General features: G+C 39.1%; 2 protein-coding genes across 2 annotated transcripts; one reads left to right on the top strand and one right to left on the bottom strand.

The window, feature by feature from the left end:
- Positions 1–4,224: 4,224 nt before the first annotated feature.
- CENPJ (centromere protein J) lies at positions 4,225–19,719 on the top strand. The gene is made up of 16 exons (XM_066313032.1): positions 4,225–4,262; positions 5,722–6,230; positions 7,272–7,395; positions 9,082–9,226; positions 10,399–10,504; positions 10,794–12,414; positions 13,006–13,138; positions 13,927–14,092; positions 15,166–15,405; positions 16,021–16,120; positions 17,297–17,397; positions 18,069–18,167; positions 18,264–18,404; positions 18,512–18,596; positions 18,690–18,810; positions 19,388–19,719. Exons 2-16 carry the CDS (start codon positions 5,853–5,855, stop codon positions 19,578–19,580), a joined length of 3,753 nt encoding a protein of 1,250 aa, XP_066169129.1. The 5' UTR covers positions 4,225–4,262; positions 5,722–5,852; the 3' UTR covers positions 19,581–19,719.
- Positions 19,720–20,888: 1,169 nt separating this feature from the next.
- On the bottom strand, positions 20,889–61,093 carry RNF17 (ring finger protein 17). The gene is made up of 35 exons (XM_066313031.1): positions 61,023–61,093; positions 60,318–60,409; positions 59,595–59,653; positions 58,611–58,666; positions 57,219–57,318; positions 56,025–56,105; positions 54,565–54,662; positions 53,624–53,792; positions 52,248–52,324; positions 48,665–48,756; positions 46,938–47,099; positions 46,150–46,342; positions 45,543–45,708; positions 44,036–44,226; positions 43,329–43,467; positions 42,726–42,879; positions 41,895–42,010; positions 40,811–40,931; positions 39,890–40,007; positions 38,072–38,293; positions 36,987–37,137; positions 35,789–35,907; positions 35,122–35,212; positions 34,171–34,286; positions 33,551–33,852; positions 32,251–32,414; positions 31,313–31,432; positions 28,860–28,940; positions 28,095–28,220; positions 25,627–25,731; positions 24,924–25,074; positions 23,880–24,015; positions 22,444–22,633; positions 21,999–22,100; positions 20,889–21,158 (listed from the first exon to the last, which is right to left on the bottom strand). The coding sequence occupies exons 1-34, from the start codon at positions 61,091–61,093 to the stop codon at positions 22,002–22,004; spliced, it is 4,428 nt and encodes a 1,475-aa protein (XP_066169128.1). The 3' UTR covers positions 20,889–21,158; positions 21,999–22,001.
- Positions 61,094–121,896: the final 60,803 nt, after the last annotated feature.

Raw genomic sequence — 121,896 nt, 5'->3', positions numbered from 1 at the left:
GTTCTTGTTTCTCTACATGAAGGCAAAACTCCACAACACTTGCACTACTCGGTATTTTCCTTCTGAAATCTCAGCAATAAGTATGGCACTTACTTTGTGATTCAGCACAAAATTAACTACTCTGCCTTTTTATTTTGGATGCTTTCAACTTGCTCTTCTCCTGAATAGGCAAGAAGTTCAGTTTAATAGAGAATACACAGTTTTCAAAGACTGCCACTGCTGTCCTGTTAAAAGAGAAAAGATACTTTTTTTGGCTGAGAAAACTTCTGTTTCCACTATCCATTTAAGTAGTCTCTCACGTTCTTGCAATTCCAGAGAATTCCAAAACAAATCCCATTTTAGCAGCATGTTATTCAAACCCACTCAGAACATATCTTAAGCAGTTTTATTAATTTTGTTTAATTATGTGGAAAATTTAGCGTGACCTACATTTTCAGTAAAATCATGGCTTGAACTAAGTGAACACTCTTTTCTTAATCTCTTGCTGCAAATATGTGCTGTTAGTAATGTGGAATTACCTTATTTTGGACTGGAACAACCTTGCCTTCAGCTCTCCTTTCACACAGAACCATTATTAAAGAAGTCTTTTTCAAGAATGCAAATTGCATTTTATGTTTCCACTCACTGATTTATAATCTGAAAATGTTAAAGAAAACCCAAAACAAAAACCCCACTGCACAACATCTAAAAAGAATTTTGGAAAACTAATCCAGACTAAACTCAATGCAGAAAAAACAACACACACCTCAAATGCAACAAAATCCTCAGACCCAAGAGGAGTATTTATCCAGATCTGTTTTCTGATAGAATTCACTTCTGGCAGGAGAAGTGAGAGTGAGACAGTGGACAGGTGGAAGTAGGAGTGCTGCTCTTCTCAGCAGCATCAATCTATATCATTTATAAAACAACTTGAATGAAAATCAGCTGCATGTCACTTGTGACAAACTATGCAAAGATATGAGAGACTGGAAAAGTTTCATTTAAATAGGAGTAGAATTTATGACAACAAAATGTCAGTATTTGACTTAAGTGATTAAAACGTATTATTAATGTGTATTTGTTTTCCTGGACACTTGTGAGTGTAAAGTTATTTTAAAAGCTGATTTTAAAAGAATGATAAATGCTGTGTAAATGAGCACACGGCACAGAGCACTGACCCCTTTATATAGCATATGAGCTCCTCAGCATGTCATGGGGCTTTCTAAGGTTTCAGAGACAATCGGTGGTAAATAAGTCTCAAGTGCAAGCTAGCTGGTCTTATGACTGGGTGGGTTCAGACAGAACAAAGCAAAAAACAATGCCCCCATTAAGCTTATTTGAAGCACAGGGCACAGTTTAGTTTTCTCTGAAAGGCATTCAGAGGGTATGATTCAAAACTACTGAGAACTTAATCAACCTTAGGCAGCTCTTGATTTGGTTTACAAGGGCATTACTGCTCCAAGCCAAACTAATACAGACACCCGGCAAATGCTACAGTAACTAGTATGAAGAGAACACAGGCTTGTAAAACAAAACATTCAAGTCACAAATTTTTTCACCAGGGAATGTTTGGATCCCGGCCCACTGTGTCCGTATCTCACCCAGAGGGTTTATATCAATGTCACTAGTAATGACTTTTACTCTATTTATATTTCTGAAAAGGCTACTTGATGATGTAAATTTTCCACAGTGACCTAAGGTCAAGTAATTTTATTTGTGAGATAACTGGACAGAGCTGACACTCTAGAATACTTGGCCCCTCTACGTTCCTCCTGCACTTGCAGGATGAGGCAGAAGAAATCAGAAACTGCTTGCTCAATGGTAGCGTGAAAAGAACGCAGTTCTTGTGCTTTGCAAAAACATCTGATGTCCAACTTCCCTCTCTCTTGGAGAGGCCATTTGGAAAAAAAAATACCCTTTTTCTATCTTAATGAGAACTCCACATAGACTTCAAATTCTGATTATGCTTCTATCTTTCTATAAGTAAACAACACCTACACTAAAGACTGAAAGAAAAAAGGAAAGTAGATGCTGTTCGAAGTACTTGTGTTCATTCCCTAATTCACATTTTTCTGCCCTATGTAAGTGCAAATGGGGAAACATTTATTAGAACATTTTCTTTACACTAAACCCAATAGGTCCTTCTGGCTTTAAAATTATTGGTCAAATTGTGCCAAAGTCTTTACAAGGTCAATAAAACCTTTGTATCAACTCAGCAGAAAGATTCTGCTTTAGTGCAGAGACAAATAAATAAATAAATAAATAAAACAAATAAATCAAGAGACGGTGACAATGAGGAAATGTTTAAATGGCATTGACATCAGCACTTGTCAATCTGATATAAGATTATGGTTTGATTAATTTATCAAGGGCGAAGTTGAGAGGACATGATTAGGATAAGGTTTCAGATTAAAAAAAAAAACAAACAACCCTCCAACAAAATACATTACCCCTGAGGTAATTTTAGGCTGAGATTGAGAGCATGGTACCTACACTACATTTAAGGAATATGTTTATTTTCTTACTCTCTGACCTATTTGATTTTCAAAGTATGCATTGTTTCTTCACTGCATAAAAAGGAAATCAGATGGCCGGCTACTGTGGAATAGCACAAATTATTAGCTAAAAAATAAGTTGTTAGTCAAGGAGAGAGCAACATAATCCATTTGAATTTGGGTTTTTATTAAAACCTGGGAAATCAACACTATGAGATGCAATTTTACACTATACACCTGATGGAACTGGCAACTCTGTGATGATAGTAGGTGCATTTAGGTCAGGTAGATAACAGATCAAAGGGCACACGAGGTCAATATAAACGATATAAACTATATAAACAATATAAAATCTATAGTGGTTCCTGTTTTTGGTTAGTTGTTTTTGCATTAGCAGTGGTCTTGGCATAAAAGTATTCTCTGCTCTCACAGACACACAAAGTGGGCCAGTGCAGTAATCAGTCACCGCCAGCATGGGTTCATGAGGAGAAAGTCCTGCTTGACAAACTTAATTTCTTTTTATGACAATTTTCCCTGTTTTAATTCTTACAATTTTATATCAGTGGAGATCCTTAGGGTCCCAACAGCCTCAAAAGGATTTCACTCAAGCTCGTACTTCATGATCAAACTACAAACTCAACATCACTGCCAGTAATGGATTATATTTTTAGCACGTAGAGGGAGCCAAAAATAAATTTCTATCATCCAAGGATAGACCGTTGATAAGTAGTATTGTAAGACCATAAGAGTGCAGGTAAACTGGAAAAAACAAAACAAAACAAAACAAAACCAATTCCGCTATTAGTATTTTCCTGCTAAAGATGTCGAAGGAGCTGAATGTGATGCTGTGGTTTAGAAAGACACAAGTACAAATCCTTCTATATTCTAGCACATTAGCTTATCAATGTAATGAAGATTCGAGTCTGACGACAATCACGTAGACAGTATGTAACTTGCTAAACCGAAGTCTAGGAAAAGTGGTGTCAGTAGAGCAGAAAGACCCCTGTGGGACTACAGAAACAGCGAAACCTTACACGGCCAGAAGGCGCCCGAGAAGGCTGCCCGAGAAGGCGCCCGAGAAGGCTGCCCGAGAAGGCGCCCGAGAAGGCAGCCGAGAAGGAACCCGAGGAGGCGCCCGAGAAGGCGCCCGAGGAGGCTGCCCGGGCTCCCCGAGCGCAGAGCTCGGGGCCGGCCCTGTCCCGGGACAGCCGGCGGCGCTCCCACAGCGCCAGCACAGCCTCTGTCGCCTTCTGGAGTTTCCAGGAAAACACTAATGTCGCTCAGTAACACAGAGCGTGCCTAAAGCACAAAACGTCAGAGAGCCTGAGGGCGCCTTTTGCCTGTTGGTCTTTGCGTTGCTCCTGTCCCGCTGCTGTTTAAAGTTTAAAAGGCTGTGAGTAGCCGCAGCACACTGAATTCGCAGCCTCGCCCCAGCAGCACAGGCGCGTTGCCTCAAGAGACCTCCGCAAAAGGCCACCAGCGAGGCACCCGGGAGCCACCCCGAGCTGAGGGCCGCCCTCGGGAGCCAGGGACAGCCGCGGCTCCGGAGCGAATCCCGCCGCCGCTTCCCGCCCGCACAGCCCCGGCACGAACAGGGCACGGCCGCCGCTGTGGGTGCCCATCAACGGCCTTCCCGCCGTGGGGGCTCTTGGGAGTTGTAGTCCCAGTCCGCCGCGTTCCCCGCCCAGCTGCGAGGCGGCTTTGCGGCGCTGGAACTACAGCTCCCAGCATGCGGGGCGCCGGGGCGGTGCCCGCCTGTGGCGCCGGGAGGCTGTGCGATGGCGGCAGGTTTGTAATAGAAGGAGAAGGCTGTGGTAGTCGGAGCTGGGCGCGGCTGTGGTGGCGGCCTGAGGAGCGGAGCCGGGGCAGCTGCCTCGCTATGTGCGAGGGGCCGCGGGTCGGAGCTGTCGTGGTGCGGGTGCTTCGGGGCCGGGGGTGCGCTTGGGGCGTGCGTGTGAGGGCGGTGTCGGGGAGAGAAGGAGGGCGCTGGGCCCGACGCCTCGGCTCGGCTCAGGAACGGGGCTGTGCTCATCACCCCACTGCCGACCTGTGTGGGCATCCCTTTGTCCCTGCTCCCCTTCCCGGCACGGACCAGCCCCATCCCCGCCGGCTGCTCCTGTTGGCACGAAGGTGCTGCTGCCGTAAATTTTACGGGCAGGGTTAGCCTGGCAAGCGGCGTCCAGAGGGTCTCCGAAAGCGGACGGGTGAAACAGACCGTGAACCTTGCAGACTTCAGCTTGCCACTGCGGGAATCTGCACCTCGCTGGGGAACTTCCCTTAGCCTGTCACAAGAGAAGGCAGTCGTTTCTATGTGAAATATTTCTATAATGTTTCTCCCAGTCGCGGTTTCATACTCTGTCTGGAGGCATAAGTATTTTTATTGCGGGAATATGAAGTCAGAGCTGGCATAAACCGATCTCTTGGGAACGAGGAAGTTTTAAGAAGTTATTTCCTGATTAACAGGAGTCCTGAACCTGGGCTGCTCTGGTTGTCTGGCCTTGGTGGCCCGGCCCCTTCTCTCCTCTGTATTCCCACTGACACACTACAAGCACAGGCAGAGAATTATTTGCCCTGGGATTAGCTGGAGGAAGCACGGCTGAGTGGCCCGGCTCCTGCTGCCACACTGTCACCGGCAGCAGCTTGGTCTTTTTCTTCCTAAGTGAGGAAATCACTTCGGGTCTCCTTCCTACACGAATTCATTCATGTTTTATGCCACTTGCAGGATTTGTTGCTGTATTTAAACTTTCCTTTGGATGGATTTTAAAGATGCTTTTTGGGAGAAGGAAGATAATAGGCAGCATAGCTCCAGCATTTCCATGAGAAAGTAAGGAAGATGTGAAAACGATGTGTTGCATTGAAATATCTGCAATAAAGTGTTTGTATTTAGATGGACACATCTGAAACTTTGCATTAATATAAAGGCCACGTGGCAGAGGTCTCTCAGTTCATCAGATCATTTCTTTTGTTGCAAGTGTTTAAAAAAATTCTGAATTCCTCTCAGTACTACTGAAGAAAACATTATGTACAGCTTTATGGTATTTGAGATTATATTAGCTGTACTCAAATAATACGATTAAGAGTTGGATTATGTTGATTTTCTGCACAGAAAGTGTTTGTTATTTGTTTTCCAAATTGCTTCTATTGATTATGACTTATTTTTATAAATACACTAGCTTGGTTACAAGAGGGTAACTTTCTTTCACTGCTATTGTAGATTTCTGATTTTGTTTGTCTGCTTAATTTCTAGGTGCTAGAATTAGATAGATAACCATCCATAACAGCTACCTGGAACTTTGAAAGTTATATTCTTAACCCTAGAGAACGTAGTATTATTGTGTTAATGCTGATCAGCAAAGAGATTGGAATACAATTTGCAAGATGTCAACTGTTGAAAATCTGACTGGTGAGCAGAACTTCAGTGCACATTGGATGTTCAATACTTCCCGTGCTGGAGTCTTGTTAGGTCCTAGTTTTACTGGTTTGAACTTCAAGAAAGAAAATTTGTTACCTGGACCGGAAAACATCACAGCTCTACCTGAAGAAGTGCTGCATCTTTCAGACAACTGTTCTGTAAGTGATGACTCCCTGTGTGAAGAATCTGGCAGCTCTCAGACACCTCAGCAATGTACCACTGGAACACCTTTTCCAGCAGCAGCTGGAAATCTAGAAAGCTCTAAACCAGACTTAGTCCATGGTGAAGTGGATGGTCAAAAGAAATCCAGTCACAGTGACCCACTCTTGCAAAAGCTTGAACAGGTAATAAATGCACCTAGAATTCCTCTGCACACTTTAGGGTAAGATTTATTTTGTTCCTGCACATGATTTGTCATGCCTACAAGTAAGCAAACCCCTTGCAAAGTATAGGCCACTTTAGTGAGCTTAAAGGGCAAATTTTAAATTCCAATTATGCTCACATGAAAGTTGGTGTCCTCCTCATGATGTGCATTTACTGAGAGTGTAACTACTGTTGTTTCCAGGTGGCACAAGTTCCAGTTTAAAATGAATTCGTTCTCAAAATCATTTTACCTGGAAAGGTGCACACAATTTTACAAGGTTTCTTCACTTGAGGCTGTGGAAATGGGGTGCTGGTCATTGCAGTGATGGTGCTTGACATTCTCAGACATTCACAACACAGTGGAGCTGAATGTTCTTGTATCTATAGCAACATCTTTCGTTAGTTCTCAGAGTAGGTGTGACATACCTGGTTCCGTTTAGGTGAGGAGATATGTTAGTGTTGCATAGGATAAAGTATCCAAGACATCAGGATGAAAAAAGCTGTGGAATTATAATGCTGTTATGTTACTTACTGTTTTTTTCCCTAATGCAAGTGTGTCAGTCAATCCACTCTAAGTGGTTGTGTGTTCACTCCAAGCTCTTCCCAATTACTGGATACAAACTGTGTTAGTTGGAAGTCTTCAGCAGCACTTTAGTGGATCTTGCTGCTAAGGACTAAGAAGTCCTTGTCCACTCTGCCAGCAGCTTCATCAGCATAAATCCCTGTGTCTGTTCACTGGAGTGGAGAGAGAGAGAGTGTGTGTGTCTCCAGAGTGGAATTCCATGAATTACCAGGTGCTATAAAAGTTTTCTCCTGTATTTTACATGACAGGAGAATACTTACCCAATTTTTAAATATTATCATTACTATCAATTAGTGGCTAAATAAATATATTAGCTGATTTATTATCTTAAGAGGAATTATTAAGTGTCCTTAGAAAGTTACTTACAATCTATAACAAAATAATTCTGTGGTACATTCTGAATAAACCTAGCCTCTAATACATTTATTTGTTTGAAAAGCTGAAGGAATTGCAACAGCAGAAACAGGAACAGTTAAAGAAACAACAGATGGAACAACTTCAAAGGTTAATGGAAGAGCAACAGAAGCTACTTAGCATGGTATCTGGCCAGCCAGCAGCTCTTGGTAAGTTGAGAAAGAAAACAGATGATGTACTTTGTATAAATTGAAAAATTTAATCTCATTTTCCAGTTAAGATCTGAAAGTGTCTTCTGTGTTCTTCATTTTATGATTACTTGATTAGTCAAAGATAAATGCTGCATTGCTTCAGTGCCTGAAAGTTGAGTGCTACTGAAGAAGGAATCCTGTCCTATTTTTATAAAATGCCGGTTGTAATTGTGATTTGATCAATACGTGCTATGGTGGGAACCTTTTCATCAAAGCACATGTATTGAAGTGTAAAACAATTACTTTCCTTTCTGAGTAGCTGCTTCTCACTGCGCTTTTGACTGCTTTAAGCTTTCAGTATAGCCAAATGAAGTGGCCCTTCCTTGTCTGTGCTCACACATATCACATTCAGGTGATGAACTGAACAGAATAGAGAGCTGATCTGTATTTAAAAACAAAGACGTGAAACCTGTATCAGTTTTCTAGTCTTGTTTGCTGGGTGCAAGGAGAGGGGACAGCTCCTGGCTGGGAAAAGATTTAGAGCTGAGGAGGGGTGCTTTGTGCTCTTGGCAGTGTCAGTCCGACCTGACTTAAATGATTTTCTTTCACTCTGCCTACCTGAGAAGATTAAATTAGGGTTTATTGTAGGAGAAGAAAATCAAGATTGCCTGATCACTTATTCTTGGTCAGTGACATAAAGACGGAGGCTGAGTGATCAATATTGCCCTGCAGTGCCATTTCTTTTCTCCTGTGGAGCAGTGGTTTTGTGATACCAATAGAATGACACAGCCATGTTGTTCCTTCTCATTTCAAGGTTATACTGTGATGGCTGAAAGTCAAAAGCTGAGACCTGGACATTCCACAGGCTTAGCGCCTTCACCTCCATTGCTATCATCTGGATATCAGAATGTCTTTGAAGACAGAGCTCGTGCTCTGCTTGTTTCTTCCCATACACAAGGCAATGATTCTTTACAAAAGCTGAACAACACAGAATCCACCTCATCTTTGAAAAACAATCTTTCAGAAGTGTCTGCCTGTGAAAAGCAAGGTCTGTGTGTGCCTCTGAAAAGGACAAATGGTTTGAAAAACAAGGAAGGCAAATACATTACTGCTTAGTCATTTATAGAAAGATAACTTGATGTGTGGTGCTTTTTTTCTTACTGTCACTGAAAGTAATTTTCTGCTACTTATTTTGAAGGTTTTATGATTTTTGTTGGTTTACTTGCTATGTTGGTTTGTTTAGTGACAGTTTACAGATCTCAGAATGTCCTGTTGTTGTCCATTCAAGTTTGGTTAAAAGCAGCATGAGCCAAAAATAAAATTCTTCTCAATTTATGCACATATATGTGGGAAACAGAAGCTTCATAAGAGAGTTTATCAGTACAGCAGACATCAACATTTGTTCAGTTATGTTTTTAAGCCATATATTAACAGCAGCAAAGCAGATGAACAATCAGAACAGATTATTTCCGGTCTGTGGAAATTTTTTAATGCATAATTGCTTGTTCCTTTAAAAAGATAGTGCAAATTCAAATAAGAATTAATTTTGGGAAATCTTAGGACTGTTTTATGTAGGAATTCAGATCACGTGTCCATGAAGCTCCCTTCTGGTTTTCATCTGACCTGAATGCTCTTTAAAGTATGTGCTGAAAACTGATTTGTTGTTGGGATGAAAAAAACCAAACAACTCTGTTGCTATCACAGGAAAAAATATGTGGTGTCCAGAAAAGAAAATGGAATTAATAATGGAGAGTGAAGATAATCACATGGATCCTTTAGGTGTGAGAAGTGCAGATGTCTCTGAAAATTCCGGTGGAGGTGAACGGTTCTTGACTAATACAGAGGAAAGGTAATTCAGACTATGATTATGCAGTTTTTATCAAATTACACCAGTTTGGTTGAATTCTGAGTCCTGATCGAAAGAGTCTGATACTCTGAATTTGTGCAATTTCTTAACAAAGGATTTGATTTTTCTATGTGGAGACCTGTGGTAAGAGAGGCTCTTGCTTGGAATGGCTTGTGCTGTAAAAGATGAAATGGTGCGTGTTGGGTGAAGAGGTGTGTGTGCAGCTTGGGGTAGTGACAGCTCAGAAGCTGTCAGTATATATATGTGTATATATATATACACACACACACCTTTCAGTATATCTGGGTATATAAGCAGTTATGATTGCTGTTCCCAGTTTGATTTATTACAACCTCCTATCCACTGTTATGTGCTGAACGTAGTAATGTGAGGGAGGAGGGCAAGGCTGTGGCTTTTTAGTTTATTATGGGGAGTTATGATTGTTTGAAATGTCCAAGGCCAGATTGGATGGGGCTCTGAGCAACCTGATCTAGTGGAAGGTGTCCCTGCCCACTGCGAGGGGGTGGGGAGGTTGGAGCAAGATGATCTTTAAAGTCTTTTTCAACTCAAAGCATTCTGTGATTCTATGAAATGTGGCTGTGTCTCCCCTGGGGTAGGTCTTGCCCACCCCAGCTTGCTTCCTGGGGTGGGCAACAGCATGAAAAAGCAAAGAAAGCCCTGATGCTGTACAAGCAGGGTTCAGTAATTGCTAAAATATGATGTGATCAGTGCTGTTGTAGCCACAAAGCCAAAACAGCTATGAAAGGAGCTCACTCTATGCCAGCAGACCCAGCAGTCCTGGGAAGGAGGAGGAGTATCAAAAGGGGAGAACAGGGAACATAATCTCAGTAGCATTCCTGAGTGGAAAGGTAATGCTGTAGGAATTGGCAGTGTGTGGAAGTTTGGTGATTTGTCTGAAAGAAGGGGTCAAGAAAAGCAGTGAAAGAAACAGCAACAGAACTTGGATACAGTGTCTTTTAGATTGGTATTTTAACTATTGCAGGGATTGGATGAACATGTAGTGTTAAAATGCATTTCTCAGATTAATTTAATGCTAAGGCACCTCAGAATTTGTCATCTTTTATGCAATTACCCCTTTAGTCTTTGAATACCAGTGATGTTAAACACAGTTATTTCATACAGAATTGTAAGAGTTGATTTTGTAATTACTCTAGACCTATTAAAGCTGCAATACATGAGAAGAAACAAACCTTTGAAGAATTCTTGGAAGAACAGATACAACTAGAAGAACAGCGTCTGGAGCAAAGCCAGAAGTTACAGGTTATTTATTATTACTTTAAAAACATTCATTCTTCTTTATATATTGTGCCAAGTTGTGGTAGGTGACTTAAAAAGTGTCCAAGGAAGATGCTAGCAAAGAAAGCTAGTAACATTCACATTCTTAAAAATAATAAGCCACAAATACTCCACTTGCTTCAGTCTTCAGAAATCCAATAGAAATGTACCATGTAAATTTCTACTGATATGTGGGATTTATTTGGAGAAATCTTCAAACAGTGTCAGGAGCTTTTTAGCAATTTATCGTTTGCTTTTCTTTACTCATTTTCAGGAGACCAATGGATCAGCTGTCCAAAAACCAGTGATCAAGAGACCCTTCCTGAAAAGAGGAGAAGGTTTAACAAGATTCACTAATGCCAAGTCTAAAATGTCAAAACCTGGAGAAAACACCTCAAAACTTCAACAAAGGGTTTCGGATGATAGAAATAGTATTAAAGTGGACAGATCACAAATACAGAAGAAAACTGTGCTTCCTGGCAAAGAACTGGTTTCTGAAAATCCTTTTGCACCATGTAAAAAATACAACCACCCCAATAAAGTAAAACATTGTCCTATTCAGAAGACAGTGGTACTCAGGAATCACAATGGAGAAAATGTCTTGCCATTAGAAACAAGAATGCAATCAAGCAAAAATCATGATGGACAGATGAGGGATTCTTACCCATCAGAAATTAACAACAAAATAGAAAATAAAGAGAACAGAATAGAATTTGCTAAGTCTAACACTGGCAAAATCAAAACCAAATTACTTCGTGCAGAAAAGTCTCATTTGTCTCAAGAACTGACCAGTGCCATTTCTAATTCTAAATGTCCCAAAGGTCACCCTCTAAAAGATTCAGAACTGTCTTTTGAACTTTCATTTCAGAATAAACTGGAGAAATGGGAAAAAGAAAAAGAAAAGGAGAACCTAGAATTAGATGAATTTTTATTTCTAGAACAAGCTGCAGATGAAATATCTTTCTCAAGTAATTCCTCATTTGTTCAAAGGATCTTGGAACGAGACCAGCAAACTTTAAAAGGCCGTAGGATGTCTTCTACTCCTATCAAGGCAAAGCAGCAGGAAGTCAAGGCTCTGGCCATTGAACTTACAACTGAGAGAAATAAAAGAGCAGACTGCATGGCACAGGAAAATATAAATGATAGCCCAGTTATGCATACAACCTCAAATTCAGGAACAGATTTTAGAATGAAGGATCCATTGATTAAAACAGATGGTGTAATATTCTCAACTTCTTCCATGAAAGCAGCTCCTGCTTTAAAAAGTAATCACTGGACTGTAAATGAAGATAAGAGTGAGGGCAGTGGTGATACTACTACAGATTCTGAGAGTGAATTTGGAGACACATTGAAGCATGACAACAAAGATGCTAAGACAGCCCTTGTGAACCATAGAGAAAGTGATCCAGAAGTTTTTGATTGTGGAAGTTCTGTTACAGACAGCAAAGAGAGCAAAAATGGAGATGCTGACCTTGGCTTGTCAGACAAAGATTGCAGTGCACTGTCAAAGCAGAAGATTAGAAAAGCTACAGACAATCACAGAAGCTTGTCGTGCATAAGCAGGAATAAGTTTGAGTTTGATGATGAAAGAACATGGAGCGATCTTGATGAAAATTATGTTAGCATTGATTTGCCTGAAAAATATACTAAAACACCTTTGCAGATGGACTTTTCCTTTAAGAATGATACAGCTGTCCCAGATAAAGCAATAAAAAGAAAAGTTGCCTCAAAGAAAGGAGATGAAATGTCCAAAGAGTCTGCAGTGGACAGTGATTCAAATGGACCTCCTGCATCAAACCTGATGATGAGACTGTTTCCTTCACTGAAGCCAAAGCAGAAGGCAGGCTGCCTTCCAGAGCGTGAAACCAAAGCAAATGTGGAACCGGAGCTGGGAGGTGAGAGAACAGTAGCTGGTAGGAAGTGTTGAGGGAAGGCAGATCCTACAAGTCTTCCCTACTAGCGCTTAAACTCCAAACTGAAATTACACCAAAGGGTTTAACTACAGACTTCTGCTGCAAGAAATGCCCCTAATCTCTCCCTACATCTCTGGTTGCATGTCTGATGCCAGATGTAAGAATTACACAGCTTGCAGAATTACTCTGGTTGGTGAAAGCTTCTTTTTAAAAATCTATTTATTTAATTGGTGGGGTTTTTTTCCTCCTCTTCCCTCTGGAGACTTCAGCTTCCAAATATAGCTTTAGTTCTACCAAGATGATAGATTAATTCAGTACTTAAAAGTACTACAAAAGTCATGGATCTACTCCATATTTGAGGTACTTGAGTAAATAGTGTGAAGTGTTTTAAAACATAACTTCTGTGTTATTTGGATAGTAGAAGTTCTTTGCAAAATGACTGCTGTCTCTCAAATAGTATTTACTCGGTTTTTCTTTTTTTTGGTAACAATTTTTAAGCTGGTGTGTGATAATTGTTTACTTCAGTCTTATGAATGCTGTTCAAGTAACATGCATGTGGCTGTGCTTTGACAGGAAACATTGTTCCATCCCAGCTACTGAGAGAGAGACTTGCTGAGTTGGAGAATGAAATTGAAAGATTTCGAGCTGAAAACACAACTCTGACCAAACTCCGTGAAGAAAGAGAACACGCCCTGGCAAGTGTCAGGTAATTGTTCATTGAAACATTTTGGTGCATTCACTTTCATAGCAGACTCCTAACGTCCACTTACCAACAGCACAGGTACACAATTCATGTGCTTCAGTTACAGAGGGCTCTATGTGTATGTTAAGCTGTAAATATTACGCACAATTTGTAGTATTAAAGAGCCCCACTCAGTTAATATGAATGTCCCTAAAGCCTGTATTTTGGAGAAGGTATGCTTTTGTTTTAAAGGATAACACAATCCTAAATTTGCCATGTAGAACTGGTGTTAATGCTTTTGCTTTGGATTTGGTATTTGTGTGTACACACTGAGAATCTTTTAATTTGAACTGGAGCATTTATAAGTGGCATATAGAACATACCTCTGATGATGTAAATGGGGCACATCTGTTCCTATCACTGCCACTCTTGTTTTGTTTGGGAACAGCATTGTGTCTTTGGCTAATGTTTAATTTTTGACCTCCTAGTAGCAGATTCTTTTCTCTGGTGCCTTTGGAGGATGGTGTTCTAATGTTTTGAAGAATGTAGCAAGATTTTAGCCAAAGCTTTTCTAAATTCAGGATAATGTTTGTGACTAGAAGATATAAAAATGCGTATTGTTGGACTTCAAACACCCACTGTGTGCCTATTCTTACTCCTTAAATAAGTAATACTGTTTATATGTAAGTCCTCCTGGGGGTAATAGATGCTGAATTGCAGTCTATGACCACAAAATACTGTCTTCACTTTCTTTCTTAAAATCCAGATATGAAGGAGATTTGGGCTAAAACAACTTTGTTTCATAATTATAGGAAAGAAATTGCAGACTTTGAACAGAAAAAATCCCAAGAACTGGCTGAAATAGAAGAATATAAAAAAAAGGAAATTAAAAAACTGCAAAAGGAGCGTAAAGTTTTTGAAAAATACACGACAGAAGCTAGAGCAATTCCAGATAAAAGAGAACGGGATGAAATTCAGGTAAAAAAAAATATAATATTATTTTAGTTCACACAGGAACATGTAAGTTCACTTAAAGGCAGTCAAGAACTAAATTTTACCTTAGTTCAAAGATTACAAGTGATTTCAAGCTGGGAGCTGCTAGCAGATGTGGGTTAGTGGTGAACTTGGCGATGCTGGATTAACAGTGGGACTCCATGATCTTAAAACTTTTTTTTTCCAATCTAAATTACTCTAACTGAGGAAGGCAACTACAGTCTTCACAATGCTGTTTGATGTTTTTAAAGTAAAAACCCATGAGCAAATCTTTTTGTCACATTTCCATACTAAAAACTGCTGGTGACTGATAGAATGATCTTCAACTTTGAAACAAAATTACCAAAGTTAAAATATTAAGTTGTAAGTTTTTATTCATGGTAGTGCATCAAAGTGTTAACTAGAACTCCACAAGGGTTTTAGTCTGTTTATAACTCTTGTGCAATCTATGTACTAATCTACAATTTTCAAAGTTACATTTTATTATCACTTAGAGGTCTTTAGGTATCAGGGATGTAAGGAACAAGATTTGTTTGTTCCTTTTTATCAGAATGTAAGGTATATGAGTTGTATAAACAAGCCATATTAAACACCACACAGGGATTTCTCTCTTCCTTCCATACAAGGTTCCCTTACTTCAAAAAACTGGATTGGCATTTGCTAAACTAGGCAAATTTACATGTGTTTTATGTGATTGTGTTCCTCGCTGTTTTCCTGTGCCAAGATTTTTGAAGGACCCTCCAAGGGTAGCATTGATGATTTTGTGTTTCTGTCTCAAGTGTATTTGTACTGGCCAATCTAGGAAGTATAAAGGATGCCAAAAAAGCAAGGAAAACAGTTCCTGTTATTGGAGTAGAGCTTATAAAATTGGTAGTGTAAAGTAAATAATCAGTCTTTCCAGAAAGAAAATTTCTTTACCTTTCACCCCTGCAATATTAAGCTGATTCAAGTTTTTTGCTACTTGTGCCTTTTTTGCTTGTGTTTGTTTCTATTAGAAACTAAAATACATCTTATTATATTAAAAATGGAGACTTTTTATAAACATGCATTTTTCTAAGGCTTTAAAACAGCAGATTGCAGAGTTACAGGAAGATCTAAAACGAAAAGAGGCAAAATGGTCAACCACCCATCGACGCCTGAAAGATCAAATAGAAGCTTTAGTAAATGAGAATTTTGAGCTAAAAGAGGAGATCAGAATTATGGAGAAATTTCGTCTAGAAGCCTGGAAGAAAGTAGAAGCTGCTGGGAGCAAGAAGAAAATAGAAAATCCTGGGATGAGTCTAAATAGAGTAGAATCTGTAAGTTGTTAATTTTGGTGCTTTAAATACTTTTGTGTGAATACTGGTGAGTTTTCTGTTATATACTTGGACTCTAATAGCTACAACTTAGCTGTTTACTTTTAATTTACTGATATGGGGACTACACTAGTGGTGACATACACAGAATTTTGTTAATCTCATATTCTCTGCCAACGTCAATGCTCACAATGTGCAGCATCCCTTTTGTTGAGGAACTCATCTTGGAAATTAAAAATGATGCAAGTATGAAAGAAAAATCATAGATGGAGTCTAACCTGTGAACCTCTGCCCCTTTAGGGTGCAAAGCAAACATCTGACGATTGTCTAAAGCAGTTATATTAAGTTTTGAAACTGTAACTACTATTCTGGATTGCTTGCATCAATTAACATTCTGGAGTTGTTGACACTGCGGGAGCTGATGGAGGAAGAGCTCCGAAGTGCAGCTTGGGCTACATCATACAAGCCCTTCTGCTGATCAAGTCTCAAAACTGTGTCGTTTGTGAAGAAAGCTTCCAGTAAATTTCATGTCATGCGATCTATAAATTTCGTTGACTCTGTATGAACAGTTATGATTGCATGATTGCACATAAACCACAAATACTTCCATTCTTTTAGTGTCTACCAAATAGAGGCCCAAAAAGTCGAACTGCATCTCCGATTCTTCCAGTACAGAAGTGCAGCAAGATAAATGGCAAAAGTTATTCCCAGGCAAAAGGTAAAAATATGTCTATGCAGAGAATTCTGTTAAGTCTTTAAAATAAAATGAATGTGAAGTTTTGCTCTGTGGAGTGCACCACCACCTCCAAAGGAGATTGAGTGGGAGCTGTTACAGGCTTGAGCATATGGATAAATACCTCATAGGGTAGGATTCTGAAGAAAGCTGATGAGAACCAGTTTTGGAGAGAAAAATGCTTCTGGTAATACTTGATGGTCTGGAGCACTGCAGAAGCTGCTTTCTGTAATCAAAAATTACATTCATCAGTGGTGTTCTCCAAGCTGCAGATGTTGGTTAAATCAGAGTAGCAGAATGGTTTGAGTTGGAAGGGACCTACCTCAAAGATCATCCAATTCCAACTCCCGTGCTATGGGCAGGGACACCTTCCACTAGACAAGGGTGCTCAGAGCCCCATCCAGCCTGGCCTTGGACCATTCCAGGAATGGAGCATCCTCGGCTTCTCTGGCAACTTGTTCCAGTGCCTCACTGCTCTGACAGTGAAGAATTTCTTCGTAATGTCTAGTTGAGTGTGTTGATATCATCAGAACCACTGTGTCTCTTCAGAACCTTCTGTTACCAGCATCTATAACCATATGGGCAATGCTGTGGCAGGTGTTCATTGTTCCCAGTTAGGAGTAAAGGCTGTCTGCCTTCCAAAGGGATAATCACGTATGGAAAGTAACTGCAGGGTACTTTCTTGACACTTCTGACAGCTCATCCAACCATCACGTTGTATGTTAGAGGACTATGTTCCAGAATTGAAGGTAGTTTTATTTTGGTAATTTGATAGGAGAGACATGGAAAAAATATGCTGATCATTTCCTGTTAGAAGCTAATATTCATCTTCCTTTATTCATTAGTCACAAGGTGTAACTAATAATGTTGTCTAAATTTCTAGGTGGGGCAAATCCTTTGTAAATCTACAGAGATGAAACAGGAGAGAAAGTGCATTAAATGTCCATTGTAATGATTCTTCAGTTCTAGCTTCTTGCTGAGACACAAAGCAATGGCAGTGATTGATTATTTTCTGGGCATGTGCCTATTCTTTTAATAAATACCCTGCTTTCAGTTTCTACTACAGTTAAGAAATGTGGATGTCCTGTACACTTGACCTCCTATATAACTGTAACTCTTAAACCATACTTTTATTTCTCTGTCCTATTACATCTATTTCAGTAGGAAAAATTTCTAGAACACCTACACCAGGACCTACTAATGACAGAAACAACTCTGAGGCAATGACAGCACTAGAAGATTCTTCTCTGACTTTTATGGTAGTAAGTCATGTGTCTTGATTTGATTTTCAAAGCAGGGAATAAAAATCCTAAAACAGAAAAGTTAGTGAGTATCTGGAGGGTGACTGATGAAGCTGTTAACTCATCTTTTTATGTTCTTCAGCTTTTATTGTCGTAACAGAAAATGGCTATGTACCAGACAGTGAAGAGTGTTTTACCTTTGTGTAGTAGTTGCATTATTCTTTGGCTCAAGAAAAACTCCAAAGTAATAATCTCCTGCTCTTTTGAATTTTGCAAAAATTTTTACCTTTTGGGAGGGCTAAAGAAAGATGGATGTTCATATGCTCCATGTAGGGTAACTATGCAAGGATCTTTTAAATAGTTTAATTAATTCTTTCATTAATTGCCATGGGTTTCACTTAGGCTTTAGAGAACTTGGTTGTTTCATACCACAATGTGGATTTCTTAAGGAAATTGAGCATCATGTTACAGCACATCACTGAATTCCACTTTAGTCCAGACTACAACTGACCACAGATAACCAGTGATTGCTCAGTCTCCAGCTCTTTTACAGCTTGATTTATCCTTGGAGTTGCTTAAACCCCAGATTGTGTTTATGTCTCTTCCTTCTGTGATGTTCCTAAAATACCTGTCAGCCTAGGAAAAAAGAACATAAAGACAAAGCTTGATTTGAGGTTTGCTTGTCATCTCAGGACACCTCTCCTAATGAAGCTTACATGTCACCACCATCTGCTCCTGCATTTACAAGCAGTGAAGAGATACAGAGAGAAACTGCTTATCCTGATGGAAAGGTAAAATGAAAGCTTGGTAGTTGGAAATTCCAGAAGACAGCTGTTGGGAAAATGAGCATGAGGGTTCAATACTGACCTTGCTCATGTTTTCATTAGGTTGAGAAGGTTTTGAAAAATGGCTGTCATCTTATATTTTTCCCAAATGGAACATGCAAAAAAGTGGGCTCTGATGGGAAGACTGTAACTATAACCTTCTTCAATGGGGATGTGAAGCAAATTATGCCTGATCAAACAGTGGTAGGTATCCTATACCTGCATTTTTCAATAAATACTTATTTATCTGCATGTGTACACTCATTTAAAGCTTCTCAGCAGTTACACTAAATCTCAACTGTTGTCTGCAGATTTATTACTATGCTGATGCTAAGACCACTCACACTACATACTCTGATGGCTTAGAGGTCTTGCAGTTTTCAAATGGACAAATAGGTAAAGAAATCATCCAACCCAACTGTCAAAATTATTGCCCATATATAGATATATATTTATGTAATGAGCATACTGTCTCATAATACTTTTCAGAGAAGCATTATCCTGATGGCAGGAAGGAAATAACCTTCCCTGATCAAACAATTAAGAACTTATTTACAGATGGCCAAGAAGAAAGTATCTTTCCTGATGGCACCATTGTTCGTGTGCAGCGGTGAGCTTTTCTCGGGTCCCCTGGCCTGGGCAGGGGGTGGGAGCACCTGGGGCTCAGTAACAAGGGCAGTAGCTGGGGACAGGTGTGTTTCTACAGCTCCTGAAGGTTTACTTCTCAATGGACTGTACTGACTGCTTGAGTTTTTGGTTGGTTTTGATTTTTTTTTTAAGCATAGAAGAGGTATAAAGACAGTATATTGTCTAATACCCTAACCTAAGAGACTTCTCTTTGTACACAATTCTAGAAAAAGTATCTAGGAACTTGGCTGGTGTGGGAAGCAGGTGTGACTGAGAGCAGGTAACTGAAAGTGCTCAAAATACCAAATTTTAACCTTCCCTCGAGTAGTGATGGATTTGATGCAGATGAAGTGCAGTGGACGCTCTCAAGTATAAAGAAGTCATACCAGTTTTGCAGAAACAGGTGTTAAGAGTATGAACCAACTGAGATATTTTACAGATTTTTTTCCACAAATACTGTTTTTAAAAGGGTTCATTTAGGCATACATAGCTGATGCTTGTTCTGAGACTAATCTTACACTAATACATTATCTTTGCTTTTTTTCCCCCCTTTAATGCAGAGATGGAAGTAAAACGATAGAGTTCAATAATGGCCAGCGGGAACTCCACACATCCCAGTTTAAGAGACGGGAGTATCCAGATGGGACTGTCAAGACTGTGTACATGAATGGACAACAGGAAACCAAGTATGTCTCTGGGAGAATCAGAATAAAGGACAAGGATGGTAATATTATCATGGACACAAAGTTGTAGACCATGGCAAAACTGCTGAAGTGTTAGCAGCACATCAGCAAAAATAATGTACATTTCTGTAAACAAGTGAAAATGCTTAAAACTTGTGTATATATAATTTATAGTTTTCTCTAAATAAATTTATTTTTCAGTGGGTGCTACTACATTAGAGCTTTTGCTAATTCTTTTTTCCCATTTCTGCATTTAAGAAACAGTTTATTGATTCAGTATCCAGCCATGTGGCATTAAAAATGAGTTTTTTAAACCAGCTGTTAGTGAACACTCAAACAGCTGTAGATCACACCTTATTTTAGACATCAGTTTGCTTACTGTTTGACTTAAAAGACCAAAGGAATGGCAGTCTTGGGCTATTCTTTATCTTTCATCATCTTATTTTCTTCACCTTGGAGTTAGGAGGCAACAGCATTGGCAGACTGCAGTGTCTGTTGTATAAACTGCTCCTCTGTACTCACAGGGCTAATGGAGGTGAGACTGGGGGACAGGTTCATTCTCCAAGCTGCTCAGAAACACCAGAAAATTAACAAAAGTAATCTCATCCAGTTTTTCCACCTAATGTATTTTTAAGCTGACTTTCAAAATTCTGCAGTATCTACTATCAAAAGGTTGCTGGGCTGGCTGCTCTAAGTCTCCATTCTTCTTCTATGCTGAAAAATTGTTTCCTTCTCTCCCCAGGTAGAAGATACTTTTCTTCTCCTTGTCTTGTCTGCCCCCTCACCTCTTTCTCCTCAGAGAAGGCAAGCTCTGTCCTTACTCTGTCTATATCCCTTATTACTCCCAGCGTGCCAATGAGAACTGTGCTCACACCCAGAAGTTACCTGGTTGGGTGGAGACAGGTCAAACTGCTCAAACATCAGCTGTTAGATTATTCAGGGCTAAATTGCTTTCAAGATGGGTGATAAACAATGGGCCTTTGGTCTTTTTTAAATGAAAACATTTTGAAAATGAGCATGAGCTGTCTGGAGTATGTGCAACAGCACCTAGGACATATCTGAGTATGTCCTGAGTACATATTTGAAGTGTGGCGGGATCCTTCCACTGCTTGTCCCATTGTGCCTGGCCACTGCAATCAGCTTTGGACCCTTGCCTTCATGGGAGCTTGAAGGAAGAGATATGAGCAAGGCTCTGTGTATGAGCACAGACTGAAGCACAGCAGGTTCCCTCTGAACAGCAAGAGGCTGCTTTACTGGGAGGGTGACTGAGCCCTGGAACTGGCTGCCTGGAGAGATTGTGGAGTCTTCACACACAAACATCACAAAGTCTTTTCCTTGGTAATCTAGACAAAGCTCTCACTGAAGAGACTAGGAGGGGCTAAGCTTTACAGATAAAGGATTTAGTACAATGAAGAGACACCCAAAGAAACCTCACATACTGTAGCAGTAAAGGAAAACAAGCTTTCAGGTGCATGCTAACCAAACTGTTTATTTCCAAACTCTGAAGTGAAAGAGATGTAACACCACCTGAAAGTGAAAACAGAAACCAGCAACAATGCAAATGTGTTTCAGAACAAAGACAGGAAGGCAGCCCCCACTGTTTGCTTCCTATCTGGTGCTGGGTGGAGATGTCCGTCACCAAATAAACCTGAAACACAAACAAGAGTTATGTCACGATAACAAACTATCATCTTCTCTTCAAGTCTTCTAATGAGATACTAGAACTAGTGTCCCAGCATCAGCTTTTGATCTAATCCTTCACCACTATGCATTAGTTCCATCTACTCCTATGAGAAGGGTATCACAGAACAATACTTAAGGTTCCAAGGCTACTAAAGATTGAGATGTGGCTACATAGTTTCGCTATTTCAATATTAGAAAGTGTTAGGAGTATCTTCTGTTCACATCTGCTAGAAGAGTGTTTATGAAATGGGAAGGAAAAATGTGACATAATAGGGTTGGCCAATAAATCTGAAAATCCAAGTCTCTGGTATTCCCCATGGATAGCAGATAGTATATGGCTCTTCATTAAAAATATTCTATGTTTGTCTAGACGTGTGGATGCCAGTATATTACTGTGCATGTTTGAAAACACCGAGAACCAGCAGCACCTGACACAGATTAAAAGCAGAAAAAAAGGATTAGTTTTGACTGACTGGGCAGAGAACACTGCCACGTCTCCAAGTTTACTTTTTCAGTTATTGGCAGCAGAGGGTGTTTATGTTACACCACCCTAGGGTTCTCTGTATAGTGTTTGTAAATTCTTAAAACTGGGTTTCAGTAATGGTAAGTAAAGAAGTTAATTTTTAATGGCTTTTTGTTTTATGTTAAGTACTTTACTAATAGAATGGATGTGTGGACAGAATAGATTTTTTTAAAAAATAAACCCTAATTGTCCTCATTACTGGCAGTTTACACTTCGCTTAAAACTTCTGAAATAAGCCCTCCCCAGTGGTATGAATCTGTAGTTCATGGTCACTGTACTTACGTGTCACTCATCCAACTCTGCAAGACCCATTTCTATCAGCTTCAGATGAACCAGATTTTTGTCATCTCCATACAAAGAAATGGTAACCTCTGGTGAAAGAGTCTGAAAGTTTTGAGTGTTGACAGTCACAGATTTAAATCTCAAGCTGATACTGAAAGATCTTACTAGCTGCACTCACTGTTCAAATGGAAATGTGAATACAAAAAGAATACCTCTGTTTTTAAATAAAGAAAACTGGTTTTAAAATAACAGGAATGCTCAGAGACTTTATGATCGCAGAATTAAGAACACCACACCATTCTCTCTTGGCATTCTTTCATGGTAAATGGTTTTCCATTTTAAACTATGAGGGTTCACAGTAAAACAAAGACTTAGAAATTAGAGTGCTAGTAAGAATTTTAGGCTCAGCAAAAACTAGGGGAAAAAAAAAAAAGGCATTTCTTACAAGTATGGAAGCAGAGAGATTCTTTCCTTCAACACAGTCCAGCATGGCCCACAACGCTTTCAAGCTCCATTCTGGGGAATAAGGAATTCTTTCCACATTTCTGTCATCTGAAGCAGGTCTAAATCCAGCCAGCAGAACTCGTACCGCTTGAACTGGGTACTTCAGCAGAGGACAAGGTATGTGACGCAACCTGAAACCGAAATGAGAAGCGTTTGCCCACAGCAATCCACCTGGCCAGGAAGGACATCGGGATGGCTGAATGGCTCACACAGCACATTTATGGTGTGGGAACCAGGAATGTGCCAACATCAGACCCAACAATTCCTTCGGCAGGGCAGGCCCTCTGAAGGACTTAGCACAGGAACTCTCAAAAAGCAGCCCAGTATCAGGGACCCCTCCCTGAGAGCCAAACACAGATTGGAGCACAGGAATCCAAGCGCGAATCATCACAATGCAGCTCCACAAACCTTTGTGGTCCAAATGCTTCACACCTTGATGTGCTCTAGACACACTGCTGGAAATAGGTACCTGGGGTTTACATTATCACCTCCTCATTCTTTATCTTTCTATGCCAGAAGCAAGGGAATGGGGAAGCAGAGCAGGAAACGCAACTCCGAAACAGAAGACACTGTCTCCTGAGACCCTAACAGACTGTAAAGCACAAAATCTGTTCAAATCCCCATTTTTGCATCAGCTTCAGCAAGGAAGTGTACATTCCACAAGAAATTTGAGAGCAAGTGATTCTGATTAAGCAGTACGTGTGTGTATATATGTACTATATATAGGTTCCATAGATGCACTGTAGTACTATGTATTCTCCATACGTATATATAAATGTGTATATACGAGAAATTCAGGCTTAGGGAACCCTAAAAGCCTGGTATGTTTGAGACACTCAGCTGCAATCTGTGTCAGCACAGAAGCAGTCCAGAGCATCTCAGAACTGCACAGAACAGGGAATTGATTTCCATTTTCCACACAGGCAGAGCAGGGTGTGTCTCACTCAGATATTCCCTTATCTCTTAGTTTATTCCCCAGCTGTCTTCTGTATAGACTACAGTCACACAGTATTGGGATCTGTTTGTACACCTGGAGGGCTCAGCCCTTGTTTTGAGTAAGGGTCTCAGGTGCAGAAGCAGATTAATCTGAGCCCACCTGCAGGTTAAGCAACTGGAACAAATGGAGAAATCTGATATAATAATAATGGGCTTTTCAGAACAACCTGCAACAGAGAAGCAGGTGCACAAACCCCACACCCTGCAGACAAAAATTATTTAACCAGCCAAACCACTTTCTCTCTAACTGGAAATCCAATAGTAAATGATAGTAAAATGTATTTACGTGTAGTTATATAAGAATTAATAATAAATGTAACATACATTTATTTATAAGTACACATTTTATGATCTAAGTGTATTTTTTTCTTACTTAATTACCTGCTTGATGGTGCAACTAAGTAAGTACCATAGTCAACAAACTGAACCAGAATCTGAACAGGGACGAGCTGTGTAATAGAGAGGACCTTTGCTCTATACCATAAACCATCCACATACTCTGCAAGGCAAGGCAATTCTGTAAAAGAAAGAAAAAAACCAAAACCATCACACAATACCCCAGAGTACTCAGTGCAGTACAAACTGACCTTGAAAATCCACTTTACTTTGTGACCAGGATTAAGCCTCCTCTTCCTTATCAAAACTGTATTATAATTTTGTTCTGTGCATCCTCCAAATTCGCTCTGAACTCCAATACAATCAGCACTATGCAATTTAAGTCAAGTTTCTCCACCTCACATGGAAAAGGTGAGAAATAACAGCAAATTGTTTGGTGAAAAGATAGTGATCCAAAACAGTTTAATGTTCCAACTTTTCAACCTGGACTCAGATGCACAATCCAGTTAGTAAGCAGATTGATCTCCAAGTGAATAGACATAAGTCTGGAAGACAGGAGGCAGATAATGCCTAAACCTCACCCAGAGTTTTAGGAGTTGGCAGAATCAAGTATGAGCAGGAACTGCTTTCTTCACCAGGTTTTAGACAGCCATACTTGTGCTAGCTTAGACCCAACAGCTGTGGACATGTAAGTGGTACTCCTTAGGGATCACACAACTCCTGAACCTTTATAAGATGATTTTCTGTACAGAACTTATGTCTTTTGAATATTTAATAAAATTTTCACAGTTCAGTGACAGGTGCCTTTGGGGAACGTTTTATTACTGCCAAATGCGATCTAAAGTCAGTTCGTAACTCCAACAGGCATCAGGAGTCTGAGTTCTGTCCACTGTTTTCCAGTGGAGCAGAATGACACAAAAGTCTCCATTTAAAGAAGAGTAAAAATGTACAGTGTATCATGTAATTATAGTGTGATGTTACTTCTTACTCTCCTAAACTTTTATTTAAAGATACGTAGAAATAGAAAAGAAAACTCAGGATTTCTGAATATCCACATGAAACAACAGGGAGAATAAACACACAACGTACCTTTTTCGAAGTTTGTTAGATGAGGAAGGGTCTTTACAATTTTATTGCACCACTTCAGGGCTTTATTAAGGCTCTCTGAGTCACAGCTGGCAGCTCTCTCTGTGGCAGAGTGCTTTGTAAGGCTCCCAGAAGAATCAAAACAAATATAAATCTATTTAAAGAAAAGGCTCTGATATTACTATTTTTGCAGGTGATTTAGAAACTAGGAATTCCAACCATTATTAAAAGATCACTTTAATAATCCAGACCCCATCTTTGAAAGATTCAGCACTTCCTTGCTCCTCTTTCTTCTCTATTTCATCATTCAATGTCCACATAGGAATCTTTGATCAGTGCACATGACATTCAGTCTTTTGCCTGGGAGATTGGGCAGAACTCCAAGAAGTTGTGTGGGCTTACACAAATTTTGCCACTATTCTGCCACATTAAAATCCAACAACCTATTTTCTTATTAAAAAAGCTAAATACCAGACTGCAATATTGTAATTCTTTAAATTAATTTTTCTAGAGTAATTATTAGTGTTTCATTGCCTCCACCTATTTCAGCTAAAAGTTCATTTGGAGAGCTGCCCTGCACAACCCCCTGCACCAAGAGCTCAGGAGGATTTTGCAGTCTCTAATGCTCTAAGATTGCCAGCTGTGACTTCCTTTTCACCAGCTCCATGGCACTGCAGCATGGGAGATGCTGACCAGACACACTCACCTCCTTAGGGGACACCACGTGGGTAACTGTGACAGGAAACACTTCTCCTGGAACAGGCAGTGGCTGCAGCAGGTATGAAGGTGAAAGGCCTCCTTCAAATACCCCCTAGACCAAGACAGACTTCAGCTGAGCATCATACTGAATAACAAAATAGAAAATAACCTAGCTATGGCTTCTGGTTCAAAGAAGCTATCTAAGAAGGTGAAGAGTAACAATAAGCAGTGTGTCCTTGCTGAAACAAACTGACATTGCAATGTACAGATACATATTTTTCTCAGCAGCACAGCACTGCCCAGTTACTTTGTTTAGAATAAAGATAATTTTGCCCAGTATCTTCTTTTAGAACCATGTGTTTTACAGGTTGAAGTCTACATGTCATTACTGCATTTGGTTCACCAAAAAATAAACTCTGGTGCATTAAATTATATTTTCAGAAGGATGTATGGCACACAGTTCAGCTAGATCATAGATCATGAAGAGAGTTCCTATTATCTCTTGTACTTAAAGTGTGATGCATAAGAAAATGAACAATTTCTCCAAAATACATTTTTACACATTTACTTGATGAAGAACACTTTTTATTATGCCCCATGAAAAGAGGTAAGTAGAAACAACATAAATAACTGGAAAATAAAAGGGAAATTGACCCTTTCTTTCCCCTGCATAAATCATTATGTTCCTCAAACTTAATTCACAAAAAAGAATTTTTTCCATTCAAAGTACATACTCCTACAAGTAAAGAAAGGGTGTCTAAATAAATCATAGATACACAAACTGAATGCCAGATTTCTGCAAAAGTATCAGGAGCACTGTGAGTCAGGAGCCACCTGACTACAGCTGGACACACACACACCTGGAATGAGAGTCACTGCTGTAAAGCTCAGCACACTTGGAGAATGCATCAGAGCCTCCAACATCCTGCTGCCCTACCAGGAATCTTTCAGGCTAATGCCTAAGCTAGGCTGGTCATATGGTAACAAAGACCAGCTCCTAATCTTATCTCTGCAGCTCAACACAAGCACATCTCAAAGGCAGTGACACTGCAGCAATGGGTGCAGTGAGCTCTGCATAAGCCACTGTTGGCAGCTGCAAGCAAGGCTCACAAAATCGAATAAAGTCCTTATCAACTTAACTTACCCCAAATCACAGACTTGAAGCTGTGGAATAAAGTTACAAAACTACAGAATGAAGTAATACATAATGGTTACTACACTTGACATAAGAATGATGCACTGTAGATGTCTCGTGAGCATGGCTGCTGAGTCTCTACAGCTAAAACCAGAGCTGATTATATTTGAACGTGTTCAGGGCTGCTTGCTTCCCACTTCTGCTGTTCCTGAGGTTCAGTTTGAGTTTTGGATGCCTTGCTTATTTTCTGGTCTACAACTGAACACTTCCATGCCTGTTTTCTTACAAATTGTTCTGAGTCACTTACTCCTGGAATGGATCTGCTTAATGCTATTACTCCTTGAGGAAAGCACTTCAGGCTTTCTGAACGCTTCTTGTTCACAACCTTCTTACACAGCTTCATTTTTGTTTTCCAAATTTAATTTTGTGTTAAAGGTACAAATTTCATTTCCAGATCCATATTTAGTTTTCAGAAAGCTGCGAGTCATGCTCGCTTCATGAAAATGCAACAAGAGACGACTGATTTACAGCTAGGTTTTCCATGGTTACTCAGTTCTAATATACACTGAGGGATTTTTCTAACTGCATCATGAGCCCACTAGCAGACAACTCAAGCTCTGTACCACCAGTGACAGCAGCAGACTCTGTAGTGGGAAATTATTTTCTGAACAAGAGATCTATGTTGGAAAGAAATGTACACTGGCAGACTTAAACAGAATCAAGAGAAAAATGTAATAACAAAGTCTTCGAAATTTAAATAACCTGATTGTCAGATTTCAAGGAACAAAAAAATTAAAACGAATACAGAGAAAATACTTATGTACAGGGCGTTTTTGATAAGACAATGGAGTTTGGTGGAAACTTCAATCCTCCCTTGCAGAACATCAGGTAAGTCCCCCAGACTCTTGGAATAAAGAATCTAGGTAACTCCTCCATAAATCACTGGTTTTGTGATGAAACTTGATTTTGTTTACTCCATCCTTAGATATATTTCTATGAATAACTAATCCCTTCAAATGATGAAAGTACTACCTTATTGCATGTGTTTCAGAGGAACACAAAATCTAGCTGGACTTTAAGTGCAAGTGCAAAAATATCTTTTCATTATAGAGTCCATGAACAAACTCTTGGCAATTTGCTGTTCCACAGAGTCTTATCAGCACATTGTAGCTCCCTGTGCTGTGCTGCAGACCTGCGTGCTCAGTCCTACTGCTGCTTACAGCACAAAAACACACTGAAATATTTAGAAAGTAACAAGTCCTCCGAGGTCACAACTAGCAACAGAATAATCTTTTCAATGTCAGAACAGCAACAGGGGGACACACACACACAAGTCTCACCAGCTTCTGTACATCCTGGCCACCTTCAGCAACACAGTACTTCTGGTATGCCATGAAGGACGAAAGCGACATCCCCCCAAAATACAGCCTGATGGACATCTTGCCCCATGGGTTATCTGGTAATTCCTATTCATGCAGGACAAAACAGGACTGTGACAGTAATACTGGGACTGAGGTTTTAGAAACAGTGACCAAGAAATTAAAATCTCTCAGATTGATATGCATAACACTTGAAGATACAAGACTAAGATGCCTATTAACATCAGTCACAACACAAATGGGAATATCTATTTCTGATATGGCACCACCAATTGCTAATTCTAACACTGCAATATTGTCTTGCTCACTCAAACCCTTTCCCATTCATAATTTATCATTAAACTGTCTGAAATGGCTTGTTTTCAGACAATACAGATGATGTCTTTCCCTATAATTTTAATAAATTTATTTAAGCACATTCATACTTAATTATGTCAGAATTTTGTCACTTAAAATAGAATTTAGAACAATTTATGCTGCTGAGAGGTAGGTTACTTGTCAGAACAACTCAGTATGAAGAGGGTATAAAACCAGCACTAACTCTAATACTTAAGGTCTGAAAACTATAACAAAGGTAAAGTCACAGGAAAAATAAGTTTAGTCTTGGTTTCTGTTTTGTCTAAGAAATACATTTACTGCTATACTCCTTCATGTACCATTCTCAATGCCAGTTAAAAGACAACAAAAGGTTCACTTCATTCCACATCTATGAATAAATTATGCTACCTCAACATGAATTTCAACCTCTTCATTTTTCAGAAGTTCTTGAAGGTAATCTACTGCATCTTGCTGCCAAAAGTTTCCAATCTATTGGGAGAAAAGCAAGAAACTCACACATTAAGATGCTAACAAGTAATATTCTTCCCATTCTTAGGGTAGATGGAAATACATGACTACCATTAAAAAAATCTGACTCAAAAACACATCATTAGCTTATTTACAATTATTTAAATACTATCTGCTATTTGGTGCATCAAAATTTATGTGACAACACAACCCACTCTTCAAATCCTGAAATAGCTTAGAAAGGTGCTACTTGCCAAATTTAATCAATGCTAAGTACACAATAATGTATATGTACAAATTTATCTGAAGCACAATCCAAAAAATTAGAGAATCTAAGATAACACAACAAAAAACAGAATACCTTAAATACTTCTTTTATTCTCTGCTGTATCTGCTTTCCAATCTGTATGCCTACAACCCTGTAGGGGTGCTACAACCATAGAATCATAGACTGGTTTGGGTTGGAAAAAAACCTTAAAGATCGAGCTTCAACCCTCCTGCTGTGGGCAAGGGGCACCTTCCAGTAGACCAGGTTGCTCTCAGCCCCCCAACCTGGCCTCAAACACTTTAGGGATGGCCATCAACAACATCCCTGGGCAGCCCGTTCCCATGTCTTGCCACCCTTGTAGTGAAGATGTTCTTTCTAGTATCAAATCTAAACCCACCCTGTCAGTTTGAAGATACTCCTCCTTGTCCTATCACTCCATGACCTTGTAAGGAGTCCCTCCCCAGCTCTCTTGTAAACCCTTTTAGGTACTGGAAGGTGCTGAAGGTTTCCCTGGAGCCTTCTCCAGGATGAACAGCCCCAACTCTCTTAGCCTGTCTTCACAGGAGAGGTGCTCCAGCCCTCTGATCTTCATCCAGTCCTTCCCTGGACTCTCTCCCACAGGTGCTGCTCTCCTGACCTGCAATTCCTCTCCAGGCTTGGCATGCCTATGGACTGAAGATGCTCTTCCCCTTCTCTGACACGGACCCCAGCAGACCAGGCTCCTCAAAGGGAGTGCCATCACCCAAGCAGCCCAATCACTGGCTGTGGCAACAGTCCTGCAATGATTTATTACCTCACCAGTCTGGACTGAACCTCTCAAATCCCTTCCCTCTGAGAGACTCTGAGAGAGTGAAAAAACTACCAGCAGTCCACAGATCCTCACAAACACTCTTGGGGTCTGTAATCCCTGCAGATCCAGCCAGGAGCAATCTGAGGAGCATCACGGGTGTCAACAGCAGTGGATAACTCATGGCAGCGGATACAGTGAGAGGGTTTACGAGGCCTGGCAGCCTCTCAGTGATACCAAGAGGTACCATCCCTACTAGAGAGTGTGCCCTCAGCACCTGGGTTCCTCTGATCCTCTCAGAATGGAGCACCCACTCCTATCCCCACAGCCTTGTCAGTTGCACTGGGGGTTATAGGGGGAGCAGGGTGCTGCTCTCCTCAGCCCTGGCCTCTCTCCTGATGTGAGGGCTCTGTCCCCATCAGCCTGCACAGTGATGAAGCAGTGCTGCAAGTGCACCTCACACTCTGGGGAAAATCACTTCTTCCAGTGGCAAGGTTCAACTCTACTGCATTATTGCCCCTTCTCTTTTCTACACATGCTGCTGGGAGGGCTTCTGGCTGTTTGGCTGTGGGTCCACTGCAGACTGCACTTGGAATCAGCTCTCCAACTCCTCCTCAGCCTCCCTGATGCTACACAGCCTTCTCACCACCTGCTGCACGAGATTTCCTACCTGGGCTACCTTTCCTACCACACTACCTTTTGCTGGCAGCTCTGCTGCCTGTCCCTGCCCCACCACCCCTGCTAGAGCTGCAGCCTTCCTTACTCTACCAGTTGAACTGCCTCTAGCAATAAAAGCAAGTTGGTAATTTCAGTAACTCACTTCTGCTAAGTGCACCTTTCAGAGTAAGCAAGGTGTGATGATATGTAAAGACATTTTATTTACATACTGATTACTTACTGACAAAAACTCCAAAACCAATTCACCTGTATTAGTTCAGATTGTTTCCTACACAGCAAAGTTCAGAATGTTAGAAACATAGTTTGGCAGGACTTGAAAATTTCAGACTGTCTGGCCATTCAGCATTAAGAAACTCAGGACCTACTTTCTGTTGCTGCTATTACAAAATGAATTATCATTTCAGAGTGTCCCTCTGCCAACCCAGCTGTGTCCTGTTTCACAAAGGTTTAACTCCACTGCCAGCTACATTTCTAGCATGGTCCCCTCATAAAGCAAACTTGTTGGGTCCTGATAAGGATCTGCTGAAACAATCCTCATCATCTCTTCTCTGAATCTTGGCAGGCAAGAGAAGATAGCACCAAATACTCTCATCTTTTCTGACTGAGCAGGGTATTAACCTGAGTACCCACTTACTAACACACAGATGTGCCACCACTCACCGGCAGTGTCTTGTAGAGCTGACATGGGATGCAAAATGGAGGAATGTCAGTGTAAAATGTAGTTGGATACAGGTGACACTGAGGGATGCTCTCTATGTAACCACGATCTATGTACTGTACCTACAGGAAATGCAAAGCTTTCATGAAACAATTCTTGCATGAACTTTAGTAAGGGAATGCAGTCATTTACAGCATTACTTTTGTGGAGAAAAATAATTATTGGTTTGATGCTAAGTAGGTGATGTGACAAAGTGGAAAAGTAAGAACGGATTTAAAAAGTGGTATGGCAGATTAGAAATTCAGTTTGTAAACTTCTCTTGCAAGACTTCCTACCTTTTGTGGAATAACCGACATCAGTTTAAAATGGAAAGAAAAAAAATTTGTGAACTAGGATAGACTTTGCAAATCTCCATTCAAAAATCATGAGCAGACTCAAGGGCTTAGGTAAGATTAACTGCTAATAAGAAGAAGCTCTATACCTGTGCAGCAGAAAGAATTAGAAAGAGATAGCCAATACTTTTGGGTGGGGATAGGGCATTTACTACATTTACATTTATTACATATTAAATTTAGGACATGCTAAACCTGATTGTTTTCAAAGCATTCTAGATATGGTAAGAACAGTAAAATAAAAAACTTAAAAGGGATTACAGGAGATCAAGAGCAGCTTTTTATTTAAGAAAATTTATCCTAACTAGAGAAACTACAGGAAAAATTGTGGTAACTGAAATAGGTAGACAGATTTGATCCTTAAAATAAATGTAAAAATGAGGACAGTAATCAACACTTTTAAGCAGAACCAACATCTGCATAGTCAGGTCAGCTGAATGAAAAAAAAAGTGAAGTTCATTATTAATTTCAGAGGATTGGATTATATGTCTTTTCTAAACACACATGCAGACACACATACGCCCTTCCCCCCATACAATCAAACTTACCTGAAGAATACTACTGCTGACTTCTATTATTTTAGCTCGATACCACACAGTATCTGATCCTCTTACAACACAGGCCTCTCCCTTTTTCCAGCAGTAGGGTATCAGGAGACCAAGACCTTTGAAGGTATTTTGTATTTCAGCCATCAATTTGTTTAGTGCAGTTTCTTGGGAGAGGGAGGTGAAATAAAAATAAATTAAAAATGGTCCCTAACACTCATGCAAAATATTTCCATCACTAAACTCCATCAGATTCAGATGAAGACATGTATAAACACAAAGCACATGTGTAGCTCCAAAATGTATTTTCCAACACTGATACAATATGTATGTTCAATATCTAGTGCACGCTGAAGATTACCTGAACAGTAAACTGCATTTCTAATTCTAAAGCTGTTAGTAATTCGGAATTCTAATCTCAGAAGAGCTTATAGAAGAGTCTATAAATTTTGTAACTGACACGTAGGCAGCACTAATATCAGACAAACAAGCAAAGCATGAACAACACAACTCCCAGACCAGTGTTTCAATGATAGAACACCATGAATGAACACAGGAGAGGTGCCCAGAAGAACCTCTTCTGCTATGGGTACAGCCTACAGCAAGAACTGCAGGAGAAATACACACTCTTGTGCAAGTGTACTGTACTTTGAATTTCAAAGTTTTATGAATAGTTACATCTTGTAGTTAAATATACTGTAGAGAGAAAAAAAAAATTAAAAGAATTAATGTTCTCATATGTAAATGTTTCTGTAAAGCACAACATCCTAACATGAACTGAGGAGCAACACTGCATCTGCCAGAAGAAAATGAACCTCTTTCAAACAATACAAACAGAAAACATTGTGAGCTATAGAAGGTACCACAATACAAATAAAGAGCCTGAAGAAACTGTACTTGAGCTCAAACTGAAGGAAAAAAACCCAGCAGTGTCTGAGAATCAGGCTAACTTCCAAGAATCTTTATGACTGTAACTTCATCACTGTGAAGTAAATTACTACATTTACTTTATCAGTAAACAACACAAAACCAAACACTTTCTGCTTCCTCCATTACAGCCTAGAGCAGAAAGGCAAGTAACCTGCCCATTCAAGTGCTTTGGGTTTCTGGATTTCTTGTGAGGGTGGAAGGACAGGAAAGCTGATTTAAGGACAGAGAATTTTTGTCCCTCACACTGAAGGACATCACCTCCCCAGGAGGAATCTTTCAGAACAGTGAACATGTACCAGACAGGTGTTCCAACATACACTCTGATACCCAAGAGCACTCAGATTCAGAGATATTTTCTTCTATGTAAACTCACCAAATGATTTTGGTATTATATAAATAGTTCCATCATTTCCAATACAACTCACAACAGCCTGGAAAATTTTTTCTTCAGGAACAATGGGAGATTTATATACTTCATCCACTCCTGAATGAGGCTTGTATGTTTTGAGTGATTTTTGCTCACTCTCTGAAATAGTGTTTTTTTCCTCTGGAACAGTCCTGTTTCTTGCACAGGCAATTTTGGAATTAGAAACATCCAGCTGTGTGTTCCCCTGCTCAAAAGGTACTTCAAGATGTTCCTTGGAGACTAAACAAGCCTCATCAGCTTTACCAGTCCTAAAAGATTCAATCAAATATCAATATATTAACCGACAAAGAACCTGAAAAGTGCAAAACTACAAAATAATACAAGTAAGAAAACCAAACACACAGAAGTGGCAAAGGTTATCTCAAAATACTGTCAAGCATCTCATCTACAAACTAACAGAACTGAAATGTCGCATGGATACAATAAATAACATGATACTCAAGTAAGTCCACTGAAGATGGGAGTGCTGTTGCTAGAACTGTAGTATACAATCTAATTTTTTTGATTTACTTATTATTTTGATCAAATATGAACATCAGTCTTAGAGAATAGAAAAGTATCCAAACCTTCTGTTTCTAAGAGCCAAACCCTGTTCAATAAGGTATTCAGAAGTATCAATCATTTTTCCCGTTTCATCTTTGCAAAGAATTTTCACAGGCAATGCACAACTCGTATCATTTTCCTGGAAAAAAACAAGAGAGCTGGCCAACAAATTACAAATATGCATTTCTTCTAAACTACAGGCATATTTTTCATTTTATTGGTACCGACTGTCAATCAGACATCCCTGAACAACTGATGCCCACATGAGAAGACAAATTTATTTAATGCATATGACAGTTCCAATCATTTAACCAACTGTTCTACACATGACAATAAAAAAGAGTTGTAGAATGAAAAATTGCTTTTCCCCTCGGCTTCTTTAATAGAATCAAGTGCCAAACACTTGTTTTCCAGCAGGAAATTTAAACCCATACATAAATAACTTCACTCATCATTGCTTTTATTTCCACACAGTGTAAAATGCCACCAGCAGCTGCCAACAGACGCTGAACAAATCAAACCCTTCTAATAATCCTAGTTTGTTTCTTTTCTTTTAAACCATAGAAGAGAACAATTACTAATGGTATTCATACTGGATTAATTCTTTCAGTCTCTGAGGCTTGAAAACTAATATAGTAGCTGCTGATATCCTTGTCATCAAGAACCTGAGCAGCTTGCTTATCTGTCCATAAAGGCTGTCAGCATCTGATGACCCCAAAGATACACCTACTATTCTTCAGTAACCAAATATATCAAAGATGAAGCTCTCTCCACACTGGGTAGCCAACTGCCCTAATGCTCCAGTGAATAACAAAAGTAAAGCAAAAAGAAGAAAAAGCACCTTTTTCCCTAGAGCAACAGCTATACAATCAAGTTCTATTTACGACTTTTTGAAAAGTACAACATTAAAAAAAAAAAAACAAATTAGCAGACAACCTGACAAATTTTAAATACCACTGTTTTTCAATACAAACCTGTATGACTATTTTCACTTGTGCTCCAGTTAGGTAATAGGATAAGCATTCACACACTGTTGCTGTCCACTGTGTGCTTCCACCTGTGGGTCTAACATAGAAGAAAGAATCTCTAGGTACAAAAGAAGTTGGCATGTCCTGAGCATAGCCACCAACTCCGCCCCTCTACTAAAAGCTTGGCTTTTTTTTTAACTGCCTGAAGTGTTACAGAAAGAAAAGAATCTCTACTACAGTCCAGAGTAACATGAAATCATTATTAATGTCTGGATCTCTACAAGAAAAAAAACAACAAGCCCAGAACTTCATAATGAGGAGGATCATGAGTTCTAGAAATTATGACACCTGTCATAACAGTCTAAAAAACAGACTTTCTGTATAGTTTCATGAGAGCCAACTCATCTCAAATTCTGAGCCATGGAAAAAGACTATTCAATGAAATCAGTTCACTATTTTGTAACTCAACCTATAAATATCATTTATATCTACAGCAGTTTTTGCTTTACTATTATACAGCATAACCATTAGCAAAAACTCCAGATCTTCATCAAATAAATCACAGCCACCACCTCATTTCTTTGTTCAAAAAGCAAATCACATCCAAATCTTAAATAATCAGTGTGTCATTAGTAGTTTCTCATGCTGCCACTCAATATAAAGGAAAGGCTACCTTATTTCTGTCAGTGAACATTCTATTGCTAATGTCCTAATGGTCTTCATGTTTTCCTCAAGTTTTCTTAGACAGCTGACCTCCACTGCTTTTTCAGCTCCAGAATCATAAAGCAGTACCTGTTACAGGCAAGAAATAACAGAACAGAACAAAAACCCTCTCTCTCACTGTTGTCTGTAAAAAATGGTAATTCAAAGCACCCCGAGGAGGTTAAAAAAATGCAAACATTACTGGGATTTAACAAATGCATTTTGCACTGAAATACTTCATCACAACTCAAGCAACTATCACAGAACAGCAAACACAAATACAAATAGCACATAAAAATGTGCTCCAAAGGGGTCAACGACTTTCCTGACCTTTTTGTAAACCAAGAAACACTGAAATAGCTCTCCTCCACCCCTTGCTTTTTATTCTGATGGGCTTTACATAGCTGTTTGAAGGCTCTTAGGCTCAGAAAGCAGATGATGGCAAACCTGAGGTACACATTTCCCATTGGTACACAGTCCCATTTCTGCTTCCTCCTAAGAAGGCCCTTGGGCACAATCTGATGATGGTGGAAAAAAATCAACAGCAATTCAGTCCTGGATTATGTGTTTGATCAAAAAGCCATTCTTACTTTGGAGACACATAAATATCTAGTCACAAAATGCTTTTTCTGGTGCTCATTAATTTCAAATTGGCTTGAAACAAAACACATGTTTCAAGCAGTGCTGCGTGTGAACTTCCTGTGGAAAATGTTACAGCTACATGGCACAGTGCATCACCATCAGTTTAGGGTTCATGCAACTGCATGACTACACGTGTTCCTGTGCTGTTCAACTGGCTCCATCTTTTAAAAAGGATCATTAAGTTTGGACTATTGTAACCCTCAGTTCCACACACCACCTAGAATCTAAAAGGAATTGTTAAGACTACAGCTGGGGAATCTCGGCCGTGTTCCAAAGGGCAGTGTAAATAAAGAGAATGTCAGCCTCATGAGCCTTCCTCAACTACCACTTTCTCTGCTAAAGGCACCTGAGCTTTGACAAGACAGTCAACTGATTTGCAGTGATGTACAGCATGACTTAAACTCTCAAAAGCAAAAGACTGTAAGAAAATACTAATACAGAAGAAAGAAACAAAGATTTGACCTTATTTTATTCAGTGAACGATCTCAAGTTTAGAAGTATGAACCCAGTTATGATAAGAACTTTACCTCTGCACTTGTTTCAGAGACAATCCTGCTGATCTGACCTCTTTGCCACTGTCCCACATCATGGATGTAAACAGCACAGTGCATTCCACTCTCCCACTTCACAGACTCTGGCTGGGATTCTTTGTAGAAGGAAGCCATCTCCTCCTGTAAACTAACATTCAAAAAACCACTTTTCTAGAGATAAAATCTAATGCAGTAAATAAAGGGTTTATTCAATCATTGTTTAACTAGCATACAGTGAAGATTTAGTTTTAACAGATGCAAAGTATTACAGTTTTTCTTTGTTAGAAATACATGAAATGAGAGTTACAAAACACAAGCACCCTGACTAAAAGTCTGTATACCTATCATGTTAACTTAGACACTGGAATTAATGTGAGCAATCCTCAGTGCTTTACATGGCACTCAAGGAAAACAACACTGTTTTCTCTTGACAGCTTGAGTGTGGTACCCCATGTCATGACTACATAAACGGAACTCTAGGTAGTTACAGCCAAGAAGATGAAAAGATAAATAAATAAATAAGCAACTTGCAGTAAACCATGACACACTCTTTTAACTATCTTCAAAGAGTAGGCATGACTACCTGAATGTTACCAGAATATCTACCAAAAGCAGGCTAATATACACGACATCTAAAAACTGTCATCAAACTTCCTAATGGGGTACTGGAAGCATTTTGGAAAAAAAGACCTGCTGCAACTACTACTAATAGTAAGTTCTAAGACTTGGGATACAGGTTTTTTTAAACCAGATTTTCAGAGGGAATGGGAGGGAGATAAGAAAGAGCAGGAACACTGAATCTTTTTGGACAGTGTTGCAGTCATGAGGCCCCAGTAAAACTGACTTGAAATATGAGTGAGATCATATACTTAATTTGGAACCAGCACTGTTTAATAAGCCACAGTATAGTGCAAGCATCTCTTCTGCTCCTGTATTTTTCTCAACAAAGGCAAGTAAGTCAGCAGCCTTCAAGAAGTACACAGTACAAGTAAATGCAACTCTTATGAGAGTTTGTTCTAACTATATTTCACCACTTTGTAATAAGAACATCTTAGCAGAAGAAGTTCTTTGAATTTTAGTACCTTTTCAGTATACTTTCTGATGACAGCAATTGTACAAATATTTTACTAGGAGACACAACGTGACTAATTCTCCCATGTAACTCCTTGTTACAAATTGATCTGTAATCTCCTTCATCAACAAGTTCCATGTCTATAGGAATGAAAGATTCTGAGGTTTTAGAAATTTCTTCTAGAGGATCATCCCATATTTCATTGGGCCTTACTTCAGTTCTTTCAGTGTACCTGTAAAAAGCACATAATAATTAGAATGGAAAATTTAAACAGATTTTAAACAAAGTGAAAAACGCTCAATAACAGAATGACAGGAATTATTCAGCATGAAAGAAAGTGAGTTGTAGCTTAGACAGAAACTTTTTTAAGTGCTAGGTCTGAAACACTAATGATAGTAACATTTTTATTCTCCTTCAGAAGGTACTCTTGCACATTCAGGGAACAGAAGGGATAGCAGAGGGAATACCAAGATCGTAAGACCAGAAGATCTGGAGTGGGCCTCTTATCCCACAAAATAAGGGATAAAGGCCTGTGGAGGGCCCATTCTAAAGCAGAGGAAGAAAAGAAGGAAGGAGCAGCATGGATAAGCTGCTGTGTCCTGACCCCAGCTCCCTGCACCACTCACTGCCTCCCCGGATGGACTAAATGTAACTCAAGTGCAGGAGAGGAAAGTGAGGTGCTTGGAATAAACTCGACCCTGGGAAAGGGGGAGGATAGGCACTCTCAGTCTTTGTCTTCCATGTACCAATGCCCGAATTAGTGATAACTAAGTAAAATCAAGTCTGTTTTCCTTCAACAGTACCTGGTAAGTGATTTCTCTGTCTTTATTTTAACCCATGAGTTTTCTCGCTTGAGTTTCTTTAATTTTCTCCCCACTCCAACTCAAGAAGGAAGAGTGAGCAAGGGATCATAAAACCCACCTTATTCAAGGGATCAAGTGTTACTCAGCAATTTATGCTAAGGCATATACCCCCTTGACTGAAGGTTGGAAGCAGGCATCTAAGTACAGCTGGGACACAACAAAAGACCTTTGTGACAGGGAAAAAACAACTCAGCTGTTCAGGTTGTGTAACTTACAAAAACCCTACTAAAAATTGTGACAGTATTAGAGTGTCTAAGTAAGATCTAGCTACATTTCTGATCTAAGAGAGAAAATCCACCTACATACTTCCTCCTGAAAAAACCAAATTCAGGAATCTCCTTTTGAAATGGAAACATCCTATTTAATGATTTATTTCCATCAGTATTCAAAGATTATCAATGAAAGAGTAACTACAGATTTTCATGAATAGAGCCCATGGATTATCTTAGTAAAAAGCCAGCAAATTAAATACAGCAGAGTTATACCCTCATCAGCCTCATCTCCCTCCAACTACACTTCCCAACTCTGCTCTCTTTCCAACTCTCCTGTCGCTGCCACAGCTGGTTACTCAAGTGTTTTCTAGTAACACACCTCTGAAAGAGATGACTCACTTTTGGTGCAGCTTTAAGACACCAATTCTTTTTCCCAATACATAGGAATGGGAACATTAACAGTAAACACTTTGGGAAGATCTGGCACTTAGGGACATTAAGTAGGATGCAAACATTTGAACTACCATTTTTTCACAGGTACAACTTCAATACATTAGTCAAGACTTAGTTTGAGAATTCAACTATCAAACTGCAGTTACAATCTTTACACCACCTGATGAACGTGATTTGAAAATTAATTTATTGCAGATGTGGTAAATTCCAGCCACTGGAGATGACACAACCACACCAGCAGTTTCAACACACAAATTCTGTATTTCCAAATACTTTAAAAGTTATGCACAGTGTATTTACCCAGGCATGTAGGATGCTAAGTCTTCCTCAACTAGCTGGCAGTTAACACTAAATTTTCTCCCATTATCAGCAGAGGCATTGAAGAGCTCAATAGATAAGATGTTATTATCTAAAATTTCTGTGAATGAATAATATCAACATAATTAGTGCCATCAATGACAGTAGAAAGACTACGCTTTTAGAGGAATGACAAATAATACTAGAAGACAGACTTCTCCAAAATTACATCTGATGTACAAAATAATTTATTCTGAACATCAACAATATGCAGATACTTAAGCTTTGAACAGATCTATAAACTTAACTTAAAATACACCAATAATCACAAAATGCTTTTGTATAAAAACTCCAACTGCTACATATAATTCCATTTATTAAATGGGTTCCAAATAGTCATTCCACAAGGGCTGAAAAGTAAGTAATTACACATGACAGTACCATATAGTGGTACATATACCACTACATACGGTATATACACCACTATATATGGTATTGAAAAAAATCCTACTAAGGTACATACGTGCTATCTCAAATTATTTTTCTTTTCTGGCAATATTTTAAAGCAGCAGCAATCTCAGTCCCAGCTACCAATAAAGTCAGGAAATATTAAGGTCAGCTAGTATTTTTGGAAACAAGCCCATTTGAATAACCAGAATACTTATATCATGTAACACTGGTGTGGGTCTGTAAGACAAGACATGAACAGAGCTTTTGTGGCAAGTTTTATCTGTTATGTCCCCTCCAATGAGAGGATAGAATTTAGATATACTTACTCCAGTCTACCTCTACCAGGTATGAACGCAAGCACTTCAAATAATTACTATTTTAAATATCAAAGTGATTGTTACTATATTTGAGTCTTTTATAATAGAATTTAATAATAATATCTAAACAGAAATCAATACACTCCTGATAGCTTACCAATAACTGAACACAACATAAGCTTATCTTCAGTCATTTCTTCAAATCTTTCCTTGGCTTCTCTGTTCCACTCATTTGCCCCTTTGAATGGTTCAATGCAAGCCAGCCTACACCTGATTGCCTGAAGAATAACTCAAGATTATGCAACTAACATCACATACAGAGCAAGACCATCTCATTATGACTGAATCATAGGCTTTATTTTGCACTCATACAACACAGCACAACCTTGGCTTCTGAATCCACACTGCCACAGTCTGCTTTAGTTCAAAAGGATCCCTCCCTTCCCAGCAGCTGAACATGAACCTCACATTCAGAGATGATCATGCTGAAATACAGAGTTTAAATCTCTTTGCCTCTTTTTATGGTAAGGCACAGAACTGATGCAGAGATCACTGAAGATTACTGCACAGAAGATCACTAAAGATTATTGCACTTTAATAAAAAAAGCCTACCGGTGCCTTCAACTTGTTAAAAAACACCCCAATCAATACAAGAAGTTTCAAAGTTCAGCATAATTGTGACTGGCAACCAAAACGATCAAATGAACAGCAAAGAAAAAAAATTATTTCCATCTATGTACATTTTTAAATTTGACAGAAACACTTTGCCATTTCCTTTCCCAGTCAAATTTTCCTCCTTGTCAAAAGGGGGACACTCCAACTATTCCTCAAGTTAGAAGGCCACCCAATTTTAAGTGCTATAAATCAAACAAAAATATATTTAAAACCCCCTGTATTATGAGATTATAATTTAAAAGGGAAAGAATGCAAATTTTTGTTTGGCTTATTATGGAAATTAAGTGAATTAAATACACATGTATATACATATTGTATATATACCTCTTCTGCAGTATATATACTGCAGAGCAACACTAGATTTAATTTACATCTGAAAGATATAAAAGAATTTGAGTTTTCAGTATGCACCGAACACATTAAGTGAGACACTTCATAATGGCGGGCAAAAAGAAGTTTCTTAACATTTTATTTATTTTATGTATTTCAGAAGGTGAACATCTCTTTCTTTCCCCTCTCATTCACTGAGATGCTGTTAATTTTGAGTGTTTAATCCAGGCATTTACCTTTTCAGGAAAGCTCAGAAACTCCTGTTTCACTCTGCGTATGTCTTTGTTAGTTAAGTTAGCAATGTTGCCATAGTCAACATACTTTACCAGAACTTCCTGACAACTTGGCAGCCCTTCAAGGAAAACAAGCAGAGTTATTTTAACAAAAAATTAGTATCTGATACAGGTCACAGCACCAGAATTTCAGAGCAGACCCCATACTCATGCCAGTATAATTTTTTTGAATTTTTATAACCCTATCAAAATGAATATCCTTTAGATGCCAGCTCTTTCAGGTCCCTGAAATGACAGCCCTGGCACTTTGGCCCCCTTTGTGAGACATTGGCACACTGAACACATGGCAAATGAACATGTAAGTACAGACATGCTACACTGCCCACACACAGCCAACAGAGACTCAGCACAAGCACAACCACTAGCACAACTCAGCACAGCACAAGTCCCCCCCAATCCCCTTGGAATTGCTAGAGAAAATTTTACACCCACACGAGATACACTCACAGGTTGGCTGGAATAGCCAAAGCTGCAGTTCGAACTGCAATAGTAAGAGAAATACTACTTTAAATAATTATGTAACAGAATTTCAATAATCTCTAGAAAATGGAATATGTTGCATCTCTGTTTAAAAAAGAACAGCTATATAAACCAGTCTATTAATAGCAGAGGAACATGAATTAGTACTACTGACTTTATGAAGCTACCTGGCAGCACCACGATTCCTAATAAAAATACTGGCTGGATGTTACTGCTTATATCCAGTGTGTGACTGACCTACCAGCTCATCTGATTTTGCAACCTAGAATTAAAGCAAAGGAATCAATACTTCACCTATAATCTGTGCTCTGTACCAATTCCCATCCTCCTGTTTTGCAATGCAGGCTTGGCCTTTGACTGGGGAGATAATTTCCAAGTTTTTAGCATTCTCTTGTTTATAGATCTCCTGAATTTCCTCCAGAAGAGCTAAAGATTCTGCACTCTCTCTCTGAAATAAAAACAACAAACCACACATACACAGCAGATGTTCTTTTTTAATGGCATTTTTCCTCTTTCAAGTGGTAGTTTTTTTCCTAGTACTGTACTTCACAGCCTTCCCTCCAAAATTAAAGTGGTCATGAATACATGAAGTGAACTGAGGAGCCTAACAGTTAAAGAACAGCTCTAATCAGTAAAACACTGCACACCACAAAGGAATCCATCCTGTTACATAACTGACAAAAACTTCACGGGATTTTAAGAATTCCTGGAATGTAACTAGGCTGAATCAAAGACTGTTGGAATTAATCTCGCCTCTTAATTCTAGGAATCCTACCACTGGTAACAAGTAGCAGAATTTAACAGAAGTTGTAGCTTATTTAATGTGGACTACAAATAGCTCAACATTAAAATGTTTATTCATAGTTTCATTCAAAAAGATTTTATTTCTAAACTTACCAAGCAGAGATAGAAATCACTTGGACTATTAATGTGACAAATCACAACAAAGACCTCTTCTCCTTCCTGTGGAATATTTGGTGGACTGTACTGAGAGATGCTGAAATTTTCCAGCTGACTGGGAAGCTGCAATTTAAACCTAAAGTAAAGAAAGTGAAATTTTGAATAAAGTCAGTCAAAATTACCTGCAAATGAGCCCTTTTATATTCAAGTGTCAAATTTCCCATTAAAAAAACCCCACAAAATGATCTTATAAAAATTACTTGATTCATACTTATATATATAGCTTAAACTTTCCTTCTTGCAGGTGGTGCAGCCAATTATCTGTAATGCTTTTCCCACTGCCTACCAGCCAAATCAAACAGATGCAAGGCTCATTTCTGTGTGGTTTTCTGTCTGTGATAGACACCAAGGGCTTCTCATTTAGCGCCCTTGTTACTTACAATGTGTACAGAAATATATATTTTGCCATTTTCTAAAATAAAGTTCTCTACCTAAATGAAGCCTGACTAGTGCAAATGAGTATAGTATGGGGTTTGTTGGTGAAGGTGAAAAAAGGAAATCAACAGAACTGCTAAAGGTTAATACATCACACATTGATATAGGGAACACTGCAAAAGCAACCAGCTTAGTAAACTTTACTTGGTAAGCATCATTCTGTTCTCAGTTACGGCATACAGGAGCAAGAACCAAAGGAGGACACATACCTTGCCAAATCCAAGAAAACCAACGCATCCTTGAGAGACAGTGGTAGGTTACTGCTTATTTCATTAAATGGAGGTTTTCCCAAATCCACAATGAGAACACCATCCTCTTCTCTAAACACCATCATTGAAACAACTTTATTATTTACCATTTCTAAAAATTTTGTCTTTGCCTCCTCTCCCCAACCTTCATCCTGTATTACAAAGAAAAAGTTACTGAGGATGTCAGAGAACATTAAAACAAAAAATACAAACCATAATTAAAAGTATGATAAAATAAATGCAAGGAAGAAAGCACAGATACATCTGAACAGATTAAATACTGAACATGGTCAGACGTGTCTAGTCCATAGCCAGGACAGCACTGAGTAGAGTTCTTTTATTATGGATTAGTATGTGTATTAAACTGTATAAGACTGAGTCACATCAAAGGATTGCTGTTTCCACCATGTTCCCCTCTGAAGATCCCCTCAGATTGTTTTGATACATAAATCAGAATAATCTCATGTTTCATTTCATGACTTTCCCATGAATTGAGAGAGCAGAAATGCAAGTTTGTCTTCTTGTGTCTTTACACAAATGCACAACGTGATTTAATCAACTTACACACTGCTGCTCTCCACAGCATCCTGTGCAACATTTTACCTACCTTGAAAAAGTCTGTCTGAATTTAATTCTCTCAATCAAGTTAGTGCATTTCTCATTTGATACTGCAAATTTGTGCCTTTCAGGCACAGAAAAAAAAATGAATGCACATACAGGGAAGGCATTTTACCTACACTTGTGAAAATTGTTCCAAAAATTTCTATTTGAAGTTATTTCAGTCAACATCAGACTGGTAAAAAACCCTCAAAACTGACCAACAGTTAATACTGTCAGAAATGCACAGCTGTATTGGACTTAGTTAATTTCCACGTGAATGTGGCAAGAATAAAGCAAGCCCAGCAAAAACTGAATGCTGAAGAAAATAATACTGCAAAATACACGCTTTTTTTTGTAATGGAGTAAAGGTTGACAGTACTTTATTTGCAGTTATATTGAAAGAGAATAAATAACACTTTAAAATAGTGGCAAAAAAATTCTAAGTAACAAGTACAATCTCTGAAGAGAGTCTCTTTAAAATTTTAAGAATCCATTTATTCTTTGGATGACTTTTGAAAGTTACTACTTGCATAGTTATCAGATAGACACAAATAAGAGGATCAATTTTGCAGTCAATTTTTAAACTTCATAAAAGAACATGTCTAAAGTATGACCAGCATGATTTAAGCCTGAAATATGCATTTGCAGTCTCACAGGCAGACTGCTATACGATCTTGTTTCTTTTCTAATGAAAGCAATGCAACACATATTTTTACAAGTGAATTTAACTTGAAAAAGAATACCCCCTGTACTTCTGAGTTTCCTTTTGTTTATACTGGAATAAGATAATTTAAAATTTCATATTTTAATTCTTTAACAGAAATCTTATGAAGAAGTTCTGAAAATACTTCAAGCAGTTTGTACTTACTTCATTTTTGGGAACAACATCCTTCAGTGCACACCGTACCGCTAAAGGAGGAATGGCTGCAAGCTCTGCCTCAATGTGCTGGTCAGGCTTCCTCACAAACAGACAAATGTCATGGGTTTCAATAGTTTGCAGAGTAGAAGGATCAGGCTTTTCAGTGGGATCATACCTAATGTCAATGGGAACAAATGTAGCACTAGCTTAAAGACAAAACAACCCAAACCCTATGCCTAAATCTGCCCAAACCAAACCCCAGACTTCTATTGTAAGTTATTATTGTAGTAATTGGCATGTCATAAACACCAATGAAACAGAATTTTAAAGTCTTAGTGAAACGCATTTCTTGAAAGTATTTAGGGCTTACATGCTCTCTTTTACAACTCAAGTCCCAGTTAAATATTTAATGTATGCAGGCTTGCACACTTATGCACTTAAATACAGTGCCACTTTTTCTGAGGGGAATGTGTCTGCGAGAATACCAGAGCCATTTGGCAATCTGGTCATCCCCATGTGGGAAGGTGAGGAAGGACTTGTTTCTCAGAGGAGATCTTGAGTAACAACAGTCAAAGACAACAACTCCAGACAAAACCCCCTCTCTCCATAAACATACCCTGAGAAAATCAGAACCACAGAGCTTCCATAATCAATCAGGAATATTTCCAGCAACCCAACATCACGCACTTCATATCTTATTGGACCACAAGGCATTTTCCTCCGATTTTTACTTTCTACAGGAATCAGCTCAGTGATAGTTCCACGGCACCACATTCCAGTGTCCTTACTCTTAATGAAAGTTCTAGCACCTACATGGAAGCAAACAGAAAAGCATGAAATTCAGCATTTTCAAGTATTTCACACTGAAACCCTTATTACAGTTCTGCATAACGCTCCCTGTTCCCACCCTTCACACAAGTAGGGTATCGAGTGCTACTGCTACAATTAAGACACAACGACAGTAAAAACCTTGTCTCCCCTGCCACCAGAAGCTCCCCTCATATTCACTTACACAGTGTCTTTATGGCTGGCATGTGTTTGACTTGCATCAAGAAGTAATTTCTGGCAAACTCTCTATAGCTCTGAGTAAAGTGGTAAAAGCCCCATTGACATATTAATTTATTACATACTTTTCATCAGGTTTTTTCAACACATTATGAGGAAGGGGGTAAGATTATCAACATGTGGGTTAGGAAATAACTTTAATGATTTAAGAATGTATTATTGCCTTTCATTTTAATTTGTAGAATGGTTTCTATCCAGTCAGTGAACTTTACAAGGACTGCTTCACTACATAAAGGAACGGGAGGGAGAAGAGAAAAAAGAAAGAATGATACTAAGGAAGGTATAATGTGAGGTGCTATTTTAAGCTGTGTATTAGATCTTTAGAAATTCACTGTTTACCTATTTCCAAAATGTCTGAAGGCAAGAGATAGGAACTGCTACTAGAGCAGAAGTTTTCCAATTTCTTCTGCAAAGCAAATGCTTCTTTCTTCTGTGAATATCTCCGAATATAGAAATGACATGGATTTATAACATGGCTTACAAACACCAACTCTGTCAAACCTGAGCAAGACATAACACAAATTATCAAACACTCCCCAAGTGACTCCAACAGGTATTACCAGGCATATGATTGAGTTTATGTTGCATTAATCATGCTAATATTACCTCAAACAGATTTTAATATGACAAGTCTGTTCATACTATTTCAAACTAATACCATGTTTGCTTCCTGATGAAATCGTTCTTTTGAACTGCCTCCCTTTATGCTCCTCCCCAAAACAAAAGGCTGTCTCATGAAGTGGTAGGCTGAATTTAAGTGGGTAATTCAGAGTTTTTATTCCCTCTAACAAAGACATAGAAAACAAGTTAGAGATTAAGACTCTTACCTTTAAGAACAGGTATGCTAAGCACTTCCCTGTAGTTATTTAGTGTTAGTGCATGAAGACCAAGGAACTAACAAACAGATGACCCTATGTAAGGCAGGACTTAGGACTTATCATCCAAATCCTTTGTACTGCAGGCACCTCCTTCCATCAGGATACAAGAGACAGGTTTCTCTTTCTGAAGCTACTCAACAAAGGCTGTTACTGGGCCAGAGGGTTTTAGAAGTCCCACAACCCAATTCTTACAAGAGTACTTTATACCACAAAGCTTCCTGCAAAGAGTGGACAACATAGTCTAGATAGAATGTGGGCTGCATGACTCATTAGAACACACCAACCAGACAGATTTCCAACATCCTGGAGCACTGCGATCTCAGCACTGCCACTTCTAAACTGCAAAATACCATGGGTGAAAGACTACATAGAACCTGGCATCTGAAACAATCTGAGCAGGGAGCCAGGACCGTGCCTCCAAGTTTAGGAAATGCTGCATCCAGAACAGATGTGAGATTTCTCTTGGCCATTTCCAGTAAGATGGCATCTGAACAAAAAATCTGAATGACTTGAAAGATTTCCCCTACAGGGACACAGCCTCTTTTGGATCACCCCTGGTTACCATTTCCCAAGAGTGATGAGTCAGCTACCTTGTCTTTCATACAGAGTCATAGAATTTCTAAGGCTGGAAAACACCTCTAAGACCCTGAGCATCTCCTGCACACAGCCAGGCAGGCTCTGCTGGACTCCCTCCTGTGTGACAGTGACTTTCAGTACCACAGGCTCCAACACTGCACGCACTACTCCAGATTCAGTCTTCCAACAGGGGAAGGATCCTTTCATCTTACTAGTACAATCCAGGGAAAACCCAACAAGCTGTGGAACCTAACTGCTCCTGCCAGATATCATAGGACAATGGCCTGGGAGAAGGTTCAAGAAGCTGAGGTAACTGACAGAAAAGAATTCTCCAGGAGCTAATGAAAGAACACTGAGGCGACTGCAATAACCACAAGTCAAAGTAAATCATCACCAGCAGACGGTGCTTTCAACCCTCTTTGAGAGAGCTTGTGATAAAGTTTTCAATAAGCTAAGCTGGAGAACAAAAGGAGAAAACCCCGAAAGAATTGAAACAGACACCATTAAAGAACTTGCATGAGCAAAACACACATAATGCAAGACTCAAAAATAACATCACACTCAACAATGGAATGCTGAATGCATGAATGAATGAATGAATGAGACACTTGCCTTCCATGTCATCTTCAAGTATTTCCTCTATTATGACATCAGGCATTTCTTCCTGGTCATCAAGCATAAGAGTGTCTTGTATATTATCTTCACTGTATTTGGGGAAAATTTTATTTGGAAACAAATTAACATAACTCAGCCTGTTTCCAGAAAAGCATGAGACCAAGCAAATGTATTAAGAATGCACCACTATGTTAAAAAAAGACCTCGAAAGAGCTGCTAGAAATAAAATGAATTCAATTTTTTAACACCAAGACAACAAAAAAACCCAGTAACATAACTCCTGAATCCACAAAAGAATTGTCAAAGACACAGTACACAGGCTTAGGCACAGCGTTCTCCAAGATTGTTCCCCACACCTGGATGATCAGAGACCAGAAGTAAAAATGAAAATCACTTGAGAAAAATACTCATATTGTGATAAGACAGCTGATGTTGAATACGAAAGGCATATCTCATGCTTTTGTACTAACAGATACTACTCATTCTATGCAGGATTTCCAGCCCAGAAATTACAGCATGCAATAAGCCTTTTTTAGCATATTCAGGGTTAACTGCAACAGCCCTAACAGCAACTCCATTCCATTTTTTCAAGTCAAAGACTACAGAAAAAAACAACCAAACAAAACAACAACAAAACCCAACCAACCAAAAATCCGTAATAAAATAAAAGCAATTGTAATTTGAAAAACAAAAGGGGTTTGTTAATCTTAAGGAATTTCATTTGGCATTTGATACTGTCCTGGGTTGTAGACACAATCAGGATTTAGAATGTGAACCGGAAATACTAGCAATTTCAGTATTTGCTGTTCATTGCAGAGATTAATTTATACTTACATGCATTTTCATGTGTCGAAATGATTAACATCTCCACTACATGTACTACAAACATGTAATACATGTAGTAGGGACCTGTTTTAGTGGATGCCTTAACAGTGTTAGGCTTACAGTTGGATTCAATGATCTTTTCCAGCCTAACTAGTTCCATGATTGAATCATCAAATGCCAACCAAAGTTGAAAAGTACACAGCACAAATAAAACCCGGATAACTTAAGCGATTCAGCAAAATATAGTAGGGCAAAACCCAAGTAAAACCAAAATGTTGGAAGTGAAACACAAACTGGTCTGACTGGAATGCTGACTGAAATACCAGTATCTAAGCAAAGATCTGTTTTGCTTCAATATACACTTAGAATTCCATAAGCACCTACAGTCTTTTTAATTTGATCTCGAATAAATACTTAACCATTAGAACAGGTGAATTACTGTACCTATTCTCTTCCATTAAAAAATACTTACTTCCCTGTCATTCCCCATTTAATCTTGCCTCAATTTTCTAATGAAGATGTAATCTTAAAAGTGTTCAGGAACAATCTCAAGCAAAGAGAAAAATATTACAGAAGGATACCTAAATCACTTTGACAGTTTGAGAGCTACAGTGTTTTTCAGCATAATACTCATGGAGGGGCAAAGTAAGAGATGAATTACCTACTCCAGTTTATTTCTTCCTACAAAAACAAGATTTGGCTGCTCATTTATCTTCATGTTCATACTCTAAAATTCTTACCTTGTGCTTTATCCCTCATGCACAGAGTACTGCAACATTCGCTCAGTTTTCACATCTATACTCAGTTTAGTTTAATACATTATTTTGTACAAAGAATTTTCTTTTCTTTGTAAAGAACAAAACCATAACTCAAGTCCAAAATACATGTTTCTCTTTATTGCGACACTATTAACTATTTTCTTTACCAATGAAAATCAGCAAAATCTTTTAATCGCTTCTACATTTAAGCTAATGAAACTGTGAATATAACTTAAATGCCTTAGCTTTTCCATCCAGTTTTAATTAATGAAAAGTGAAATGCAAATAGTCTTGAACAGCTGTCTGTGTTTCTCTCCCACTGCCCCTTCAGGAACGTATCCACTCTTTCTTCCGCAATGTTTTATGCCTACAGCATGTGCCTCAACTTCTATGGAACTCTTACTTGTGGCTTTTCCACCTTTGGTCTAATTTTGGAGTGGCTCAAGGTATGTAACACCTTTATATTTATCCTTCATCAAGTCTCCTTTGTCCCCTGCTCAGCTGAAGTTCTTCCAATGCAAAGTTTTCCAATGCAAAAAAAAATGGGTTTTGTTATGTTTCAGCTTTAAGCTGGGAGAGTTTAGCAGTGTCCATTTAAACAGGCTTCTCTAAAATTGCCATTCATCACTAACAGTATCTTCAAAAGAGTGACTTGGTAGGTAGGGCATAAGGTTTCTAAAATAGGATTTTATAGACTGCTTTATCCATTTTCTAACTCAAGAATTCAACTAACACGACAGGAGGGGTCCTACCATTGGCACAACCCACCCAAGGATTGGCTGAGTCATCATCCCTGGAGGCATGGGGCTAAGAGAGCTGGAGAAAGCAAGGCATCAGGGAAACCTTACAGGCACACATTTTCTGGTAGAGCCTCCTGAGACAGTTTAAAACCACTACCCTTGACCTAAGGGAATGTCAATTCAGACTTGATAAAAGGAATTTTTTTACAGTAGGAGTGAAACAGCAGAACAAGTGGCCTTGTTGGTAAATGAGGTGGTAAATGCCCCGTCCCTGGAAAGGTTTAAGATCAGACTGGCTGGGGACTCTGAGCAACCTGGTCTAGCTGAGGACGCCTTTGCTCACTGGAGGACATTTGGACTACACAACCTTTGAAGGTCCCTCTCAAACCAAACCATACTATGACTTTGTGATTTAAAAGACATGCGGACATTACACTTAAACACAGGTACAGGTGGAGTTGGTAGTGTTGGGTGAATGGTTGGACTCACTGATCCTAATGGTATTTTCCAACCTGAATGATTCTGTGACCCTACAAAAACTGTTTGCATTTAGCACCCAAATAATCAACTTGCTAAGCTTAATTTCTCTGACTCACATCCCCCAACTCTACTCCCAGTGTGGTTCCCACGTCCTGAAATATAGTGGGATCCCCATGATGTTCCAGAGTATCTGGAATACACCATCTTTGTTCTGTCCCTCCATGATTTTTGAGCATGGCTATTATACACCAGGAACTGCAGCGCTCCTGACCAGCCTCATGGCCAAGTTGCATGGGGTCAGCTGCAGCTCAGCTGTGACCTACTGTCTTACTCATTTCTGCTACAGAAATTGTCAGTCACTTCCAGTGGGGACAGCATGGCAACTGGGATTTTCCATAACTTTCTTTAGACATCAGTAAAGCAAAAAACATTCAAGCTTTGTCAGAAACTGATTCGCTAAAAAGATGATTAAGCCATTATTCTCCCAATTTATTCCTACAGGTAAGGGAAGACGTTTAGAAGTGGCAGAGGTCTATCAAGGACTTTTAAAATGCATGTGTATTTTTCTACATTCCAGCAAATTGTATATGCTTGTCTTACATGAAGACAATTGCCTGTTTTTAGTGAATATTATGCCTTGAAGTAGCAGTTTTTTAGTCAACTGCAAGCGGAAAAGCTCAATTTCTGCTGTTTAACTGTTCCATGAACAGTTTTTATAATTAAGATAACCTGTGCCTCCTTTCACCTCCTTCTGTATCTCTCACCCCAGTCCTTTACCTTGAAAGTATTTTTTCCTTTAAATTCTTCACTCTTGAGAGCTCAGCTTCCACTGGCAACTTCAAGTCACAAATAATCTGAAATTAAGAAGTACAATCTTAGCTTCCATTAAACAGAAAGTAGATTATGCACACACCTATCTATAGCATGACACCTTTAATTTTACAGTAAAAACTCCCTGAGTTCAGCCAACAGCTAATTCTCAAACATGTCCTCTTGCCTCACTAAGACTTAATGGTTGAGATTCTCTAATCTAAGCATATAAACAGAAGCAAAATTAATATATTCCTTTTGTTTCAACATCTAATAAGAAAGTGACCTCCAAGTATAAAGGCAGGCCTATAAGAGGAGAGTGGCGGCTGCCAGTTCCCAAAAAAATCACACAGGTGGAAGATGGAAGTAAAAGACAGAAAAAAAGGAAGGATTAGACTTCTTTTCTGGGTCAGAAGACCCAGTTTCTTTATATGGAAAGTGACAAATGGATGCAGGGGGGAGGATTCTGAAAAGCACATTTCTTCAGGGAATGACAAGACCAATTATTGATTCTTCTTCTAAACACAAGGACTACAAAGGTTCCAAATGAAATAACTGGGTGGCACATTTTGAAAGAACAGAGAAAGCTATTTTACATAAACCTCGTTTTAAAGAGTAAAAGATGGAACTTACTGACACTACCTATGTACACACCCATGCACACTGCCACAAGCTTTGCAATGACACTGAAGATGTTCTACAAGCTTACAGCAGAATAAGGTAATGTTTATACAGTGTAATGAACCTGATGCATCCTACTGATACTAAAACCCTTAACCTCAAACTTCACCAGTTTCTTGAATGCTTCCTCCAAGCATCTTTCCTCTCTGTTGCCAGAGACAGGAGACTTCTTCACAGGATGGACCTTTGTTCTGATACAGCATGGCAGGTAGCATGGGTTTCTATGAACAGCAGATATGATGGGGAGAAAGAATGAAAGGCTTGGGACCAAGAGGATCGAGTGTGGCTATGAATTCTGGACTAGGTCAGTGGGAAGGCTCTTAAGTGGGAGCTCTGGAATGGAAAAGGTTTGAGAAACTGAACGGATCCAACCACCACTTTTTCACGACCAGCACTGTGACAGTTTTCCTATCCTCCCCCTCCATTTCCTGTTTCAGATGCCAAACTCTTTAAAGCAAAAATCACCTTTTCTTGCTCCACATTGGTCACCAGACTGTAACTTGTCACAAAGACCGAACACAAATTCTGTGTTGTGAGGGTAAGAATGTAATACCCTAAAAATATCAGTATTGAAGTGAGCAAACTGGGACAACAAACTTCCATTCTGAATTTGAACATATTCCTCCAAAATAAATTATTTCACAGTGCAAGAATGTTATTACCTGAGTGAGATCACAACAGTTTCTTAGAGAACGTGAAAATTTTAGTTCCTTTGCTGTCCTAACGGCACCAATCAAGTGCTGCTTCTTCTCTTCAATGATTTCCTTGGCTTTTGCAATACTAGAACTGTAGTTGTTGATGTTCTCTAATTCTGCAAACAATTTCCTCTTCCTGTGTTAAAAACATAACCTTTCAGAATTCATTATGCACTCAGCTACACAGACTCAAAGCTGAACTGTAACACACAGCTGCCAGTCACACAATACAAAGTGGATACATCTCACACACAAGGATCATCTTCCCCGAACAGTGCAAAGTAGAGGCATGGGAAATGCACTCTGTAATTGGAGGAACCACAAAAGTTGAAGAGTTCACAGTGAAAAAATATTTATTAATTAAATATTAGGAGCACTCTTCCATTTCAGCCTCCTATTATTTCCAAACACATCCAACTGAAGTTGGATCCTACAATTCATTCTACTAAGATAAGACTGAAGACATCCCCCCCACCCCCAGAGGCTCTTCTGGAAACCTGAGCTTTAATACCTCTCTCCCCTCAATCTGAAGATACAAATATTTGTAAAAATCCAGAAATGAAGTGTCCTTTGGCTTCTATCAGCTTGAAAATGTGCAGAAAATCAATTAAAAAGACCCTGCTATTAAAATTTATATTTATTTAACCTCAAAAATGGAGCTTTTTCAGAAAATTAACATTATGGCTAGTTTCTTATTTTTTAAGAGCAGAGACAGCATAAGGTAGTGTTTTCCAACTATGCAAACCAGCTCCAAGATGCCACAATGAAAGGGTAAAAATGAAAGACAGGTACTAGGAAGTACTGCTATGAGAAAATTCTAAACAAAATTTTAGTCTTTCACCTGAATTAGGAAGAGGTTTGTGATAAAAGTAACTCCCCCGTGCCATACTACAAAACTAGATTACTACCTTGACAGAAGAGTAATAAGTTCATCAAATGTTCTATCTGCAGCTTCTGTAACTTCATCTTTTTTATGCTTTACTTTCAACTCCAAGTATTCCAGCACCTGTTTTGTTCAGTATGAATAAACATGCATTACATCATTATTATTTTATTATTCTCACAATACTACGTCTTTTAAAATTCAGAACAGAAGCAATGAACAGTAAGACAGTGATGGATACCCCACCAGACAGAGTGACATTAAACCACCTATAGCTCATTACAACCCTCTAACTTGGAGTCAGCTGGCCCTGATTGAATCCTCCTCAACCGAAGCTTTTATGTCTACGAGGCAAGAAACATATCTTGTGTCCACTGTCTTACTTTCCTTACCTGATATTCAAACACAGCACCACACACAGATAACAGCATGCTGAGATTTCCACTGTGTATTAAAATTCATTGTGAGCATAAAGAGGGGAAAAAAAAATTCTTCCTCTGGCTGAACATCAGTTTTGTCACTACAGTTACACTTAATGAATAGACTATGGGAAAAAATCTCAATAGCGCAATAGTGCTTTCGCAATTCTCAGTATTTGTTGAAAAGCTGTTGCAAGACCATGGTCATACCCATGGGTTATTGTATTATAGTTGCTGAAGTGGGAAGTTTCTACAAGATGTTATTAGTGTATGAGTTAGGAATGCAACACAACTTTGCTTAACAGAAAGACTGGCCATTAGAAAGGGAATGGAGAATGGGCCTCACTGACACTTCACACCCCACTTAACAGAACTAAGATCTTGAAACATTAAATACTTCTATACTGTGTATCTTAGAAGCAAAATGCAAACAGACAGCAAAGACAGAACTGAGAGCTTTTCTACAGCACATTTAAGACAAGTTAAACTTTAAATAAATTATTTATCATTGATAAAAGTCAAGTTACTCAATAAAACCTATTAACAGCATTATCAGGTATTTTAGGATTCCATGTTTTATACTATGCATAAAAATGTATTACTTGATTTACATTTTCCTGCACATTCTGTTGCATTTTTTACTTCTGTTACCCTCATAACATCTCTTCCACCTTTAAATGCAGAAAGAGACAGTAGAATTAAAAAACTAGAGTAGTTGCTAGACTAAAAACAGAAGCTGAATTTTACCCTGACCCAAGGAAACAGTAACTTCGTACTTAAAGACTGGCTTGCATATGGTTCTGCTAAATGTATGTGTTGACCTATTAACTTTAAACTACACCCAGGCTTGTATACTCCTTTGTAGACTACTCCTCAGGCTGTACCCTGGATTTAAGGCTGTGTATTCACAGAAACAACATGAACAGTTGAAAGACAAAACATATCAAAACAAAGCTAGGAAAAGGACATTTAAATAGTGTGTTAATGTGTGACTGCTCACAACAAAAACCTTCAACCTAGGAGAGGCTTTATTATTTCATGATTTATTTAACCAATTTTTACCCACCTTGCTTGCATCATGGAAGTGGCCAAGATTACTAACAGCTATGCCCAAAGCTTCATCAATATCTTGCCCAGTGTGGTTCTCCTGAGGAAAGGTTTGCCAATGAGCATGAAAGTTGCTTGCACAACTAGAAGACAATATGGTCTATAACCATTTGCAATTTTGACAGGGGCATTTGATGTGGGTGACTGATGAGCTATGTGAAGACTCTGAGCAGCTCCATAATGGCCATCAGGCACAAAATACTTGGCCCACCTGAATTTCACTGAGAACATTTATACTGTAGTATTTCTGAAACAGATCCTGAACTTGTTTTTTAAAACAATTTAATTGCATACTCACATACAAAAATCAAATTAAAACAGCACATAAAAAAAGGCAAAATAAAGTTACTAATACAGAGAAAAAAAAACATGGAAGATTGAAGAACAGGAATATTGCAGCCTAGAACAAAAGTAAAATATTTAGGAATATCACTTGAGGAAAAACCCCTCAAAAACATAGCTAGCTCCCAGTATTTTGCTGATACAAGAAAACCATTTTCAAACTTTAATGGGCACTGTAACAAAACTACCTAAGAAATTTCATCAGACATCTGCAAGTTATGATTTTTTTCAAGGTTAGTGTACAGGTCAATCTCCACAGAAGAAAACAGGACTGGCACTGGATACATAGTTCCTTTCCAGTCACTTTAAAATATCCACAACTTAAGTTCTCCTGGTATAAAACTTCACAAACTTCATTCAGAAAGATGAGGTTAGAAAATCTAATAGAATGTTTAAAGAGAGATCTATTTGTCCAACCACTTTGTTGCTCTGAATTAGTTTTAAGGAGGTGGGCATGAACCCTGCAGATGCCCCAAATTGAAAAATAAATAAAGAAGTCCCCAACTCAAACATTCTGAAGCCTGGGGTATCTTTTAAGAAAAGGTAAATTCAAAATACATCATTTCCCAGCAGCTAGATAGAATTAACAGTCTTTAGATATGATCTCATTGGGGAGGTCTGAGTTGCACTCATTTTTTAAAGTTATTTTATGAACACTGTAGCTGCACATCCATTCTATGATAAGACAGAGCAATAGAACATAACTTTTAAGGCTGCAGGGATTTTTTTTTTTTTTTTTTTACAAAATGCACTATTAACTATGCATATACAAAACCAACTGAGAACATAAGGAAATTCCATGTTAACACACCATGTCAGATGATGGAGTTAGAGCTGATCCATCACTCAGCCCATCACAGGTAGAAAATGGGTACTGAACATTTTTCTCTCTGGTATTGTGACTGAAGGGCCTGCAAACAAAAAACTTTTAAAGAGAAGATCTATCGATTTTAAATAAAGTATCAAACTTCCTACAAATACTTTACACAAATATCTCAAAATCTATCATTAAATACCTATGTACAAACCTACTTGTGTAACAGACTAATTCACACATATAGGAGATACCCCATTAAAAAAAACCTCCAAAACAACAAAAAAACAACCAAAAACCCCCACCCACTCCTTTTCACTATAATCCCCTATTTTTCATTTGACAATTTTGGCAAGGCTGAACAAAATCTTAGTAATTGGTAGTAATTCTTATCCTTAGTGAGAATAAATGCATAACTATGAACATTTCAGGATTCATTTTTCATTTGTTACTGTTAAAACCTTCAGAATACATGACTAATGACAGCAAAACCATTTACTTGCAACCTGTTAGGAAGGCCTTTAAATTTCCTTGTATGATGACCCACAGCTGCTCTTTTTCAACAGCTGATAGGACTCCCACAGGAGCAGTCTGCATAAACCAGCCTTATTCCATGAAGGAAGCCTTGTGTTGTTCTTCCAGGGCTGTTTGTTGTGTCTGACCAGCAGTGAGAACATCTGGAGAACACTGCTGCAGAGACTGACAGCCCCACATGAAGCCCTTCACTTTGGGCAAGGTTAGCAGTGCATGTTACACATGCCAAACTCAGGATATAGGTTTCCTACATTTTCCTTTGGGAACAGGTTCCTTATGCAACACACTTGGAAGAATTACCTGGGACTATCCTTATTTGCATGAACATCAATCTCCACAGCAATAACACTGGGGGGAAGACACCCACGTTAAGACTTCCTTCAGGTTCTGAAGGAAGGTTCACTGACTGGGCAAATAAACGGATGAATGTAATTTAGATTTGACAATACCACAGAATATTGCTGGCATCTAATCTTTACATACTTGTGACTGGCTATCAAAACAGGAGCAGTGGGATCAGCAGGTGGTGGGGGAAGGAGGCAGAGTCCTCCCTACCACAGCCTAGCATTTCAGTATCTCTCCCTCTGAACTTTTATCAGTGCTTATCACAGTGCTTAAAACTTTCATACATTTTCAAGCTGAACCAATTTGGTTTTTGTTTTTCCTCTCAACGAACCAGTATTTGCACACAATGTGCTCCCACAGTATCAAACAATCATACCACAACACGTCAGTGAAGTTTAAAGAACACATAAAAAAAAAAAATCAGCACAAGGAAAATGTCTGGAATCACTTACTTCAAGTCTTCCCCCACAATGGCATTTAATAACATGAAAAGTCTTTATTAAGATTTACCTTGCTTGTCTTTCTGAGTTGCTGCCACACAGCTCAAGTTTAAAGTCCATTCCTTTCTAAATTCAAAGGGGAAAAGGAAAACAAGTTCAACCACAGGGTTACAGCCAAATCCCAGGAACAAGTATTCTATATGCCTGTTTACCTCCAGTATCCACCCCTGCCCATCATTTTAATTACACCAAGCCTCAAAGTAAGTCCTGTTGAATTGTACAGGGGGTAGGTCTAAGGACAGAGGTCCCAAGAACATCTGTAGCCATCAGTGCACTTTTCTGATAAATAAAAGGTGTTCCTACTAAAAGGAATCCTGACTTCCTGTTTGCACTTAGTATTTTCCCCATTACCATGCAAAACTTTTAACATACTGGACTCCTGAACCAGATTCCACAATGCACCTTTTCAATAAGGCCTCATGGCAGGGCTCAAATGCCAAAGATCTAACTCATTTGTATTTTGCAATAAATGCTAAACCTGAATTTCGTAAGAGGAAAAAAAGACATTTCATGTTTGTCCAAAATATAAATTTCTATGAAACAATGGCATTAACATTGTTTCATAACACACAAAAGTCACATGTAAGGCATTTTTTTAGATGCAAAACCAGAAAATGTCAGAACTTACACACTACTGGGCAAAGTGAAGTTGATTTTTTTGTTATCTTTTAAGTCTTTACGTATTTATGAGTCGCTTTCTTGCACACTGTGTGCACACAAGAGGATGGAACGGCAATATGGGGCACTAATGAGAAAACTGCAAAAATGCACCTTCCTAAACTCAGGCTCTGGACATCTGACAGCAACACTGGTAGTGAGAGATGCTAGCAAGCATTTGCTGAGTATGTAGGGGGTCATAAAGCACAGACTCTGAGCTCAGAGGGAACCTGAATCTGCTTTAATCACTCTCAGTGAAAATTCACAAGATCCTATAATATTGCTACTTCACACCACCACAGTCATTACTGAACGGAATTACTTTAGATCAACTTACTTCTGGAGAAGGGAAGCAAAACAAATCAGTGTCTTCATCCTTCTCGTCACCATGCAACACTGTAAAAGCAAGCACAGGAAAACCCGCTCCTGTAGGACACCCTAAGCCATGAGACAACAGGAATACACCATCACCAGAGTAGGTTTCTAAATAGTATTCAGCAAGTCGACAGGAATTAGAAGCCTGACTTTTTTTTTTAACAAGAGAGTTTAAGAGGTAAGAACAGAAATCCAGATAGATAGATATAAAACTTGGCTGAGAATTACAAAGACTGACTTGCATGTACTAACTAGGGCATTATCATCAGGTATGTATTTTGTTACTACAGTGAGTAGAGGATAATGGTATGAAACAAAAAAAGGCAAAAAAAAACCCCTAATACGTTCAAGAAACATAGTTAAGTACAGGAAAAAAATGCTTCATAAACACCCATAAATACTATGCATCCCATACAATTTTTTCAACTCTTGGAAAAAAGTCACTCATGCAGAAAAATAAGATTTCTTTTAGAACACACTTGTCAATCATTTTGTCAAGAAAAGGAGCATGAGCCAAATGGAAAGGAATTGATTTTTCTTGCTAACTGCTGAGTAAGTAGTAACAATGTGTTAATCAAGTCCAGCAGCCCATCTACTGTCCTTAAAAGACCATATAAAATAAAAACTAACAATGAGTAGTGCACACAATAAAACTGCAGGAAATAAAAAGATCCCAAAGGTTTACCTTCTGCACGGAGAGCTTTTGACACATGACACAAGTCATCATTTCTCTGATGTGGTTCTGTAAAGTTCTCTTCTAGGAGCTTAGAAGACTGCCTTCAGAGGTAAAAGTAAAGATTTCAGATTTTCAGGAATATTAGCAAGAAACTAATTCTAACTTCCAGCTCTTTTAGAGCTAAGCTCATCCACTTTTACCAAATGACTTTATGAAGAAGCTGCAGTTAACCTAAACATGCCACAAAAAATTTGTTACCTTCTCTTAACTGGGGAAGTATTTTAGCTGTGTGACACTGAATTCATCGTACATAAAGGTGATACCATAGCTGTTAGGCATGCAATTTTTTCACGTAAGTAGAACCAGCATGAATAAACTGTTAAACAATCAGTTTTAATCACGTTCATTCTAGCTGTTTAAGATGTACTGAATCAATCGAGCTAACTTGTAAAAAATACATACAGACCAGCATGATATACTACCTGACAGTACACCAAGTTGAATTTAAAATGTCTCTTTCCATTAACCTAGTCCAAATCCTTAAACTTTTGACAAACTGAGTATTTTATTCCCATACATAACACAGAAAAACTGACTTATTTGCAACAGTGCAGAACATAAACATTACTTTCTACATCTTCTCAGTTCTATTTCCTGGTAATTGTGCTGTGAGAGCTCAAAAATATGAAAGCCACCATCTCAAATTTCACATACCCCACATCTTCCATCCTGCTTCCAGGAAACTCTTTACCATCCAAGGAGGAGAACTCTTCCTTTCCACTCATGGTGCCTCACATTAAAAAAAAAAAAAAAAAAAAATTCTTTACAACACAGCCCAGGTTTTCACTTAGACCAACAGTACAGGTTCACATCATTTAGTGAAGAGGAAAATGGACGTGACAGACACAGAAATCATACACGTATTTGTTCCCTGAGAAGCATATCTAAAGGCAACACCGCAGCAGCCCGCAGTGGGCTACTCAGCCGCTCCACCCCGAACCCCCGAACACTCCCGAGCACACCAGGAAGCACCACCGCTGCTCTTCCCACCTCTCTCCTGACCGCCTATCCTTACCAGGACGACTTCTTACTACAGGTACCTCCATAATCACTCCCTGTCTGCAATCCACCCCACGTACAGACCCCGACGGTCCTTAAGGACCGCCACGGGCCCCCCGTACCTTCCGTGGTTTATCTGGCTGGTTTTTTGGGGTTACTGCCCGAGCGGAGCCCTCGCCCCTCGCCACAGGGACCCACAGGACGCGCGCGGCTCCGAGGCGCGGCTCCGAGGCGCGGCTCCCGCTCGCGCTCCGCGCCCCCTCCTCGCGCCGCCGGGCCGAGCCCTTCGCGCGCCAAGATGGCCGCGGGCGCGGGGCGCCTCTCGAGGCGGCCGCAGCCAATCCCGGGCGGGCGCGAGGGGCGGGGCGGGGCCGGGTCTGTGTGCCTGGGCCGGCAGGCCGCGGGCCCCGAGCGGGGCCCTGAGCTGAGGGCGTGGCGCCTCGTGCGGCCGTGCCGTGACGCCGGGCGGCGGCCAGCCCCGGGCAGCTAATCGCTCGCTGCTCCGCCAGTGCCGTCGGGGAGGAAATCGCGAGAGCAAAAGGTGGGAAACCCGTGGGTCAAGGTTAAGGCTGTTTAATAGAGAGAGCAAAAGCCGCGCGCGTAGGCAAAGGAAGATGAGGCATTAATTCGTTGCTTCCCTTGGGCAGGCAGGTGTTCAGCCATCCTCAGGAGAGCAGCGCCCCACCACACACAGTGGTAACTTGGGAAGACAAAAGGGATCACTCCAAACATCCCGCCTTCCTCTTTCTTTCCTCTCTTTGTACCCAGAACATGATGTCAAATGGTCTGGAATGTCCTTTTGGTCACCTGGGGTCCCCTGTCCTGGCTGTGTCCCCTCCCAATCTCTGATGCACTGACAGCTTCCTCACCAGCATGTCAGTATAAAAACTGACAATGCAAAAGCAGAAAAGGCCTTAACTCTGTGTAAGCCCTGCTCAGCAATAACAAAACCATTATTATCTACATTATCAGCACAAATCCAAAACTCAGCCCCGTACCAGCCACTGTCAAGGAAATTAACTCTACTCCAGTCAAAACCAGAACCCTGGATTAGAGACCATTAAGTCCATGCTTTCAGGTTACTTTTTTCTACACGTGTTCTTGTGACTTGCAGAAAAAGTAAGAGATGTTTTTGCAGTGTTTTGTCACTTGTGTTTTGGCTGTCACAAATGTAGTGATACTCTCCACCTCTCTGTTTAATCACCTCTAGTGAAATATAGTTAAATTTTAAACATAAAAACACATTGATTTTCCTCTGCTGATGTCCAGGTGTTAAGATAAGTTTCTTGTTGGTAGAATTGCCCCGTTAAGGTTTTGGGCCTGACATGCTCAGGGGAAGGTTGCCAAAAACTTATCAAGGTTACCAAAACTTATTAGGAAGGACATACACTGATGGTGGGCACAGGGAATGCTGAAACACAAACCTTACTCAAGGTTTTCTTAATAACAGGGTGTATTGCAGCTGGTATGGCCAAGGTAAACAGTATTTGTGCAGAAAAGAGCCAAAAGAGGAGAGACTACAGTCCTGCCTGCTGTAAGGGCAGGAGAGGAATTTCGGGAGTAATGAGGACGGAAGCATGAAGAAAGGAGCAATGAAGTTCAAAAATTATGCAGTTCTATGGAGTAAGGCCTCCCCCACTTTTTTGATAAAACACCCAAGTCAAACAAGTTTGCATGAATTTTTTTAATCCACACTTGAATGAGCCTGATCTGTGTGTGAGGAGTGGAACTTTCCAGAAGTTCTCCTCAAACTGATTTTCCTTGTAAATAATTTCCCTCAGATGAGAAGAAATTAATAATCTCTCTCAGTGTGACCCATAAGAGCTGCGAATACAAGTAGTCTTTTCGATTCTCTCCTCGCTTTTTGCAATGAAGCTAAAATCTCAGGTGTTTTCTCAACATGTATTTAGATTTGGAAATTGCTTCCTCTACTTCCAAGGCAAGGACAGGCTTGCATACCCAAAATTTTGTCTTCATCTTCCTTATTGTGTGTTAATTCCCATTTAAAAATTTAACTGATAAACAATTTCTTAAGATCATAATGAGTAACAGCTGATGAGTGAAATGTAGGATCAGTGATGGCAGACCTGCTGTGCGTGTAGCAGAGAAAGGGAAATGATAGGAAGGTTTGCCTTCATTAGAGGTCTGAATGCAATTTGAAACCAGCAGAACATGATTGTCTAAAAAGCAGTGTAACTAGCTATCAGAAACCTACTTAGGCCTAATTAGCTCTTTGGTGGGAAGACAGCTAATTCTTGCTTATATTTTAGCTAAGTGAACAATAGCAACTTATTAGTTTTCTTATTATTAATTATGTCAAAATCAAAGAAAATATAGCTTCACATTCTGCTCTCCATGCCTTTACAGAGAGTTAGGAAGATGTGCATACAAGTTATGTTACGTATCACGTATATATTATGGGTTTTAATAGCTCTGTCAGCCTGTATCTGAAAGAATAAACAAACGCACACATCCTCCCTTCAGTTTTGTGCTCACACCACTCTGAAAATCTGAAGACAAAACCCGCAGTTCGATTAAGCATTCCTAAAAAAATTTCCTTCCAGTGTTCCTGGAAAGAAGGAACACCTTGTGCCTGTGCCGTTAGCTGCTCAGAGGGCATTACCGATGTTCCCTGGTTTTAGGCGGTGGTGTTGAAGCAGGAGGGCCGGCGTGTCCCGGCGTGTCCCGGCGTGTCCCGGCGTGTCCCGGCGTGTCCCGGCGTGTCCCGGCGTGTCCCGGCGTGTCCCGGGTCCCCACGAGGTGGCAGCATGGGCCAACGCTGGCCGCGCTCGCTCGGCTGCGGTGCGGTGGGAACTGCGCTGCCATTGAAGGATGCTGCTGAACAGAGAGACGGCTTGGGTGTGAACTCTGCAGTCGTATTCTAAAGGCGTAGTCAAATGCAGTTTGAAGAGATATGTTAGGCCACGACGACCCCATGTGGCGCTACAGGCTCGGGGAAGACTGTCTGGGAAGCTGCCCAGCAGAAAAGGACCTGGGGGTGCTGGTCGACCCTGGGGGTGCTGGTCGATAGCGGCTGGACATGATCCAGGGTGTGCCCAGGAGGCCAAGAAGGCCGATGGCATCCTGGCCTGGATCAGCCATGGTGTGGCCAGCAGGACCAGGGCAGGGACCGTCCCCCTGTACTGGGCACTGCTGAGGCCACACCTCAAATCCTGGGGTCAGTTCTGGGCACCTCCCTGCAAGAAAGACATTGAGGGGCTGGAGCGTGTCCAGAGAAGGGCAGCGGAGCTGGGGAAGGGTCTGGAGCACAAGTGCTGTGAGGAGCAGCTGAGGGAGCTGGGGGTGTTCAGCCTGGAGAAAAGGAGGCTCAGGGAAGACCTTATCGCTCTTTGCAATTGAAAGGAGGGTGCAGCCAGGTGGTGGTCAGCTTCTTCTGCCAGGTAATAAGCAACAGAACAAGAGAACACAGCCTCAAGTTACAGGTTGAGGGAGGTTGAGGTTGGACATCAGGACATTTCTGCATTGCAAGGGTGGTCAAACATTAGAACAAACTGCCCAGGGAGGTGGTGGAGTCACCATCCCTAGAGGTGGAGACTGGATGTGGCACACAGTGCTGTGGTCTGGTTGACAAGGTGGTGATGAGTCTGAGGTTAAAGTCGATAGTGGAAGTCTTTTCCAACCTAAATGATTCCATCTATGATTGTAATAAATGATTAGTATCATTTTATTAGAATAAAATTATTCTAATCTATGATTCTTGTTTTCTTGATAATCTTTCCAGCCATCTGTTATTTCTTCAAATGCATAATTGCATCTTCCTTTCTCATTGTCTGTATCTTGCCTTTTTTCAGCAAGAATTTCTGCTTTCAAAATTTAATTACTAAAGGCACTAAAACTGCCCAATTTTTAATTTTTTAAATTGTGATTTAGATGATAGATTCTGCAAATGTGTATCTTGGTTATTTGGTATGTAATCACTAGTAAATTTTTTTCCTGTACTATGGCTGGGTGATTAAGTGCTAAGCAGAAACAGAGTCTTCTCCTACATGCTATTTGACAGGCTCCATGTGTGTTTGCAAAAGGAGGGACACCTGTTACAGTACTGCAGGCAGGGCCAAATGACACAATTCAGTAAAGTTTGTAGGTAGGGGTTCTGCAGGTGTATTGGAAGTATGATTCTTTAAATGTAGCATCATGTAGCAAATGTAGCATGAACAATTGAAAGTTTACACATTAGATGAGTAACTTTAAAATGTTTTGGTGGCTTAACACAGAGACGCTGATATCTTAATGCTACCTCCTGGCTCACAGTACTTATAATTACCTTTCTGAAGTATCACAGATTTAGGTAATTTATACTGTGAAAGAGATTCAGCTTTTCATGATCATCAGATTTTTTGTTAGCCAGTATACATTTGTGATTTCTAGATTTATTCAACATACAAAATTTCTGCTCTAACAGTATAGCTGGTATTTTCTTCTGTGATGTTTATATGATGATAAATAGTTAATTTTTGCAGCTCTAGTATCTGGCAGCAGTCACTCAAATAAAATTTAAGAGTTATTGCTTACTTATGTTCATTTACTATATTGCTTTTATCACTGTGCCTGAAATTACTCTTTATGACCTGTTAGTGTTGATCTAAACCTGTGGTGTTGCTGACAGGGTTGGTCTTGCAATTTTCTCATCCCAAGGTGTGTTTTCACCCTTTCCTAGTGCTACCACTAGTGTTTCTGGCACCATACTGGATGGAACAGTGAGTGGGTTGTATAGGTTGCTGTTGAATAACCATTTAGTTCCCTCCTAATTCATACTAAGAGCCTTGGAGCTTGCACTTAACAATGCAATCAGTGGCTGTTCTTACTTGGGCTTAGTAGTACCACTACACAATCAATAACCACTTAGTAGTGGTTCTTATATTCAGTACCTATTATTTATCTAATTTTCTGTGAATGGAATGAATTGCAGGGCATGCCAGATACATTTCTCTCATCCACCCTGTTGGTTAAAACCAACAAACTATCTGTAAGTGTAATGGTGGATAGTTTGGTCCTAGGTACTTCTGTGGCATTGGTGCTGAAGTTGCACTGCTTGTTTATCTTGAGAATTTATCTTTCTGTCTGAAACACGGTGTTGGAAATCTGCTGAATCTGTCTTCAGATATATTAATAGTAAAACCACGACAAAATTCAGAAGGATAAGAGTGTTTGATTTAAAATATTACTGTGATTTTTACCACACTATTAGTGCTTGAATCAAGCAGCCTGACATGGAATGGTGAGTTAGCCTGGTCCAATGTACTCAGCTGCTGGGTCTCGTAGCCTGACAGAACTGAGACTGTTGAAGCTCCATCTCTCTCTAGGTCCAGCCAGTAGTGAGGTTTGAATGTGTATTCCAAATTTTGATTTATTGTTGAAAAGACTACAGTGCACCTTGACCATACAGTATAAGTAGGGATATTTGGAAGTAAAAACTTGTTAAACAAGCAAAAAGTCTTTTTCTGACCTCAGCTTTCCATCTCTGAAACTCAGTATGTCTGTAGCAAGGCACAGATTTGGGTCCCATTACAGAAATTAATATCAAATAGAAAGATTGTTGATCCTGTGGGATCTGACTGAAGCCTCTGTGTGGGCACTGAAGTTGGTTTGGGGGTCTTTCACTTGCATCTGTTTGTATGGAGAGGTATAAAAGATGTTGAAATCTTTCTGCAGATCAGCCATTGTTAGGCTCATTGAAGGTGGAATTCTGTCTCTAAACAAACCAAGATTTCTCTTTTGTTCATAAAATTTTAAGAAAGTTGGTTTCACAGCAAAAATTCTGTCTGGCCTTGTGATGAAGATTACTCCTAACAAATTACATTCTCTTGTTAGGAAACAAATTTATTAGATCTTTTGGAATCACCTATGCAAAATGAAAGTGAAAAGATTAGCAGTATTTTTTCAGTGCCTGTACACAAGGTTTCAGGAGTTCAAGGTGTAAATATGCAATATTCCCTTCACAGCAGATTGTTGCAAATATTTTCCATGTGCATCTTTATAAATTTCTCAGCTCCTAAGCTGCTCATGTGTGGTGTCCCTTACTGGACCTCCCCATAAGCCAAGCCCATTACTTTTATTGTCTTTTATAATCAATACATCGAAAATTGCTGATGTCTTAGGAAGGCATTTAGAGGATTTACTAGTTAGAATTCTTTGGAATGCACTGAAAATTGGTAGTGATGAGGGAAGAGTATGGATTTTTTCTATGCTTAAAAAGGCTTTATCTGATGGTTAAGAGTTGACTACTGAAACCACTGAAACGATGGTTTAGTACCATATTCCTCCACTAACTCCTTGCTGGACCTTGAACTAGTTAGTAGATCATCATTTCCCCTTGTTTATTTTGGTTTCTTTGTGAAGTTCCTCCAAAAGTATAGACAAAGGAGCAGGATGGCTGTTAGGATGACAAATATCACATACCATTGGTTCTGAATTTTGCTTTACTGATGAAAGTGATGTTGTTTAGAAAGAGCAGGATTACCACCCTGTGGCACATCCATTCCAATCTCTGTCATTGTAATTACTATCAAATTAATTCTGGCTATTGTAGGAAAGATAAAATATTTTACTTGAAGGTACTCTGTCTCTTAAGGTTTTTGTGTTATTCATGCATGAAAAAGGGAATGAAATCAAGTGCAAATGGAGAATCTGAATTTAAAATGACTGCTAAGCAAGTGGAGCACATTCTCAGGGCTGTGAATATTTTACTTTTCAATCTACACAAGGCAAAATATTAAAAATCCAAGAAACAATATGTTTGTGGACCCAGAGAAACATGATTGTATGCCTCTTGTACCTAGTGTTCCCGGAAATTATCTTTTATTATTAATTTTTTGGGGTGCACATCTGCTGTTTGAAAGACTGTAAAGCATTGCTATTATGTATAGAGCATGTGAGAATTAATATGCCTAGAGCTTTTGTGGAATAAAAAAAAAAAGGGGAGGTCTGTATTATTAATTTCAATTTCTTTAAAGATACAAGAAGATATCAGGAGCAGAAAGTCTTTTTTGTTTATTTTGGCTTTTTTTTTTTTTTTTCTGGAATAATAATTGAAATGTGTGGTTAATAACTTCCATTAGTGTAAAAGCTATCTTTTAGTACATTCATACAGTGCTGACCATAAAATTGAAGTTGATAATTATACATGAGGAAAAATTACTCCAAATCACAGGAGTACTCACTTTTATCCTTTGTACTTAAATGTAAAAAATACTGTAAATTATTAGAAATGCACAGAGATTTCTGTAGAAAAAAGCTTCCGTGGGCTATAACTCTTTTGAGGGCTGTTGCTGAAGAATGGAGTATAGGATAGAGTATTCTGTAAGACCTTGAGCAGGCATGGTTGTTCATTCCTTTTAAGTAATGTAAGAACTAGAAGGCACCTGATGAAATGATAAAAAGACAGACCTTAAGCAAAAAGCACTTTTGCAAACAATCCTTAATTAAACATTAAAAACTACTTCCTACAGAATTATAAATGTATTGAGATATGATCAGTCAATTTTATGGTCCATGAATTAGAACTGTTAGAAAGGATGGTGCACACATGATCAGTTGTAATTCTGTTAGTCTCTCAGTGCTCACGGCTAAAGAGTTTACTAAGAGAAGCACCATTCTGGTTTTATATATTTGCTCTAAACCCACTTATGGCCACAGTAAGAGATAACGCCACTTTTCTTTAGTTGTCTCTTTGTATGCACTAATTTGCTTGAATTTCCATGTTGATATATTCTGATCCAAAGAATCTAATAAAAGTCTAGTACAAAAAGTTAGTATTACAGAGTGACACTCTGATTTAAGAGACCTAAATTCAACCATGGCACAAGATTATTAAGTATAGATACAATAAAATCTAACACATATACTTATTTCAGGTGTCTGATTAGTTTTTTATACATGGTCTGAATGCATTTGTGCATTTGTGTTAGCAGTAATAAAGTAGTTACATCATCTCTTTGTTATTATCACTGAAATACATTTTGAGCTTCAGTGTATTCCATGGTTGGGTGAACATTCCAATTAACATATTAGCTAATACATTGACTTTAGCAAAAATGACACTGTGAGTTGAGAATGGAAAAAAGGTTTCTTCACATGAAGATACAATCCTCCCAATATAGACCGACCGCTTGCTGGTGGAATGCAGTGAGGAATCATTAAGAGCTGTTCAAGCCCAGGATTACATTTCTTATGGTAGTTGTTCTAGCACCTTATTTCATTCAGACAAGGGCTTTTTTGTGAATACATATAATGTGCCTCAGATTTTTAGTATTTCAGAGAACATACAGAAAAAATTTATGACATATTCTTAATCAAGGGCTAAAAAACCTTGAGCATTTTCCAGTGTCTGTTTTCTGTGAAGGAAACACTTTGCTGGGTTTTCTTTCTATGTCATTTTCTCCATTTTTTCAGTCACACTTGTCAGGCTGAAACAATGCGTGGAAGCTCTTCGCCGTAACTCGCCTATGTTCCAGGAATCACTGGAGTTCTAAATGGAAAATGTGAAACCTGTTCTTCTAAACCGAACAACATGCACAGCCAGATTGGAGTGGTAGAGCAGTGGCTGGAATGAGGAGAAAAATACATCCAAAGTTTTCAAGCAGACTTCAGTTCAGATTATGGAAAATACTAGAAAATAAGCAGAAATGCTAGAAATTCTTCAGAGTATATTTCCATGTTTTTACAAAGCAGTGCTCAGTTACATTCCAGGCAAAGTTGATCAGTTCATCCCTGGTCAGTTGTTTTCAGTCCTTCCAAGCAGGTCATAGGTCTAAGAGTCCTGGACACATGTTTAGAATTTCAAATCAAGTTGTTTTCCTGGAGTTGCTGATGAGTCCAGTAAAGGGCCTACACATTGGTTTGAAAGTGTAGTTTTGTGTGTGGGTTTGTTGGGTTTTTTTCCAGGTGCTTTTAAAAAACATCCATCTCAGACATGGTTTTGAATGAAGTTTGCAGTAGAATAATGCCATTGGGTAAGACAGGTTGTTTCAGCAGCTTCTGGATGTGGGCTTGAGGGAGATTACTTGAGACAAAATGTGTATTCATCGCTGCCTAAAATAGTCTTTGAAAAATATTACATGGTTTTACTTACCTTGTTTCTTGTGTTTTGCTGATGTACCCATAGAAGCTCTTCCTAGGGTTGATAAGATCCCCTAAGTTGTAAGAGTTCTTGAGGGTAGTGACAGCATGGTGTTTTCCAGGCTTCCTGCAGTATTATTTAAAGGTATACCTTCAAAAGGAGCTCAATTTTAGTAAGACTGGGAAGAAATTAAGTTGGCAAAATGTCAGTATGACTTCACAGAGGTAACTCAGAGAGACCAGCTGAGATTGGGACATCTGCCTTACGACCTGACATTTGCTGACATGAATTCCACCCAGATGATTCAGCTCTCTGATAAAGCATCTGGAAGAGTTTTCTCTCCAACCTGTACAAGTTCTTCTGCATCCTGTCTGTGCACATTAGCCATTCCTGGGTTTGGGAGTTATTAATGCTTTCAAGCATGACTGAGGAAAGACCAAAATGCAATAGGTTACTACAAATGAAATTTTGAAGGAGTATGCAGAAGATACTGAACATACCTGAAATCTCAGGGAAAAAAGCAAAGGTTTCATTTTATGCCCATCCAGAACTGACTTTACTAAATGGTAAAATAATCTGACCACAGGGAGCACACTTATAGGGTGTCTTTCTTTTCACAGAGTAGATAAAAGAGCATTTTTCATGCTGTGGTGTTAAAGAGTCCATCTTTATGCTCCACAAGTCTTATGTTTTTATCCACTCTGATGGCAGATTGCAGAATTATCCTTCTGGTATGAAAATTTACAAAGCATTATTTTTCATATATTCACATTATACCTTTATAAAAGAAAGATAGGATTGTGATGCTGTTACTTTGAGTCTAAAAATCTTATACTGTAAATTTATTTGCAATTTGCTGTAAATTGGATTAATATAACTGCCATTCTAGAATCATTCAATTAAATTAATAACATTATCTGAAATTACATGTTAACTTTTTGCCAGGTTATTCAAAGATGGTAAAAATTAATTCAGTCAGCTTGGCTTTTCTTTATTTTCTTTGTGTAATTGTGTTTTCTGTTTGTAATTATTATTCTAATTAGCTGATAAAGATTTATGGCAAAGAATTAATTAAAAGCCATGCACAAGTTTGTTTGTTTTTTTCTAATAAGATATAGCATTTGCTTTCTCATGATTCAAGTGGCAGGTTATGTAAACATTTCTATTTCTGATCCTTCTAAGGCTTTTGTCTCTTGTCTATAAAGTATTTTGGTGGGGGGGGAAAAAAGATCATCGAGTCGGCAGTCTGCCTAGGACTTCAGAATGGCATGAAAATAAATAATTACACACGATGAAAACATTTAGGATATTACATTGTGATCATTTCATGTCACTGGCAGACCCATTTCAGGAAGAAAAACAACATTACATAAAGTCTAGTGGTACAGTAAACAAGGGGATTTAAAGACTGATGAATATCACTGTCTATTCTTTCCCTAGGGTAAAGCATTGACAGTAATACTTTAAAATTCCTCCCCTTCCCCTTCTCCTTCCCCTTCCCTTCCCTCCCCCTACTGAATGAGTAACACAGGATCTCTTCCTCACACTGCTCTTACTCTGAATTAGTGGGAGTTCAGGCCAGTGAAAGTAGACTGACTGAACACGTTTTTTCTTTGAAAGAAACAGAGGAACTGTAAGTTCTATCAGTAAGGAGTAATGGAAGAAGCACATGTTATTAATAATGAGAAAATTGCTTGCTCTAATTTGTGATATACAGATTTTATTTACAAGGGTGGATCTTATGGGCTTTATCTTCAACAATAGCATAGAGGATAACAGGTATTATACACTATATTCGTGTGATATGATACAGTTAGATTCATTTCAGAGAAAGGAATTCTTTGGGGCTGAGTGCTTCATGGTGCAATAAATTTTGTGACCCACCTATTTTCTGAGTGACAGCCTTTTTCAGATGTTTTTCTGTCCTATTAGTAACACTTTCTTTTATCAGACATTGCATTGCGGGTGTCCTCAGCTAAGATGTAAACTGGACCTGTAAAATCTTCTGTGAAAGATTTTACAATCATGCAGTTTAGAAGTCACAGAGTAAATGGGAGTATATAATGGTATGTTACTGTGAACAAGGCAAGTGACATCTGAAAGATCCTTAATGTACTTTTTTGTTTGGCAGGCTTCACTGCTTGTTATGTCAGTTTTTGGGGAAGCACATGAAGAAAAAGATGGCCTGGTTGGATAGAGTCCCAGGGAAAGCAGCCAGACTTGTCAGGGGACAGAAAAGTGCAGCCAATGAAAAGAAAATTAAAGGAATGAGAATAACAATGAGAATTTGTATTTTAACTGAAGGAAAGACTAATTATGTTAGATACTATGGAGAAGTTAAAATGTTAAGGAGAGATAAACACTTAGTGGGATAGTTGATATTTGAAACTACTGCACACCTTAAAAATATATTAAAAAATGTTTCTCAGGAGCAATATTTGACCCTAGTTTATAGCAAGATATTGGACCATGACCTTATAATCACCCTATTGGCCATGATTTTTTGGTAACCACCTTCAACATTTACCCAGAAAAGGCAAAAACTCAGAGTGCCGGTTTTTAAGAGTAGCCATGCTGGGATGCAGTTAAATTTCTTCACAGTGTCTGGTATGGGGCTATGTTTTGGATTTATGCTGGACACAGTGTTGATGACACAGGGATGTTTTTGTTATTGCTGAGCAGGGCTTACACAAAGCCAAGTCCTTTTCTGTTCCTCACCCCGCCCTACCAGAGTGGGCTGGTGGTGTGCAAAGAGTTGAGGCAGGGCACAGCCAGGACAATTGTCTCCAGCTGACCAAAAGGATGTCCCAGACCATGTGGTGTCATTCTCAGCCATAAAGTTAGGGGGCAAGGTTGGCCAGGGGGCAGCTGCTTCTCAAGGACTGGCAAGGCATTGGTCAGTTGGTGGTGAGCATCTCCTTTCATTTGCATCAGTTTTCTTTCTTGGGATTCACTTTTTTCTTCATTATATTTTCCTCACAATTACGATTACTGTTATTATTAAATCTTAACTAGTGAACTGTTTTTGTCTCAACTCACACATTTTCTCACTTTTACCCTTCTGATTCCCCTATTCCATCTTCAGGGCAAAATGAGAGAACATCAGTGTTAATCCACAACAGCATCCTTACAGGATCAGACCAAAGATTGAACTAAGCCACTAAATCAGCATGACCAAATGCCTCTCTGGAGTGCTTCAATGCTGCTGCATGCTCCATGGGAAGCAAAAAGGAGAAGTTACAGCACTGCATCTAACTTCAGGGTTAAATCTCATGGTGACCACAGTAATATGGTGGAGTAGCTGCACTGGAAGAGCAAACTAGGTAGACAGGTAGAAAGTGTAAGAATATGATGCGCAAACCAGAACAAGTCCACAAAGGGCCATGTAGATGATTGAGCACTTGAAGCATCTTCCTTATGAGAAGAAGCATAGAGAATTGGAACTCTTTATACTGGAGAAGGCTCAGGTGTCCTAATCAGTGTTTGTACCTCATGGGAGGGAATAAAGAAGATGAAACCAGTCTTCTCAGTGGTATCCAGTGAGAGGAAAAAAGGCAGTAGCACAAGTGGAAAAGCGGGAAATTCTGTTTAAACATAAGAAAAAGCTTTCTAGCTATAAAGGTGGTCAAACATTGGAAAAGGTTGCCCAGAGACCTTTTTTGAAGATGCTCAAAACCCACATGAGAACAGCCCGTTCACCCTGCTTTGAGCAGATACGTTGGAGTATATGATCTCCACAGGTCCCTTCCAGCCTTACTGAATCTGGGACTCTATCAAGTAATGGCAAAGAGTTGTGTGCATGGAGAAGCATAAGAGGTACGCATTGCCACTTTTCTTCGTTTGTCCTTTTAGCTTCTGGAATCAGTAGATCAAGTATTAGTCATGTTTAATAGACATTGATAGATCTTCTCTGCACAGATTTGTTTAATTGTTTTAAATCTATGCATATGATGTCTCTGGCATGTTGTGATAATGAATGCCACAATTTGATTATGCAAAACATAATTCATGCAGCCAGAACTATAAAATCAGGCCAGTGAATTCCCTAAAGCACAAAGCTCTTAGCCGTTGATATTGGTAGGAATGTTGCATGGGAGTCAGAGGGAGAGTGTGACTCTGTGCAAAATAAAAACACTTACATCACTGTAATATTCAGTGCCTTTTGTTTACAGTTGCAGATCACTGAGAAAATCTGGTCTTCTGCTGTGTTTTCTGTGCTTTGATCTCTCTGCTCCTTCTTTTCCTTCACTGTCTTTGAAAGGCTTCTCTCTCATCTCTGTCACTCGCAGCTGCTAATGGAGCCATTTTCACTGGGTGCCCACCCTGTCTGAACCACTGACATGACTGCTTCTTGATAAGAGAGTTTTGACTCCAGGTGACTTTCATGTACTTTAAAGAGGATAGTCCAGCAAAGGAGGAGTTAGGATTGTGGGAAAATAATGTTGGATGAACTGTCTTTCTGCAACCACGATAAAGGCCAAAATCTAAAATAATTTAATAGCTGGATTTCTAGACATCTTTATATACACTTATCTATGGCTACCTAAATGTGTTTCCATCTCACAGGTTTGAAATCCTTTCTATAAAGCTGTGTGAATTTAAAAGAATGCAATGCAAAGTCTAGTATTAGAATACTTTTAAACCTGGACAACACCATCTAATTAATACATTAATTTACAGTCTTAGAAGACTACTCTTAGAGCTTTCCTCAAGCAAAACAAAATGAATAACTAATGAATTTTCAATAATGTAAAAAGTAAACTCTGCTTTTAAAAATGCTTGAAATGCCATTTAAATTACTAAAGCTGTTTTTTTACTGCTACGGTTAGTATAATCACTACCAAAAATAACAAAGCCTTATGGCTGGTCCTGATCTTGTTGAAATAAAAATTGTTTTTGTGTGAAAGAACCTGGTTAAGGATTAATTGGAGTTATACTGGATGAAATCCATATTGTTTTTTTTAAAACTAGCTATCATTATGGACTTCAATTTCTTGCATTTCTCTTTGCTGGTTTGGAACATTATTGTTTTGTTTTAACTTAATGTACTAGGCAGTACTCCAGTTCCTTTTGTGCAATTTTAAAAATTGCTTGAATTTTAAGAACAAATTAGAAAAATAAGAAACAAAAGTGTGAAATAGAGCAGTACAGAGAAATTGTGTTAGAGAGGCTGGATTATTAGTAAGTTCCATGCATTATGTGAGAGGAGCATGGCTGGCTGTGGAAGGTAAATTTACTCATTTGGCCTTTGACTCAGGCATGGCTTCATAGCCACAGCTCTCATGGGCTTGTGTAGTTCAAGCAATTTTGCTCTGTATCCAGTTGTAGGTTTTCCTGCCTGTCCTCACATGTTTGTCATAGCTGGCTGTCTATGGTGCCACAAGCTGGGCTGCAGGCATGCTGCCCAATCTGATTCTCTCCCATCCTTGTTACACCCAGATCTGCTCCTTCTGCTCACCTGGAGGCCAATGGAGAGAAAGGTAGTAGGGCTTGTGTGTGAGAATTCATGTGCCAGGGCCTGTGATGGAGCATGTGTTTCAAAGACTGCACTTCAACATTAATATAGTCCATTCAATGAAACTAAAATGTCTATGGAGGCAGCTTTGGAGAAAGAAGTTTTAGTACTACAAAGTAAGATAATCGGGGATTAGGAATATTTCCTGTGAGAATCTTCCGCTGTTGCACTGACAAGTGGGTGAAGTACACGCACAGCAGCCAAAACCAGACACAGAGGTGGTATAACCCAGCGTCCTGCAGAGCCACAGGGCATTAATAGCATCACCTTCACATGCCTTTCTGCTTCCCCTGGCCCTCTATGAGTCTGCTGATCTGTAAATTACAAAATTACAAGCGTGCTGGGGGCACGGTTTTCATATGTGTGACAGAGTCCAAGCAGATGGATGGTTTCAGCCTAGGAGATACAGGAGGCCTGGAGTCTGCTGTGTTATCTATACGGAGAAGGTAAAAAAGCATCTCTCAGCATCTCCACCATGACAGCCTTCCCAGCTGAGCACAAAGGCTGGCCTGCTGTGCTGGAGGGGTGGGGGAGAATGCACAGGTCCAACAACACTCTTGCACTGGCTGTCAGAGCTGCTAGGGCACGCATAGTATGCATGTTCCCTTGCATACTGGTAACACTCTTGGAGCTCAGACCAGTGCCTTGCATACCCCAAGAATATTACTGTGCCCAAGGCCCTGGAGACGACCTTTGTGAAGAAACAGAGAGGTAGAATAGGTTAGTAAGGACAAGCATTGATCATTAACCCACATTTTTTCTTTAATAGCTTTATTTTAAAAAACCGTGAAAAAAGGCATTTCAGTACATCTCTGTGGAGAAACAAAAGTAAGAATCTTTTGAAATGATTGCCCCTTTGACAGCCTTTCCTCTTAGTTTAAACTCTGTTGTGTTGCTATGCACTGTGGCAGAGGGCTTTCAGCACTCAGCTCATTGCAGGAGAGGGAACCAATACAGAAGGGGATGGATTTTCATAAATGCATTGTCCCACTTACAAATACACATAAAAAATTGAGCAGTTAGCAAAATCAAATAACATCTAATATAATGTTTAGCATGGATTTTTTCATTAAAAAAATAGGAAGAAGAAAATTATCTTTATTTGGACAATATCAAGCATGCAAATTTGAACTGGATAAGGAGAATATCACCATTACTGTCCAAAAGTTTTGGATTACTTTATCTTGTTCTACTAAGAGATTTCCTGTATTTTTATGTCTTTGATACCTTTTTTCATCTTATGTAACTCTTATGAGACTGTTTTGTTCATGGTGAAAAATGATTACAAGGATGAGAAAGAAGGTTCTGGAAGAAAAGTAAATAAATAAAAGATTCAGTATAAATCCTTGCAATATCAGGCAGGCCACATTAAGTAGTAACTGTAGAAGCATAAAGAAGTTAATTCCAAATGGAGTAGCATACTTCTTACTGCATGAAGGTGAAAAAGTACTCAAAATATTGAGTCTGCCAGAGGCTACCAGCCAGTTAGGAACTAACAACTGCCATTTAGAAATGTGAGCAATGCAGAAAGATGCACAAAATGTTGTCAGATCAAGCCTCTATCACAGAGGATCCACTGGGAGCAGATTCTTGTCCCATTGATGTAGAATTGTCTGTAAGCCAGCAGAGGATTTCCGTCCAGCAGTTTAGCTGTAGCTGTTCCCCGAAAGACTTGTGAAGAGCACTGGGTTCGTGTGTGTGGTTGGGTATCTTATAGCAGCCTTCTCAGTGAGCTACTGTCTGTGGTCTCACTACTCCTACAGTCTTAATACATACCATCTTGAAAGTGTTCCCCACATACTTGAGAATTTAAAACAAAACCTTTGATCAAAGTGATAAATTTAGTAATCAGCAGGTTGAGTGTCAGCATCAACAATGAAGACAGTCTAACAAGTGAGTTTTACTGAATACATGCACAATTATACATAGTCAAGAGTTTACTGTTAGCTCTGTGATGGTCAGGCACTAAACAGAATCTGCAGTTTTGCCAGTCAGTATGAATGATGGTTCCTCCCAGGCTGTTGGAACAGATATCTTAAAAATTATGAGAGAAATGAAAAGTGTGGGAAATAGAAAGTGCATGGGAAAAAAGAAAATCTTCACGCAGAGCTCTTCTCTTTATAATTTAAAATGTTTTAAAAGCTGTGCTTAGAAGGCATTTTATGTTCCTGTCTGCTTTTTACTAACAAGAGATGAAGAAGGGGTTTCTGAAGAGAATGCTAGAACTGTGTGAGGATACTTACTTGCAGTGATCCAAACACTTCAAAATAATGCCATTAAGATGCAATGTCTATGTTAGAAAATATATATTACAGCATTTTAATGAATATTGTACTTATCAATGAATATTTTGCTTACTTTATTCTTGTGTCCATCACTGTTGAATTGCAGATTCAACAGTGTAATTAGTAAATTAGTAACAGTAAATTAGTATTTGTACACAGAAGAACTTGAAGGTCAAAGATGATATTTTACAAGATAAAAACCAGGTGATGCTTGTATCTTTATTCTATGTTAATATAAGGCATTATCTATCAGAACTGCAATTTGTTCCAAGCAGACCTCAATTTAGCAAATAAAACCTGTTGTACAAGAAAAATGCACATTTTTCAAAGAAGCAAGGAGATGTTGTTGCTCACAGGTTTTACTTTTCTGGTAGTGAGATCTCAGTGTGCCTGAACCTTGTTATCTGCATCCTGCTGACTTGTGTCCAGCTGTTGGATAGGTGAAGTTTTGTACTGGACCAGGGTTAACTTGGTTAGAGTTTCTTCGCCTTCTACTTTGCTCCATTTGTCTCATCTGAAAATGGACAATTTCTCATTACTTGTTCTCTGTACATAATGTGACTACTTATAGTCTACTGCTGGTGATTAACATCAACAGAAAAAACATATTTGAGCAGTTGCATGTGGGAAATACACTTGCAATGTGTGGTTTTCTTTAAGTGGAAGCCACTGGCTTTGGGAAATAGTCAGCTGGAGGTGAAACTGTCCCAAATATGGTCTAGGTCAACACATTTACTGCTAATGCTATAGTTTTGAAAGTCCTTGAAATAGTTTTTACATCTTGTAACTTTTGTTATCAGAAGTAAAGGTATAAAAGTTATACTGAATAAAACAAGTTATTATTTAAAAAAATTACTTACTAGTCCTCACTGTCTTTTGTGCTAGTTGCTAATTGCTATGAGTGTTAATAACCTTTAGAACTGCATCTAGGTTTGCTTTTAATACTGCAAATTTAAAGGAAAATAAATCACATTTATAAGAAAGGGTTTTAATTCCTTGTTAACAGTTTTCACATATTTTTGGGCTGAAATCTCCAGTTTCCATATCTAGATATTGAATCTCATAATGTCTTTATTAGCTTAAAGATTAATCTACTTTCAGAAATATCTCTTGCTGTTTAGATAGCTCGAGACAGATCAGGATCTGTTTGCCTTCCACTAGGGAAACTGCTTTTAATTTCAGCTATATCTGGATGTGCCACTGTCATTTGAACAGCTTTCTGAGTGTTTGTCTGACATGAGTACCAGAAAAAAATGCTATATACTGAATTATTACCACTTCACCACTTCATCTGTGTAGTGTCTGTTAATGCACTGTGAGGTTGCCTTTTTGCTCTCAGGTAAAACAAAGTTGCTCTCAGCTAAAATGAAATCACTCTCAGTTCATACTCACTTGGTTACTCTGTCACATCCATGCCATTTTCTCTGCTTTCTGAAGCTTTCATTTGCCAAATTAAACAAATTTGTTTTTCCACTCAACTTTGCAGACATTAGTTTGCCCAAGTTATGTATTTATTTAGTTAATTATACCTTTTAAAAGGTACTTAAAATATAATTATGAGTGTATGATTTTTACGACCATATATGGGGGAAACAAGCAGACATCTAAAATTCAAGTGCTCCCTTCTTATTCCCTGTTCTTGTACTACAGATTCTGAATCTAGAAGTGTGATGTGCCAAAGATAAATAGAGATAAGGAGCCAGAGATTGTGTTAGCTTCACTAAGAGGTTTTACATGGTTGCCAAAAAGTCTAATGACAGATGGTCTTAGCAATATAATTCCTGTAACTGTCCATATACCACAGCTGCCTGATATTTTCAACCAAGCATTCTGTGCAGAAAGCTAAAGTTTCTGAATTGATTGCACTGAAGGGAGCTGAACGAATATTTATGAGGTTGATTCCTTTTTTTGGTTTGTTCTTTTCATTGTCAGCTTACCAGTTTGTAACTGTCCTTCTGCAAGTCTAATTCAGATTTTCAGGGTCACTTATGGAGGCACCAGCCACCAGGTAAAGTGTCAGGTTTGGTTTACATCTGAGAACAGCTCCAGATATTGTACTGTCTGAAATATTAGAGAACAACTGAGTTGATTTCTTCCCCAAGTATAATCGACATTACAAGTGTTACAATGTCTAAGACACCTTCCTTGAGGGAATGTTCCCCACAGAATTTCAGATATCGTTATTGGCTCCATCCTTGTGCTGCATTTCTCTTTTAAACATTAAAAAAAAATAACAATTTGGTGAATGTAAATGAAGTCAAACTGGTGCAAAACTGATGTGAAGGAATGGAAGACCAGATCCTCTCTGAGTGCACTGATGTATTGTGACTGGAGTACTGTGTTCTGACATTTAGAGAGCATAATGTAACTGTGAAAATGTCGTGTTCATTATCAAGATCTGAACGTCATCATCCTTTGACCTCAGAGTTCTGTAAAGTTTGTTAACTATAAAAAAAAAGCTGTTGTGTTTTCCTTCCCTGTTTGTCTTTTTGCTTTGGGAACAACATTGACATTTGCTTGAGAACTTGGTGGCAGGCACAGGATCACATCCTGAAAACAAATATAGAAATTTGTTGAAATATGCTGACAGTTAGATAGTTTCAGCTGTGCTACTTTTGAGATCTCTGTAGACAGATGTTTTGTAGAAAATGGATGTTACAGACGAGATGTGAACAATATGGATAATACTGACTTCTTGATGCTCATGAATTTTTTGACTTCTCATAGATTCTGCCTGGAGTCTGGACAGGAGTGAATGTGAAAAAATGAGGGGTTCTATACATGGTAGCTTGTCTGGCAAGTGACTGACTTGCACAGCCTCTAGAAAAAGACCTGTTGTATTGCAAATGCTAATGCAGTCTGTGACCTTTGCATAATAAGCACATTGATAACGGATTTTCCAATGGTGCACTCATTAATAAAGTGTAGGAAATGGGACTGGTGTGATGGGTGTGAGGCAGATAGAATTAGTCAGGATCTTTAATCATCTCTTCTTGATGACTGAACTCTTTTACAAATGTTAATCTTGGAGGCATGGGCTGGAATTATATATCAGATCTCTACAACATCACTAATATCCCAGAAGGCTAATATGCTTTTCAGGATGATGCTTAACAGCTTTCTACCTGGCCTGATGTCTGAGAGACCAAAGATAGTGAATTCTAACACACATGAAGACTAACACAGATTGGATATTAAGAGATCCAGTTTCCAGTGAGGGTAAAGGATTATCACTGCAGAGTATTTCCTAGAGTTTTCCAGTTTTAGAAGTCACTGGTAACAATGTGCACTTAGAGCAGGACATGAATTAATTAATTTTCATTGAACTGGTCTGCCAATGATCTCTAATGATCTGCTAGCTTGTATTGAATCTTCCTAATAAGAAGCAGAATATTGACTCACCTGGCAAGAAAGTCACTGCTGCTGGGAACATGCTTTCCAGGAAAAAGGTCAAACGTGAACGTGGTAGATGGCAGGTGTTTAGGCAGTGCTTAGAGGCATTAGGGGTGTGTTAGCACTGTATGTACAGTGCACAACAAAATCCTTCTGTGGCTGAGTTAACCTGGAGGAGAGCATTAGGCCATGCAAGGATTCAGCAGAATCCAAAAAATAAGGCAGTAAATGAAGGAAACAAAATCTATGATCAGCATATGGAATTTATCCTTCATTTAGATGAGAATGAGACATTGCAATTCCAACTGGTATAGAAATAGTCCAAGAAGGTAAATACTTATCTGTAAGGCACTGAGGAGGATTTTATTGCAACTTTATAAATGTGTGAGAAGGCTGAATTCAGGCTCACTGCTTTTGTTAAAAGTAATTTGATGTTCTTTTTGAAATGTGGATCTGAGATCTTGGTAGAGTCCTCTGGTCTCAGTCACTTCATTCTTTACTTCACTACAGACTTGTTTTGGTGCCTCTTTAGTGGTACAAGGCTTTACATTCACTCAAATGTTTTCTGGAAGAGATTAGTTTTAGACCAAAATTAAGTTCAGGAGCGGACTGAGTAATTAGCTGAGGATGTTGATAGTGATCTCTTTTTTGATAATGTTGAAAGGTGTAATTATCATTTCTGGAATTAGTTTAGATACTGTCAATTTGTTGCCAAATTTGTGTGGCATATACAGTGTTTTAACAAAATAAATGTTGCTGTGGACACATATTAAAAACATGTAATATCTGTCAACCCCCTAAACACTGAAATGCAATCTGTAATGAGGAGAAAGGTCCAAAGTAAAGAACTAAGAACTGCACAAGGGATTTCAGACTGTGTGGAGCCTACTCTGGGTTTCTCCAAGTAACACCTATTACTTCAGTTTCATGTTTCAATTACATTAAGAGAGAGTGAGAATTAAGATTACTGTAAATGTGTATTTTTTGGAAATAAAGCTGTAAAAAAGTGAGAGGAGCAAAGTGATAATCAAGAAGCCTGTTTTCAACAAACCATGGTACTTATGTGCTCACAGATTCCAACTCCTTGAGTGTCCATACTGCCTGGCCCTCTGAGTGTACTTGACAACACCTCTGTCAAGTGTGGGTGACCAAGCTCTGGAACAGATTTCCCAGAGAGGTTGTGGAGATATTCGAGGACTGTCTGGACACAATCCTATGCCATGTGCTCTAGAAGGGTCTAGAAGAAGACGCTTCTTGAGCAGGGACGTTGGACCAGATGACCCTACTAGTGGCCCCTTCCAGCCTGGTTCATTCTGTGATTGTGTAACCATGAGCTGTTGACTTTAAATAACAGATGCAAAACACCCAGATTTGCCCTTCAGCCCATGTACAGAACCTTCATCCAATGTGTAGGTATGTATGTATGTTTGTATGTATGTATGTAACATGCTTACAACCAAATGGACTGAAATGAAATGCTTACAACCAAATGGACTGAGATGAAATGAGAGGCCAAATGAAATGAAAGGACCAAAACTTAGTCCAAATCCTGAAATCAGGGAAGAAATGTAAATAAAGAGAGAGGAGAAGAAACTACAGAAGCCTAACCATAAGTCTAAGCCTAAACCTAAGCCTAACCCAAAGGAAGAATTTCCTTTTAGGACAGGGAATGAAATCCATCAGTTTCAAAGAGGATTCACTGGGCAAGCTTCGGTCCCTTTCCCTACACTTCTTGTCATCCCATTCACTTTTATTGTTTTCACTTGCTTTCAGAATTTGTCCTTTATTTATCTGTAAGATTTCATTTCTGTAGTTTCTTCTCTTCTCTCTTTATTTATATTTCTTTCCCTGATTTCAGGATTTGAATTAGAGCAATTTGCAAGTTCTTTCTGTGCTTTATTGGTCCTTTCTGTCCTTCATCAAGATATGGTGTTAGGAGGATCTTCTCTATTCAGGGTTCTGGCAGCCTTTACAATAAATCTATTTAGAGTCAGATTTTTGTGTGCATATTTGGTAGCAAAGGAAAAATGTATTTAGTTTCCATTAGAGAGACACAAGAGAAAATCACGCAGTTCATTAGGAAACATTCTAAGTGTATTTAGGAGAAATCACATGGTTAGGGATGACACCATCTGATTATTAGTGAAATCATAGAATATACTGTGTTCCAGGGGACTGAGTGGGTATAATGATCAGATTGCAGCTTGGGTCCGTAGTATGCTGGAAAATACTTGCTCTTGCTTCATTATTTTCTGAAGCAATTCAAGTTCTTCCTCTATTTGCATCTACAGGCCTCTGGCTTATTTTCAAGAAGTGTCATTCCCATTTATCCAAAAGGTAATTTTGCTTGACTTCAGATTGCCATTTCGGGGTTGGTGTTTATAATTCTAAGAGATGTTTTCACCACACACAGGGGTTGGGAATTACAGTGACACAACCTCTGGGAAATGACATGGGCTACATTAACCATAGAAAAATATTTCTTAGGAATTAGACAGTTACAATTTTCCTCCTTTCTGTAATTTTAGGGTTACCTGTACTGAAGTTGATCTTTCATTTTCTCCCTTGATCAGTTAGTGATAAGACCCTTCTGCATTTCTGCAGTCAGGTGGCATCTGTATTACTTTGCACACCTTGGTATTCTTAACAAACATTGACAACCCTTATGCATATTATCTATGTCTTTAAAGGTATGGTGAACAGTGGGGCCCCAGACAGGGCTTCATAGCAACTTTCCAGTCATGGAAACTAAGGACATTCTTGCCCTTTGATTTCTAGTCATGTGGCCATGTTAAGATCTTTCTTCTTGTCCATTTTAGCTTGTTTCTATAAAAGCGTCCCATAGTTAGCCCTGTGAAATGTGTTTTGGAAATGAAAGGAGATTATATTAAATGTGTCTTCTTTGTCCATATATTTATTAAAGTATAGTCAGAGAATTCTGGCAGATTTCTGATGCTTGATTTCTGTAAAGACTGTGTTGATCTTCCCCACTTTGTACCTGCTAAATCTATTCCTGGGAAGAGTTGCTACTAATTTCCTCAGTGAAATGTTGAGGTTACTTCCTTAGAGATCCTCAAATCTCTTTTGAAAAGCTTTGTAAAAAACATTGCTACTTTTCGGCACATGAAGCAGCTTTAAAGGATTTAGTGGTTTGGCTTTTTTATGCTTTTTTTACCTTTAGCAATTGCAAGTTGCTGTTGCCTTGTCCCATCCGGTTGTTACCACTCTTTCTTCATTTCATAACTACTGCTACTGACACCCTGGGTTGAGACAGATCTTCCACATGCTTACCATAAAAAAGTTTTCTGATGGGTGCCAGCATATCCCACCTGCACCCTTTCCCCAACATGTGCAGTAACAAAACACACTTAGTTTTTTGGCTATGGTTTCATTTTGTTTCTGAGTCTTTCTGTTGTAGTGTCATCATCTATTGTCTTTGCAAGTCTATGATATATTTTTTGCTCTTATTATTGTGTTTGAAAATTTATGATGTTTTTGTTTCTTGCCATGTTTCAGTTCCAGTTATTTGACTTCTCCCTAGGTACCTGAACTCTGACAAAATGTTGCAGCTATCATGACAAAAATTGTTGCTTGTGTAAATGTCTGCTTTTCATTCTTTTCTTGTTTACAACAGGGCAAGCTAAGAACAGCACTAAAATCAGTAGACTTGTTCAGTGATGTCTTTGAAGGAAAAGAATATTTACAACCCTTGAATTTGCCAAAGCATTTCTATGACCTCTAGATACCAGAATCTCACATTTGTTGGCCCAGCAACCCCTTGATGTGATCATACCTCAATCTCTGATAAAGAAATAATGACACATAACCTTTCATCCTCATGCCCTTTTTTATCCCCTTTTTGATTAAGAACATAACAAACATGTTCAAAGGCACAATACAAGACTTGGCATCTCTGAGACTTTGTATCCAAATGTTTACTTGCTGCTCCGCATCACCCCTGAAGCCGAGTGAAGGGACCATGCACCCTTTGGCAGAGAAACTAAGATCCAAATAGTTGTACCAATTAGAGTCCAATCAGTTTTATTGTTCCAGATCTGCAATTTTATGAAAAACTTGGTTTTCAGTTTTTTGAGTGTGTTGTTTTATGCTGAGATCATCCAGATGACTTCCAAAATATGAGGTCCAAAATTAACAGGAGAATTTGGAATTTTAGGTTTGTCATAATTGCTTTCAGCTAGAGGAATATTGTAAAGAATAGTATTACTGTAAACAACACAAACATATCACAATACATCACGTGGTGTACACAGTGAAATGTCTTCAGGCAGAACTGGCATTTCAGGCTTTCCTTTTCTAAGGCTCACTCATGAACATGATATCGAGCTGCCTAATCCAGTTTGAAAGGCTGAGGCACCCATTCTTTGCTTTTGAGCTTTTTCTGGAAGCCCAGCAGTTGAACAGAGATGTTAAACTTAAAATATCAAAATGGAAAGATTTGAGGAGTCTCTTTCTTACCTGCCTCACCTTTCAGACCTCTGTCACTATTCCATCTGTTCTGGATTACAGATGAAATAATTTAACAAGGAAAATATGAGAATATAAGATGTGTGGATAAACAGTTCAGAAATTAGATGTATGAAACTTTTCAGGCTCTATCACTGGCAATATTTACAATTAGTGAGGCAAAGCAAGCAAAATTTTACCTCTTTTGCAAAGAATAAAAGCAGGTCAGTTTTGAGCAGACTGGTGTCACAGATGGAGTGACAGTGAGTTCTGATGTCTGAACTACAGTGAAAATAAATAGAAATAGAAAAGATATTCATCTGTCTCCTATAGTTTTAAAAATTAATATGTGAAAATTTACTACCTTTGCACCATAGAAAGTCAGTTGAGTAAGGGGTAAGAAGAGGATACCTGACATATGGCTTTATTAAAATGTAATATCATAATATCCATTTTTAAGAATAGTAATTGCCATACATTGTAGTAATGCAGCATCTGCTTATAGGGCATATTGCCTTTGATTAAGTTCTTCAGAATTATATGCATATAAAAGATGCAGAAGGTGAAGTATTTAACCTTGGCTCCAAGGAGAAGCATCTTTGCTGCTTTGCATGGGTGTTTTGGAGGTACATTATCTCATCTGTATATCCAGGAGTCTGGCTTTGTTCCCACTTTCTCTTCTGACTCTTCTTCAACAAAACACAATGGAGACCTTTCCTATTTCCTTTATTTGGCTGAGAAGTACAGGAATATCTCCCTCCCTGAAGGAAACTCATTGTGGCCTTGGGATGTGTGGCTTGCTGGAATCACCTCTTTATGCAGCAGAAGTCCCATGGCTTTTTCTCACTAACCAGAAGAACCATTTAATCAAGAGTACTCAGAACAGTTGGGATGCTGTTCATGAGGGGTGCGATGTTCCCACTATGAGAAAGAAATGTCCCCATAATTAATGTGGCTCCACACTGGGACCTTGTTTAGAAATGCTACAGAGGCAACTGCAGAGCACAGCGTCTTAATAACTTTGGCAACAAGGGAGGGGCTGCAGCTCTCCTTCCTCTATAGAGTCAGCTATATAATACAGAATAGTCAAAACTTCCCTGAAGTAAGCAACAACTGAGACATGTATGTCAAGGGTCATCCTAAATGCTCACATGACATGAAGAAATGCTTTGTGGGAATAAGAACTGTTAAGTTACAGAATCACTTCTGAACGGAAGCAGGAGGAGCACTGAGACTTTGCAACACTGACAGCTGGCAGCCTATAAATGTTCTTTAAGTAAGAAAATGTATATGCAATCGTGTAGTTATAAGGAAGCATATTTTGTTGTCCACTTGGTGTTCTTCCTCTCTGACTTCATGGAATCATTTAGTCCAAACATTTACCTAGCTTTGCCAAATCCAAATATTCTTGCCTGATATTCGTGACCTCAGGATTTGTTCAGAAACTGAAAACAGGTCATATCAAGACAGAGGATGAAGATAAATTGATAGCAATATGAAGACAAGATTTCTTTTTAAAAGTGGGTCTCTTACGACTGTTAGCAGATGGCAATGCACTCAGCTTCTCAGCAAATTCTTTTAGCAGGCTCACTGAGCAAATGCATGTGGGGGTGGAAGTTATGATGCATTTCTAAAATAGAAAAATAACTTATAACTCAAGCTTTATATATTTTAAGCTATTATGAGCAGCTGTGAAAACACTTGTTTATTTTGACTATTTGCCTTAGCTTCAAAATTTGTAATTGGAATGATAAATCACAGGGTGTTCCCTTTCTATTTCCTTTTCTAAGGATTTGTATTCAAGGCTTCTTTACCCCTGTAGATTCCAGAGCTATAAGTAATGCAATAAAAACTTGGTCTAAATCTCACTGAAATTGCTAAGTGGCTATCCATGGGCTTTATGGGGTTTTCTCATGGACTTTCTCTAGCTCTGGACCAAGCTGGGTGCTTTCCTGTTTTCACATCCACATGAAAAGCTTTGCCTATTTTGAAGGTCTTGTTAGGAAGCTGGGGCAAGACTTGCATCAGTTTCAGGCTCTGACATGCCTGCAAAAGTTACACATCTGTGACCTTCCAGCAACAACTCTGTCTACCGGGATTACTTGAATTGAAGTAGAAATGACAGCATGAGGGGCCTAATGTCTGATCTGAAATAGGTGAGGGGCCAAATGTCTGATCTGAAATAGGTTTTAGGAAGATACTGAACTCTTGTACTACTCTAAGAATGCACCAAGGCACAGGGTAAAGCAAAGAGGACTTGTGGTTCCACCCATCCAACTGGGAAGTTCTGGCAGTGATAGGGTGGAGGCTTCTGGCTTGGTAGTTGAATTTGGAGATGTAAGTTTCCTCCACCATCCCAGTGTGAACACTTCTGCATCCTGCTATTTTAGTATTTTCCTCATATAGTCTGCCATCTGCTTCACCCACTTCATTTAGCAACTGAATGAAAAAGTTGTCTTAAAATCCAGATTGGGACTGTAGAGTGATTCATGACCAGGTATAACAGAAATAGTTCAAACAAAACTCATTTGAGAGTTTGTTTAAATTTTGTGAGTATCTTTCCAGAAGGTACACGAACCTGTAAATTCAGATCACCAGAAGAAATTAATTCTGTAAGTATGAAGGAGCCATAGATTGAAATGTAGTGATGAGCAGTTCCTTGTAACTGTCTTAATCATCTACAAAGGAAAAAGGAAAGATGTTCTTCCTCTGTGGACCTACATAATGCTGTACCTGAGTGGGGCTGCTTTGGGAACTACAAGTGTCACACTATTACTGTGTAATAGTAAATATTACTGTGTAATATCTTACTGTGTAAGATATTTACTTGTATTAAATGAGAGCAGCACCTTGGAGAAATACGTTGATTCAAAAAAATGTAATATTGCCAGTGGTAAAAATTTCCAAGAATTTCTAGGTTCTTAGGATTTAATTTTTGATGTTGCCACTTGGTGTTTCACAATGAAGAGTTTTTCGTTGTTCTCCCATATCAATCCTTTAAAATTGTTACAAAATGAACTCAGCTAATAATTAATATCCTCCACCTGTACATTTTTTATAGAAAAATGGACAAAATTCTGTATTTTAAGTACATTAAATTTAGCCTTTTTGGGGTTCATGAACTGGATCATTCTAATATTTTTCTCATTTTGTGTTTGTTTGGTTTGGGGTTTTTTCCAAATAAAAATATGGTTAAACTTCTCATTAAATAATTGAATTGAAAAAATTGCTTAGTACCTACATGTTCCAGAATTACTGTCAACACTGTTGGGAAAATTCTCTCTTTTTATCAAAACATCTTCAGCAGCAGGAAACATTTTAACTTTTCAAATGTAATCCTTGAAAATAGTTTCTCTTGAAGCGCGAGCATGTTTGCACTTTTTTTTTTCATGATCTTTAAATAGTTTAATATTTTGAGATCAAGCTTAAAAATAGCAGAACGCATGAAGCCCATGGGTTACTGTTGATAACAGAGTTATGGATAATTCTGGGAGTGAATGCTTACCATCATGTTACCTTTTCCAAAATCTGAATAAACACATGCGTATGACTAAGTTGTCTCATACTTTTATTTGCCAGCACTGAATATTATGAACTCCCTTTTCTAGAAGTGTATTAAACTACTGATTTTCAGTGCTTATAAAACAATTCCCCTTTACAGTTTCTTCATAATTTCCAGTCATTTGTTATTTTTTATAATTTTTGGTTATAAGTGTTTTGTTTACTCTGAACTGTTTCATGTGTGGCAATGAAATGCCACTTGAATGCCCAGTTGGTTTTCCATAGGCATAAAAATCCACAAATATCTTGGACTTGGTTCACCATTTTTAAGGAAAAAAATGTGGGGTTTAATAAGAAAAAAAAGTGGGGTTTAATATAACAAAAGAATTTTCAGGCATTGAGTTGACAAACATACTTGATTTTGTTTTTTGTGGAGCTTAGGTTCTCTTTTTGTAGAGTGTGATAGGGATATTATTTGTAATTGTCAATAATGTCTCAGACCTCTGTCATCTACAAACAAAGCTAAAAATATTTTTCTTTGCCCAAATTATCTTTCAGTGTATTTTAATATTATATTTAAATGGGCTCATTCATCTTTAGCTGTGTCCTGCACCATATTTTAATGCATTAGTACTCTTACACCTATAGTTTCAAGAGTGCCATGGCCAAAAGCAATATAGTTTCTGTTATGCAGTCCTTGTCAGATAGGAGCTTTCCATATTGAACAATGGAACATAGGATCTGGTAAGTTATTAAATAGTAAAGTCAGTCTAGTCCTTGTTGTGCATCACATTAAAGTGAATTAGAAGCTTTGGAAAGAATTGTGAGTTCATTACAGGAATGAACTTGTCCTTCTTCTCAAAATACTGTAATATCACATTACTTCAGTCAAACATATAATTTCCTAAGCATGCTACTCAAGTAATAAAAATTCTTTCTTCCATTTTGAAAATATTTATTTCTGACACCTTTCAAAATGGCATTTAACAATAAGCACTCAACTTTTTTTAATAATGGTTTGTTCTTTCACTCAGTCACTATGTGCTTGAGTATTTATCATCTTTGAAAACTTCTACCAGCACAAGGTTTTCCTTTTTTACCTCTAGAGTTCACCCTTATGAAGCCAAACAACTTAAGGATCATAGGGTATGTACATGTTATGCCATTCTAGCAGATTCTTCGTTCCTTTTCTTCAAAAGTTTGTAGTTAGGAAAGCTTTGTATGGATGTGTCATGAAATAAATCTCTTTATAATCAGATATGCTGTAGGCATTATTAGTGGTGCCCACCCAAATCTCTCTCAGGGCCAGTGGTGCTTGTGTTTAATTACTTCTGGCTTCAATTGCATCTGCAGTGGAGACCCTCCTTGGGCTTTTGTAGCTCGAGTGAGGTGTCTGAACGAGATGGACAGATACTCCCCTGTCCTCTCCAGTTTATTTCAGCTTCATCTGCCTCATTTTCTTTATAGCCTTTTTGGTTCTTGTTTTCCATTTAATTTCTCGTGATGTTCATTCCATCTTTTGAACACTTCTCACCTCTATGCCATCTTAGACGTCATCCTAGGTCTACAGTCCTCTTGCCCAACCATCTGCACTTCTCTCAAAATAAACTCTTCAGGCCATTTGAGTAAAACATTGATAACAACCATTTACTTCTTATTTGTTCATCTTTATAAAACTAAAGTCTTCAGTTAAGTATAAAGAAGGTAAATCAGAATGCAAATAAATACGATTGAGCAAAGTTCCTGGAATTAAATACATAGTATTGAGCAAGTAATTACCCTATAAGTTTCTGAGTTGTTATTCTGGTGTAATGCTAACTAAATTCTCTTACTTTAAATAGCGAATGATGTAAATCTAACTAACAAGCATGAAAAATTCCTCAGAGCTGATGTCAGCAAGAGTAATTTCAGAGGGGAAATATTTGTAAGCTGAAAAATTGCTTTTATTGTGTTTATTATTAGGATTGAGATAAATAGACCTATTCTTCCAAAGCCTTTTTAAAAATGTAGTTGCACACTATTAAGACATAACTGAAGGGAACTTCTATGAGGTAACAGAAACTTCAGAAGTATTCTTATCCAAAGACATATTTTACTGTAATACCTAAAACACGACTCCCTTGGACTGTTTTCTACGGTGGCAGCAGAACATTTTTCATTCTTACACCTTCCAGTATACAGATGGCCTGTGTCAATGCAATCACCTTTCTCACTTAGCAGAGAAGAGAACAGATGATAGAATTTAAATTAGAAACGTGAAAGTGCCAAGTAAGAAAGTGCGAGAGGGAGAGATCTGCTCATTTCTCTCACCTCCAAGTGTGCAGCAGCCTCCGTGTAGGAAACCTGGAGGTCTGTGGTCTGCAGGGCCGTGGGGGTGGCAGTCAGAATGGCTGGAAGCCATGAAAAGGCAAGCTGTAGGCACTGGCTTCAAACAGACCTTGATATGTCACACAGGAAAAAGAGCACAGTCTTCAAAAGTGCAGTAATAGAAAAGGGGGAAAAAACCCAAAGACAAACAATAGAAAACAGAAGTAATAGAAAAGTATCTCATGCAGTAGTGTAGGAATTCAACATTAAGAAAAATTTAACTAGAGAAAAAGAGATGTGCTGTCAAGAGCTGGAGGTAATTAGTAGCCATCATGAGACCAGCGTGAGGAACAACTGTATTACAGCTGTGAAATAGACAATTTTGTTCAAACAATGCACAAGGCAGATGTTTCCATTGGACAGAATCTCACCAACAAGTGTGCCCATGGAGTGTAACTCTCTGCTTTAGCTGGGGATGCTCAAGGAGGAGTTAATTGCAGAGAAGTAGACATTGTTTAAAAAGGGCTGTTTGCATGATGGAGGAAATAGAGGGGATCTTCTTTGAGAGAAATGAAAAAGATCTTAGTTTCTTCTACTGAACTGAATTTAGAAAGTGGACTTTATTGCTTTCCATAATTTAACTGGGAGTAGCAGAAAGGAGAGGAGGACATGAAAGGAACATAATACTGGAGAAGAAATAGGATTATTTAAACAGTATAGACAATTTTGGCACAAAACCTATTCTTGTCTTGAAAATTCCCAGTCACATAGATGAAATTATTTTGCGGGAAATAGGGCCCTTCAGGCAGTAATTCAGTTTTACAGTAAGGGCAGAATAGATGCCATAAAAGAGCAGGAAAGGATGGGCACCAGGAGTCTTCCTAGGTGGCTCTGGGGTTCTGTGGGTGCATCAGGGAGAGGCTGGGAAGGGCTGGCCAGTTCTTGTGGGGCTGTGGGAGATAGGGCTAATAAAAGTTTTACGGAAAGCTTTCAGACAATAGGCCAGTAGCTTTCTAGGAATTTAAGTTGGTCAGGTGGGAGGGTTGATCATAGCTTGGTGGAAAATTTTGGATGTGGATAAGGTGATAGGAGACACCAGTTTCTGTGTGCTGCAGAAGGCTCTCTTTGTAGGTGGGGAGTTTTTAGTTGTTTTCCTCCTGTGCTCTTCAGGAGAATGGAAAGCCTTAGCCCACCTCCTTACCAAGGTTTAACAGACCCTCCCCTACCTCTTCATTTGCCGGCCTACTCCTTATCCTGCTGAAATAATATGTTTACTTGGGAAATGAGACTATTTTTTGTCATTATGGAAAAGAGGCTCTGAAACATGAACAGTGACAACAAAATAAATGGCAAATTTTGAGGTCAAACTAATTCACTTCATAAAGGTATTTATGGAACTTTATTACTGCAGAGCAAGGCAAGACCCAGTGACCCTGGACATCCTTTTCAGTGAGGTACTTCTATGGAAGAAATACTCTTAAGTTTTGTCTTCTGTTGCCTTAAAGAAATGTTTTATGCTCAAAGAAACAAGACAATGAAAGCACTACTAATGTCCATACACATCAGTGGTTTCTACAGAAAAGTCACAAGGCTTAGACAGCCAAAGGGGTGCCCTAGAAATTTAAACACTTCTATGAGAATATCTGACCCATTCAGTCACCCTCTCTTCTATCTTGCTCTGCTACAGATCTGACTTGCATCATACGCTCTCTAAGTTTAAGCAGGAATAGAGGGGCAAAACTGAATGAAGTGATGCTTTCTCGAGCTAGGTTTTCTGTTCACACTGTAGCCTTCACCAAATCACTTCAGAATTTCGCTAGATTTTATTCTCTTTAAGATGAGGAGATATTGAAAAAAAAAAAAAAAAAGACTTTAAATTCAAATCTCTGTAATTTTTCAAAACTATGAAGTGCTGCAAATGCAGGACTATTTTGTAAAATGCAGGTAAATATTAACAGCATGAAACTGAACAATGATCAGTCAAACCTGTCATCTTTATCTGCATCAATAAAGAAAATATTTTTTGTCAGAAAGAAGGCTTTGGCTGAGCGGCCATGCGCAAAGCCTTTGACATCTATTCTGATGAATAGCTACCCTGAATTTTCAAGAGCCAGCTCTTCTGTCAGACACAATTCTTCCAGAAAGAACAAATATGCTTTGAGTATATTTTGTGTAGAGAGGTCAGCTGTGGTGTGAACTAGAAAAGTCTGCTAATGCTGGACTTGACTTCCCTCTGTCATGTCAAAATTAGTGGTTTATTGTCTGCAGCCTTCAGGAAAGGCTGTTGTGGGCTTTAAGCTTATTTTCACAAGGAGGCATCTTCTCCCATTTCCCAGCAAGACTTCTCACTCCATTTAAAGTACCTGCCCAAATGCAGATTAAACGTCTTTTAAGAAAGAAGAGGAAAAGCTGTGAATGCTGAAGCATTCAGTACTTCCTAAGCCAGAAAGCTTTCCACAAGGCAATTGGTGTTGGCAAGGAGCGCAGCCTCCACCCCAAAGCTATTCCTTGGACAGTTAAACAAGATGTTGGACTGTTTTTGAGGCAAAATACAAGGTTTTACTTGGAGAGATAAAATCAAGATCAATCCATTAATACTATTAGCAATCAACAGTAGATTTTGCGGAAGGATGGTGGGCTGGATGGTTACAGTCATTACCCCAGCCCACAAATGTTGTACTGCTGAGGTCAACAGAATTGTTTTATTTATATATTTTTAAAATTCTTTTTGTATGAAGAGAGAGGACAAAGGTTATGCAGAAATCCCTGCTCTTCCTTCTTCTTTATGAATGCAATCAATAGAGCTGCTTTAAATTAAGGAACTGGCCCCTTCCTTTCTGTTGTCAAGGATTAATGTCAGCCGTTAATGAGGCCAGGTTCTTTTTGGAAGAGAAAGTTTCTCCCAAATCAACAACTGAGATGTGAATAAAATCAATGAGACTTTGAACTCCAGTGACATTCTTTACCTTTCTTTTTTTGAACACTGGAAAACCCAATTTTATTACTTGCTATGCATCGGGGCACACATATTCAGATGCAAATAGAAATGGTTTATGGCCAGTATGGGAGTGGTTTACAGAAAAGTGAAGCATCCATAGCAGACACTCAGGTCAATGCAAAACAGTAAAGCTCAGCATCTCTAATGAAGCAAAGGCCAAGTTATTTTAAGCTGAGTGTCTTTTTGCATGAATGAAGTTCATGAAAAGTAATGTTTAGTCTGAAAATGTGCATGCCAGTGATTTCCCCATATACACATTGAACCTCATAAAGTATTTGAAATGGCAGTAGCAATTTAATTCATCCAGCATTGTAGTGGTTCTTTCTCCCTGACTTCTTTGTTTTCCTCTCTGTTTCTCATGAGCGCAATTTTTAATCATTACTCATAAGAAAAACTGAAACACAAACACAGTGCGGGGAAGGTAGTTTGCTTTCAAGACATCTTTGTACATGTTAGCAGGGGACATGCTGAGTAGCATACAGGACAGCATAGCATGTTTATACAGTCACATGACCATGGCCAGCCAAAGGCACAGGGGTTTTCTGCTAAACAGTCTGGATTAAATTTATTGCTAAGGGGAAAATTATGATGTGCAGCACAAGAGGCATCCAGCATCAAGGAATGACACATCAAGATTAGCCTTTAAAAGAAAAAGCCAACTGCCTTCTGTTTTCTTACATTGCAAGGAGCACAGCAAGAGAATGGAGGTAGGTGCCCTCCTGTCTTGCAAAAAGTGTTCAGGTTAAGTGGGTGAAAGTAAGTAAAACTGGGAGAACAGCTTGTACTGCTATATGACAAGGCCCACTGTTGTTTGTGGGTAGAACAAAAAGATAACTATTTGCATAGCTGCAGAAGCGCTGAAATAAAGCCATGGGAAAAATCCTTAACTTTCTGGACATATTATCTGGAAATTATGTGACACCAGATGTTCTCGCAAACCTTGCTCTCAGTCTGCTCTTCACTGTGGTCTGTACTACAGCAGCCGCAGCAGCAGGTCAGGAATGTATACTGATTTTTCATACTCTGGTAACTGAACTGCACCTGAGGTTCATCCTTTCCTGGTGCAGTCTTGATGCAGCTTGGCTGTATGAATCACCTAGTGCTGCCATGAACCACACTCACCTGACAGAACTACACCAGTGCAGCTGCACCAGTGGCAAGTATGCCTCCAGACAAGAGGTGGGTTACCGACGTTAGTGACCTCAATTCGAGGAGCTGCCAGCTTTCAAAACATGGTTTTTGTGCTGGCTAGGGTATCTGCAGCATGTGCTTCCTGCACATTGAATATTAACAGCCCATCAGAGAGCATTAGCTTCTTTCATCTTAACAAATCTAGGTATCTGTGGTTATTAAGCAATCACATGGCAGAGCCTGTGTTATATGTGTTCTTTCCTTCTCCCTGCTGATTCTTCAACCCCTACTGAACCATGCCCCCATCTCTGCAGTCAGCCTTCCAGGATGCTCTGCTTCTTGGGGCCATGGCTGCTCTCGTGTAATTCTGTGTAGGCATCTTTATCTAGCACAGGGAACTGTGAAGCTCATTTTGCATTAACTTGCACCACGCTCCCTCAATCAGCAGTGTGAGACAAAGAAACATATGGGCCTTTATTGTTGTCATTACTGTAATGATGATTACCCAGGGAAAAAGGGGAGATAGTTAAGAGCAAAATCTAAACGGCAAGATGCTTATATTAACATAGCCTTCTAATCAAGTAATCTGGTTTAAGTAATTGCATTATGAATACTCAGAAGGTATTAATTTTAAGATCCAGAAATCTAAATGTATGTAAGGCCAAAGCCCTGCAGCATCTGTGTTATTGCTGCAATGCATAGTCATTGTATGGACTAGATATGGGAAGGGTTTTTTTCTAGAACATTCACTTTGCAGTGGAAGCAGGTGTCTTTACCATGTATAAATAACTTAAATTAATCCCTTTTCTGAAATTAGGGATTTTCTAAAATTTTTCTTTCTTCTTTTGAGATTTTAAGCACAGGTACATTTAAACAGCTATGGTAAATTTCTCTAATTTCTTCTGTGTTAAAAGGAGGACAGGAACAACTTCTATATAAATGTGAAGTTAATGCTTACCAATATTTTGCCTAATGTACCAATATCTATGTAAATTATAAAGATTAGCTAAGGAATTTTCCTTTTATGCTTAAAATATACGTAACACTGCTCAATAACTGAATATAGCTATTTAGTGTTGCTCTGGCATTTTTGAAATACCTGTTAACTAGCAGTTTGCCAAGCATTTTTTATGGCAGTTATAGTAAATTTAAACTGTTTTATTCTGTTACCATTTCATCTGACTAGTTTAAGCATGCGGCAAAGAACAGAAACCTCAGTTAGTACTGGACTCAAAATGCAGTTCTGGGTTCACAGCTGTGTAATTAATTTCTTCCATTGCTGAAAAAAATGGGTGTATGGTTCATCTGTCTCTACTGATTTATGTTAAATTGATTACTTGAAAAGTTATTTCCATTTAATTTTGCTCCGCTTCAAATAAGACCTTGTCCTCAAGGATATCCTGCTAATTTGATCAGCTGAGAGCTTCAGGGCAGCCCTCATTCCCAGTGAAATACCTTCAAGAAGTGATTGGTGTGATATAAGGTCAGATTTAGGGTTCCTGCTAAACTTCCATGAACTTTTTCCTTGGCTTCTATGCAGAGGCTCTTCCCTAGCCTTGTCTTTCTGGCTGTCATCCTCTCCAGTGACTGCCTCGAAGAATACCTGTATCTATTTGCCTCTTCAGTCTGCAGTTCTGTGCTCCTCTTTTTCACTTCTCTCAGACTCTGCTATTTTCCCCTGTGGCTGTGTTTTTACTTCTGCAAAGCCTTTTGGACACAATTTACATATAAAATCTTAGACAAAAGAGACCATATTTCATGAAGTTTGGGCTTGCTCTGCATCCGCAGCTGTTAGGAATAGAAAAACTGAAACATCATCAAGTTGATTGTGATACTGCTTGAATAAAGAGCTATGATTTCATCTAAAGTCTCTCTCTTTTTTTCTTCTTTACTATTATTAGAAAGCTCTAACATGTCTTTCTATGCAATTTCATTAAAAAGGCACATACTTAAGTTTTGTTTGGCAGGAAACAATGGGCACTAACAGCCCAGTGACCAGCATTTGGCAAGTACCCTGTCCAGAACACATATTTGCTGGGTCAACAAGTTATATGGAGTTAGGAAACTGCTGATTTGATGGTGCAAAGACTGTGAATATCTTCTCATGTAGAAAGCATGTGGTCCCTTTCTCATAAACCCTACAGGTAGAGTATGTGTCATTCTTTAACGTTGCTATGGGGAAAATTGCAAAATGGAAAAAATACTAATAAGCTTTTCCAGATGGCAGTATAAAAACATTATTGCTTCTGCTACCATGTCTGTTATTTATTATATCTCCTGTTACCGAAGCATGGCTTAACTCTATCATAAGTTCTCCTGAGTTCAGTTCTGTTGGAAATCCGTAGGACAGAAATATGGAGACTGTTTTCTACTAAAGGTAGCTTAATTTTCTTTTCTTTTCTTTTCTTTTCTTTTCTTTTCTTTTCTTTTCTTTTCTTTTCTTTTCTTTTCTTTTCTTTTCTTTTCTTTTCTTTTCTTTTCTTTTCTTTTCTTTTCTTTTCTTTTCTTCTCTTTTCTTCCCTTCCCTTCCCTTCCCTTCCCTTCCCTTCCCTTCCCTTCCCTTCCCTTCCCTTCCCTTCCCTTCCCTTCCCTTCCCTTCCCTTCCCTTCCCTTCCCTTCCCTTCCCTTCCCTTCCCTTCCCTTCCCTTCCCTTCCCTTTCCCTTCCCTTCCCTTCCCTTCCCTTCCCTTCCCTTCCCTTCCCTTCCCTTCCCTTCCCTTCCCTTCCCTTCCCTTCCCTTCCCTTCCCTTCCCTTCCCTTCCCTTCCCTTCCCTTCCCTTCCCTTCCCTTCCCTTCCCTTCTCTTTTTCCTTCTTTTTTAATTTTGAGATTATTTTTTTGGTTCTGAGATTTGCAACATATTTTTTTTTTTCTTAGTTTGATTCAAATTCCTGTGTTAGCTATTCCATCAGTTTTGACAAGAGTTAGGGAAGGACACAAAATATCAGTACATGGTATTTTAATGTTATGGTTTAGTTAAACTGTTAAGCTCAAGTCTTTTGTTGGTGTGACAAGAGGTGATGCTGTGAGCCAGCAGTGCATAAATGCTCTGCAGGATGGTTTCTCAATGCTCAGGGTTAAGTCTGGGACTGTAAGAGAAAAGGCACTTTCCGTGGGAAGTCACACTGAAAACCATTGTAGAAGGAGAACTGATGGCCAGGAGGTGCCCAGTGGGGGGGTTCAAGAGGTCCCCAGGCAGTTGTAGGCTGGATCCAGCCTGCAGGAGGCATCATCCCTCTCTCCAGGAGCCTGCAACTTTCCCAGTAGTCAGGGTTAAAGTCAGAAATGCCGTTTTCGCCAAGAAAGAGATTTATAAGGTGAGCAGCCTAAAAGACTAGATAGAATTTTTCATTGTGGACTCTTCCTCCAGAAGAAGGTCTTGGGAAGGTTCTGAGGAGTCAAAGACTGGTGCCATGTAGCTCCCCAGGATGGGTGAAGTTGTTGCTCATATTGCAAAGAATAAACCCAAGCATGCCATCTGAAATTTAATAGAATCAGTAAGGATGGATTTCTGGACATTAAAAAGACATTTTCCTGTAGGTGTTTAAGTCCTGTAATCTGTGAGATCAATGCTTGATCCACTTATTTTAGAAGGCCTCTGTTATGCACTAGTAGGAACGATATCTTGAGCAAGGTTTGTAAATTTTTCTCCTCTCTGGTATTAGCAAACTTATGTCATTAAAAAAACCAAACTGCTTGGAATCTGTTTCCCCAGATTTATGGGGATTTGATTTTCCTGAAGATGTGCTGATGTTATTTGTAGTTGGCATAAATAATTTTGAATCGAGTCATTACTGAGTCTGAGAGATGTCTCAGCTGCAGGTTGCTGGCTTGCTTGCTCTTTAACTTAATGGATTGCTGGGTCAGATTCTGAGAGTGTTTCTGGGAGAACAGCTTCTAGGAAATCTAGTCCTTGATTTGTCCCAGGGCAGATGAATGTCTGTAATTTCTAACAACCATCTTCCCTAAGTGGCTTGAAGTATGTGTGCTCCTAGGCCAGTCAATTGCCTCCCTTTGTCTCCTGCTTGTAGCAGTGCCTTAATCCCCTGAGATAGCAATCAGCTGGAGTAGTAATGGCATGCCTGATACAGACAAGTTAGATACTGATATCTATTAATTAATTTAATTTTTTAGAAGTCTAGTAATTAAAGTTAAGAGTGAAAGGAAAGATAGCTTTTATTTGATTAGGAAAATGGAAATTATTATGTGAATGGTGTGTGGCTTTTGTGTCCATATGCATAAAGGAAGCTGGAAGAAACTGAAGACCCACCACTGAGCTGTCTGAATTAGTCTTACTTTAGCTGAAATGATAAAAGGCTTTAAAGAGACATTGTTAATATTGAAGATGAAGATGATCTGCTTCGTCCTACTTCTCAGCAGAATTAGACGGATTAGAGAAGGAGCTAAGTGAGGCTGTGCCCATGAAGTCCAAACAATTTTCTTACACACCCCTTAAAGATCCTGGTTACAAACTGCTTTGGATTAGGACCTGAAAATGTTGGATCTGCCATTATTTGGTTTCTTTGCACAGAAAAACAAGCTGATTTAAATAGCTTTTCCTTCCTACATTATGCAACCTGTCTGAGTAAAATGTTGCGGACTTTCTCTTACCCTGAATGTGGATTGTCATAAAAACAAAGCATTTAGGGAACAACAAAAAAAATACCACCAACCTTGAGAGTCCATTGAACTTGCCTTTCCTCACTCAGCCAGAATTAATTTGTGTCTATATAATTAATGATTCCTAATTATTCAACATTTCTTAGAAGCTCTCATTGTAGACTCCACAGTCTTCTCAGCTGTCCTCCTCCACTGCCTCACTGTGCCCATAAGTATGGAGTTCATTCCAGCCTGCTCTTTTCTAGATTCCCAGTGATGACTATTTCTTCATGTACAGTGCCCAAACCTGGACCTGGTGGTTCAATCAAAGTTTCACTTAACCTTTTGGTGTATCACAAGTTGCATTTCACAGAATCACAGAATCATTTAGGTTGGAAAAGACCTCCAGGATCGTCGAGTTTAACCTTGACAACTTGAACACCTCCAGTGATAGTGAGTTCACCACCTCCTTGGGCAGCCAATGTCCACTGTTTGACAAAACTACATATTTATATGTTTTCTTTGCACTTCAGATTGAAAAGAACTTTTCATCCTTCTGTAGGTTAGTGACTTGCTAATACTCAGTCAAACTCTGGAGTTGTATTTAGCAGATTCTGAGAAATGTTCAGCACATGATGCCTCCAACTGGCTAACCTCAAGGGATATTTTCAAAGCTGGGAAGTTTTGATAGTGGCATTGTGGCAGGCAGGTTGAAAAATCTTTCTTGACTTGAAGATTAAAAAATGCTTGTGAGGGGGAAGATTTGAATCCAAATAACCCTCTTAGCCTGGGTTCTAAAAGCTGGCTCTTCCTCTGTGGAAGCAATCTAAGAATGTAATGGAAATAAGATATCTATTCATTTGATTGCAAATAGAATATGAAGAAACTAAAGAGAATATGAAAGAAACACACTGAGCTGTCTGTCAAAACTGCTCTGTGTGTGTTTTCATGTGATGTTTCTGTAAATGTGATGATCCTAAATTTCTCCGGTTAAAAAATTTCCTTCCTTCTCTGTGGGAATCAGAACTCAGATGGTCCCTAAGCAGATTAATAACTTTGCAATAATGTATATACCAAGAGTCTCATTTGTGTTCCTGATGATATTGCAGAGCAGTGGGAGCTGGGACAGGAATTGCCAAGAAGACATGAAGGATGTGTACTTTTTTAGGACCTTCACTGAGTTGCGTTATATGGGACTTTATGGGAAATTTACTGACTTCTACTCTTCAAAAAATGTTATAGGTGGCAAGAAACTTTTATATGGGGACAGGCTAGACAAATGATCAATTTCTGCATCATTTTGCCACATATAACGTCATTTAATATAAAATAATCAGCATTCCCTGCAAAACAGGATTTGTTTTGGCCCAATATATGCAGTGTTAGGAAAATATTGAGAGAAGGTACAGAATAAAGAAGAATGACAGATTAAAGGGCAGCAATGATTGACCACCTGTGCACTACCAAACTTCAGGCTGGTGGAAGAGTTTGGTAAGTGATGCAGAGATGTACAAGACTGTCCTACACACTGCCCCCGGCACTGAAGTGGGAGGCTAAAATGTCTTGTTACCCCTTGCCCCACGCTGAGAATGTGGGGTGCCCTATGGAGGATTTAATGTTCTTTGGCCTTGCCAGCAGTGTTTCATCACCTTGGCAGGCAGAGGCTGGAGATGGTCTTCATGGTGATTGTGCTGTTCTAACTTCTGCATTTCTAAAACTGGAGAGCATGTCTTGCCCAGCAGGTTGGTTTTCTGACTGATCTGCTTCGGTGTTGTGACTCCTCATGACACAGCAGTGTGGTATGAATAGCAGGAAAAGGTAAGTGAGGTCAAAGAGGAGGAGGAAGAAATACATGTGTCTTCTCCTATAACAGTCTGTCTGGTCCCTTGAAATGGGTCTAAATGTACACAACTGCTGACTGGATTTGCCCTCTGTGCCTTCAAAAATATTGGGAAGTTGCTTAGGCTGCTTCTGCCAGAGAGCTGATGTGTTTGTTCTGGTAAAAGCCTTCATAAAAAGCTTATAATTGGAATACATAAAACACTGTTATGTGCTGTTCCCGAAGGAATGAATTTAAAGACTGTTACTGTGTTAGAGCCAAATGCTTCGGTTGAAGCTGTATACTCAATTCTTCAAAGAGAGTCACTCTGAGTACAGCTTTGTTTGCAGCAAGATTGGTGTTCTGCCATGGTCTTAGGTACAGGGAGGCTCAGTCATGAGTATAAAAAGATTTACCTTTTCCTATAATCCTTCTTGCTGATTTAGGTGTTGAGGTCATTGCAGATGCATAACTCTGCTATGTCACTCAGTTGAAAGAAATACTTCTGAGGCTGGGTATCCAAAAACAGACAAAAGGTGAAAATAATAGGAAATAAAAGTATTTATAGGGAATAACATGACATGACTTTTCATCCAGGTTTAATTTTCCACCGACATTAAATCAGCTGTTTCTTTCGCTTTCTACCATATTTATATCTTGAAGCAGGTAAAATGTTTAGAATAATCAAAATAAAGAATGTTGGGAAGCTCAAAACTGGAAAACAAGCTGCTTTTGACTTGTTTTCTCCCCATGGACTTCAGTGTTGCAAATACCAAGACTGTTTGTTTCTCTTTTGATGTGATTAATGGCCCATTCTTTCAATGTGCTCCGTGAACTGGTCAAGAATTGGCAAGTGATAAAATGTGACTTGGTGGATTATCAGAGCCACTGCCAAAACATATGACTGGCAGCTCTTGAAGCAAATAACTAAGTGGCTGTCCCTGCAGCTTGGGGAGAACTGGGGCATCCCTTCCTCATCAGCTTTGACTTTTCAGGGTAACCTGTCAGTGTGGTTCTCACTGAGCTCTCAGTGCATCCTCACTCAGTCTAGGACTCTGCAGGATGATCTCTGCCTCTTTCCAGTCACTTTATTGGAATCATCTGAGACGAGAACACTGCCTGAGCACTGGCTGTCACTGCTACTGCCCTGCTGGCATTGCTAGATGCTGATCTGTACCATGGCAACAGTAATGTTGTCTCTATTGCTTTTAACCTTTTCATATTCTTGCTGTGCTTTCTTTTGATTTTCTGACACATGCTGTCACTTAGTAATAATAAAGCTGTCAATGGTATCAACAGCTGATCTTTTAAGATGGGATCAAGAAGACTCACAAGCAAAGGAAATGCTAGATTTCTTGCGGCAAGTTAATTTATTCAAAGTACTCTGGAAATTATTTCTGTTCCTGTTAAGCACAGGTGATGCCCAGCAAGACCAAGGCCTGCAAGATAGGATGTAGGCTGCAGAATGATTCAGTGTGTAGGAATTCTGTTAAGTAAATTATTTAGCTACAAGCCAAGCTAATAACTAAAAGCTGCTTGCTAAATATCTGGAGTCAGAGCCTGTAGGAATAGGTTGGAATTGCTATTTATTTGAATGGGCTATGAATCAAAATTTCAATTCCCCATCCATATTCCTAGGTGGTCTCAGCAAATAGATAAGCTGTTTCAGAAGAGCCCAGCACAGCAGCAGGCTTTCCTGGGAAGAATAATTTCCAGAGGATGCTATGTGCTACTTTGGCTGAAGCACATGACACTACTTGTTTTAAGGAGTATTTTTCAGATCTCCTACAAGCAGATCTGTTAGTAAGTGATGCCCAGGAAACACTGGAGAGAAATAATTAGCTTCAGTACCTTAGAATTATATTGGTAAATTTTGTGGGTTTTTAATTTTTAAAATTTATTTTATTTTATTTTAAAGTTCTCAGTGATTTTAAGTCTGTCTTTTGTGTTCAGACAGTGCCTAGTTTATAGAGGGGAGAAGTCATTTCTTTCTGAAAAGGAGGCAACTTCAGATATCTCCAAAATGAGACATTAATGGAGTCCATTTAAACCTTCTTTAAAATATCTGGAAAATCATGCTTATGGGATGCCACACAATTTGGAAAACTTTTATATATCATTTAAAGATTAACAAGGGATTTTTTTCTGATACTGGATTGCAGTCATCAAATTACAGATAAAATAGTTATCTGTAATTTACAGAGAAAGACTTGAGTAGCCCTCACTGGTATTTTAGCATCCCTTTGCTGAGCTTTCTTTGGCAAGCTTTCTTTGAGCTTGCCCACCAAGGAGGGCAAACATGATAGAGAGCAGCAGCTTTGAACTGAAGGAAAGGCAAAACATGGATTACATTTTGAAATAGAGTGAATTGTGTTTATTTCTTTAAATTTTTTAGAGCCAAGAGGGAACAGGAGATCAAGAATAATATGGAAAATTAGGCCATCCACAAGCAAACTGAATGAGTACAAAGCAAAGCTACCAATCTTTATGCTTCGATGCATAGGCCAGTGACAGGGCATGAGAAGACTATTTCATCATTCTGTTTTCTGTGAAGCATCAAGTAACTAATTAAATTGGACTGATTTGTTCCACTGTGGCAATCTCCATGTTCATGTGATAGATAAAGATATGCACAGCAAATTGCACATTTCAAAATCAGCTTCACATTTAAGAAGCCAAATGGGCCAAAACATTTGATTTTAAGATAAATTATTTTCAACTTTCAGTTTCTTCTACCCTCTTCTGACTCTCTTAATTCAGACCTTCTTAACAATGTCAAGCATTGCCTAGCATTTTCCTCATGACCTGGTCCCTCCAAGATGTGTTTCAGCGTTTTGGCTCAGGGATGTGCCATGTCTCAGGAGCACAACTGGAGATCAGGTGCTGCAGCTGCACTGGTGAGCTCAGCTCCACTCATCCTGACCTTTCTTGTGCTGTGCCTTGCCAGGCAGAATGACTGCTTCCCTCTGGTCCCTCCTGGTGCCCTGTGGCATTCAGAGGGCATGGGCAGGGTGTGCAGCAGCAGAGCTCAGGCTGTGCTGTCCAACCCTGTACATTTCTCAGTGATCTAAGATCATTGAGAAATGGAACATGAAGGTCAGTCCGCTTTTCCCATCTCCCCACCAGACTGTTGCACATGTCCCAGCTCTTATCCTACCAAATCGCAGCTGACATTGGTTTGCATGCCTGCTGGCACGGACATGGTTATTTTTGTTCTGTTTACAACAGCAAACAATTCTGCCTTTGATTACATTATTTTTTGAGGATATTCACAGTTAACTTCTCTTTTCACTTTGGGCTGAAAGCTGAGTTAAAACATTAGTAATAGGAGAAGATGCAGATCCATGCTCTTGTCTCCTTATCTGCCAGAGGAAATACTCCAGCTGGTAACACACCTTCTCCCAGCAACTGCTATCAGTTACTTCTCTGAACGTACCTATTAGAGGACCAGCATTCCTCCTGGTGTGATAAAACTTCTTTTTCATACGTTCTGTAACTTCTGGATATTGCAGGCTTCTTCTCTGCACTGTTTCTGCTTCCATTGTCAAAAACTCACCATGTGCAATCCAAAAGTCTATGTGTTACAGAGGATTTAAAGAATACTCCAAACTCTACCCAAAAAGCTCAGGTTTTCAAGGTGGTCAAGGGTATGTTACGTTTGACTGATACTTTTGAAAATTATGTTCATCACAACTGTAAGGGAACATGACTTGATGGGTGTTTTGCTATGAGCAATATTTTTTTGGTTTGTGCGTAGCATTTTTTTGTTGTTGTTGTTTAAGAACTGGCAGATGGCAGTACCTCAGATAGAACAAGTCCTTTGAACAAATATGAAGATCACAGAAGTCCCATAGTCAAATAATGATAGAAGGCAATAATATTGGTCAGTTAAATAAGGTGTTGTTGCATGGTTTTAACTGGTAGATATTTCAAGCTTTACACCAGTACTTATGTTGCTCAAATCACACATATTAAAACCTACGAAATTCAGCAATAATTACCAAGGCTATAATATGGCAAGCCAGAATTTTTCATGAAGCTTTGGTGACTTGTATGGTTTCTCCTGATGATATGCAGAGACTGTGATGGAAAAAGTCTTTCAGAAGAGTAGCATACAGAGGTGGGGCTTCTGGGAACTGGTATTCAATTTGTTTCTTCAAAATCGGATTTTCATGCTGTATATGAGCAAAGTGCTATTAAAATAGAGTAATCTGTAATTATAGTACCTTATAAAACTTCAGTGAAAAGTTATGCTTTATTTACTGCTCCTATGAAATTTATACTGCATTCATCCAGGGTACTCTTCCTGTCATCTCCTTGATCCAGTAAAAGATCTCTCCAAAACAGGAGGATAGTTAGTCTGAAAGAGAAGTGATCAAAGCGGTCCTTTTATTGCTTTAAATGGATATGAGAAAACATTGATGTCCGTTCCTCCTCTGCCCTAATTCTTTTCATCTGTCATTTTAAGAGCTTTTGCACACTGTTTTCCAGCTGATATGGGCCTGCAAACCCATTTCAGAATTACATTAATAGCTGGCAATCATGAGGAGACTAGACCTCTGTACTGTATAGATCCTGTTGGGTACATCTCTGCTATCATCTACCCATCTAAAAGATGTGAAATGTTTCAAGCAAGTCATCAAGGCTTCCTCGCCCCCTGTTTCGGAGAGAGGTAGGGTCCTCCAAGGAATCCTCCCATTTTAAGGCAGGTCTGTGTTTTCACCTGGTCTCATTTTTCCTTTAGTTTTCTGCAGAAGGTAATGGCTCTTCAGCAGATCTATCAGGTCGGTTGTCTCAGAAGAGCTCCTACCTCAAAATGCAGGAGGCTGTGTTAACATCATGGACCCCAGTTTTGTGGGACCCTAAATCAGCATTGCCTTTGGAACAAGACAGATAAATTGTGGCAAATTTAAATTGGTATCTAGCTTGGAACAGAACTGAAATACAGCCATCTTCGGGGTTGTTTTTAGTTCAACACACTGAAAAAATCTGAAGGAAATTTTCCCACCAAGTTCTTTTAATACCTAGCTTCAAAGACATGAATAGATTGGAATTTAGGAGGCTTGGATTTAGCTTCCAGTTTTGTGGCTGTGTGACTGGATGAGTAACATTGCCTCTGTGTTTTGTTGATCCTTCAGTTCTTTATCTGTTGTCCTTCTCTCTGGTGACCTCCTTCACTGTACTTGCATGAGGTACCATCACAGTAAGATCAGTAGTGATATGCATTTAATAGGCCAGTCTGCTTCTACATTGTATCATTTGTTATGCAGGCTGATAAATAAGTCTCCATTTCACACCTAATGAAGTATTAATTTAAAATAAACTTCAGTGTAATTCAACACATTATTTCTTCATTATAGAAAATGTGTGCTTTTTGTCTCATCAGCACTGATGGCCTCTGCATACTTAATCCAGTCTTGCTTTTCCTGCAGTAGATGTGCATTTGCATGAGCAACGTTTACAGTATCTAGAGGTGATTATGCATCCTCTCTAAATTAAAAATATAGCCAAACTCTACAGCACTGTAGGTGCCAGTCAGGTGAGTGGGACTGTGTTTATCTATTAACAGCAGACAAAGAGCTTGGTGGCCAGCTGGCTGGAAAGTAACTTGGCAGGGAACTTGGAACATGGACCTGAGCAACCTGCTGTATGTGACTCTGCTCTGAGCAGGGGCTTGAACTGGGTCATCCACAGGTGTCCCTTCCATCCCCAGCTATTCTGTGATTCTTAGCCACTCATCCACTATAAATACAGCAGAAAAATGGTGGGCAAGCATTATTCTATGGTTATTATGTTCACCTCAGGATATTTTACCTAAACCTAGGCATGAGAATCCTAAAGTATCTGCCCACATTGTTTTTAGTTCAGTAACTGAATATTTTCAGAAGATTTTATTTTGAGGTTTTTCTCCAGGGTAAGGATCAGTAACAACCTAAAATGGACAGGCAGAAGAAATGAAATCTAATTATTTATTTGCAGTTAATATTGCCTGCTCCCATTAAGTCTGTGAAGCAAATAAAAACCCAGTTAGTCATGGAATTCCCCTACTACAGGAGAAGCCATGAAACATAACCTCTAGCTGCAAGAACAGACATCAGTGTTAGCACAGTGCCTTGGAGATAATAATTGTTATTAAATCTTTTTCTCATCTTTCACTTGTCTTGTACGTGATTACTTCACTAAAACAGGCTAATTCTGTCTTCTCACACGTGGGTCTCACTGCTTTCCCCCACTACTTCATGCTGGAATAATTCCACTGCTAATATAGATTCATAAAGACAAAAGGAAGGATAGGCCCCTCTTCTGAACATCAGGCAATACTCATGAAACTGTTCTTTCCTTCAGCTTTAAGAGATATTTAATTTCTCTTCAGGAGTCAAAAACGTGTGCTTTATTTCATTGTAGCTCTCACTGTAATGATGGGGTTTTCAGTCATGTATAATTCAGCTCAAGGTATGTTCTGCCACCAGGAGATTACACGTCTTTTCTTTTTCACAGTAACATGCCACCTGCTGCAAGATTAAATACTTCTGAGAAGTTTTTTGAATGAAATAAGGATATATTTTGAATTAATTTAAGCACTGGTCTTAGCATTTCTTATATCCCATTTGGGGTTCAAATAAACTTAAAGAATGAATAGATTTTGCATAACTGTGGACACAAGGGTAAATTTAATGTGGTCTGTCTTTCAAATCAGCTTTGTTCCTGTATGATTCCTTTATTCAAGCAGTCTTCATGCCTTTTTGAGAATCCTCTCAGTTAATATTATTACCTGCCTCATAAGTGAGAATGTGCCCTTTTGACACTGACTTTGTTCATGCTCCCTTAATGCTCTATTTGTGAAAAAATGCACGTAATTTATTGGCATATACATTTTATAACTTCAAAATTGCAAGCCAGTTCCATAGTTCTGCTGCAAATTAAAGAAAAATAAAACTAAGATTCATAGAATCACAGGATGGTTTCGGTTGGAAGGGACCTTAAAGATCACCTAGTTCCAACCCCCCTGCCATGGGCAGAGCTGCTCTCACTAGATTGGTTTGCTCAGTGCCCCATGCAACCTGGCCTTGAACACTTCCAGATGTGGCGCATCCACGGCTTCCCTAGGAGCCTGTTCAAGTAATTGCAGTAATTTCTGCTGTCTCATCCAACCTATTTCTCTGTGAAAGTGTCTCTGCCCTCTCAGAGAGCCCAGTGAACAGCAGGGACTCTGTCCCAGTGCATGAGGCTGTCTGATGAATCCACCGCACCTTTGCTTGCTGGAACTAATGGCAATGCAGTCAGAGCAGATAGATTCTCAGTTGCCTAATCTTGCCTCTGAAGCCAGAACCAAAATTCATATAGATACAAATGATTCTTCCCTTGTCTATATTTCTGCCTGGCAATCCACACAGTCTGTTTAATTAAGGCCAGATGGGGCCATCCTTTAGTCCAGCCTTTTCATACCACAAGTCACAGGATTTTGCTGACTTCATGTATGTCTGATCTAGAGCAACGTTTTTGAATTTTCTAATACACATAGAGTAGGACTCCACTGTGACCCCCAGCCTTTCCTATGGGTAATGGCTCACTCATTTCATTTCAGCTTCCACCTAGTGGATCCGTATTACTTGTGGTTTTTCAGCATAATGAAAAAATATAGAAGTAACTGTCAAATGAACCCCATTATGACATTATCTGAGATATTAAAAAGTGATGATCAAATCACTCTAAAACATCCTTCTTGGAGAATTGAGAGATTTTATCAGTTTGGCAGCTTTTAGTCCACATAATGCATGCCATGTTGATATTGTAGGGTTATATTTTGTTTAAAATGTCAGGCAGTCTTAAGCCAACTTGCTTACTTAAGTCTGCTGTTATTATATCAACACTAGTCATTTTATCATCCAAATATATAAAGCCATGAGAAAAACTTCATTCAGCTTCTTCACCAAATCTGTTTTCTATAAATCCACGTTGATATTCAAAGATTGCAATAACTTCTGTCATTCTGTGTTAACTGAATGTATGTCACATGCATTCTTACTTTCCTGGGGACCCATGCCAAGCTCACAAACTTGTAAGTGCACAGGTCACAGTAGCCAAACCCTATTTCTCTTAAAGCCAAGACATTTTAAAAGGCCCTAGGTGTTTTAACATCCACATTCCTTAATGACTAAACAAATAAGCTCAGCACAAATAAGCCAGAAAAGTTCTCAGCTGGCTCCTTCAAACTCTCATGTGCTGTTTAGACAGATATGCTTAAGTAAATGTTTAATTTATAAGTTAATTGCTTATTACATAATTACTTAACTAACTAATTAAAACTAATTAAAATGAACCAATTAAAAGAAATTAATAGTTATTTTATACACTTGTTGAATAAATAAACAACCTATTGTTTAATTATTAACTTTATTTATTATCATTAGATTGACATTTTCACTTGTTGCTCTGTTGATAAAAAACTATTTTGACATCAATTTGATAGCTATATATTTTTTTAACCAAAGAAGAATCATAATGTTTCTTGAACACTTCTGCCTACTCTTCATAATTGCCCAAGACTAAAGTTCATATACAGCACAAAATTTTAATTATATTAAAGTTGATATTACGCCTGAAATGTTTAAAACCCAGCATGTTATTCATAAGTCTGAAGGTCATGGAAGTGCATTTGTGGCTCAGTATTCCTTTTCATTCTTAAATTTCTGGGTGTTAATGTGAGTATGCTTATTTGCATAACAATTATCCCTGTGTTATTTTATCTTTTCTTTCTTTTTCTCTTTCTCCAGCTGATTTGTTAATTAGCCCTATTTTTAATTAGGACATTGGCCATTTCGGCACCTTGGGAAGTGTTCTAAACTTCTCTCGATCATTTTTATTTCATTGTCATAACTGATATAGTGAATAAAAATCTTTGGCTTTGCGCCATGTTTAATGGTCAAGACATTTGTTACATGATCTGTAATCAATGCACAAGCAGTTCTTCTGGAGCAACCACTACAATTGAAACAACCTCTTCTATAATCAGTTATATTTTCTGTGTCAAGATGAAGCCTTAAATAGTTTGTTTTTTGTTTTTTGTTTTTTTTTTTTTTTTTCCCACGAGTTAGGAAAGTGAGAGACATACTTCAAAAATTTTAGGCATCACTTTGTACCGACAGCATGAAAAAATTGAGTGCATGTCACTTAAATCAAAGGGTCTATCAGAACACTTTTCTTCCTGCTGTATGAATGATAGTATTTTTTAAGGAGTTGCTATATAGCAAGGTATCAGCTATTGTTCTTGACAGTAATAGTTGAATTATCAGCCTCTACCCTAATTTCTGGGAAATGGGCTGTTTTTAACTAGAATTAATTGACTAGCTCTATCTGAAATTTCTGTGCAAAGAAGTCAATTTGCGGTTTTTCTTTGTTAACTATGTTGAGACAAAGAGTTTCCCTCTTCTAATTGTGCTCCACTGTAAAGGTAATTGCTTCATTAGGCACCCAGGGGCTCTGTGTGCAGCTAGCTGGTTTGCAGAGCAGAGAGCTGACTGGGGTCTGCTTTCTCCACTAAAAATAGTGACAAGGTGATGTTACTGTCATCAGGAAAAAACAGCCCTGCTCTAAATATAAGGGGTCAGTTTGATGCCTTGGAGTGGCTACATAAAACAGAGGTTAGACAACATTAAGAGAATAAAAATGGGTATTTATTGAAGGCTTTCAATAGGTACACCTTGGGCAGTCAAAAGCCTCTGAGGGGCTACACCCGAGATGGATGGCAATCACAAGTTTTTCACACAGTTATAAGTTTGGTCTGTTTACATATCAGGGGTTAATCCTCCAGTTACAGTTTCAGGTAGTGAAGTCATTTACTCCAAGTTTGGCCCCCCACAATTCACAGTTGTTTACATCTCTCAGGGCCTGAGACAGTGAGATGTCCTTGAGTTTGAGGCCTAGAGAGGAATTGTTTAGTCTGAATAAAATGGGAGAACAGTAGCTAACACTCTATATGGAGTTTATACACTGAAGAACTGCAGGATTACAAATATATGAAAAATATAAAAGCTAAAATCCTAAGGCAGCAAATAAAACTGACAGAGGACCCTTTCATTTGATGAACATTGAAGGGCTTGAAAGGCCCCCAAAATCTGTATCTTGATTTCCTATTTTTGAGAGGTTTTAAATGATTTTCTGTTCCCTGTATCTGAATAAATCTACTAAATCTACTCTCCAGAGACACATGGTGTCTTTTACAAAATGCTCCATTTGGTGTGGTTAAAATCTGTACTTGTTGTCATAGCCCTTACTTTCCTTCCGCTCAGTTGGCTATCCAAAGGTACAAGGCTGTGATTTTTCTTCCTGAATCACTACTGAGCCTTTCCTTTGCTCAAAGGGCATTTTCTTTTCCAAACTCTTTTGTGTGTTATTCTTTTCAATGCACTGTGTTGCTATCTGTAGTGCTCTTCCTTCAAAGCACAGAAGCCGTACAAGAGAAAAAGCCCTGCTGTTAATTGTTAAAACCGAAGTAATATTTCAGCTTTCCCTATTGGTTTTTACCAGACAATAAAATCCCTCTTGTTCCTTTCACCTACTCTGACAAAGCAGGCTTTCACCCAGAGCAGTAAGTGGGTTACACTTGCCTTCCAAAATCTGCAGTCCTGTAGGTGGATCCTTTCTAAAGAGTTTGATCTTTGTAGAGCACCACTATGAGATGGCACAGTCTGCTCCTTACAGACTATTAGAGACAATAAATAACTCAAGGAGAGCTCAGGGCCTACAGCTAGACCAACTTTATATATCCCATTGAAATTAGAGGGGCTGCTGGCTGGAGGAAAGTTTGCTTCCTCTGGCCAACCATGGTAACTTCAAATGGATGAACTGTTGCTTCCTCTATAATAAATGTCTGTCCTTCCATGTTCCTAGTCTCCATTTCCAGCGGGCTTCTTCTGATCCTGGTCCTTGTAGTATGTTCCTCATACCCCGTGCCATAATTGCTGCCTTATTTATTTTTCCTTCTTTTCCTCTGTGCCCCATAATTTGAATTTTCTTGCTGGAGTTCTTGATGTGATGATACCTGCCTCTCCTTGCCTTGTGCAAGGAGCCTGACCTATAATGGAGCAAGGAGAGCCACATTACGTGACTGGGATGCAAAGATGGGGCCACAGGGGACAAGAAGAACTGAAGAAAAATGACACATCTAATATGTGAACATGTAACTCTTAAAATTGGACCTGGCAGGTAAATGTTTCACTCAGCACCTGTGTATGCTCTGAAGAAAAGTGTGACACTGTGCAGTGCAGGAGAGCCAAAGAGGGCAAAACCTGCACCTCTCATCTACTAAGTGCTAGTGGGAATAAGAGGGCTTGATGTGCAGAAATCAGTCACTGAGATGTTTCTGGGAACAGTTTTACATGGCCAATCCAGCCTGGTTTCTTTTGATAAAGAAAAATGATTTTTGGCCTGCTCTCATGGTCAGCTTGGCAGCAACTGCCAGTATTGTCTCAAGAAACACATGGAGATGGAATCACGAATTTGCTGTGGATGAGTAATAACTTACTAATGTCTAGTTTGTACACAATTTTATTTCTTATTGGATTGAAAATGTTTTACAGAAATGGTCACTTAAATCCATTTACAGAGAAAAGGTCCATGACACAAGGGAGTGAAGTGACTTTTCGAGTCCACAAGCTGTCCCAGAGGAAAGCCACATCTTTAGGCTCTCAACCCAGCATCCTGCTCATGTTTCCCTCTCCCCTGCAGCTCATCTGTATTTCTGTGGCAATCTTAGCAGACATTTTTATGTTTTCCTGTACATTATCATAAACACTGGGGTTTTTTCATGCCTTTTCATTATTGCTGCCCATGGAGTCCAATTAAAATAGAGTTGAAAGCAACTTCTTGTGGCTTTCTGGATCATTGTCATCACTTCCTTGCATTCCCAAACAGGGAACTGGAGGAAATGGCTTCAGATGTCCTATTCTTAGCAGCTATTGAAAAATGTCAGGAGCACCACTGAGCTGTCTATGGTAACAGGCTTCTTACTCCAGCCCACGTACAGAGAAATTTTCAGTGCTGTGATTTCTCTAAGAGCATAGCTGTTCAAAGCAAATATCTCAGCTGGCATGAAACTACCCTGGCCAGTGCAAAATGACATTTTACAAATGTAGTAGCTGCTGTGATAACTGGTTTCAAATTTCATCTGAAAGCCTTCATTATCCTAGAACTCAAGGTTGGACAGATAAAATTTAAACCTTCCCTCATATAAGCAAGGAATCTGTTCCTAATGTACGTGTATGTGTATTTTACCAGAACTTGGATTTTAAAAAATGGTCAGTACTTCATTAACAGAGCATTAAAACTCATGCCATTGCCTCTGACATTGGCAAGGCATAGTAAGAAAAGCATGTTATTTCCTTGATGAAGTTACTTTTCAGATAGAACTCTCCTGTTGTAACTAGTAGATCACAGTTTAAGATAAAAAGTGAAAATAAGGAGATTGTAGGTGTATGTAGGGAGGGTCTGTGCTGGATATTTTCTGATTTAAGTGGAATTTGGCCAAACTAACTTGCCTTACCTTCTTTGCTATGCTATGCAATGCTGTGATATGCTGTGCTATGCTTATTTCTCAACATCACAGAACTTTCTGGCAGTGAATTCTTTAATGTGACTAATACGTGGTATGCTTTTTCTGTTTGTTTCTGTTGAAGATTTTCCAGGTAGTTGTTTAATTTTGAACGCCTAAAGAAGATGTATCAATATGCACAGATGTGGCTCTTTTAAGAGGAGACAGGGTCGCAGAAATGTGCTCTGCCCTGGGAGCAGCAGGCAGAGAGGCTGGGGACTGTCTCTGGTTTCAATGCAAGTGCACCTCAGTGTTCAGTGCTGTCTTCCGAGAAAGGCTGGGAGCTTTTCTCCTCTGTAAGAGAAGTTTTTATTCTTGCCTTAGTGAGTCTTATTCTGCTGAAGACACGAATTGTCAGATGAGGACTTTATGTAGAAGTAGGTGTAGGCTGCAGTATGCCTTAGAGACCTGTGTGGGATTTTGATTTATGATTTATTGCTTGGGAACCTTGGGAGAGGTACAGTGTGAGAATGAGAATAATTTAGATTTCTCTTTCAGAGCTAGTGTGGCTGAGGATATCTTGCATGTGTAGATTGTGTGCTAACTGGAATTTTCCAAGTTCTGAAAGGAGTCACATTAAGTGCATTATTTATTTAACATGCTTATTAGCAATATTGCTGACATTATTTGTATTATCTTACCGTGCAATAAGGAGATGACAAAGCTGAGGAAGCCAATGGCCAAACCACAGATTTCAGGGAATGGAATCTTCTAACCAATCACAGAAAATTAAGTGATTTTGGGCCTTCTTGTTTTCAGAAAGTCATGTTTTCATTTCTTGAAGTACAATGTGATCATATTGAGTTCCTGGAAAATTGAGAGTGGAATATATTTTAACTTTGGCAAGGAATTTACTATGGAAATCACATGGTTTTCACCATAGAAACTGGGAAAAATTAACTGAGTGGAACAAAACAATGAATGATCATCCTTAAAATTTTATTGTGAAAATACTTTATGTGTATCAAACAGCTTTGCTACTTGGATGGAGATAAACAGCTGATTACAGAAGTATTAGAAACCAAAAATCCAGAAAAGCAGTCATGCCATTCTTACTGGTACAAGTCCTGCATTTCCAGTGCATGGGAGGACTGGACAATTTGGAACACACTGTGTCTGTGAAAGAGCATATATGGAAACATGCCTCAGAGAGTAAAGTTTCAAGGAGCAACCTTAGTTTACTTAAAAAATTTCACATTTCCAATAACTACAGTGAATTCAAACCTCAGAGCTGAAAATACTCCACATGCAGCGCTCAGAAAAATTTCTTCTGAAAGATTCAGTAGAATGCTGATGTTTGAGAAATTTCTTGAATTAGCTTAAGTATTTTTGAAAGCTGAAATGATGAAACTCCAAAAGGCTCTGCAGCAGTTAGATCAAACTCAGTCTTCTTGACAAAACTCAGCATCTACTGTTCACTGACAGGGACAGATAGTAGAGATGGAAATGTTTTGCTGGGATGGAGTAATCTATCAGGTTGTCTCCTTGTCCATAGCAGAGCTTTCTAAGTGTTTTTGTCCATCTGTGTACTCAGTGTTACAGAAATAAGAAGAGAAAGGTCTTCCATGAATTCCTCTGACATGCCATTCCAGTGTAATGAGCTTTCTAATTTGTTAATAGTTGCTAATATTCAGGCTCCATTTTTCTTTCAAATTCCATATGAAGATAATCCTAACTTTATGGCCTGCAGCCCAAACTTAATCAGAATTTCAGGGCTATTAACAGAGCTGGTCAAAATGCAGAATTACCTCCCATGGGGCCTTTTCTTACTGTGGTATTTGTTTTTGTTCTCAGCTTGGAACTGCAGAAATTTTGAACACCCCTTATTATACAGAACTTAATACATTAAAATAATTCTGCATGGTTTTGAAACATCTCTCTTTTTTTTCTGTAAATCCCAGCTCATGTGTAAATCACATGATTTTCCCTTCATGTTTTAATGAAATGGTGCTATATTCTGAATGAAAAGACAAGGACTGTGTAATATAAAGAGGTGCAACTGCTTACAGTAACGATGTCTTCCAGCATTTTCCTCTACGTTGAAAACATTTGATCCTAGCATGGAATATGGTGCTAAATGAATGTGATTGCCAACAAATTTTGTTGCTTCAAAACATCTTTTTTTCTGGGAGAAGCCTGTCCCCTGAAGTTTTGATCAGAATTTATCATGGTCAGAATTAAGATTCAGATTTCTCCACTAAGCAAAGTGAGGGAGGCCAAAGAACCATTATCCATGTTTCTTCACCAGAAATTGTGAATTTGAAGACCCTTCAGAAGCACTGATTCTGCACATATTTTTCTGTCTGTAGTCTGTCAGTAGTCATAGCAGGAAATTGAAACTAGCTCTGATTCCTCTCTGACTTATGCTGCTGGTAATGACTAATAGCTTAAATTGATGCAGTTATAAAACAGAAGTGATCAGTGAAGTGAGGTCTGAGTTCTGAAAGCCAGAAGCCAAGTAAGGACACATAGATCTGATATCTACATCTGTGAAAGACTGCTGGGGATGATGGAAGTGTGAGAGAGATGGGAGTCAATTTCAGCTGAAAGGAAAACTCTGTTACATTGAAATTCTGTATTTATATATTCTAGTGTGTATATAAATATATACTATCTTTTTTTCTCAGGTATCTTCTGATATGTTGAAAGCACATAGTTCATACCCTTTCACTAAATTCCAGAAGGTTAAACTATCTGCTAACATTGTCTCTGGAGTGTCTGATTACAGTAAAAGCCTGATTGGTCCAAATGGGTGACCAAAGGGAGAATCATTTCCAGTTCAGCACCTAGCATATTAGTCAGCATTTTAAAATCCAGGAAGAAATATGGGATGAGCAGAATGAATACCACCTATCTCACACCTTTGCTTTTCTGCTGAGAGCTACTCACTCATGGTTGGTGTAGAAGCTTAGAAGCTGTATAACCTATCTGTGAAGTGAGAGAAACAGCATCAGTGTTCAAGTACTGATACACTATCTTTAAAGATTTTAAAAATCTCAAAGAAAATTATCAATATCTAGTGATAACCTCACTGGCCTAATAATATTTCTGTAGTTATGTTCATATTGAAGGGAAAAGGGAATACTCACAGCCATTCCTCTGAGAGGGGAGAACCAAGTCTATCTCCCACTGCATTTGGTGACATTTTCATAATGGATGTTACAAAGACCAGGATTGACAGCCATAGTCATTTGCATGGAAAACATCTACCTGTGAGGCCAGGCTGACAAAGTGTGTAATAAATTCTCCAAGTCCCCTTTTAATTAATGGGTCCAACATTCATATGGAGGTAATTGCATGTAACACATTATTTGTGTTCCATCAAATTAGATGGAGCCATTTCCATCTGGGAACAGGTTCCAAACATCTGCTTCTAGAGAGCATTATTATTGTTTGTTTGCACAGGACTAAGCACGTGCCAGCTGCTTTACCAGCAGAGAGGAGCCAGGTTGTGTCTTCAAAAAGTTTTCAAACTGAATAGATTGCTTGAGCACTAAGGGGAATGAAAGAGAACTGTGCTGTTGAGACAAAGAATTTCCCTTGATCATATCAGAGCTCTGACTTTTGCAGTGCTAGTAAAAGACCCCATTTATTGAATAAATACTACTCCTACACAGGCTGAAGAATTCTCATTGTCATCCAAATTTAGTTACTTGAAGGAGAACCTAAGCATGTTTGGTCTCCTCTAATTACTGGAGAGAGAAAGGCACTTGCAAGGGAAGATCCATCCTCTCCTGAGGAAGGGCAGGAAGGATAAGTTCAGATTCCCTCGGTGGTCTTCTCTCCCCATTTGCATAGCAGGATCCTAACATCTTAAATTAAACTCCCAACTTTCATATGGCTGACACTGGATGAAACAAGCCCTACCCTGAAACCTCATCCTATCAGCAGTCCTCATGCTCAGTCCAGTTGCTGCTGTGTATGTTTAAATGACTGCGAATCAAAGGCTAGGAGCAATCCTGTTGGGAATGGCCAGCAGATCACATCCTAGCACACACCACTAGCATTGTTGATACTCTATTCACTGTCTGTATACATGCTCTGCATGGTGCTCCTTTGCTCATCCTGGCTGGAGAGGGTGGTCCTGGAGAGGAGTTTCATCTGCATTGTGCTTCCAGCAGTGTGGATCTCTGGTACCTCCTGTGTCGCTGGGAGCAGCTGCCTCTGACACTTCTGGTGTGTGAGCTTCTCCTCGGGCATGAAGGTTTAGTGGAAGTGTGCCTCTGGCATCTACAGAGGAGGCACAGCTCACATTGCACAGCAACGTATGGAAAACATCACATGGAGAGAACACCAAGATAATCACGTTTGGGACAAAACAGATATGAAATCAACATGTTGGAGTGTGGCCATACTCCAGTGGGAAAGAGGATTTTGGATGGAACACAGAATAGACTCCACAATAAAAAACGTTTATAAGATAAAATGGATCTCTTGATAGAGCAGGTAGCCATGGATGTGTGTTTTTGTTGGGTTTGCAGATGACAACAAATTGAGAGACCTGTTGGTTCACTGGCAGGTAAGGGTGTAACTCAGATGGACCCAGGCAGGCTGGAGGAATGGACTGACAGATACTTTATGAAATTCAGCAAGAAATAATGCCAAGTCCTGTCCTGTGGATGGATGAGCCCTGCAGAACAACACAGGCTGGGGCCAAGTGCCTGGGGAGCAGCTTGTGGGGAAGGTCCTGGAGGTTCTGATAATAAGAGTGACATGGAAGAGCAGTAAGTCCCAGCAACACCACTGGCCAAGAGCAGCCTGGGCTGTATGAACAGGGACAGAGGTCGAGGAGAATCATTATCACCACCCCCACCCCCCCCGCTCCAGCTGTTAGACCACATCTGCACATGTAGTACAGGCCACACTCCATTAAACCAGCTGTTGCTCAGGAGAGGTCCCTAAGTTGGTGGGGCTGGAGCATGGACCCTATGAGGAGAGCCTGAGATAGCCAGGCTTTTTCAGTCTGAGGTAGAGATGACTTTGGAGTGAGGATGGACCTTAAAGGACACCCCTGGGGAGGGGCATCACTGAGGGGATGGCTCAGAGTGGAAGGACATGTCCCCATGAGGACAGTCAGTCAGGTTGCCCAGAGAGGCTGTCCAGTCTCTGTCCTTGAATGATTTCAAGACTCATTTGGTTGAAGCCCTGAGCAGCCTGACCTGACCTCAGAGCTGACCAGCTGGAAGCAGGAGGCTGGACCAGAGGCTGACCAGCTGGAGCTGTGACCATGCTATGTCTGACTTGGTGGCCTCGAGTGACTGCTGCACAGAGCCATGATCTGCCCCCATGAGACACCAAGACACTGGGCAGGCTGCCCACCCTGGCCCTTGATGGTCACATGTGTCTGACTGAGACTCAGGAGGTTTGTGGGACACCAGGGGACTGAAATCATGTACACTGTGCAGATGTCTTCTGGTAAAGGACAGCTTCACAACTGGAGGTTGACCTTGGTTGGGCCAATTAAATTTTTAAATAGTTGAAACAAAACTGAATTTTACCAGATACCATTACGGGAAACTCTTGTTCTGCCACCCCAGCTTTCTCCCTGAAAATCTGCACTGACGTTTGAGGTTCATTCCTGGGCAACACCACAGCTAGCGAGAAGGAAATGAAACATTTCAAAGTCTGATAATTCTGTTTTTCCAAATATGGAGTGGCTGACCACCTCGCTGGGGAAGTTTAGAGACATGACATATCCCAGGCTGAGGGCAACTACAAAACTCTGCTGTTAATAGCCCATCAGCACGTGCCCTGCATTGACTGTAGCATCTCTTCTGCAGATTGTCAGATTGCAGATCTCTTCTGCTGGCCAGGGTGCTGCTCTCACGTGCTTGATTCACTGCATCATGACCTTTCTATTAGGGCACCTTTCTGCTAGGAGGCCAATTTCTCTCCTATATCCTCAGCTTCTATATGCGTGTTTGTAGGAAGCCTGAGGAAGGAGATTTGACCTTTAAGGATCCTTGCTGTGCAAGGAATATACACAGTCTTTTTCTAAAGCATGAAAACCCAAGAGAGTTTAATTTTCTTTCCAGGAACAGCTCAATAATAATTTGCTGCATTTTTTCAGATACAAAAGACCATTTTTCTCACATCTGGCTGACATATACCTTGGCAGTTTTCTTGGGTCTGTTACTACAGCACATGGCAAATACCAAACAGGTATTTGCAGGACAGGAGCAGTGAAGGGCCAGCACACTGTGTTTTGAAGTCTATTTTTTTTGCCAAGGACTGATGATGCGCTTGTCTGAAATCAAACCATGGGGTTGGTCGCAGAAGTATCCATACATTAGTGACAAAAGGCAGTTTTGAATTGGAGTTTAAAACCATTTTGAAGTTCAGTGTAACATCCAGAGAGAGCCTGCAGATCTGCCTGAGAATGACCTTTAATTCCTGGGTCCATTATTCTCCAGGCAATACTGGGAGGTGGGCATTTTCCTGGCTCATTCAAAGAGGGCTCAGCAGTTGCACATTGCGACCGTATCAGATAGTAGGACACATAAGCCAGGCCAGGTACTGCTAATGGAGGAAGGGAAAGTTACATAGTCTACAGAGAAGAAATGTAGGGTTTTTTTGAATTCTTTATTCTGAAAACTTAACATGTGATGGAAATCTATGCTGCTGCTTTGGTATGAAAAGATGCAAACTCAGCTTGTTATGAAGAGTAGCTATGACAACTGAGTGATGAGTTAAGGTGATGGCGAACAAAGGCAATTCTTGTATGAGACTGTCCAATAACTTTTCTTGTGTACCCTTTCTCCATCAATTATATTTTTTATACTAATAGATTGTAATATCTTTGACTCTTTTTTTAATTTGTTTTCTATGGAGCCCAACTGAGCACATTTTGC

The sequence above is a fragment of the Sylvia atricapilla genome, chromosome 2 (assembly GCF_009819655.1).
Source record: "Sylvia atricapilla isolate bSylAtr1 chromosome 2, bSylAtr1.pri, whole genome shotgun sequence".
NCBI classification, from domain to species: domain Eukaryota; kingdom Metazoa; phylum Chordata; class Aves; order Passeriformes; family Sylviidae; genus Sylvia; species Sylvia atricapilla.
Note: the sequence above shows the minus strand (reverse complement) of the source record. Positions and strands in the feature narration are given on the sequence as shown.

Excerpts from the sequence above, each read along its gene's own strand:
- RNF17 (XM_066313031.1), bottom strand. The coding sequence starts at position 61,093 with ATGAGTGGAAAGGAAGAGTTCTCCTCCTTGGATGGTAAAGAGTTTCCT. Across the intron at positions 43,468-44,035 it reads GTTTTCTTGGATTTGGCAAG|GTTTAAATTGCAGCTTCCCA; the intron begins GTATGTGTCCTC and ends TCTTTACTTTAG. Across the intron at positions 42,880-43,328 it reads GTGATTTCTATCTCTGCTTG|AGAGAGAGTGCAGAATCTTT; the intron begins GTAAGTTTAGAA and ends TTTTTATTTCAG.
- CENPJ (XM_066313032.1), top strand. The coding sequence starts at position 5,853 with ATGTCAACTGTTGAAAATCTGACTGGTGAGCAGAACTTCAGTGCACAT. Across the intron at positions 12,415-13,005 it reads TGTGGAACCGGAGCTGGGAG|GAAACATTGTTCCATCCCAG; the intron begins GTGAGAGAACAG and ends GTGCTTTGACAG. Across the intron at positions 14,093-15,165 it reads GAGAACGGGATGAAATTCAG|GCTTTAAAACAGCAGATTGC; the intron begins GTAAAAAAAAAT and ends CATTTTTCTAAG.